The sequence below is a fragment of the Podarcis gaigeae genome (genome assembly GCF_964106915.1).
Source record: "Podarcis gaigeae genome assembly, chromosome: 2".
NCBI lineage: Eukaryota > Metazoa > Chordata > Lepidosauria > Squamata > Lacertidae > Podarcis > Podarcis gaigeae.
In genome coordinates, this window is record NC_139679.1 from 80,705,355 (window position 1) to 80,823,209 (window position 117,855).

The window sequence follows — 117,855 nt, forward strand, 5'->3', positions numbered from 1 at the left end:
AGTAAATGAGCATCTTGCTTTAATGGAAGCAAGTCTTGCTGAGTCATCGAAGTATGTGTGTCTTGGAAATTCTGGACGAAGCTATGAAGCTAATTTTTGTTTATGCCAAGTGTGACTTGTGTAGACACTTAGTTTGCATCTGTTTGCAAAAGGCATATTTCCAAACTATAATTTAGGAGTAAATGAAAGGAAAGGCATCACACCTATCATTGTGAACGCTGTCAAGTTTAATGCCATATTTAGAAAATAGACCAAGTACTGGCATGTCCCCTTTGTGGTTCAGAAAACATTTTAAGTTCAGAGAAAGCAAGGAAGGTTAACCAGTTATCAGGATACAAAGGTGTCACATTTTGATGTCTCGTGTCAAGACTGTCAAACAGCAAAATACTGGCGGACAGCCTCTAACTTCAACATTGGAGAGCTTTCCTTCATGTCAGTGAAACTATGCCTGTGAAACATATTACACAGGAAAAGCTTCTCATGAAGCCTATGCAATACTTCTTTACAGCAAAGACACATCCTGGGCAGCCACCAAAAATTCTGAAGAAATTGGAATATTTAGAGAAAGGAAATGAAAGGAACAAAGGGGAAAGGGAATAGGATGAATGAAGAGACTTGGGGGCTAGTGTTTCAATTTATTTATTCCTCCTCTGATCACTTTAAATTAGGTTGCTTTTTCCCATGCATCTCAAGAACAATCGGGGGCTTTTGCTTGCAAAGATTTCAGGTTTACACTACCACACCCGCCCAAACCAAACTATAGTGTTTGCTCTGGAATCCATCTCTCACTGAGGAGGGGATACTTCAGGCACTTCTCAACAGCATGTTTACTGAGCATTAGTCCTGATTTGTTTTCAGGGACGCTAGATTACGGCTATTTCATGAGCGCTCACTCTGATTTGTTTGCAAACAGGCTAGAGAACTTCAGGGCCGGATCTACACATTTGGCTACTTGCTCTCCTGCAGGGTCATGTGGCAGAGGGGCAGGGCAGGGTGGAATATGTCTGAATCTGCAGACTCTTCTTATGTTCTTACGTATATTGAATGTATATTAAGTGCTTTGGGCAACATCAGGCTTTTATTCACCTGATCACCTTCCAATGCCGTTCATGCAATCATCTGCCAGCATTCCCTTCCTGCATTCTGCATAGGAGAAGCAGGTCAGTCCTTACCTAAAAGAATAAAATGCATGTACAATTCTGGCATTAGAAACAGTAATGTTCAAAAGCAAGTTGGGAGAACATTTCAACCTTCTAAGACATTCTGTAAGCATAGCTATCCTCTGGAAACTATTACTATTACTAGTATTGTTTTTAGAGCACCATTTTTATAATGGGTAACTTTTTTATTTCTACTGAGATTGATAGTATAATAGCTGCTTTAACTGGCCTGAGTTTTACCATGTTGATAATCTGAAATTTGGAGTGTGTGTATTTATGATGTGCCAGATGCCTTGAATAACCAACCTGTTAAAGTGACTCTAAAAATAAATAGCCAAAGATACCATATTACAAACATAACCACTTTACTACTCACCCCTAACTCTAGATCATTTATGAACAGGTCGCAATACTGATTCTGGGGCCAGGGGGCAGGGAGGACTCCACATTCTACAACCTTCCATTCAGAAAACTGTCCAAGTATTCCTGCCCTCAGCTTTTGGCTGCTTAACCAATTTATATATCCTGCCCTTCTTCCAAGAAGTTTAAGGTGGCCCATATGTTTCTTCCACCTGTTAAGTTGTGGGTTGACATAACAGATGGCACAGCGATTTCTCCAAGTAGCTCTTTATTTTGTAAGCTGGAATAGAACTGACTGCAAACAGCTCAGCCGGCCTGCTTTTATAGGCAGCCGGCTGTCAACATTGTAGCAACAACAGCCCAGAGTTTCCCGCCTAAAATAACTGACGCGGACCTGAGTGAAAACTATCTACAGACCTGAGTGAAAACTATATACAGTATCCCCCTGCTGGCCCAGGGTGAAACTTCACTACATAACACCCCTCCCCACCGAGACAATCGTAATGGTTTCCTTATATACAGCACTACGCGTAATAGTTCAATTAGGCACAAAAGCATATCGGTTACATTTCCAATACTTAGACCAACAGTGATACTTGTCCAACAACATAGTCCTTTAAATAAGTTGGGCGCTTGGAAACTCTGCCAGACCGCCGGGGACTGGTAGCCAAGTCCGGAGGGCCACCCAGTTCTTGCTGAGGCTGTGGTGCGACCCTAGGTGGCGTTGGAACCAACTCCCCTGTATCCGCTGCTGTGGGTGGAGCCTCCGCAAGTGGAGTGGTCTGAGTCTGTGGTAAGTCTGGCAGACCCTCTGAAGCGGCTTGGTTCGGCTCCACGCTGGCAGTTTGCGAGGGAGGTGTAGGTGGGGCCTCGCCATCTGTACGTGTCTCTTCTTGAGCCGCAAGCGCAGTTGGGGGCACCACGGTAGTGTCCAAGTCCCCAACCCTGCGCCTAAGCTGGTCTATGTGCCGTCGCCACAAGCGTCCGTCTTCGAGTGCCACTTGGTATGAGCGAGGTCCAGTGACTCCCACTACTGTGGCTGGCACCCAAGGAATGTCCCCCACATAGTTCCGGGCAAAGACCTGGTTTCCTGGGACAAATGACCGTGGCGCGTTGGCACAGCCTGGGGGTTCAGCCACGGCAAAGTCCGGGTGTAGCCGGTCGAGCGGTGACCTGAGGCGGCGGCCCATAAGCAGTTCAGCAGGACTCCGCCCTGTGGCCGCATGAGGGGTGATGTGTTGCACGAACAAGTATTCGGCGACCCGCTCATGCCAGTCTCCCCGGTCCAGGTGCGCCAGTGCCTCTTTTGCCGAGCGCACCATTCTTTCCGCTTGCCCGTTGCTGGATGGATGAAAGGGTGCCGTTAGGGCATGGTGGATGCCCAGTCCCAAAAGATACCGCTCAAACATGCCTGACGTGAACTGCGATCCGTTGTCAGAGACAAGGACATCAGGACACCCATGCGTTGCAAACAGGCCTCGCAGCACCCGGATGACGGCTTCTGTAGTGGTGGAGGGCATCAGGGCAACCTCCAGCCATTTGGAATAGGCGTCCACCACTACCATAAAGGTCCGGCCGTGAAAGGGGCCAGCCAGATCGATGTGCACCCACGACCAGGGTGTCTTTGGCGTCTCCCAGGTGTGTCCCTTAGCTGCCGGTGGTGCAGGCCTCGACTCTTGGCACGCTTGACAGGCGGACACCCAGGCAGTGATGGCATCGTCCATATTAGGCCACCAGACGTAACACCGAGCCAATGCCTTCATTTTGACAATTCCCGGGTGGCCAACGTGCAGAGCCTCCAGGACGCGCTGACGGAGTCCCTGGGGAATCACGACGCGGTCTCCCCACAGCAGACAGCCGCGATGAGCTGAGAGTTCATGTTGTCTGGTTGCAAAGGGCTGGAACTCCGATGCAAAAGGCCCTTGTGGCCACCCCCTCCACACCCAGTTGAGCACCCGGCTGATGGTGCGATCCTGGGCAGACGCGGAGGCCACAGTGGCAGCCGATACAGGCGCTGCCGGAAGATCCTCAATCAGAAGGAGCGATGAAGCTGGAGCCGGGTCTTCCACAAATGCTGGAAGAGGGCAACGGCTGAGGGCGTCGGCATGGCCCATCGATTTCCCCAGGCGATGGATGAGCCGGTAGTGGTAGGCAGCCAGGAAAACAGTCCATCGCAGCATGCGTGGCGAGAGGACCGGTGGAGTTGGACGATCACCGGCGAGGAGGCCCAGGAGTGGCTTGTGGTCAGTGATGAGGTCAAAAGTCCTGCCATAGAGGTATTCATGGAACCTCTTCACCCCAGCCACAAGTGCCAGTGCCTCCTTGTCGAGCTGGCTGTAATTCCGTTCCGTCGGAGATAGCGTCCTGGAAAAGTAGGCGAGCGGTGCTTCTCTTCCGTCTGGAAAACGGTGACTAAGGACAGCACCGATGCCAAAAGGTGAGGCGTCGCAGGCAAGGACCAGTGGCCTGGATTCACTGTACTGTACCAGCACACTGTCTCATGAAAGGAGAGCCTTGACCGCGTTGAAGGCCGCCGTCTCCCGATGACCCCAGGCCCAAGGCGTCTTTGTGCTAAGGAGTCAGTGAAGAGGCTCAGCCACTGTGGCTTTGTGGGGCAGGAACATGTTATAAAAGTTCAGCAGCCCCAGGAACACCTGCAACTCCGTCTTGTTCTTTGGGGTGGGGGCCTGCTGGATAGCGCGGATCTTGGATGTGGTCGGGTGAAGGCCGGAGGCATCGATAAGATAGCCCAGGAACTCTACCTGTGGAACGGCGATCTGGCACTTTTCCCTCTTTACCTTGAGCCCGGCCTCTTGGAACCTGGTCAGCACGGCACGGAGGCGCTTGAACAGCTGCTGGTGTGAGTCTGCAGACACCAAGACGTCATCAAAATATGGTACCACGCCCGGAAGCCCTTGCAGGAGACGCTCCATAAGGCTTTGGAAGTTGCCAGGAGCCACACTCACCCCGAACTGCAACCGGCGGCAACGGAATGCCCCCCGGTGGGTGACGATCGTCTGGGCTTCAGCAGTGGCATCATCGACGGGCAGTTGTTGATAGGCTTGGGCAAGGTCCAGCTTAGCGAAGACCTTACCCTCACCCAGGGAATGCAGCAGGTGTTGGACAACAGGAACCGGATAAGCGTGCTGCGAAGTGCCTTGTTGATCGTGCACTTGTAGTCAGCACAGATTCTCACCGACCCATCTGGCTTGACAGGCGTGACGATGGGGGTTTCCCACTTGGCGTGGTCAACCGGCTCCAAAACTCCTTGGGCGATCAGTTTGTCCAGTTGTTCGTCCACCTTAGCCTTGAGAGCAAAGGGAACCCGGCGTGGCTTTAGCTTGATGGGGGCGACTTGTGGAACAAGGCTAAAGGAGATGGGCGTACCTGTATATTGCCCCAAGGTGCCGTCAAAAACCTCGGCAAAGTCTTTGACCAGACCCTCAGTCTCTGCCGGTGACTTCCAGGCCGAGGGCATCAAACCAGTCTAGCCCTAGGAGGCTTGGCCGCTGACCTTCGACCACCACCAACCGGAGCAGGCCCGAAAAATCCTTGAAGGCGATCCGGAACCGGCCAATGCCTACCACGGGAATGTCGTTTCCCTGGTAGTCTCTCAGGTGTACGCGGTGAGAGTCGAGTTGCCTTTTGGACACTCTGGGTACTAGTCTTTTGATGGTGCTCCATGACACGATGGACAGGGCAGACCCGGTGTCGATCTCCATGTCACATGGAGCTCCTTCAATGAGCACCGTGACGTTCAGCTTGCGTCGCGTAGGCGAGTCGGTTTGGCCAATCGTGGTTCCAGACGGGCAGCGGCAGTTGGTGAGAGCGAAACAACTTTCCTTGGCAGACTGGAGTGAAGACTTGGACTTGCGAGTCGATGAAGGGGGGGTGTCAGACGGAGCCGATCGGCAGACCTTAGCGATGTGGCCCCTTCTGGAATACTTCCTACAGATGGCGTCTCTGAATCGACACTTGGCACGAGAATGGTTGCCTCCGCAGCCGGCACATTCCGGTTGGCCCTTGGACTTCTGTTGGAACTTCCTGCGCTCCCACTTTGTCTGGTGCACGTCATCGTCTTCACTGGAGGATGCCTCATCACTGCTGGCCTCTTCATGATGCACCGGAACTGGCTCCCTAGGAAGACGCGGGCTGCTGGACTTGCGGATCTCCTGGGCGGAGCGTTCAGCAGCTTCTGAGGCCACAGCCTCCTCAATGGCTTTCTGTAGCGTAAGGTCTGGCTTGGCAAGGAGACGCCGTTGCAGATGGATGTCCCGGACCCCGCAGACGATTCGATCCATCAGGGCATTGTCTAAGTCTCGGAACTCACAGTGCATTGCAGCCTGTCGCAGGGCGGTGGTGTAGTTGTTGATTGACTCCCCCTCTGCCTGGTTCCGGTGGTAGAATGCATGGCGGGCAGCAATCTTGGACGGCTTTGGTGCGTAGTGGTTGCGGAGCTTCTCTTGGATCGTGTCCCATGGTGTTGCCTGGACTGCTTCAGGCGCAACCAATGCTCGGACCGTCTCAAACACCTCAGGCCCACAGAGGCTGAGGAATAGGCCCCGCTTCCGATCCTTTGATACTGCTGTCAGCTTGTTGGCTTGGAGGTAGCAGTCGAACCGAGCGAGGTAGGAGTCCCATGATTCAGAGGCTGGCGCAAACGGCGGTAGAGGCACAAGTGAAGCCATGATTCCGATGCCGGCGTGAAGGGCGATGGATGGAACACAGTGCTCTTAGCCAGAACAGTCAGCTCTGAATTGGTTCTGTCCAGTGATTTCGCTCAGTGATTTCGCTCTGTGATTCAGCTCAGTGATTCAGCTCAGTTCAGAGCCTGGCCGCATCTGGCTGTGCTCTGATGTCCATCGATCCCACCTTTGTCGCCAGTGTTAAGTTGTGGGTTGACATAACAGACGGCACAGCGATTTCTCCAAGTAGCTCTTTATTTTGTAAGCTGGAATAGAACTGACTGCAAACAGCTCAGCCGGCCTGCTTTTATAGGCAGCCGGCTGTCAACATTGTAGCAACAAGAGCCCAGAGTTTCTCGCCTAAAATAACTGACGCGGACCTGAGTGAAAACTATCTACAGACCTGAGTGAAAACTATATACAGTATCCCCCTGCTGGCCCAGGGTGAAACTTCACTACATAACACCACCCCTCTTAGAATCTGAACAATCCCATGAGGTAAACCAGGAGGAAGGAAGTCAGTCTGGTGACAGTCAGTATAGCTGAATAGGGATATGAACCTGGATCTTCCTGTGCCTAACCCCTACCTCACACTGTCTCTCACAGAGGCAGTTTTCTCTTAAATCATAATAAATAAAGCTTTTCTACCTCATGCCTGAGGAATCTACTCACAGTGCTCCTGCATGAATCATTTATGGGTGCAACCCCGCTAAGGGCAGGTAATTCTGCCACTATCTCTGCACAAGTCACTGAATGATCCAGACACATCACAATGGACACAACAAAATTACTCATCCAGGGGAAGCTGATTGGAAGGAAACCAGGAAAGAATCTAAAGAGGACAGCCTCCGACAAGGGCTTCTGGAGGCCTTTATTGATTTTTCAAGGTACTTCATTGCGGCAAAAAATGCACCTACCTCCTGAAAAATGCACCTACCTCTGCATTTAAAGGGAGATAATAGTTAGAAGGATTTTAAGACGCAAGCATTTGCACTGATATACAGTGGTACCTTGGGTTACATACGCTTCAGGTTACATACGCTTCAGGTTACAGACTCCGCTAACCCAGAAATAGTACCTTGGGTTAAGGACTTTGCTTCAGGATGAGAACAGAAATCGTGCTCTGGCGGTGCAGCAGCTGGAGGAGGCCCCATTAGCTAAAGTGGTGCTTCAGGTTAAGAACAGTTTCAGGTTAAGAACAGACCTCCGGAACCAATTAAGTACTTAACCCGAGGAACCACTGTAATAGCTGTTCATCTGACTTCATCATGAAAGCCAAAGCAGGTGACTGGCTAGGATAGTCCATTTTGACATCTATGCCTAGGACAAGACCAGAAACAAGCAGTACAGAGTTTCAAATTTTGGTATGCCTAAATGCTGACCTAAACCCTAGCAGGATCAGCATTTAAGCATACAAAAATTTGGAGATGCTTAACCTTTTATTTCTGTTGTTCCTTTTCTGACAAAGCTGGGAGAAGGAAGACAACAGGACAATAACTGCACTGGAAAGAAAAATGACGTCTCTTGGAATAACATAGTGCAAGATAAATTAAATTACATTCTTGTGGATGAAATTTAATTTTCAAGACTCAACACAGTATTTTTAATGAAAATTATGAGAACTGCTGTAGTACCCTGATATATCCTCCTGTCTTACCTTATCTTACTCATATTAATCATTGCATTAATGGTAGCTACAGTTGACTAATTCTGTTGGACTTTTACTTTGTATTTGTTATATTCACAATGGTTCTTACATTATTATTGCAATGCTGTTGCGGATTCACATAAATTGCAATATTTGTTATTTTATCTAATGCAGTAGAAAGGGGGGAAGCAACAACAAAATGCTGCCAGCCTATCTCCCAGTTATTGCATGCCTCAGCTTTGAAATCCTGACTTGGCCTTAAAGAACTTGAAATGCAAGTGTTTGGTTGTTAAGTTACTTCACTCCTAAGACTCCCCTACGCATGCTTTCAGCGGGGGCAGGTGGAAGAGAAATCATCCTTGAGATTCGACCTTATCTAAGACCATCATGCACATTCAGGAATTCTCAACAGCTTTGCTTTGCCAAAAGTCAAATAGTGGTAATAGCTTATTTCCTGCCATTATAGCAAGTGCCTCTCTTATTTATTTTTGCTCTGTGCAAGGTCCTAAAAATACTCTTTTAGCTTTCTGTACACAATTCCAAGCAGCAATCACTTCTTAACTTTATATGAATTATGAGGGTTTCCAGAGAAATGCTCTACTTTTAAATACCCTCCCATTAATATCTACAGTAGCACATGAATTTTGGCTTTCCAGCAGTTCAAGGGAGTTGACAGATCACGCTGTTACCTTGTAAGGGCACTTATCACCGTAAATCCACCCACAAAAGGTTTTTCCTCAGGATAATGGCTGTTTTGGTGATTCATCTTACAGACCCTGCCCTTCCTTATTTGCACAAAATATCCTACACCCAGCAATAATTTCTGGGTCAGGCTCATGCCACACATGTGATTTCCTTTTGGACACAGAGACAAGAAAAGATTAAGTGAAATGCTTAGACCTCCCTAGGTGAACCTCCCCCACTTCAGCTGCTGGGTCATTTCAAGGGCTACTAATAGGATGTTATCAGATTCAGTGAATATTCTCAGGGGTGCAGCTGATTGTCTGTGCCAGGCAGAGTTTACTGTTGTCTCACTGAGGGAGGAGAGGGGAAAATAGTACTGCTGTTGTGCTGGAAAATTTCACTGTTTCTGTCTCTAGTGGAAAACAGTTATCACTAACACATCCTGGCATGTAATTTGCCTCATTTATTATTGTCTAGCACTGGCTTAGAAATACACAATAAGCACTAAGGTACTTCCAGAGAGTTGCAGTTATTTAAGGAAACTTTATGCTGGGATGCCAAGAACTTTCAGATTCCCGCCCCCCAAAACATTCAGACTGAGACACACCTTCAAGACTTTGAAAAAATATAGCTCAAATAAAACTTACACTGACAAAGAGGATGACTAAGTGCAATAAAAGACCTTGATTCTGTTCCTGTTTCCATCACATATCACTACAGAAAGGGAAAAAATAACACAGGTTTTAATGTTATAGCCTTTAATACAGTGAATAGGGTTGCATACTTTACAGGGCAATCATACATGTGTTTACTCAGGAGTAATTCTCACTAAGTTCAGTCAAATTTATTCCCTAGTGAGCAGGGTTATATTGCAACCTAAAAAAAAAAATCGATAGTTAATTATAACTTTGATAACATTAAATTGTTCTCCAATGTGGAGTTTGGCAAAAAGGACAAGGTCCAGCATCTGTGACTCTGAAACGACCCACCACTAAGCAATTTACACACACGTGTGGTGTCCCACCTCCGGGGCCAAACTGGACGGGGGGGGGGGGGAATCTTTAAAATATTACTTTTCTCGTCAATTTGTAGCCAAAGTTAGCAGATTGCGTGCCATTCAGGAAAAAGACAATGGCTCTTTCCTGTAATTAAATATAGAGCCGTACAAAAAAATCACTGGCACGTGTCAGTTCTAAGTGGAAATACAGCACTAGGTGGGGGTGCAAAATTGTTCCATGTGTAACTCTATTGCCAGGGATGCCTTATATTAAAATAGCTTACTGGCACCTAGCTCTGAAAGCTACCGAGAATCAGGAGATCAGGTCGTCGAAGCACCCAAGCAAACACTCAAGGCTCCCCGAGAGCTAAATGTTTAATTCCATATGTAGGAACCCAACATCTCGGTGAACTACACTTCCCATGATGCTCTGCGAACACGGCGAATGCTCGTCGGGCCTCGGTGACTCGAGAAGTCGAAAGAGACGCTAATCACTTGTTAGCCTGTGAGAGGCGCAAATGCAGAGGCGCCGCCTCAATGCTTGTGTTGCGATGCTTCCGGTTCCCGGGTGCAGTTCGCAAGCTTCTCTGCGCGCGGGGCGAAAGAGCGCAGGGGAGGCGGGGTGATCCCGCTTGCTTACTCGGGACATTGTCCAGAGTTCAGATGATCGCTAAATCTCCCGTGCTGGTTCTAAGCTGCTTCTTGGTCCTTTATGGTGGTGCTTTGTTGTATTAGAATCGTAGAGTTGGAAACGATCCCAAAGAGCTCATCTGATTCAACCCCTGCAGTGCGGTATTTTGGCCATCATTAATTGTATCTCATGCCTTTTGTTTACTGCCGTAGTAGCTGTATAGAAGAACGTAATGTGTGCTGCATCAGGCAGATTTGGGGGCATCAGGTGGCAGGACAGAGTCTCAAACAATGATGTTCTCCATAGTGTGTAGAGCGATCGTCTTCAGCTGCTGGGGCGGAGCCCACTAGTGGGCTGCGGCCTGATCCAAGAGCAAACACGTGGTAAAAGATTAAGAAATAAAGTCCCCAAATGCGTGTTTGGATTAAAAATAGTACCTAGGTCTGAAAAGGTTGAAGATACCTGGAACAGAGAATGTCTACGAATGTAAAACCCTCTGAACGAACAAATCAACATATTTACCTCTGATTGGTTTAAATTACCAACTAAGTTCAAGCTTTTTTATTATTGTGCGAGGTAGTTACAGTGAATTGTATAGTCTCTCCCCTGCAGAGTGAGACTTGCTTCCAATTAACCATTCATAGGAAGTTGATTCAACGCGATCTAGAAAAGACTGGGAGCTTCTGAGTTCTATGAGATGTACAGTCCCACTTTTTAAAAATTGGCTTTATTCCCAGAGAAGTGTGTAGAGCAGACATAGGGACCCTGGGATAATGTTGGGCTACAATTCCCATTATCCCTGCCCGTTGGGCTTGCTGGCCTCGTGTATATATAGGAGATAAAGCTCCTCGAGTATTAACATTGCACATTCACTATACAATAAATTCCAAGGATTTAAAAAACAACAACTGATTCTTGTTTCCTTGGCGTGCGCGCGGATGCCAGGGGTTCTTTTGCCCAGAATCAACAAATGCCTCTTGATCAGGGACAAAAACAGCGGAGCAGCGTTTGAGACCTGCTTGCTTTTAAGTAGTGATAAGCAGCCGCCAGGCCAGCAGCGACTGAACGTGACGCCCTAGCCCCGCCTTCGCTAGCAGGCTGACCGGACAGGGGCGGGGTGGGAAGAGGAGCGTCCGGACTCCGCTTGTGCGTGGCGGGGGATCTCGGAGGGAAAATGAGCGCTGAGACGCTGACCCTGGACTGCATCATCCACCTGTTCTCATACCTGGAGCCACCGGATCTACTCAGAGCAGCCCAAGTGAATAAGGTGCGTTGCAGCGCCGGTTGCAAGTGCCCCCAAATTCGCCCGTGCGCCACGGGTGGAGAGAACATCTTTCTCCACTTCGATCGCGGGAAGTGGGGAAAGAGGGCTTCCCTTAGCGACCTGTCCAAGCCAAATGCGCCAGTAGCAGGCGCGCTTGCTCCAAGTTTCTCTCGACCTCTTCAAATACGTGGAGCGCGATCTTCCTGTTTTAATGGATGTATGACGTCCCAAATCACTGCAAGCCTTCTCTCCCCAGCTTCCTCCTCTTCTTCTTCCCCTTGTACAATCCCCCCTCCCTTGCTTTTAAGATCCTGCAGCAACACAATGGATAAGTAAAGCGCGCAACAGTATCCCTGGCCACCGTGGAAAGCCCCCGAACAAGACAGGCGCCTGCGCCTGCGCTCTTCCAGGAAACTTTGCTTTCTGTTTTCAAGCCGACCCCACCCTCGATGTTTCTGCGGTGCTGGCAATGCAGCCAGTAAGAGCGAAAGCCGCTGATCCAAGCGATGGTCCTTCTGGCGCTTCTGTTTCTGCAGATGTTAATGGGAAGATTTTAGGATTGCAACCTAGCGATGCTTCGGGGCCTCTTGCCACCTGTGTGACAAGCAGACGTTAAGCTGACAAAAGTTTTCCCCATCATTGTATTTGCATGACAGGAAAAACTTCACCTGCTGAATGAATATCTCTTTTATGATTGCTTAAAGCAGAACTCTTTTTTTTTGTACAAACGCTTAAATGTCTAACTTAGTATTTTGAAGTAAGACGTGCCTAAGACTGCAATCCGAGGCCCAGTAAGCCTCATTGCTGTGTTTTATATTTATTGCTTGTTACTGTGGTGTGTTGGGTACTTTATTACTTTTATTGTAAGTCACCCTGGGACTTTGAGGTAAGACAAATAACTGGCTGAATGGCTGAATGAATAAATGAAAATGCAAGCACTGTGCTCAAGCGCTCCGCTATGTGACTCAGTCCCCTGAATCTTGAAGAACTGCCTCTAAAACCTGGCCTGCTTTTCTGTTTTAGACATGGAATGAAGCTGCAGAGACCTCTTCTCTTTGGAGGTTAGTACACTTCTTATCTATTTTAATATTTGGGTTTGGTGCATTCAGTTTACTTATTACTGAGAACACAGCACCATTCGCGAACATGGAACAGCAGAGTTCGATAAGGACAACATAGCCAAGTCCCCTCTGGTGATCGCAACGGACATGGCTAGAAGACAGAAAGAGATCGGGGGGGGGAGTCAAAACAAGGGTGGCAAGCAATGGATGTGAGGAACTTCCTTACAGCTGAGAATGATGCGTAATACACACCATGCACATTCAAAGCACACACACACACTTCATTTTTTAAAAAATAATTTTTATTAATTTTCACAACCAACAAAAGACAAGAAAGAAAACAACAACACACACAAAAAAGAAAAGAAATAGACATATACAAAACACAAAAAAGTGTGACTTCCCCATACCTCCCTTACCCTGCATCCTTGTTTTGCAATTTTTCAGCAACCCTTTAGTCCTTTTTTCTATTTGTATCTCTCTCAAATTTCTTAACATTATTATTTACAGCTGTAATTCTCTGTTTCTTACCCCCTGACATCTTAACAGTCCACGATCTTACAACAATTTTTAAGGTATAATTTAAATTTTTTCCAGTCCTCCTCCACTGTCTCTTTCCTCTGGTCACGGATTCTGCCGGTCATCTCCGCCAGTCCCATAAATTCAGTCACCTTCATCTGCCATTCTTCCAGAGTGGGTAGTTCTTGCGTCTTCCAATACTTTGCCAGAAGAATTCTTGCCGCTGTAGTTGCATACATAAAAAATGTCCTATCCTTTTTTGGTACCAGTTGGCCAACCATACCCAGGAGAAAGGCCTCCGGCTTCTTTGAAAAGGTCCACTTAAGGACTTTCTTAAGTTCATTATAGATCATTTCCCAGTAGGCCTTAATCCTTGGGCAGGTCCACCAAAGGTGGTAAAAGGTTCCTTCAGACTCATTACATTTCCAGCATTTGTTATTGGGCAAATGATAGATCTTTGCAAGCTTGACTGGTGTCATGTACCACCTATAGATCATTTTCATTATATTCTCTTTTAAGGCACTACATGCCATAAATTTTATACCAGTGGTCCATAACTGCTCCCAGTCAGCAAACATAATGTCATAACCGATATCCTGTGCCCATTTAATCATAGCTGATTTAACCGTTTCTTCCTGTGTATTCCATTTCAGCAGCAAGTTATACATTCTAGACAGATTCTTAGTATTGGGTTCTAACAATTCTGTTTCTAACTTCGACCTCTCCTTCTGGAATCCTACTTTCCTGTCTTGCTTAAATACCTCATTTATCTGATGATAATGTAACCAATCTCGGACTTTATGCTTTAGCTTATCATAGCTCTTAAGTTTAAGCTTTTCACCATCTTGTTCTAAGATTTCACAATATTTTGACCAATTGGTGTCCATGTTAAGTTTTTTCACTTCCTTAGCTTCCATTGGTGACAACCACCTGGGGGTTTTACTTTCCAACAAATCTTTATATCGTATCCAAACATTATACAATGCTTTCCTAACAATATGGTTTTTAAAGCCCTTATGCACCTTTACCTTGTCATACCATAGATAAGCATGCCAACCAAAGTTATTGTCATACCCTTCTAGGTCCAAAATGTCTGTGTCCTCAAGAAGTAGCCATTGCTTCAGCCAGCAAAATGCTGCTGATTCATAATAGAGTTTTAGGTCTGGCAGGGCAAATCCCCCTCTATCTTTTGCATCTGTTAAAATCTTAAACTTTATTCTGGGCTTTTTGCCCTGCCAGACAAATTTAGATATATCTTTCTGCCACCTCTTGAAGCAATCCATTTTGTCCACAATCTGTAATGTCTGAAATAAAAACAACATTCTCGGCAATACGTTCATCTTGATAACAGCAGTCCGGCCTAACAAGGAAAGTCTCAGCCTAGACCATATGTCTAGATCTTTCTTCACTTCTGTCCAGCATTTTTCATAATTATCTTTAAATAGATTCACATTCTTAGATGTTAAGTTCACCCCCAGATATTTCACTTTTTTCGTTATTTCCAAGCCAGTTTCACTCTGAAATCTATCTTTTTCTTCCATTGTTAATTTTTTTTCCAGCACTTTTGTTTTTTGCTTATTCAATTTAAATCCTGCCACTTGACCAAATCTCTCAATTAACTCTAACACTCTTTTAGTACTAGCGTCTGGCTGTTGCAATGTTAGTACTAGATCATCTGCAAATGCCCTTAATTTATAATGTTTTGCTCCGACCTGTATTCCTTTAACCAGCTGGTCCCTTCTAATCATATTCAACAAAACCTCCAGGACAGATATAAAAAGCAGAGGGGATATTGGGCATCCCTGCCGTGTACCTTTTTCTATTGAAATTTCGTCCATCACAACACTGTTCACAATTAGTTTAGCTTTTTGTTCAGAATATATTGCACCTATACCATTTTCAAAACCCTGGCCTACCCCCATCCCTTGGAGATTCTTCTTCATAAAGCTCCAACAAATGTTGTCAAAGGCTTTCTCCGCATCCACAAAAATCAATACTGCTTTCTTATTGATGTCCACCTCTAATAGCTCCAGAATGTCTATAATATTCCTCACATTATTTGACATATGTCTTCCTGGGAGAAAGCCTGTTTGGTCCTTATGAATCTCCCCTGACAATACTCTCTTGAATCTTTTTGCTAAAATGTCTGCAAAAATTTTGTAATCCATATTTAATAGTGATATAGGGCGGTAGTTCTTAACCTGATTTTTCCCAGTCTCTGTTTTCGGTATAAGTGAGATAAATGCCTCTTTCCACAATTCGGGAGCTTTTTTCCCCTCCAAGATTTGGTTACAAACTTCCTTCAATGGTTGTATTAACCATTCCTTCAGCACTTTGTAGTATCTCGCAGTCAAGCCGTCTGGTCCTGGTGATTTCCCCAATTGCATATTCTGAATGGCACCCTCTATTTCTTGTTCCGTAATTTTCTCATTTAGGATCATTTTATTCTGTTCTGAAATCCTTGGTAATCCATATTTTCCAACAAATTCTTCTATTTCTTGTTCATTTACTGGCCCTTGTGCATACAATTTCTTGAAAAAGCTTTGGAAACAGTTACTTATCTCATTCGGTCTAGTGATAATTTTCCCATCCACTTCAAGAGATGTCACAGTATTCAATTTTTGTCTTTTTTTCAATTGCCATGATAGGAGTTTCCCGCATTTGTCTGCCGAATCAAATGTCTTTTGTCTCATTTGCTTTATTTTCCATTCTATTTCTTGATTCATCAGTTCCATGTATTGCATCTGATAATACTTTATTTCTCTCAATATCTCTTGAGACTTTGGTTTGGATCTCAATTTCTTCTCTCCTTCTTTCATTTTTTCCAGAATTTTTTCTTCCCTCTCCTTTTGTTTTTTCCTCTTTAATGAATTCTGTTGAATTAGGAAACCACGCATCACGGCCTTACTTGCGTCCCATATTATTCTCTTCTCCACTTCTGTTCTCATATTTATCTCGAAATAATCTTTTAAAGCTTTTTGGGCCTTCTTATAAATTTCTTCATCTCTTAAAAGGGTGTCATTCATTCTCCATCTGAATGTTCCAGCTGTTAGTTTCATCTCCATCTTTACAGCATTATGGTCGGAGCAGGTTTTTGGGCAGATTTCTGTTTTTTTAACTCTTGGTGCCAAATTGCTAGAAATCCAAATTTGGTCAATTCTAGTCCATGTCATTTTTGCTTCGGAGAAGAAGGTTCCCTCTCTTTCTAGAGGGTTCCTTGTTCTCCAAATGTCTATAAGGTCCATGGTGTCAGTCATTTCAAAAAAGGTCTTTGGTAGTCTCCCATCCTTAGATATTACAAGTCTTTGTGCTTTGTCCATGTTTGTTGAGATGACTCCATTCATGTCCCCCATCATCACGATTTTATAGTCCAAAAAGTCCACTAAAGTCTCATGCAACTTCTTAAAGAATTCCGCCTTCCCTTCATTAGGCGCATAAACTCCTACTATCAAAAAATTTTCTCCTTGTATTTGGATTTCAACTGCCAAATATCTTCCTTGATCATCTTTAAATATCATTTTTGGGGCCAGTTTTTCTTTTGCATAGATCACTACGCCTCTTTTTTTAACCTTGTCTGATGAGATAAATTCCAGTCCCAATCTCCTATTTGTCAGAAGCTTCCTGTGTATCCTGGCAATATGAGTTTCTTGCAAACATATTAAGTCCAATTGTTCTTTCTTTAGAATATGAAAAACTTGTTTTCTTTTTCGGGGAAGGTTCAAACCATTACAATTCCAACTCAGAAGTTGCAGAGACATCTTTATTGATGGGTATCTTTTCCACCGACTGCACCAAGCTGTTGTTCCTCGTCAGTTGGTGCTGGACTAAGTCCAAATGATAGATTTGCAATATCAGTTGGTTCTCTCACACTCACAGTCCCTTTTTGTAAATCCTCAAAGTATCTCTCCAAAAAGTGTTCCTTGTCCTGTACTGTTTTGATCTTGATCTTCTTCCCTTTAAAGTTGAAGGACAATCCTTGTGGGAACTCCCACCTAAATGGGATGTTATTTCCTTTCAGCAGGTCGACAAGATTTTTAAAATAAGTTCTCACTTGCAAGATATATCGAGGGATGTCTTTAAAAATCTGTATTTGAGAATTTTTTATTACCAATGCCTTCTGAAAATGTAAGTTCAATATTTTGTCTCTCTCTTCCTTGGATCGTAGTGTAATTAGACAATCCCTTGGCTTCTTACCTTGTCTCCTGCCTAGCCGGAAGGCTGTAGTTATCACAAAATCTTCCTCTCCTTCCAAATCATCAAGCCAAAATTCATGAAAGTTCTCTGTGAGGAATTCCCTAAGGTTGTCCTCTTCTTCCTCAGGAACCAATCTTAACTTCAGATTTTTTCCTTTTCTCTCCAGTTCCATTAAGGCTAAAGTTGCATCATGTTCACTCACTTTTTTTTCAATTGGCACAAATTTTTCCTTTGTCTCCTCAGCAGTACTTTTGGCGCACTCAGCAATTCTCCTTGTTTCCGTGCTTTCCTGGATTAACCTATTTATAGAGTCAGTATTAGATGAAATTGTCGTTGTGTTCAAATCCAGTCTTGTTGTCAATTCCGTCAGTTTCTTAGAGTTGTCCGTAGATTGCTTTGTCAGTGCCTCCAAAGATTGATTTATTTTAAGTAGTGCCTGTGTCATAGATTCCATTGAAGCTGTTGTTATTTTTTCCTGTGCAGCTGGTAGTCCTGACGTGGAGCCTCTTTTCTTTTGTGCTTGTTTTGTTTTGGATCTTGTTGATATTTCCTCCACTAGATTGCTCATAGCCAAGGTCGTTCTCACAGGAAAAGTTTACAAGTGGAAAATCCCACTATTTCTTCCTTAATGCAACTGTGTCCCTTTTGTCCTCTAGAGGGAGTAAATTGTATCCAAATGGAAATAAACCACAAAGGAGCATATAGCATGCAACAATGAAAAGTTCCAAAAGTCAGCCTGGACCCTTACTTTGTCTCAGTCAGAGGTGTTGCAATTTTTACAATTTTTAAATCCACTAAAGCCGTTACTTTCTGTCAAATAAAGTCCTACTTTGTATCCACAATCTGTTTGACAGATCACTTTCAGGCACGCGTTAATCAGGCAGTCTTGGCCAGGGGGGTCGACAGTACGAGGTTTCCATCCAAACTAAATTAAGGCAGGTCCACAAAGTCCCATTTTTTCTTCCCCCCTTCTCCTGCCCGGGGGGGGGGGGGGAGGTCCACTTTCGATGTCAGGTTTAACAATGTAAAAGGGGATTTTCATTTAAATGCAGCTTTCTTTTTCGTTGCTTAGTTAGTCATGCAGTTCCGGGAGGCAGACTTCCTTAATTTATGCCTTGCCCGCTTTCAGCCAGATCCAAATTTAGTGTCCCGTTAAACTTTTATTTCTTGTTCTTACGGGTGTTGCTGTCCATCTGTAATTTCAGGAAGGAATCGGCGCTCTCCGTTAATGGCGACGCGGCTTCGCTCCGCGGGCTGGGTAGCGATTCTCAGCACCGCGCTCACTCCCGATGCCGCTCCGGAGCCTTTAAAAAGGCTCTTTCACAGTACCGGGGGGCGCAAATGTGCCCAACGAATCTCCTTGCTCACAGGCTTCAGCGCCCGTGATTTTAGGGGTCCCCCGCTCGCCGTAGCGGGTCAGACCCGAACTTGCGGAGCAGTCTTGCCTCGGAGCTTGAGGCTAAGACCGCCATTAAACGCTGGCGCCGACCGGAAGTCCCCCCCCCCCCCCACACTTCAATCTTGGAAACTATAGCTTGCCCCTCCCAAAGCTACAGCCATGATTCTTGGGATGGGGATATGCTTAAAATGTGCTTTAAATGTATAGTGTGTACATAGCTACAGAAAACATAGGTTGGGCGGAGGAAGGACAAGATACATAGCAGGGTCAGTGAGGGCTTGGGAACAGGGGTGGGTCTGGGGAGGCTTGGAGGGCTGCATTTGACCCCAGACCTGAGGTTCTCTGCCACTGCATTAAACTTGCAGACAAGAGTTTGTGCTAGATATGAAAGAGATAAATTATTTGGCAGCAGAATTCTGTATTGAGGAGAAAGGACTGAAGAGGATGTAGGAAAGCTAAAAATGAGGAAGGCTGGAATCAGAATTTTAGATGAGGCGATGGAGAGGAAGGAGCAGATTTTTGCAATGCCGTACATTGTAAACATATGTAAATGAATGAAATCCAGCTGAAGACTTTGTAGCCAATTGCTTTTTATCTAAGGACGGCAGATGATGGGTGTCATTCATTTCTGCCTCATTCAGTGAAACTGCTCTGGAGGAAGGATTTTAAAATTTCAAGATAAATCTGCCACTCTTTAAATTTATAGAAATATGTGTCTGAGACAATGGGCCTTCTGCAATATCTCAGTGATCCCAGGAATGCAGACATGGAAAAAGTACTATCTACACCGCTCTAATCTTGAGCATAAAAAGATATCTGGACGGCCTTCAGTTGACTACACATGTAAAGCGATGAGAGGACATACAGGTAGGCCAAGATGGGTAAAAACTCATAATTTAATTTCCTGGAACAGGAAACCCACATCACTCCCTCTCTACTTATTTTTATATTCATTGAAAATAACTACCATAATGGAGTGGGTGAAAAAGATTTGATATGCAGTAATGATGCCTAACCTTACTAATTTGACAGGGGAGGTGAAATGGGTGGGGGGAAGATTTGGACAAAAAACATGGTCCCTCTTTGTGATGTGCATATGGAGCAAGTATTTAAAATAAATCCCTTTTCACTGCTGAAATCGGAAATACTTGAGTTTAATGAAGCAGTTATGAAAATATATCACTGAATGGAATAATGATGGTACTGTATACTAAAATAATTATGATATACAGCTTGTCTTTTTATTTGGGGAGAAATAAATTGAATAGTGCATTTGAATAGTATATTTTATTCTCAGGGTGCTATTTTAGAGTTATGTGATAGACCAATGTTTCTGTTTGGTATATTGCATGTGCCTGAACGCTTTTGTAATTGAAGATTAGGCAACAGTGTTTACATTTTTGGCATATACTGAAGTCCTTTTTGTTCATCCAGTCATTTCTAGATTATTGATATTTGTCAATTGATACTGTTTGCTGTAAATTGTGGAAACTATACTGAATTTTAATGATCTTGTTTTATGTTGCTTTTATTATATATTGCATTGTTTTATTTCCCCCCCCCCCCACTGTTTTGGAGTATATATTTAATGCATGCTTTGAGGGGTTTTTCTTAAAAAATATAAAGTGGTATAGAGATATACATGCATGTATGTGTGTGTTTATAAGATTTTAAATAAATAAAATTTTGTTGAGTGTTTATTGCAGATTTATAATATGCCACGCATCTGCAGTATCAGAAAACCCACCAGATTGATGGTTGTTTTCTTAATGAAATTATGCTCAGTTTTTTAAAATTCTGTTCATGTTGTTATAGGAACGATAACTGGTATGGTTTACCTATCAGAGAACGAGCACACATTTGCAACAGGAAATGTCAAGTCTGTTGTGTGTACCACTTCTTCTGATGGCACAGTCAGGGCATGGAACGTCCAAGAGGTAGGACAAAAGAACATGTGAAAGATGAATGGTGGATTTTAAAAAGAAAGGAAAATATTTCTGATTGGTGCCAAGGGGTGATCACACTTATATTCAGAATTACTTCAAAGAGGAAAAGGAAGGAAAGCCCAGGCAGCTCAAATTGTTTGTTTTTGTTTCTTTGTTTGTTTAGTTATGACATTTATCTGCCATCTTTCAAGGCAGTTGCTGTTTTAAAGTAGTGGCTTTGAGATATTTAAAAAGAGGTGGGTGGAAAATGGATTATCCTGCTGGAGAAAGGGCTAAAAGGGAACCTGCAGTCAGGAAAAGCATTTCTAGCACGGACATAGCCAGGATTTATTTTAAGGGGGCAGAATCGAGTTATCTGTGACACAATTCGTCATTTAGTTAAATATTTCTATTTATTTCCTTGATTACCTGTACCCCCTGGCTATGCCCATGACTTCTAGGAGTGCAGGAGGCGGGGGGGGGGGAGTATGGTTGAAAATGGCAACTTCCTGTCCTCCAGTGGCAACTTCCTGTCCTCCAGTGGGAGCCCCCTCTGCTGAATCTCAACCCCTTTCCTGGAAGAAGCCCTTCTGTTCACAGGAGGACAAAACTGGGTGCAGCCCAATGAAAGTAGAAAGGAAGAAAACTAAAATTCCAGAAATTGACATGGCATTTTTTAAAAGACTGTTGGCATGACCTTGATGGCAATATGGAGGACTAAAGTCTGATACTAAGGAAGCATCCAATTATTTGAAATGAATTCTGTTAGAATATTTTTGGCTGCACATCAGGACTTTGAAATACAATGAAGGAGACTGACTCATTATGTTCTGATGTGCACATAAATCAAGTGAACATGTTTCAACAAGGTAAAGGTGAAAGCAAGCAACAAATACACAAACTTTTCTATAGCATGTGTTCGTTTCCTTTTTTTCTTACCTACTCCACACCAAAAAAAGTTGGCGTATAGAACATACTTGAAAATACACCATCAGAGAAATCTGTATTAGTTGGGTCTTAGGCAACATACACACCAGACTGTTAAAGTACCCCCTGCTCCACACACAGAGAATCCTGAGAGTTGAGTTTGAGGGTGCTTGGAAGTATGGGTATGTAGAAGTAAACTACAATTCCCAGAATTCTCAGGTGGAGGGGGTGTGCTTTAAAGGTTTCAAGCATATCTGGCCTTGGTCTTGGGTGAATGGGGTTAGGACTGCATGCCATGCATAGCACAGATGTGTTAAATCAAATGGTCTGAAGGTAATAGAGAATTGGAAATAAGTGAGGCACGAATGGCATCATTTTGTGTTTTTTAAACAGGGTACACAGATTTGGTCAAGTCCCCAGCAGGAAAATGGACTGCAAAACATTGCCACGTTTCCTTCAGATAAATTGGTGGCTACAATAGACTGTCACGGGATAATCAAACTCTGGCATGGAGAGACAGGGGAAGAGATTGCAACATTTTCAGTATCATCTTCATCATGTTCTGTGGCTGCCTACACAATAAACAGCAAGCCATTCTTAACGGTAAGTGCAGCACGACTGAGTTTGAAACAAACTTCCTGTTAGCTTGCCGAAAGCCTGCTTAAAAATGTGGAATAGTAGTTTTTTAAGTTGTTGCAACTCAGGGCTGGATTAGAGCTATTCCTTTGTTTTTGCAAGAAATCCAGCAATCGGTGACTCAACAGAAATTGGTAATCCACAGTTGAATTTTTTGCATGTCACTGCGAAGGAATCATTAACTATATTTTCTGTGCTTCCTTCCTTGGTTTAGGTAGGCACCGAAGGAGGTAAACTCTATACGTTAGCAGCTGCCGATTTAAGCCAAATTTCATCCACACAACTGTTCCAAAACTGTGGCATAAATTCATTACTTTGTTCACCCGATGGTCTATGGATAGTTGCTCGCCCTACAGATAATGCTTTACCACCAAAGGTACTGTTATGCTGCAGCATTGGACCATTTAACGTCAACTTCAGGGTCGTGGTGGGGATTCAGTTGGGATTGTGGCGCAGGAGAAAGGGTTAAATTCCTCCTTCCCTGCATGCTGCAGTGTTAATTTCCTCCCATTCCACATGGCTATTTAAAAGGGAAACAACCTGTAATGCTGAATGCAATTAACCCATCATCTTTAGACTTAAGACTGTTACAAACTGTAAACTACTTTGGTGTGTCAACACTTTGCCTAGTATCTGTGTCCTTCCCTCTCCCTCTCCATGAGGTTACACCTTAGGCTTCCCATCTAGCCTAAAGAGTTCTGGAGAGCTTGAAAACTTGCTCACTGTGTTGTGGCATTTAGTTGGTTCTAGCAAAGTTACCACTATTTTGTGGCTTCTTTTTTTCTCATAAACTTGCAATTATTATCAACGAAATTCCACTCAAATCTCTATGCCACATAAGGAGCAATCTTTACTTGGGCAAAAGAAAAATGTCCCATTAACAGAGCTTCCCCTTCCTGCCTCTCCAGAGAGATGGGGAGTGGGAGAAGCTGAACCTTGTATGACTTGACCCACAATTCCCCCTCCCAACCCTGTGGCAAGACACCTGGAGGGCCTGTAGGAATACAACCCTGAAGGAAGTATCAAACACCATTTGTGATGTGCCATGAAGCTCTGTAATTCAAAGTTCAAAATAATTTTTTGCATAAAATTCAAAATGAAAATCTCACTTGGGCTTTCCAAGTATACCATAAGCAGCTCTTTGGATCCCAGCTATTGTGTGTTAATGTTTGTTTTTGTATATGTAACAGGTGGTTTATACACATTCTGCAACTAATTCTCCAGATGATGAACTCTTATCTAGTCCTCTTCCGATCAGAGGTCAGTGCCTTGACACCTGCTGGTTACCAGCAGAACCCGCAAGAGTAGCTGTGCTGCATGATGAAGAGAGAAATTTTCACATTGTGAGCTTAGATATACACATTGAGAAATCTAAATATAAAATGAGTATTACAGGTATGTTTCTTCAAACTGTTGTCTAGCAGAAGGTAATTTATCCTTTTATTCAGCAGCAATCCAGAAAACACCCTGAACTGAATTGCTATTGAAAAGGAAATGAATTGTCAGGTGGACCTTTCTTGTATAGGTGAAGAGGAACAGCATATTTGTTTTGAAATGTTGGTTGCAATTCCAACCCACTTATGTGCAAATAAGCTCACTAAATTCAATGGGGCTTATTTCTGAATAGACATGGAAGGGATTTCAGCCTTTGTCTTTCTGTGCATGGCAAGCCATAAAAGCAGGGACTTAGCTGCACTGTGTCAAAGCTGAATAACAAAATGCATGGGAAAGGACAGTTCAGTACTAGAGCATGTGCTGTAGTAGGAAGTAGAAGGTCCAGGTTCAGTCTCTAACTTCTCCACATAGTTCCAGTTACAGATAGGTAGCCGTGTTGGTCTGCCATAGTCAAAACAAAAAAAATCCTTCCAGTAGCACCTTAAAGACCAACTAAGTTAGTTCTTGGTATGAGCTTTCGTGTGCATGCACACTTCTTCAGATACCATAGGTTTGGCAGAGACAACTGCCTGAAAATCTGGAGAAATGCTGCCAGCCAGTGTGGACAACATTGAACTAGACAGACCAATGGCCTTCCTATGTCCCTAATTTTATATAGTGGTGTTTTGTCAAGCTCAGCAGATAATACCCAATTGACAAATTTATTTCTTTAGGCAACTTGTTTTCTTAATCAGTGTTCTCTATCTGTTTTCATTCCTGTCCATAGCAGCACAATAGACAGAACTGCTAGCTTGGGTCTGAATCAGCATGATGTTCTCAATACACAATATGTAGCTCAAAATTCAGAGAATCGTGACCTGACTAATATACTGGTGAACACTGTTGCAGTACTCTTCACAGTAAACAGAGCAGAAATTTCAGTGCTAAAATGTTTTTTATGCAAAAGCTCGACAGGTTGCAGACTTCACATTACCAGCACAACTACGGATTGGAGAGACAATTATGAAAGGATTTGGCAAACAAACTATTCTTTTAGCAATTGGACCAGAGCTGAAATTATACACTCTGTCAGGAACTGAATTAATGGCTTTCAAAGATCACCACAATTCTATTACATCAATCTGGGTGGTATATACAGTTACTATTACTTACTACTATTAATTTGTTCTGTAGACTAAATATTCTTTAACTAAAAGGATTTAATTTGCATCTGCCCATCCCCAACCAGGATCCTTTTCACGTTGTCACGTCATCCATGGACCTCTCACTTCGTGTGTACTCCTGGAAAAATGACAACAAATCATCTTTGCTGAATGGTCGCTACCACTTACTAGGAGGATCCCACAGATGGTCAAAGTAAGTTTGAAACATTTTGCAAATGTAAGATCAGAGCACCTATCACTTTCTTGCTAAATACATCTATAGTAGAAGGCAGATTTGAGAATAAAAGCACATCTGTGACCCCAAATGCTAGTTTGAACTGTATTTATATGGAAGACTTCAGTTCAATTATTATTTTTTTTGAAAATCAGTCTAAAGTATAGTGATACTACATCATAGGAGCTATGGGCCAGGGTTTAAAGACAGTGATATGTGAATTATACAAAGGCTCTGGGGATTGCTTTGCATTTCCTTATGACTGGACCCCTTGACACCAAGTCCCATTCAACATCCCCTTTCCCCCATTTAGGACCATGAGGGGTAGATAAAAGCTATGTGCACTGTTTTTTACCTGTGCCATCCATGGCTTTCCTCATCCCCCAATTTAATCTTTGCAAGCAGTGAAGCTTACAGCCAAGGGATAAACCAATTCTGTTGTAATGAACACAGAATTAACCTACTACTCAGGTTTTAAAAATATTGTAGTGACTCAGCTTTGAAACAGGGCAAAACTGGGGCTATGCTTAGCAGGAAAACATAAAAATCCCACTGCAAAATCTCAAAAACGTGCAATTTAACTTCTCGTACTAAAACAGAACGAGTTTGTTTCAATATGTCAAAGTAGTTAAATGTAAGTACTAGATTGTGCCAAGTACTGTGAGCTATATATTTTTTCCTCTTCTAGTGGCTTTAGAAGTGTGGCTTGTGATGATGTGAGCATTGTTGGTGTGGTGGCTGGAAATGGAGACATCTTAAGAGCATACTCCTTTAACTTGTAAGACTTAATGTTTCTCTCATTTTACAGTCGTGTTAGTTTTGTTTGCCTGTCAATTAACTCTAAAGTGAATTCATCATCACATGATGCAGCCCATGTGTAATCTAGAGACAAAATGTCAGTATGATTTATAACATTTCATGCCACTTGAAAACAAAAGCATGCAGTGAAATCCAAGCTTTGATGTTTTTAGATCAACAAACTATTGAAGTGATTGTCAGTTATCTTTTTCCTTGCTCTTTAAAAATACACGACTTTCATGAAATTCCATCTCAGTCTGGAAAAAGGCAGTAATTTTATTAAATGCTGAGATATAATGTGAGTGTATAATGGACCAGATTAGTAAATATTTTCTGAAGTTTTTTTTGCTGGGGGAAGTAACATGGGTCCAATCTACCATAGCGTACACCTCAGTTCAGTTTCTAAGATAAAGCACTCAAGGTCATGTCCAACATTGCTGCTCTGCAAAACTGAACCTTTCCCTCCAGCCCCCTTGCATCAGAGGCAGATTAAGGGCGCCTAGCAGGGCACCGCAACTATGAAGTAGTGAATTGATCAGAACTGAAGGCTAGAGGTGGGGCGCCAAATTTTGGCCTGGCACAGGGCACTGCTGAAATTTGAAATACCGAAGTGCTTGTACACTCTCAATCTGCTCCAGATGAGATTTTGAGAGTGCAGCAGGAGAGCAAGGGATCTCCAATTGCCTGAGCAAAACTCCATAGGTGCAGCATTGGACAAAACCCTCATTCAAAGTTGGTTTCACAGCTAAACAATGCAGACATGTGAGAACTCCTAAATGTGGGGGTAGGACCACACAATTTCTAAGGCCCTAGTAAGACCAGCACAGCTTATGTGGAACAGCTGCTTCAAGGAGAATTACACAGACTCTTACCAAAATGCTATGTTCAAAAATTGGAAACATGTGAACTCTACAGTTAGATAATACCGTTCATTAAAATCTCATTTTTCAGTTTTATCTACTGGGGTGTTGGAGAAAGGCAACATAAGACAGGAAACAGAATGTACTACTACAAAGCAGTTTATTGAGCAGCCTAGTTTACTTAAGTACTTCTTAAACATATGACACTTTGGAGCCTTAAGAGTTTACACCATTCTCTTTTCTACTCAGTTTGGATGGAATACTTTGTACCATAGAATTCTCTTAGCAAAAAAGCCAAGGATACATTCTGTAGGCTAAAAGGCAGCTCAAGGTTTCCCCACATTTTTTGGCTTACTCAGTGAACAAAACTTTTCTAGCCAGTCTTCCAAACCTTAAACCACGACCTAGTGGAAGAAGATTTAAAACTGAGCCAATATCATCCTGTTGTAATATTAAAGCCCTAAGAAAGGCAGCAGGTTGTATAGTTAACTCCTTGTGGGCAAAACCACTGCCCTAAAACTATGCAACCTACTACCTCTTCCTAGGAACCCACCACTTCTTCAGCAATCCTTCAAAAAAGAAAAGAAAAAGATTAGCTGTAGTGAAATACAAACTTTATATAACATATGGTAAGATGTTGTATCACAAATGTATGTGTTCAGTTACTATAGAAGGTGAACCACTTGCTACGTAAGTACAAAGCCATTCACTGTTAGTTCTTTGTTATATCATTAATAGTATACACACTTAATATCCTCCCAATTAAACTTAAACAAAACACTTGTTTTTTTTAATCCAACTCAGATCAAACCAAGTGGCACATATTTTCAAGATGCAGATACCTGAAACGATCAAATTAATGCTGAAAAATAGAGTTGCATTTAGTTACAGATCTTCTGTGCAAATCATTGCATTTATTTTCCATTAAGAGAGGTCCCACCAAGGTTGCTGGTAAACTCAGCAAAAACACTGCCGAATTTTTACTCCTCAAGGAAGGCAATAGATTGTATAGTTATCTCCTGAAGAGGGCAAAATAACTGCCCTACAACTATACAATCTACTACCTCAACCTGATAAGAGAAATAGATTTAGAAGGGTTCTATTTCCAGTTAATTTGTTCTGAGTCTACCTGCCCACGGACTGGATCCTGAGACTTACTTGCAGATGGGGACATCTTTCATCTTCTCTCACCTGTGCTTCACAAAAAGCCTTTCTGGAAGGATATCCTAAACAGTGCGGAATAGGGCATCAGTGGGCCAGCCCAATACAATTTGCTGCCCTAGACAAATGATGATACAGTTCCATTTCATATAAAGATCCAGCTGGACTGGCAGGCACATCTTACTTCAAGTATTGTTGCTGGAACCGTTTCCTTTATTTTGCCTAGGGCAGCAGACTAGCTTGGGAGAATGAGGTGGGGGCTGCCTCCTGAGAAAGATGCCTCAACTTTGCCTATTAGCCCTGGCTCAGAGAAAGAAAAACAAAATCATTGGATAAAGGCACACTTTGCACAAGGTACCTCTGGCCAATTCAGGTCTGCTCCCCACATTATAGTCCACACCTTTCGGAAGGCTCCCTAACTCTAAGGAGGAACAGATGGTGAGGAGATGATAGAAGTCCCTTTCCACAAGCTTCTTTCCATTCATGTTCCTCAGGATCCAACTCTTTGAGTCCACATTTCCTTGACAAATGTGTCCGATTAGCCATCATTATAGCCTCCCAGTTGTAATTGCATAGCCAGTAACAAAGCCATACAGATATCACTGATGATGGTCTGCCTCTTTAGGAAAGACAGTAGACTGTATAGTTATCTCCCAGTGGTGGGTATGACCCTAAAAACTATACAACCTACTACCTCATCCCACAGCGCAGGTATCTTCACTTGAGGTATGTTGATTATGTTCTTAAAAAGAACAAGTTTACCTGAATGCTTCTAATAGGTCAAGTCATTTAAATACTTTTTAACACACACAACAAATAGCTGATGGATAAAAGAATGGTTAAACCGTAGACACTTCTCTGGATAGCAAGATTCAGTAGACTGTAAATGTTCAAGCAAAGGAGCTACAATACAATATTCTTCTTCCTGTTCCCCACTCAAACCTGAAAGGAGGAAGAAAGGTTAATGAAAAACATTCCAAAAAAATATAAACATCAACTATATGGTAAGTGTCATAATATTATACATGTAGTGCAGAAAATCAATCCTCCAGCTTATTCTAAAGGAAGATGCAGTTGAGAAATCAATACTGCCTATACTCAAAGAATTTGACAAGTGACTTTTGGAATGTAATTAAATGCAACAGTTGTTGTTTTTTTAGTTTCCTATTTTTGGAACTCAATAACATTCTTACTCCTTTACTGGAAGAAGCCAAAAATCTCTGATGTAGTCAGCTTTTGAATATAAAAAAAAAAATCTGATTGCTATATGAAGCTCTTCATGACATACCAAGGAAGGCTTCGGAGGAAACCGGTTTCGGTTCAATGTAGTCAGGGATAGGCTATTAGGAAATATCATCCCACATTTTTCTAATGGCTGAATCATACCAGCACAAAAAGAAGGTATAATTTGGTTTAATTTCTCTTTACTGCTGAGAATAGAATGATGTTGCTATCTTATTTGTGGGGGTTTTATTAGTTATAATGGCTTGAATCCAGAGTTCCCATTAGTGGAACTCTATCCAAAGGATACACCCACTGGAAGATGAGGGGGCAAAATGATTTTTTACTATTCCTTCTCCTCTCCGAAATTCTAGTTTTCAGAGAGCTTCTGTAACAGTGGAAGAGGTGGTGCGAGGTTACAAAGACTCAACAAAAATTACCTCCTTTCTTCTTTGGGAGCCTTCTTTGGATATTCATCCTTTGCACTAATGTAAGGAGTTCTTCCATTCACAGAAGAAACAGAGGCAACCCACTACCCTCAAAGCAAGGAAATATAACATACACTTTAAAATTTTAAAATTTCTAGAGCATTATATCACAGCAATATCTAAAACTCTAAAAGCCTACTCCATATAAATAGTACTCGGAACAAAAATAATTGGAATCATTTATCATATGCAGTTAAATTGACTTTTAAAATGATTAATTTAAAGTGTGATTCAGTCACATCTCCTTACTGAACAACTGCTTTTAATTAAAACATCTACAATTTCTTGTGCATTTTCTTAAATTGTTCTCATTAGACATGCACAGAAATCGAAGCACTGGGCCTTGATGATGACTCAAATAATAGTACCTAAAATATTTAAAGCAATTCTGTATTTTTGTGTGGATAGCAATAAAAATTTTCAAGTCACCTTCTGCAGGTGGAGAGGGAGGCCCATTCCCAGAATAAAAGTCCCATCCTAGCTGTTATGGAGAGGACTATCAATATTAGGCCTCCACTGTCAGTACTCTAAAGGCAGAAAGGAAAATGAGGGAGTGTTCACAGGGCAGATGAGAAGAGGCACTGATCTGCTAAGACCTAAAAAAGCCTACTGCCATCCCCACATGCCCTAGGAAGAAGATGGGGGAAGTATACCAATGGAGACACACCCAAAACAGGTTTACTGGCAGTAGCAGTGGAATAATCTAAAGTGGCTGTGAAACACTCACCATTTGGATTTCCCACAATACTCTAATGTGTTTCTCCAAGAAATTTAACAGCAGTAAGAACCAGGCTGTTAGAAACAGTGGATGCAACACTGGTGTCATAATCTATGAGTTCTGAGGCAGTTGCCCAAAGTCTGGACTAAACCCAACTCACATTAATTCACGTTAAAATCAAAAGTAACCATTTGGCCCTAGTTTGCCTTGCAAAGTTTTACCCTGCTTTGCACTAGTTTATTATTTCTTGAAACACACATAATTTAATGACCCAACTACTACTGTGAAAGCTGCTATACAAACTTTATTCTCCAGTCTTTGGTTTAGCTTCTTATCAGTTCCAACCCTACTTAGTCAGAGATGGAATTGTCTCAAGCACCCTATATTAAGTTTTGCAAGTTCTAAAACTGAATGAACGTCTCCAGCATCAAAGCCAATTTTGTTACGTTTACATAGATCAGCACTTGCAGATTAGCAAAATACAAATTTTACTGCAGTGTAGCACTACAGCAGCCTTCCCCAGCCCAGTGTCCTTCAAGATTTTTTGGACTCTCAATGTACATTGCCCCCAAACAGCACACTCATTAGTCAGGGACAATGAGTTATAGCTGAAACAGTTGGAACAGATGGAGAACATCAGGTTGGCAGAGGACTGTACTACAAAATGCATCAAGTATATAAAAGATATATCACTAGCTCCTCTATACTGTTTATCAATGCCATTCATAAACTCAATTTTATCTGACCTAACGTTACGCACAGATTACACTTTCATCTGATTAATGTCCATCAATGAAATGTAAATATAAATCAAATTCTAAAGAAATAAATTGCTTCTAACAATCTACAGTATGTTTATTCAAGTATCCCAGAAGGCAGTTGTTTCCTGAAGTCTATCATCTCTGAGCTTCCTTCCCTTCTCCTGAAACTTTGTGCATTCTGACTTCCCACACACAAGACAGCTGGAGAAGTTCAGCAAACTGCTTAACAAACCAACTACCCCCAAGGATTTACAAACCCCATAAAATGGTTTCCAAGTACTTTCCTTTATCATCTTCAATGCCAAGTCCAGCCACCACATCTGAGGCTAATGTTTCTCCTTCCTCAACTGTAAAGAAGCAGATATTATTACAGACTGTCAATCTATATGGTCATATTTTCCTACCAATGCAATTGATGTTTTGCCAGAGAAAGCAAATGAGTCGCTTTGCAACCTTTCTACCTACCCACAAACGGGATATAACACGGAATGCAGCCCAGCAGCAGAATTGCAGGGGACGAAACACATCCGCCCCATATCGGGAAGAGGTCTGAAGCTTTGGAACATGTAGCTCTAACAACTGCCATAAGCCACTATCTAAAATTGGGAATTTGAGGATTAAGCTGTGCTAGAGGTGCCACATTCCAAAACCGTCCTACCCTTTCTCCCTCCTAACCATCAGCAACTCGGTGGTAAAACAAAGAGAGTCAGCGGCCGCAGCATAGGAAAGCCACTCACCTTCCCCGATTTCCAAAGTTAACATACATACCGGTACATACACACACATACAAAGTTAATGCAGCCTTCCAGCCCCCAAGGACATGCAGGAGACCACCCCGCAGTCCCGCCCTACTCTGCTGCCAGTCTCAGAACGGGCATTTGATGCCGAAGGAAGAGCTACTGAGGCCCTAGGACGGCGGTTTACTCGGAGGTAAGCCGCGGGCGCACGATCCTTGCCCTCAGCCTGCGATGCCAGGCACAAGGAAGGGAGGAGAACGCGCGGGAAGAAGAGGCGGCGCGCCTCGTGGTAAGGGAGCCGCTTGCCAAGAAACAGCCCACCTCCTGCTCCTCCCTCCCGTCCACCGTAGAATGTCCCCGGGGGGGGGGGGCGCCCGCCTCGCAGACCTTTCTTCGCCTAGGGGCTCTCGGGGCCCAACGTTCCAGCCAATGGGAGGGAGGGAGGGAACGTTGAAGCGGCGAGGGGGGGCGCGCAGGAGGATGAGCGCGAGAAGGAAGCAGCGACGGTTTTCGGCCGGCAGTAGGCGGGAAAAAGGGGTGCCGAGAGGGAGAGAGACGGGGCGGGGCTTTCCCCCAGCTTACTCGGGAGTCCCCGCCGCAGCATCACCTCGCGCCCCACCCACTCTTCCCTTCCATCCCGCCCTCACACAAGCCAAGGCCTCTCTCTCTCTCTCTCTTGCCCACCGCGAACTTGCTACGGGAAGTGACGCGACACTTACAAGCCAAGCGCCCTCGGCCAACAGCAACCGAGGGTGACCGCCGAGCAGCCAATCGGCGGTCGCTTAGTGGGCGGGGTTTCCCGGAGCCTCAGGTTTGTCAGGGAAGGCGCGGCGGCAATGGGAGGGGTGGAGGGGGAGAGAGAATGGAAGAGAGCGGGGAAGCGGGCTAGAGAAGCTGACGGGGAAGGAGGAGGCGGAGAGGATCTGTGACTGGAACGCGGAGAGGGAAAGCGGAGGTTCTGTCCCACTCCTCCGCAGCGGGGAGCTCGGGGGTAACCTGAGGGGCTCTTCCCTCTCCCGCGCGCACGAGAACAGCGCCGGCTCCCTCAGTGGAAAGACCGCTGCTGCTTCTTCCCTCAGCGCTCCCTCCCTTATTCCCCCATCTCTCTCACACACACACACCGGTACCTGCAGAAGGATGACCCAGCGCCACCCAAGACCCGGATGGAAGAACCGCCGTCGATGGTGCTGCTCCTGCAGCAGCGCTACCGCCTTTCCCCGCAGTGGATCACGGGAAAAAAGACTCATGACGCCGCCCCCCCCCCCACCTCGGAAGAATGGAAGAACTCCGCCCCCGCGGCGTGTGCCGAGTTAAGGGAAGGAGCGTGACCCGTCCGTCACCCACGCTTGCCCGCTGTCATTGGAGCACGCAGCCCGTGTCCCCGCCCTAGGGCAAGATCGTGTCTTCTGATTGGAGGAGTGCGGGCTCCTGTGTCAGCCTACCCTACCTGGTTGGTGCTCAAATTCCTTGGCCCCTGCTCCGCCCTCTCCCAATGGGAGAGCGCCCTCGGCTTTGCCCACTCGGAGGGAACGAGGACTGGCCGGCGAGTCACGTACTGCCTTCTCGCCCGTTCTCTCTGCGTCCTTCCTCGGAGCTAAAACCCGCCCACCTTCCTCTCAAGTCTGCAGGCGCCAGAATTGATAGCTGCCGCCGCTCTGGTCTCACTCTGACAAAGTCTGCTGGCAGCCGGCTGTGCTGAGGAGGAGTTAGAAGCAGCCGAGGAGTCTCGTGGAGCCTTGACCAGGGCACCGTGCATGTTTACTCAGAAGTGCAGTGAAGAGATGCAGCTTTAAATTTGTTAGCCTTTCGGGCAGTGCAAGATGCTTAGGCTGCCGTCAGTGAGGAATCTAAATGGTCAGAGGTGATGAGGGTTGCAGGCCAACAGCGTCTGGTTTCCCCATCTCTTCTGTTGTAACTTGCTTAAGGATAAACTCTCTTCCACTTGCCTAATCTGTAAGGCAGTGGCAAGAGGTGGGGAGGGTGCCAGCTCTGCCAGTGTATTAGGTAAAGGTAAAGGTACCCCTGCCCGTACGGGCCAGTCTTGCCAAACTCTGGGGTTGTGCGCCCATCTCACTCAAGAGGCCAGGGGCCAGCGCTGTCCGAAGACACTTCCGGGTCACGTGGCCAGTGTGACATCCCTGCTCTGGCGAGCCAGAGCTGCACACGGAAACGCCGTTTACCTTCCCACCAGTAAGCGGTCCCTATTTATCTACTTGCACCCGAGGGTGCTTTCGAACTGCTAGGTTGGCAGGCGCTGGGACCGAGCAACGGGAGCGCACCCCGCCGCGGGGATTCGAACCGCCGACCTTTCGATCGGCAAGCCCTAGGCGCTGAGGCTTTTACCCACAGCGCCACCCGCGTCCGGGTATTGCAGGAGAATAATTCTTCAGCAGATAAGACTGCACTTTCATACGTTATACATTTTGAGGAGGATTTCTGTTGCGTCCATTCTTTGCACCTGGTATTTAAAGCATATACAGCACCACCTACAGCTTACCTAATACATGGCAAATTCGGAGATTGTAAAGACACTATGCATATGCAGGGTGTACCACATTTATGGGCTCAATTCTCATGGTTAGTCTAAAAGTTGGTGCTCTTCCCATCCTCAAACTGAATGACTTTTGCGCTTTATATTTCATGCTTCCTGCCAGTGCTCTACTTCATGCAACAGTTAAGGGCAAAAGAAACCAACATTATTTCTTAATTCCAAGCTCACTTCTCAGAATATGGGATTTTGACTGCAACCTCATGAAATACCAAGATTGCTGTAGCACATGTTGTGGGCAGGGAAGCAGAAGTTCACATGAGGGAACAAAAACTATTGTGGTTGGGCTTCCTTGATTTACGTCCTTCCCCCTTTTTTGCAAAGTGCATTCCTCCACCCCATATATTAAATTCCGTTTTCCCTCTGCCTTACTTTAAGTTAATTAGTCGTTAAAGTGAAACCTTGTAGCCTGGCATTATTATCTGGTTATGGAGAGCTGAACTGCACCTGTCATTTCCATGTGAAGCTCAATGTGCCCCATCGATCTTACCAGCAGTTCTGTGGCATTTTCTGTTATTGATTATGAGGTGTTGGTTCACTACTGCAGAATTGTTGAGAGAACAGAGTTCTGAGAATTGCAGAAAACAAGGATATAGAATTGGGAACAGAAAACATTGGATTGACAGCAGGATTTAGTTTAGGACTAGGACTGGATTTGAGCTCAGGCCAAGACATGGACCAGACAAAAAAAAGACATTAAAAAGGCCACTTATGTAAACACTGAGAACTTCAGGATGATTTACTATTCTCAGCATCTTTTAACATATACTTAATAGCCTCAACCCTTGAGGATAGATGCAAGAATCAGCAGGCAAAACAAAATTCTCTCAAATAGCTCCTAGGGGTAGCATACAAGGCAAGAGAGAACAAAACTAGTATGAAGGCTCTGTGATCCACAATAGGTGTGAGGTCTGCCTCCTCAGATCAAGTAGTTGGGCAACTATTTGCCCAAAGAGCAAGGAGTATGGCTACCTAACCATACCCGCTCCTGAGATAATTTAATAAAAATTGTTACCTTCATTCTTGTGCCTTGGGTGAGACTCTGGACTGGTTCAAATGCGTAAGCCGCACTCTTGTGTCCCTGCTGGGACCATTTCATTACATGAACTGCTGTGTCAGTGCAGGAGTGGGTTAAACTACTGTACAGTACTCTGAATTGTTGGAAAGCAAGGTAGTGCAACTTCAGTTCTGTTTTCTATCACAAGAGGGAGCATGAGTCCCATATTGCTGAAGAGGTGTGTAGCTGCATGTATTATGCTTGCCTGTAGAGAAGAGCTTGTTCATTAAGGATCATGCCTTGGATCAATTGGGTTAGATGTGATGAGCTTCTGGTCCATGGCTGTCAATGTTTCCCTTTTTTAAAGGGAAATTCCCTTATTCCGAGTAGGATTCCTCGCAAGAAAAGGGAAAAGTTGACAGCTATGTTCTGGTCATTTCAGCTGAAAGATTCTGATTCAGACTTGAAACTTGAACCTTACCCTAATAAGAACTATAAACACCTACATGCAGAAATATTCTCATTTGCACCTAATTTTGGAGATATATATTTAAGACAAAATAAATGCCCCTGTAAACTTCGTTGCCAGAATGAGAAGATAATGCTTTATATTTATATTTGTATTTATATTGTAATCATTCATCTTGTTTTTATTATTGCTTGTAAGCCGCTCTGAGCCCGGCCTTGGCTGGGGAGGGCGGGGTATAAATAATAAAAATATTATTATTATTATTATTATTATTATTATTATTATTATTATATACTAAGCAATATCATTTTACTTCACGTTAGTAAATTTTGCTGATAGTATAAGCCAAATTATCTTTTGGCTATGAAATTATAGCATTGGTGACAAATTGGTACAATAGGAAAATTGTTTCCTGTTGTCATATCACATGCTGAACTAGAGAAAAAGAATTTTTAATAGAGTAACAGGTAACAGTATATTTTTGGAGTGGAATATTTTTGTTCACTGAATATATTAGTTTGAGCCTATCAATAGATGAATGGAAGCTGACTCAACAAGGAGTGACAATTAGTCACTATTGAATTAATAGAACCTCTATTTCTGTTGTATATATACCATTGTTCTGTACCTTGCCCAGTCATAAAGTAATCTGCAGTAGTAATGCTTTCGTTCCAAAATATAGTTGCTCATATAATTTAAGGGGTTTTACTAAACTGTCAGTAATTTAAAAATAAATATTTGAAATAAGTTGTTTTTAAAACTGCTTGGTTCGTTTTTATCAAACAGCAGACAAAGTACTGTACTAACACAGCAGAACACAGATTAAGACATGGAATCTGCTGTTCTGGCAGAGTGGATTGTCCAAAACCTAGGCTACTCACTCTCTCTCAATATGGATACTTGCCACTGTTATGACTAATTGCTTAACAAGCACTTTACAGTTGTTTTGCAGCAATGTTTGTAATAATCTCTCAGGTGATCACTTTACACATAGAGGACCAAGGATTCTTTTTAAAAAGGAAGAAACCCTATATCATTTTAATCCTCTCAATCGAGTATTTTTATGCTCCAGGCCACACTACTGCTATCTAAACATATCTGTAATTTTGATATTTTTCCATTGCTGCTCTTGCAATCCATAGATCTTTCAGCCTTACAGCAGTCTAGTGAAGTAGATCAGTACTCTGTTGTAGAGGGCGGAGAATTGAAGTGGAAGAATGGCTTGGATCCCCAGGATCTGGCTGGGGAGGAATTGGGGCAGGGCGGGGCAGGGGGCTGCAACAGTAAGGGGCAGAAGAGGAAAGTCCTGTTCTGTGAACATGAACTGTGTTACATTCATAGGAGGTATATTAAGAATCAAGCCAATGATGTGTCCATTGCCATAGATAAGGTAGGATTTATAACTAGGCTTTTCAGCTTTAAGTATAAAATGCTAGCTAAAAGATCAGGTTTACTGTCAACAGTAACTTCCATTCATTCTGCCACACTTTGGAAATAAGAGTTGTGTCTTATCATGACCAGCATATTTTTCATGAATAACACACTTACATATAAACCACAACTTCTAGTTTTGAGATGCATGCAAGTAGTAATCAAGAAAATATAAATTGCATTTTAAATGGAAAATTAATTTATGGATGTCTTCAGCATTCATGTATTTGAAAAGGAGACCCAGCTCTGGAAGGCACAAATAAAACAAAGCTTGATTTACGAAATATATACGCTATATCTGATGTGTACAATTGTGCACACACAAAAACAGTCCCCTCTCCCCCCCCCCCCGAAAATTATTACGCTGTGGTTAAGAAAGAAGTAAGACCAAGTGTTTTTCATACAATGCTCAGAAATACTTCAGTTTTTCAAATTGTGGTTTCATTTTGTGAAATACAGGACATCTGTAAGAATAACCATCAGTGACATTTTTGTGACTGCAGTTATGCCTCAAAATGTGTCATTTGCACCTGAAAACCTTGGCACCATATGTTTGAGACAATAATGAGTTGGCTCACTACAATTTCAATTTTCCCTTCACCAGTAAATCACTACATCTAAACGTAACATCTAGACGTAAACTCACTAACAGAAAACCATTTTGGTGCCTCAGATCACCCAAAGGGAGATAGGCGGTGTTGTGTATTGAGTCAAAGGATTTTATATCTGTATTATTATTGTCTGTATTGCATTAGGGTAAAGTAACTGCCTTTTGGTTCCAGAGGGTACAGCTACTATTGGTTCATTTAAGCTGCTGTATTTGGATCCTCTGTCTTATTGGTTTCCTCCAAAAGGCAGGACTGTGATTGCCTGATATTGTTCCCTCCAAAATGTATCCTTTCTAGCTTGTTCCCTGTCCCTATAAATGTAGCTCTCCCCTCCTCAAGTCTTAGTCTTGTTTGCTTTAATAAAGAAGTATTACTAGAGAACTGTCTCCCGCATATTATGTCAAGAGAGCTGAAATCACAAACCCCACGTCACAACAACTGGCGACGAAGGTGGGATCCGGAATGCTGAGGAGCGGTTAACGCAGCCCTGCCTCAGAGTCCGGATTGAAGCTAAAACAAGACTCACTGGCCAGCTGAGAAGACGACCCCGCCCACAGGACAATGGAGAGTCCAAGGGTATTGGAGCCCTTCCAGCCATCAGAGCCCCACACGTGGGAAGACTACGTCGAATGCTTCAAGTTCTTCACGGAGGCTCAAGGGATCACCGATGCCAGCAAAAGAACGGCCACATTCCTGAGCTACTGTGGGCCTGAGATCTTCACGCTGGCCAAGGCATTGCTTGCTCCAGCGAAGCTAAGTGAGACATCTCTCAAAGATATTCTTGCCTGCCTAACAAGCCATTTGGCGCCTACTGAGACCAAGATGGCCCTGCGGATGGAGTTTCATAAGAGGCAGCAGCGTGCTGGGGAGTCTTTATCTGCATTTCTAGCAGAACTGCGGAAGCTCGCTCAGCACTGCGACTTCCAAGATCTGGAAGAGACTCCTGGATCGTTTTATCGGTGGTCTGAGCAGCAAGAAAGCCAGAAGACGCATCGTGGCTAAAGAAGAGGTTACCCTTGCTTCAGCCTTGAAGGAGGCCACCGCCACAGAGAATTATGAAAGAGAGGAGCTTGATGCCAGTCGCAGGGCCCCTAAGCCACAGATAGAAGTTGCGCATGCCATGGACGAGCTAGAGGCTACTTCGAGCCAGAGCCCAGTCCGTGGGGTCGAGTCAGTGCGTCAGGCCTGCACAGTGCACAAAGATCACCAAGGCAGGTGCCCTGGTTGTGGCGGAAACCATGAGCGGAAGAGTTGTTTCCGGGATGCTATGTGCCAGACGTGCGGGAAGACAGGTCACATCGCCAGGGTCTGTAGATCGGCGGCGTTGGGAGCGACAGGAGCACCTAGACTGGAGCATCGCAGACCGCCCACAGCAACCCACGTTTTACAGGACTGCCACTACGTAACGGAGATCAACGGGAGGGTCGTGCAGTTTCCAGTGCAAGGCAAGGCACACGTCAAGGTGAAGATTGAGGGTCAGCTGTGCTACATGGAGGTGGACTCCGGATCTGGATTCACTATCGTGTCGGACCAGACCGCGAGGACATTCTTCCCCAGGGGGCTGGAGCCCTTCCCGGCAACTTTGCAGTCATACTCAGCGGGCCGCATCCATGTCATGGGAATGTGTGCCGTGAGAGTACAGTTCCGGGACAAACAGGCAGTACTCAAACTGGTGATTGCGAAGGGCAGTCGCCCCAGTCTCCTGGGCACTGACTGGTTCCCCGCCCTGGGACTGAGTATATCAGGGCTTAATTCAATCCAAACCTGCCCTGAGATGAGTGAGGCATTATGCAAAGAATTTGCTGGTCTCTTTAATGGAAAACTGGGTTGTTATAAAGGGCCCCCAGTTGACTTCGAATTGGACCCTGGGGTGGCCCCAATCCGACTCAAACCAAGGCGAGTGCCATTTGCACTGCAACCCAAGATCGAAGCAGAGCTGGATAAATTGGTCAAGCAGGGAGTTCTCTCACCCGTGGACTCTGCTAAGTGGGAGACTCCAATCGTCACGCCCCTTAAAGCAAATGGGGAAGTCAGGATCTGTGCTGATTACAAATGTACTATCAATAAGGCACTCAGGGGAAACTCATACCCCATTCCAGTCGTATCACATCTGTTGGCTAAACTGGCTGGGGGCAAGGTGTTCGCCAAAATTGACCTGGCACAAGCTTACCAACAGCTGCCAGTAACCCCACAATCAGCGGAAGCACAGACTATTGTCACACATAAAGGGGCGTTCAGAGTTAACAGATTACAATTTGGAGTTTGTGTGGCCCCAGGGATTTTTCAAGGGCTCATGGAACGCCTGTTAAGAGGTCTGCCGGGGGTCTTGCCATTTTTTGATGACGTTTTGATTGCTGGAAAAGACCCACAGGAACTGGTTGCGCGTGTCCGTGCAGTGTTGCTCAAGTTCAAGGAGGTGGGATTGCAACTAAAAAAAGGAAAAATGCAGTTTTGGGGTGCCAACTGTGGATTTCTTGGGGTTTAAAATTGATGCATCAGGCATCCACCCCACAGATGCTAAGGTTAAGGCCATCATCGAGGCACCACGACCACAGAACAAGACGGAGTTGCAGTCATTCCTGGGACTTATTAACTTTTATCATTCCTTCTTACCCCAGAAAGCTTCGGTAGCTGAACCATTACATAGACTGTTGCAGAAAAAGAATGTGTGGCGATGGGGGCAGGAGCAGCAGAAGGCTTTTGTCTCCTTGCGAGGAATGCTGAGTAGCAGGAGCGTCCTTGCTCATTATGATGAGTCGAAGCCGCTGGTCCTGGCATGTGATGCCTCTCAATACGGTCTGGGGGCGGTGCTGAGTCATAGGGAACCGGATGGGTCGGAAAAGCCCATCTCTTTCTATTCCCGTACGTTGTCGGCCACGGAGCGCAACTATGCTCAAATTGACAAAGAGGCACTTGCAATTGTGGCAGGAATCAAAAAGTTCCATGATTATGTGTACGGTCGCCAATTCTCCATTGAAACGGACCACAAACCACTGCTAGGGTTGTTCAACCCGAACAAACAAACGCCACAAATTCTCTCCCCCAGAATATTGCGTTGGTCTATATTCCTGAACGGGTTCCAGTACACCTTGACCCATGTGCCGGGGAAGCGGTTGTGCCACGCTGATGCGCTGAGTCGATTGCCCCTTCCTGGCGGGAGCAACGAGGATCCTGCTCCAGCGGAGCACATAATGATGCTGGAAACACTTCCGGGGGCTCCTGTAATGGCTACTGATATAGCTGAGAAAACGAGGAAAGATGCTGTTCTCTCCTGTGTGCTCACTTGGGTGGGGAGGGGGTGGCCAGGTGGTCCGCATGAAGACAAATTCAGGCCTTATGCGACAAGGCAGCACGAGTTGTCCATGCATAAGGGTTGTCTCCTGTGGGGAGATAGGGTGATCATCCCAGCACCACTGAGAAACAGGGTTCTTGAGACGCTTCACATGGGACACCCGGGAATGGTCAGGATGAAGTCGCTAGCCCAATGTTATGTGTGGTGGCCTGGAATGGACCAGAACATAGAACAATGGGTACGAACATGCAAGGCATGCCAAGAGGTGCGGCCAGAAGTGGCCAGAGCACCAGTTCACTGGTGGGAGCAGTCCAGATCTCCCTGGAGCCGGCTGCACTTAGATTTTGCTGGGCCATTCCAGGGGAAGGTCTTTTTGGTTATCGTCAATGCATATTCCAAATGGTTAGAAGTGGCGATGGTCCCTAGCATGGCATCAGCTGCCGTAATCAAGGTGTTGAGGCAGCTGTTTGCAACCCACAGGTTACCTGAGACCATTGTATCAGATAATGGGGCAGCTTTTGTATCCCAAGAATTCAGGGCATTCTTGGCTGATAACTTCATAAGAGGGGTCACATCCGCGCCCTTTCACCCATCCTCCAATGGGCAGGCAGAGCGCATGGTAAGAACAGCCAAAGAATCCATTGCGCGCTTAATGGAGGGTAACTGGTCAGCTCGCATCGCGCGAATGTTATTTTTGCAGCATGCGACGCCGTGTACTGCAATGGGCAAGTCGCCAGCTGAGCTGCTCTTGGGTAGAAGACTGGTAACGGTGCTGGATTATGTCCACCCGGATAAAATGCCAAACCGTAATGCAAGAGCAACCCCCCAGGCTGAGACTGACACAACAAGGTATCTCGCCCCTGAAGATCTTGGAAAGACCTTGGAAAATGGGCAAGTTTGGAAGAGACATATAGATCAGCTGAGGCGCCGGGCGCTCAGCAGAGAGGAGTCTGATAATTCATCCCTGGCTAACGATGCAGAGCTACAAGGCCAGGGTGAAAATGGCCCAGAGGTGCAGTCACCAGGGGCCTCAGCAAATGAACCAGGGTCTGCTGGTCCTCAGGATGATGAGGTACAGGTAGGGGACCCTGAGATGTCTGGGACTCCATCTGTTCCTGACGAAACCCCTATAGCAGCCCCCCTACCACAGGTGACACCCAATCCAGAACCGGCAACACCTGTTGTCAGGAGATCAAGTAGAAGTTGTAGGACCCCACAGTACCTGAGAGATTACGTCTGCTGTGCTCACTAGGGGGGGAGGGGTGTTGTGTATTGAGTCAAAGGATTTTATATCTGTATTATTATTGTCTGTATTGCATTAGGGTAAAGTAACTGCCTTTTGGTTCCAGAGGGTACAGCTACTGTTGGTTCATTTAAGCTGCTGTATTTGGATCCTCTGTCTTATTGGTTTCCTCCAAAAGGCAGGACTGTGATTGCCTGATATTGTTCCCTCCAAAATGTATCCTTTCTAGCTTGTTCCCTGTCCCTATAAATGTAGCTCTCCCCTCCTCAAGTCTTAGTCTTGTTTGCTTTAATAAAGAAGTGTTACTAGAGAACTGTCTCCCGCATATTATGTCAAGAGAGCTGAAATCACAAACCCCACGTCACAACAGGCAGCAAATGTTGAAATGCTGAAAATGTTGTGTGGCTATGATGTTGCAGCATATGACTGACTTGGGGTTTTCTTTTGGAGCTGATTTTATCTGGCATTCTACAGTTGCGGCTAATGATGAGTATATAATCACTTTGTGGTGAGAATAAAAAGTCTATACTGACCCAAACGTATATTTTAATTTTGAACATCTCTTCCACTTTGCATTCCACGTTAAGATCACACTGAGTCTTGTGTGGAAATGTCCTAAAGCATATGTGAAATGAATTCTCTTTACTCAAATTTATCTGTCAAAATCAGTTTTCTAGAAGCTTCAAGGTCATAGTCCTGGCTATGGAAGGTTCTTCTAAGCAAAGTAAACTGGAGTTGTAGAGAGTTTGGGTTTCTAACAATTAGTCTGCAAGTTAACTAGTAAGGCCAGATGACAGCAATATTAAAAGTACAATCCTGTAGCCATTATTTAAGCATTATTGTATCCTCTTGAATTTTACCAGTGACCTTTTTCCCCAAACTTTCAAATAATTATGATGATGATTAATTAGCAGGGCCCAACACAATATGTGTCAAATGCCATGCCATGTGGTTGCATCTATAAATATTTTATTTGCTAATGAGTAGTGAAAATCAATTAGAAGAACATTTGTTTGTTTCTTTTTTTAATAAATTATTTTGCTCTTGGTGGTCTTGTTTCTAAAGCTTTACCTATTCCATGGCTTGCCTTGATATTGATTCTGTTTCCAATTAGATGTCATTCCTATTTGGTGTAGTATTGTTATCCCTATGGGAGACATTTTGATTAAGATCTTGCTTTGTTTCGTTTGCCTTTTGGAAAAAATCCATTAATTTTTCGTAGAAGGACTCATTAGACATTTCTTCAGAAAAAGAAAATGTGGGACATTCTGGCCTGAACACATCAGGGAGCTCATCTGACCTTGTAGGTGTTTCATCGGAATTAGAGGAGACATAGTTGTTGATATGGGTGGCTTTGATCAAGTCTTTAAAATATTGCCCAACGGAAATATGGTAATCTTTTTTGTTTGGGTATAAGGAATTTCCTTTTGCAAGTTTCTCTATCTTGCTTCTGAGTATTTTATCCTCTTGGAGAAAATGCACTGAATTTGAATGCTGTTCCAAGAGAGTTTTCATTTCTTGATAAAGGTTTCTTGGGACTTCAAGCTCATTTGCCAGCTGCTGAAGGTTTTCTACTTTCATAGAATACTCTTTGCCTAATATTGCTTTGAGTTCAGTCATTCTCCGCCGGATCCCTTTCAGTAAGCCTGCTCCAGTGGCATCGATAACAACTTTGACTTCAGCAGCAGTATCCGTAAGTTCATTGATCAGCATTTCAATTTCCTGTTGAAGTATGATATAGAATTTCTTAGTAATGCCCAGAAAGTACAATTTAAACATTTTTAAAACTACTTCAGCTTCATTATTCAAAGCAATTATTGGTAAATGGTAATCCCCAGATACATTGCAAAGAAAGCCCTTTGGCTTATATCAAGGATATAATAGCATAATCTTTTCTGGAGGCATCTATGAGTCTCTAAAAGATTGTGCACTCAAATTCTGCTACTGAAAAGGCAGGATGCTGTTCTTTAACAAAACAATCACGAGTTAGCTGAGAAATTGTACTCTCTAGCCACCTACAGTCAACTGTGACTTTGTGCAGTCTGCCTATGTGGTTGCCCATATATATGGGAATGGCATACGGTGACAGAAAATGTATAACATCTTCACAAAAGGAGAAGGAAAAGTTGCCAATATTTGAGAAATCTTAACTTTATGCCACTGTTATTGTCCTCTAACTCAAAGACCAGAATAGTCAGAGAAGATGAAGAGAAGAAGTGTGTTTTGCTGCCTTCTAGGAAGAATCCCTGGACTCGCAGGGCTGGGCCAGTGAGATGGATGCAGGCGGGTATGCCTCACCCACCAATCCCTATTCATATCCAGTCCCAAGAAAATCCAGAAAGGGACTTGGGTTGTGCTTCCTGACAGCTGCCCAAGTGTCCAAGAGTTTTTATTTATCCCCTTCCCTTGTAACACTCAATGAGTTGACTGCCAAGGTGTTGCCTGGCAGTGACATTGCTGCCTTGCCAGTTTGGTTTGGTTTTTGCTTTGAGCCTCCTCCTAGCTTTGCAGGTCTGCTGTTCTGCTTCTCTTACACGGGGTGGTCTGAGGTAAGGGGGCAGCAGCAAAGCAATTACCTTTCTCATGGGTTGATATTTTGCCATAACAAAACTCCAAATGGCTTTTAATGAAGGCGCTATGACACTATATCTGAAAAGGGGGGAAACATCACTTTTCTGGCCCAAAATAAACCACAAATGTGGTAATGTACACTGCCCCTAGTGCTAGAACAATATGGTCATGTAATCATATTCGTAGTTTCACAAACAGACACCCAGTTTCTTCCACATCCAGTTTCACCAGTTCCTCCTCTCCTAACTAATCTTAAGAGTTGTAGTCAATTTCATTCATTCTTTCATTCAAAAGATGCTTCCCTCTCTTTAGCTGGAAAGGTTTCCAGAGCAGATTGCAAATCAATTTTGAAAAACAGAATAGCACAGTCTCTGCCCCCAGGCCTACAGACTAAAAAGCCATGACACAGAGAGGAAAAAGGTTGGAGAGGGGTGACAAAAACTAGCAAGCTCGGGCACCAAACGGTGTTGCCAAGTTCTTTCAGTGGCCAGTTTTCAACTTTAATGTTCAGAAGCTGTGAATGGAGTCAGTTCAGTCCTGTACGATTCTAGGGTCAATCAGCAATGCCAGCTACCTTGAGGTCTATCACATGACCACCCTCCTCTCCAGTGTCTACATATGCCTGTAGCCAGCTTAGCACATCACTTTAGAGCGAAGATTTCCCAAGTGGGTACTAGAGCCATGAAAGCAGTGGATTGACAGATTAAGGCACCAGCTTGGATACATCTCTCAGCGCACTGGAACTCTACTACAGTTTTTGTTTTGGAGCACAGCTGAACTTTGGACATTACTCTTTAAAAACAACAGAAACCTGGATTTGCACAGATTTTAGCTGCCAGGGAGTACCATCCTGATAGGGGTGGACAGTGACACAACAGAGCGGGTCAAACTAGCATGTGCAATTCATCATACAAGGAGTGTAATACCCAAAGAGGCTTAGAGGGAGTTGAGCTACTGGGCCGCACCTGCACGGCAGACTTCAGTTGCTTCCAGATGGTTTGTTTATCAAGCATTCTTTTTGATTTGCTTTCAAGGAGGTGGTCCAGCATCATGTCAAGCAACTGTTATCCCACACATTACATTACAATTTCCCAACCCTTTCCTCCACATGAGAAGTTCACGTTTTGGGGAAAGTGCCAAATCTACTTTAATTGTGGAACACAAATTTGCCAGTATGTGATTGAATTCCACCCACAAAATAGCAAGTCTGGAAGTGGCCAGAAATAATCATTCCATTTCTCCATTGATTGTCAAGAATTGTGACGAGATTTCTGAAAGCGAATTCTCTGCAGGCTCACCAAAGTACAGTTTCCAGGTTTGCAGGGAGGCTAGGTGTGTGAGGACAATTAAATTGACATACAAGCAATATATAGTTATGAAGAATTAGGCAAAGTGTCATAAATATGTTGATGTCACCCACTTCTATTTATTCTTTTTACTGGACATGGATGAGGCACTGGGAGTTCCGAAAATAGGTCACTATGTGGATATGACAACACACCCAACCCCAATTAGGATCAAATTCACAAGGGTGGTGTTAGTTCTGGTCATTGCTCTAAATGACCAGCTGGCAGCCATGGCTTTCCATCATCTTAGGCCAATAACCTACTTGTGGCCTTAGAGAAATCTTGCCCACATTTACCTATCCTCTGGGTAGACTACTATATGTGATGTCTTTGAAGGTAACTTCTCTCTTATGAACAGATTAAAATCTGTTCTTATAAATAGTCAGGGCAATTTTACCCAGCACACTAAAATTAACTTGTTAACCTGGTATTGTGATGAGTATCCATTCAGAGGCATTAAAAGTGTGACCTTTTGGAAAAGAACAAATAGCACACTTGCTATAGCTAACACTGAAAGTCCTATAAGTCAGGGCCAAACCAGAAAGACTATCAAATTATTGCCTTGTTGGAAATGTAAAGAAAAAAAATCACTCAGCATGAAAATTAGAAATTGTTTTTGTTAATGCAGGTGAGGTTTTTTTAAAAAAATATCAAGCTTCTTTTACTGCACCTTCTTAGCTTGTTCAGCATGTTCAGATTGTTGGTTTACCCAATCTAAATCTTTGATCAATCTCATTTTCCTCTCTGAGTAAACTTCAGATAGTTTTGCTACATTGTGGGACTCATGCTCTCCAAAGAGTTTGCAGGTGGCGCATATCGGCTTATCATCAGTCAGGCATACCTGGATGAGAATGGGCAACGTATGTCATGTTATCGGCCAGCACAGCAAAAAATTTACACCACTTTTTAAGCATCTAAATAAGACATTGCCTCAGAGCTTTGAACTCTGTTTCTGTTGTTAAAAAGACTCATATTTTATTTTCATTTACTCTTGCACCAATCTAGTACTCACTGAATTATATCCTGTAATCTTGCTGCAGGAAGATAACTATTATTATTTTTAAATCACAAATGACCTTCCATGTTTGAACATGGAAGCACATAGAGTTCAAATAAAGAGCTGTCTCCAACCAAGTCATATTGAGAAAAGACCTGTTGAAATAAAGGGATTTAAGTTAGCCAGGTCCATTGATTTCAGAGGGTCTACTCTGATTATGGCTTAGCTGAATACAACCCACTCTTCTTTTTTTAAGCAAATTGATTGTTAAATGAGGAATGAGGTTACTCGCTGTGAGGGAAGGGGATGCAGATAATGCTGGTGTTTGCTGCTTTCCCCTCCCCCCATTAAATGTGTTGATTAGGATCTGGTCTTGTACCTGGGTGCTACAAAGGCATTTGACCTCTAAAGGAACAATAACACCATTTAAAAGGACACCAAACTGTGTGGGCACAGTCAGGAGGAGCTCTGGTGTCACAAGGAGTACCCAACAGGTACAGTATGGCACAATGCTTGCATAACGTCGAGATATCACTTGAAAAAGCGGTGGCTATGTTAGCTGCATAAATGCAATAGACCACAACTGAAGCAATTCCTTGGTGCCTGGATATGTTCAGCAGAGAACACTTTCCCCAGCCTGACATGTTTTGCATAGTGTCTTACTCTTACCCAATCTAGAGGATCATGTGAATTTCCATCATATTGGAAGGGGCAGGGAGAGAGCCCTCACTTTTATAGTTAACCAGGGCTGGGCCCCACTATTAGAGTGTGGTGACTGTCTCAGGCAGCAGATAAAATCGTAAGGCACCTTAATGTATTTTGCCTCAGGCAGCAGAATGTCTTGAGTTTGCCCTGAAGTAAATGTGCCTTTTAATCAGCCAGCATTAGATTTCTCTTTAAAGAATTGCTTTTCTCTTTTTATCTGATGTGTTGTTATTGTTATACACTGGTGCAGTATTTTGCAATGTTTAGCAGTTTATACATATTCCAAATTAACAATTGAAAATAAAGTAAAGCACTGCAGTTAAGTTAGTTTCATTAAGGAATAGGAAAAAAAGGAGTGGTGGAATTATACCAAATTCATACGCTCTCCATGTTCTTCACATATTTGGGACAATTGGTCTTGTTCTTTGGCATGCACATTTTCAAGCTCATACTTATATTTTTCCAAAATACTCTCCACCAGAATATTTCTTGGCAAGCCAATGATTCCTCTCCCTCTTAAGGGTATGATCTGAAAGTGAGATGAAATCATCAAATGCATCCTGTAACATTTTGCTTCGAAGGTTTAATGTGGGGAAATGACGTAATTGTTCTGTACCCAGATTTTCTATCGATCAACATAATGTGAAGGTAAATTAAATGCTGCAACTATGCGGTATGCATATCAGTTTCTTTTTAGTACTACTGTATGTGTTTCCTTCTGGGTTGCCAATTCTTGTGAGCTAAAATGTTCCTTATAAATGATTGGAGAGGCCAATTTAAAGGTAATAGAGATAAACTCCTGATCTACAAGATAGCGGGAGCAATAATAGAAATTGCAAAACACAGGAAAACCAAGTGAAGCTCCATCTTTACAGGAGCGGCTACACAAAATATTTTATGCCATGATCAGGAACAAGGTAGGGAGTAATGACACACTCTCAACTGGGCCAATTAAAGGCAATTCCAGTTTGTCATGAAATGTGGTCTTTTTCAAATAGACTATTTGAACTATGGATTTTTATAATGTAATGTTAAAATGTAGCCATTGGCGTATGTATTACAGTGGTACCTCGGGTTACAAACACCTTGGGTTACAAACAGTTTGGGTTACAGAAGTAACCCAGAAGTAGTACCTTGGGTTAAGAACTTTACCTCAGAATGAGAACAGAAATCGCGCTCCAGCGGCGCAGTGGCAGCAGGAGGCCCCATTAGCTAAAGGGGTACCTCAGGTTAAGAAAGGTTTCAGGTTAAGAACGGACCTCCGGAACCATTTAAGTTCTTAACTAGAGATACCACTGTAGTTAAAACAAGCTTGTTGGGCATGCAAAGTGGGGAGATAAATGTGATTCTATTTCTGGTCCTTTTTGCCTGTGGTTATATATTTTGTACATGCAATTTGTAAATGTTTGGTTGTATCCACTGCAGCATATGCCCAAGGGGGGATCCCCTGTCCCCTGCTCCCTACTGTGGCTCTTGCTGTTACCACCAAAAGCTTCTTCATGCCCAATACTCTGATTCCTGCTCCCACAGGGCATGCAGGGGGCTGAAGTGAGGCGGAGAGGCACATGGAATCCCCCTTGCCTGAGCACTGCAGGGGACACAACCCATTAGGAATGAAAAAGTCATACAGAGCCCTGTGAGCTTGCACCAAGTTTACACTGTAGCTCTAGAACTGCTACATGAGGAATGTCGCCATCTGCAGAGGCAGTATGTTTCTTGCGATAGTGCTACTGCTCTATACGTCTGCCCAGTTGCTATACCTCTAACTGCCAACTTCTGCTTTAATATTTCACTGTTTATCCTGTAGTGTGAATGTGGGCAGTTGGAAACCCACTCGTACTATCGGAGAGGGCAATCTGTAAGCAGATTGCAGAAGGCAAAAAAAAGCTCTCTCTAACTTACTTTTCTGCACATTGGGCAGGAGAACTGTCCATTGACATGGCTACAGTTCTGGCTGACGAGGATCTTCTCCAGGCACTTCTTGCAGAAATTGTGAGCGCAGGATAGGACCAGCACGGGGGGAGTGAACAACTCTAAGCACACCGAACATGAAAGCACCTGTGCTAATGCCTCCATGACATGGCTGCGCTCAAAAGAACGGAGCCTCAACTTGCCTTCTCTTCCAGCAGCATTCTCATTTAAGTTCTAGAATGGCACTTTCCAGAGGCATGTCACAGCAGCTCCGTAGCAACATAAACTCAACGGTGTCACACTTTTGCAGACGACTTTTGAGAATTGTAGTCTGTCATTGCCAAACCATGGAAATGCTAAATTCTCAGTATTTATGGTCGCATCCAATGCTGTTCCCACTCAAAGTAAAGCTATTGAAATTAATGGACAGGACTTAGGTTCATTCGTTCCAATGGGTCTACTTGGAGTAGGACTTCACTGACTATAACCCTTAGTTTTCTGATTTCATTTATTAACTTAAAAGAATGAGATTGGCTTATATTCGTCATGTGGCGTTGACCATTGCTGTGGGCCTGAAACTGACTTTGAAAAGCAGCTTTTGAGTGTTGCACTATTGTTTGAAAGTGCCAATACAGTCTTGACCAAAAGACCAAGTCCCAGAAATGCAGGTTCGTGTTTTGCAAGCTCATGCACAGATCGTACCAAATATATTTCTTTAATAAGGAGTTTTGCCAACTTAAGCTCAGGTTTTAAGTTTCCTAGCTTTTTGCAGTTGTCTGGCTAATGTTTCAATATTTCAGATATTGGTTCAAATTGTCCTCATTCCCATACTGGAGCAAATGCTTGCAAGCTGCTATTATAACAGAATTGTCTCGCCCTGAATATGTTTTCCAATTCATGGGTCAATAACAGTTAGAAGGCTTTCTCACTAAGGTTCATTTTCACTACTTCCTTCAATATTAATAGCATCACTGTTAACAATAGTGTCAGAAAGCCTCTGTGAGAATTAACAAAGTCGTTCTGATGGTGCTTCATGTTCAGCAGATTCATATGCTTCAACAAAAGTGCTGAAAACAATTATTTCACATTTCTTGCAAATGCCTCCCAATCCATTTAAATGCTGTCTCAATATTCATATTCTCCTGGTGCAGTAGTGATGTTACAAGTTTAATATATTCCCAGGACGTTTAGCATAATTTCAGTAAGAAATACTGTAAAGGACTACAGATCCAATCAAACAATCCAATAGTTTGTTTTTATTTGGCCAAAGTTTTTACAAGGGAAGGATGCACTGATCAATTTGCAGTTTTAAATTCACCTCAGTATCTCAGTAAAGTCAGATGAATTTCTTGTTAACATCTTAGTGGTACATTGTGGGGTCAAGTGGGATAGCTATGAGAAATTATGAAAAAATGAAGCAAGCTATTGCAGTGGCGTAGCGTGGGTTGTCAGCACCTGGGGCAAGGCAAGTAATTTGTGCCCCCTAACCCGTGGATTTGCACCCCCTAACCCCCAGATGTTGCGCCCGGTTCAGCTGCCCCCCCTGCACCCCCCAGGCTACGCCACTGAGCTATTGTGTCAGCAATGAAAGCATTGCGTTGACTGGGTTTGAGCCATTGACAATAATTTCTGATAGCAATCCCACCTGACCCCCACAGTACATTCTCTTTCCAAAGCAGCAGTGGGCCTGCTGACAGATGAAGGGTTAGATTCAGTGCTGTTTTTGTCTGGTAAAAGCATTACCACATTGCTTCTGACAGGAGTTGCTGTTCTAAATTTATTTCCTGCTCAACTACAGCCGCAACACGTGGCTAATGAATATACTAAATGTGCTATTATTAGTAGTAGAATGTCATCCAAAATTTACAATTCAGCAACTTCAAAATAATATATATATATATCAGTCCATAACCAAGTAGTCAATGAAATGAATTGCTGGTGGGGAACACCACGACGCCTTTCAATGTCCAAGACAGTATATCCGGATTGAATCAACTGTTTTGAAGATGAATCTTCATCAGCAAATAGTTTTCGATAGAATATCCATACAGATAAATGTAATACTTGTGGATCAGAACTCACTAACCAGTGTAGCTAACCAGCAATTACCCGTCAGCAATTCATTTCATTTTGGATGACATTCTACTACTAATAATAACACATTTACTATATTTATTAGCCATTAGCAGATTATTCTGTATTGCAACACAGGGTTTGTTTTTCTCACTAGAATTATTTCCAGCAGAGAAACTTACAATTGATGTTTGCTTTGAAGTCCTGATGATGATGATGATAATGATAGTGGTGAATTGAAGATATGCATTTCCTCCCAGCCAGAGGAAGATATAACTCAATCTATCTCCTGCCCCCACACCTGTCTAGCAAGGCATAGAATCACACACTGTAGCCAAGAGTTGAAAAAATACAATTTGATTATGAGGTAATTGACTGCTTCAGTTAATTGACTTATTCTGACCCACAGCAAGCAAAGACTACTGAATCCCACCTCACCACTAGTGATTGCTCTGGATGGATATCATAGCAATGGATATCATAGCCATAGGGTCTGTTTGCTATTTCATCAGCCAAATAGGACAGTTGTGCTTGAGCTCTTGAGTCCCTGATTGGTAAATTTAGGTACATAAGAACACACCAGGCCTGATAATATTCTCTCCATTTTAATCTCTGCCTGCTGACCCTTCTCACATGATTTTTCATGGTAAGCAAATTCCACTGCTGCAGAAACCCCCACCCCCACCCCCAAGTAAAATAGCATGGAAACACAAGTGGCAGTTTTAAAAGCTTCTCAAAATGATCTCCTTTTTTAAAAAAAATCTATTCATTTCTCCCCACAATCTAGTCAAATTACAACTACAAAAAAACCGGAGGGGGATTGAATAAATAGAATAGAGTCTTCTCTTAAAAGTAATTCTTAGGCCTTACTACCCTCAGAGGACAGTAGCTCCTCCCAGCTCTCACCTGGGATCTTTCCTTTCTCATCCCAGCTTCTCATACTGGGAGACCAACCTTTTCCTGTCTCTTCCCCAGGGTCCTCCATCAACCGTCTACCACCCCCCAAATATTGGACTCCAAAGAAAGAAAAAGAAGAGAAACGAAGACGGGAAACAGAAAACGGAAAGGGACAATAAAAAGGAGAGGGAGAGAGCAAGAGAGAGAAACATTAGAAAAAGATGCAAAAAGAAAACTTCTGATTTTCCATCCGCTGGTTTCATAATATATATATATATTATTTAAAACTTTTAGTCCATGTTAATATCCATCTTCTGTTAAACAATATATCTATTAAGAAAAAGTGTCAGAACTTCTCAAAATCTCAAGCAGCAATCTAACCCTAGGAAGACAGATAAAACTGTCCATATCTTATTCTGCCTTAACAAGGTCTGAATGAGATGATATTTTGGAATATTCCAGTTTTAAGGCTCTGGATATATTGATTGATTTGATTTGTATGTTCACAACATACAATTTTTTTCTTAAGAGTCACCAGCAACACTCACCCCCTCCCCAGTGAATAATCTATGTAGGAAATGAAGAGACTTTAAAACAATAACTTTCTTTTTTATTTATTCCCATGACACTATAATACAGGTCTCACATTTCAGTTTTCCCGACAAATGTGAGAATTATAAATTTATATGGTGTTATAAAGTCAAAATTCTCCATTTTCTAAAAAGGATCTATGAGCAATTGATTGCCTATCTTGGCGCTACACGTCAAGTTTCTATTTCCCCCTACATGTTTGTTTTGGCATTACAGAGGAAAAGCTGTACATTTGTACAACAGTCATTAATAGAAGCCAATGTTTACTCACCACAAAATAAAAAGTAATACCATTGTCGTAAACTTCATCTTGTATACTTAGTGTTAATATGCAAACATTTAACGGAATAAACCATTGCGTATCATGGCACTGAAATTATGGCAATAGCTCAGTGTGAAAAAAATAGCTTATTAATGATAAACTTTCTAAAATCAATAAATTAAATACAAAATGCCACAGTACAGACAGAAAATGGCAACTCATTAAATATTAACTTATGTACACAGCCAGATAGAATTAGTTGTGGTTATTTAATAACCAACGTTATTAGTTAACATGAACCAAGGAATACAAAATATAACAATGGATGGTAAAGGAAAGAAAGTCTTGGAAAGCTGCAGAAAACTAGCTTAGCATGTAAACATCAAAAGAGGGTTTCTGTTTGGTCTCTGGAGTATTGTCTTTGGTGTTCCAATATCTGTTTAAAAATATTCTTCAGAATGCTGTAAATGTCCAAGCCACCTTCCGAATCAGAACTCACCTGCCGGAAGCAAACTTAAAGTTAATAAAATTATACCAAATACATATCAGGCTTTATCGGAAGACAGTACTGTCTAATTCAAAACACAATGGTGTCTACAGAAAATGAAATATAAATCCTACATATAGAATCCTGCATATAGAAATTCAGAGTGTCTCATTTTACCTAGTACTAGAATAATATCTGAACTTTACCACTTGAACTACAATGGCTATTAGATGTAGTTTATAAAATGGAGTAGCAGGAGCTAAATAGAGAACAGCGCTTGCAAAATTAGCTGTTCAAATCTATTGTGAACTGCTATGGATGCAGTTTTGTCAAAAAGTAAATTATTACATCTGCGGTTGTCCCCCCCCCCCCCGCCCTGACTGCTCCCATAATAGTGAGTGAGTGAGTGAGTGAGTGAGTGAATGAATGAATGAATGAATGAATGAATAAATAAATAAATAAATAAATAACCTTTATTTTCACTATACCACCTGTGTACACTGAAATTAAATGAGCCCCCCCCCCCACATACACTCAGTTTTGTCCGTGCTCTGTGTGCTTGTCGGAAGTCAATCGCACCACTATTTTTTTCCATTCAGCAGCCCAACAGCCCACGGATAAAAACTGTTCTTTAACCTGTTGGTGCGGCTGACTATACTTCTGTATCTCCTGCCCGAAGGTAGAAGATTAAAGTGGTGCTGGCCAGGGTGTGAGTCGTCCCTAAGAATTTTCCTCACTCTCCTGAGGCAGCGGCCTTCTGCGATGTCATTTAGCAAACTCCAGTGACAGCCCATGATATCATGTGCTGTGTTCACCACCCTCTGTAGGGACTGTGGCTGTCAAAACAGCATACCACACTGTAATGCAGTATGAAAGGACGCTTTCTACTGTGGCCTGGTAAAAGCAGATCATCAATTTTTGTTTGACATTGTTCTTTCGCAAGACCCTGAGGAAATGGAGTCTCTGTTGGGCCTTCCTAACGACCTGGGTTGTATTGATTTTCCAAGTGAGGTCTTCAAGGTAAACTCCCAGGAATTTAAAGGAAGAGACTCTCTCCACACAGCCCCCCCCCCCCCCCCCGCCGATATACAACGGAGCTAGTTCCCCTCTTTTCCTCTGAAAGTCCAACACCATCTCCTTTGTCTTGCTGATATTTAATAATAATAATAATTTATTATTTGTACCCCACCTATCTGGCTGGGTTTCCCCAGCCACTCTGGGCGGCTTCCAACAAAGATTAAAAATTAGGTGCAAGGTGTTCTCTAGGCACCATGTGGAGACTTTCTGAACCTCCCCCCGTACCCTAATTCATCTCCACCTGTAATTAGACCCATTATGGTGGTATCATCTGCAAACTTAACAATTGCAGTGGATGGATCAGATGAAATACAGTCATATGTATACAACGAGTACACATCCCAGGGAGGTAGAAGTAACAGGCCCAATCCTCACTATTTGTGTGCGATCCCCCAGAAAGTCTTTAATCCAATCACAGATGGTAGGGGAAAGGTCCAGGTCCATCAGCTTTTTAATAAGAATGTCCGGAAGGATGGTATTAAAAGCCGAACTATAATCAGTACAGTGGTAACACAGGTTAAGTACTTAATTCGTTCTGGAGGTCCGTACTTAACCTGAAACTGTTCTTAACCTGAAGCACCACTTTAGCTAATAGGGCCTCCCGCTGCTGCTGTGCCGCCAGAGGATGATTTCTGTTCTCATCCTGAAGCAAAGTTCTTAACCTGAAGCACTATTTCTGGGTTAGCGGAGTCTGTAACCTGAAGTGTATGTAACCTGAAGCATATGTAACCCGAGGTACCACTGTAAACAGCATTCTGACATAATTCCCCGGTCTCTCCAGATGACTCGCTGCAAGGTGAAAAGCTGTGGCTATGGCATCATCTGTTGACCTATTTCTCCTATAAGCGAACTGGTGTTCATCAAAATCCGGTGGAAAACATGTCCTAAGGTGTTGAAGAACCAATCTCTCAAAGCATAGGGAGACACAGAGCTTCATCCCCCCCCCCCCCCAAAGCAAGGTTGTAATTGGGAGCAGAGGCCAAGTGGGTGGCTTCTGAAGCAGTTGGAGCTGAATCAGTTTGCTTTCCAAATCGCCAGATCAAGGTCCAAAACAAATCTTGTTTTGTGGTGCCCACCCCTAGCAAGCAAGCAAGCTCCGTGTGGACACTGATTGACACCAGAATTCTATAGGCCTCTGTAGGTGTGCACCCACGCATTAATTGGTTCCAGCGTACAGTACATTTGGTTCAGATTCTTTGCATGAAATGCCATGTTTGAAATAGTTTACCATCAGGTTAATTATGGTCAGCGTTCTAGGCTAGTCTGTGAGTTACAAAAGATCACAATTTCACATTCCACTTGCCTTTGTAAACGCTTTAATGGCACGATCAAGGAGAAGGTCCTCCACGTACATTGGTATGGTCTGCAATTGTACCACGCAGTTTAAAATGCACAGTATAGTGTGATATTTTCCCTGATGGGGAGCGGAAAGACATTGTTAGGTAGGAAATATTTTAAAGACATCAACGTGGAGGAGATACCAACCACAAACCAACAGCATTTGGCATGCTTGAAGCTATACGATTCTATAAAGAGAGAGTGAACTCTTTCCTTCACAATCACCTTTGTGATTTCCACTAGCGAAAGAGCAAACTACACCTGCTGAAATGCCCTCTTCTGCAGAAGCACAAAATGTCCTCTATAAAAGGGTTGGGAATCTGTGGCCCTTTGGAGGATGCTGGATTCCAGTACCTATCAGCCCTAACCAGCATGGCCAATGATCAGAGATGATGGAAACTGTAGTCCAGGAACATCTGCAGAGCCACAGGTGCTCCTCCCCTTTAAGCCTGTTAAAGTCAGTGGCATTTATCAACAGTATTCACTCATAGCAAATGCAGGCAGGGCCGGATTAACCATAAAGCAAAATAAGCATATGCTTAGGGCATCAAGGGAAGGGGGGCACCAAAGAAAATTCCCATTGCCAGATTTACCATCTGAACAAAAACAAACATTATTTATACAAATATAGAAAACTAAACATTATTTTCCATCCTACTGTAGGTTCCATTTCATTTTGAAAAATAAAATTTTATTTTATGGTTTACTGCGGTTTATAATTTGAATTTGATATATATTGGGGCACCAAACTCTCTTAAGTGCTTAGTGCCTTTAAGGATCTTAATCTCTAAGCCTGAATATAGGCTACTCAGTAAATTATGTCCACTTGAATTATGCATTCAAATGCAACAAACAAAAAGGTTTCCCATCAAAAATTTACAAATTCTGAGCACAAGTGACTAGCATACATGGAAAAGAATATTTCTCTTAAAGACTGCCCCCCTAACATTTGCCACCCAGTAGACTGGACAAAAAATAGTTTTTATAAAACCTCTAGATCGGTAGCAAAAAAAGGGTAAGTGATATGAAATACAGCATGCACTTACAGGGCTCTCCCACCCAGCCATTATAAGTTACCAAGAAAAGAAAGTAAAAGCTATTAGTAAAAGGAGAACATGAACATGTTTAAAGGCAAAGAGTGACATGGTATAGGAGGCAAAATGAAGGGTGGACATATTTTCATAGTGGTGTAGAAATACGCAGGAGGGGGCGAAATGCAAACATTACTCTTAAGGGTCGTGCAAAAGATAAATAGCCAAGGAACCCACATTGGGATAATATGAAAGAGGGTATGCAGAAATGTAGGGACAGATACAAGTACCATGAAAGAAGAGGCCTTAGTGAATGTACATTTGTTACGCTGTACTTTTTGTGATAAGGAAAGTGACAGGAAAATACACTGGGAAGTATAGGGTAACCATTTATGCAACATTGTATAACCTCTGAACAAGCAAATTAGAATGAATTCTCAATAAATAGCTGACATCACAAACTCCCTGCAAACTATGTGCAAATAAATCATGACGTCTGGAAGCAACCAAAGGCAAGGAGATGTGTATGCCGTATTTGTGTCATCTCATGCAAAATGCTTTGTGAGGTCTTCCTGAAAAGTGGTATATAACTGCCTTAATACATTAAATGCTTACCTTGTCTAACAATTTAAGTGCTTCTTGAGGGTCTACGTTGTTTTTTGCTAACACATCTACATCATTTTTGGTTAGAAGAGGTTCTTTAAGTTGCTCTATCCAGGACCACATCAAACTACTGAGGATAAAAGGATCTGTCTCACTGCATATCCTATCCCAGGCTCCATTCTGAGAATTCAGTTCTTTCTAAAGATAAAGAAGAAAGAAATCCTTGTCAACTTTCTATAAATTGTCTTTGCTTTAGTAATGTTAGGGTAGAATTCTATAAACACAGACCCCTTTTGGTATAATCACACAGAGGAAGGAAGAAAGGCAATTTTGTCCCATTCCCAAATCCCTGCCTGCCATACATGCATGGGGGACGAAATGTCTGAAGAGCATTTGTTCCATTTGTGATTTAGCACTCTATGTGACCATGGTCTTCAGGGAGGGGGGGTTGTTGGGAATGTGACAGGAGCAGCAGAGGCAGACCTGCTCTCTTTCTCCAAGCATTTACAATTGTATGGAAAATAATGCCTTCAGGCAGCTTATGTAGTCTCTGTCTCTGTCTCTCTCTCTGTCTCTCTCTCTCTGTGTGTGTGTGTGTGTGAGAGAGAGAGAGAGAGAGAGAGAGAAGATAATGGGGATATGGGGCAGAGAGCATTTGTTGGGGACCGTCAAACTAGTTTCCCCAAAGCCTTCCACTTTCTGGGTCCAGTTTAGAAGCAAACAGATTCAACACCCCTGGATGTATTTGTGGTGCCAGCTCCAGGATCTGGGCCCCCTTCAACCAATGCATTCTTAGTAGGCTTCCTTGACCTGGATGAGACAAGTCATGTAAGACCAAGGGCGCAGTGCCCTTGACCTTCTTGGGTAAAAGATAAAGGTAAAGGACCCCTGACAGTTAAGTCCAGTTGCAAACGACTCTGGGGTTGCGCCGCTCATCTCACTTTACTGGCTGAGGGAGCCGACGTTTGTCCGCAGTTTTTCTGGGTCATGTGGCCAGCATGACTAAGCCACATCTGGCGAAACCAGAGCAGCGCACGGAAACACCGTTTACCTTCCCGCCAGAGTGGTACCTATTTATCTACTTGAACTTTGATATGCTTTCTGCTAGGTTGGCAGGCGCTGGGACCAAGCAACAGGAGCTCACCCTGTCACGGGGATTCGAACCGTCAACTTTCTGATCGGCAAGCCCTAGGCTCAGTGGTTTAGACCACAGCGCCACCCGCATCCCTACCTTCTTGGGTACCCCATGCAAAGAGCCCACGACTGGCCTTCAATCCCTACCTCGCTGCCCAGGACAACTGCAAGGAGGGAATGGCTGGGAGGTATGTGTTAAAGCACCTGCTGCTTCAAACACAGTCTTTCTTACAAATGCCTTGCTCTTGTTTTAGGATTTAATGTAAGCAGAGAGTTTAGGACCCTGTGTTGACTCATAAGCAGGAAGTTTGCCCTTAAACTGCATCACATTCATACAAAAATCAAAGAGTTTGTCACTGCTTAAAACCTTTTGCAATTGCATGCCCATTTTGGTTTCAGGCTGTGTTTTGGTAAAGAGCTGATTCCCATCTTCCTCAAAATATCTGCTCAAGTATTATGAAGGAGCACTGAAGGGGAGTGTGCACCAATTTGATGAAGTACTCACTTTGCCGCAACTGAAAGAGGAGCAGTAGTCTTTTTACAGATGCCATAAGTCTGGTTCTAGAGCCCAGCTTTGCACGTTAATTGCATGTGTACAACAAGAACACCTGCTTGTCCCTAGATTAAGCAAATACAACAAAGCTAGTGGCTACAGCGTCTTATCGTTGAAGGGCATGAAGTAGGGCATAGTAAGCACCCCTGAGTATGTTCTCTTTATAGAAGAAGAGTTTGGATTTGATATCCCGCTTTATCACTACCTGAAGGAGTCTCAAAGCGGCTGACAATCTCCTTTTCCCTTTCTGCCCCACAACAAACACTCTGTGAAGTGAGTGGGGCTGAGAGACTTCAGAGAAGTGTGACTAGCCCAAGGTCACCCAGCAGCTGCATGTGGAGGAGCGGAGATACGAACCCAGTTCCCCAGATTACGAGTCCACTACTCTTAACCTCTACACCACACTGGCTCTCTATATATAGCTTTATATTTTTGATAGCATAAGCTTCAGTAGGAAGAATAGCCTTTACTGGTATGACTTTATGCTCTCTGAAAGCAAAGATGTTATAGGATTCCCGCCTCTCTCCCTCCCCTTCCTGGAGGTGCTCTCCTGAACTAGACACATGTGCAACATTTACAAAATGAAAATACCTGCCACATCTCCACTTTTTTCTCTTTTTCTTCTGATCCCATAAACTCATTCACATCTGCCAGGGCCTTGGCTGCCAACGTTCTTCGTGCCTCCAGAGTTAGTTCTGACTGCACAACAATATGGGGGATTGATTCACAGAGATCCCGAATATTGCGGATCTCATGCTCTGCTTTCGAAGCGTCCGAGTCCTCAGAGGACCACATTTTTTTGCCATAGCTATTAGCTTTTCTGCCACAATTATAGTTTAGTGCTTTTAGCTCTTCTTCGTCTTCCTCCGCCTCCTCTTCCTTCCGATCACTCGAAAGGCCCGAAGAAAAGGTTTGGCTACGCTGCACTTCCCCGGGATACCTGCTTTTATGGAAAAATGGAGAATTAGCTTCTTTTCCATCTAAAGGCGTCCTGTCCTGACACGAGAAAGTAAATGTACTACGGATTAAGAGTTCTTGGGTTAAATCAACCTTGAGAGTCTGGCAATTGTTCGGCGGGTTTGTTTTGCTGCAGAGTGGCACTTGCACAGGCACCGACCAGGGGGTCTCTCCTTGCTCACAGACAAACACCGCTCTTCTCAAATCTGAGTCGCTGTAGCTCAGGCGCCTTTTTGCACGAGCCAGAGGCTGAAGGCAATCAACGTTCCTCCTCTTCCAAAGAGGATCACATTCATGTTCATTGGGATGAAGAGGATTGGCTCCCGAGAGAGAAAACGGCTCTGAAGCACTACTGTCTTGCCTTGTCAGCTCTTTATCAAGCTGCGTGGAAGCTAGCTGAGAAACAGTCTCTTCAATCTCAGCAGACAGGTCTGGAAGGTCCACAAGTTCCTCTATCACGTGCCGGTTTTCAGCCAAGTCCAAGAGCAATTTGCAAACCAGGTGAATAAGCTTTGGCACATACTTGAGGTTCCTGCTCTCATAACCGTGAAGCAAATGCCGCTGCCGGATCAGGTACTGGGAAAGAGTGACGGCGTGTGCTTTGGGTTCACAGGATGCAAAAACATTCCTGAGAGGAATCAAGAACTGGGAAAACTCCCGTACACACAACAGCTGTCCTCTGGTTTGGATAGAGTTAGGCCTTTTCGCCCTGACAAAAAGGATTGCTTGGTCTGCTGTCATTCGTGTGGCAAAAACCAAGTAACAAGCTATTAAAACACCTGGAAGGTAAGTAAAGGACAAAAAAGAAGGAGGAAATGTTAAATTTGTTAGGTGAAAACAAAAATGAAATTATCAAAATAGCACAGAGCGTATGGATGCAGGTTCATGTTCCTTAAATAGAGCAGGCTAGCTGAAGCTGCCGCCAGTTATGAAAATCAATTCTGCCTTGTAGGAGCTCCTCCAGATTATTTCCCCCCCACTGCACCATACTTGTTTATTTATATAAAGAATTGCACATTTACTTGCTATAGAAACATAGAACAGCTTCCAGAACAAAAAATTATTAGAAACCAACAACCTTGAAACATCTACACTGAGTAGGCGGCAACAAATTGACTTAAGGATTACATCATCACCCAAAACGGGAGATGAAAAAATTGGGAAATTGTTTTGGAAACCAATAGGTCTTTACTAGCGGATGAATGGAGGTCAGGGAAGGCACATACTGAGCTTTTCTAGCAGTGCTTCCCCTGATTTAGAGGAATGAGAAAGCAGTTCTTAACAATAATAAAGCAAAATATCTGCAAAAATTACAAGGCATTGGTGCCTATAAGGGGAAGGAAGGAGTGGCCTTGTTCCTGTTACCACATTTTGGGTTTTTTACAAAAAGGGCTAGATGAATACACTTATGCTTGAGGGATACTTTGGAAAAGAATTAAGTAGGGTTTTCTAAGTATGAGCATGGAAAGTGGGATGGTGTTGAAAAGGCACTTCATGGATATGGCACAAAAGCTTCTTAAATAGCAAGTGCCTCTAGAAATGCTATCCCCACCTCCGATTTTCCCTTTACAAAAGCTCTCATGCCAAATCCTTTGAACACAAAGACCAGTTTGGGAGTTGTGTGGCACATCTGAGAAGAAAATTGTGAAAAATGCATGCATGCAGCCTTTGAAACAATGAAGGCGTTGTGCTAGCATTTCTATCAGAATAGACTTCATTATATGAATGTATCAAGGAATCTACAAAGGAATCAAGGAATCTAAATTATATATTTTGCATTTTATAACAATACATTCTCAGTGAATTTATAGTTGAGCATTTTTACCTGTTCTGCCAAGTCCTGCATGACAATGAATTGCTACTCTCCCTTCCTGTAAGGCAAAAGTCATCACTTTTACCATATCGAGGATAGTAGTGAGAGAAGCCACACCATAATCCTTCCATCCAAAGTTATAAAAATAAACTAGAAAAAACAGTTTAGAACATCATTATTATCAAAAGACCATACATAGCTCATTGTATTCATATTGCAACAAAAATATTAGGATCTGTTTTAAGAAAGCTTTTCAGAATTTTTAGCCTGTATTTGTCTTCCTCCATTTTAGTATGTCGTCTTATGAGAACTGCAAATGCCACATTGCAAATTGGTCAAGGCATTTCACACAAAACATGGCATATCAAACCTGTAACAAGTAAGGATTTTGCTGTGTGTGTGTGCGTGCGCGCGCGCACACACACACAATATGTAACACAATGTTTTGGGAAGTAACAGAATCCCCACTTTCTTAGCAGCTGTCAATCTTACCGAAATGAGCAACGGTGTCTTTTCGTTGGAAGGGAAAGTCTTTCGATTGCAGCGGAGGCAATAAAATCCACATGCAAATCTATTGCCTTGCCAATGTGCGAAATGCACAGCTGCAGATACTAAACACAGCTATCCATTCTCAGCTGCTTATTTTATGGCTGTTTATGAGATTTCGTATCTATAATGCTCCATAGTGGAGCTGTGTATTTCTTCAACTTTCTCATTAGGTGCAAGTTATTTTCTTTGGCAAACATTTCTCAGCTAGCTGCCACCAAGAAGTAGGTGGCAGAAACAGCCTGTAAGCACCGCACTTTATAATTAACAAGGAACAGCAGCAGGAGCAAACTTACTTCCCGCCTCCATGAAAGCTTCAGGAAGGTAGGTGAAACCACTCTCTTGTTCCAGTGGATTCCCGCAGCTAGCGTGTTCTCCAGGACGCTGAAGGTTAATTACTGTTTTTATGCCACATCTTAGGCAAAGAAAAAGAAGGCACATTATTGAGCTGTGCATGCTTTTCCACAATCAATATCCCCACCAACGTTCCTTCTTACTTCAGAATTTTTATGAACAGTTCCAAACCAACGCAGAAAAGAAATAATAGGTCAGCTTTACAGCTGTAAGAACTGCAATAATTCATTACCAGTCTATTTCTTTTACCTTTGAAACTGCTCGATAATATTATATTTTTCAATAAGTTCTGTTGATGGTCGAGACATGGCTAAAATGTTATCTGTTATCCTGGAAAGGAGCAGGAAGAGAAGAAGTGAGCAGTTATGGGTTAAAATACTTCCTAGCTGGTGTTCAGCTGTAATTTTCTAATAGCAAACCATGCCACCTTAGATAACTATGTGCTTTTAAACCATTTAATGTCTATTATCTCTAGCTAAAAAACGTTATGTAACAAAATTACATTATGGTGCAAGATACTGTGATAAGAATGTAGATAGCACAGAATATTCAGATTTCTATTTCTATATCCATGCACAAAATAACTATACATTTCTTTAAAATGTTCTTTTAACAGCTTTATAAAATAGCACTCTAGTGCTTGGGAATGCTATCATTACATCTAAACCTTACTATTCAATTCTAAAATTTCAATTAAATTAAAATATGGTTTGTGGTAAAGAAATTCTGAAATTAAAACCATGCTACAAAAAGCAAAAGCCAATGCTACCAACAGAATTTTAACATACACATTTTGAGCATAAGTCAAAGACACAGAATTCAAAAGGAACCTTACCCGTTTCACATATGTAGTTCATGTAAAATATGATTACTAGCACTGTATTTAAGCTGGTCTGCACATCTAAAACATAAACTATCTAAATCTATATAAAACTAGTTCTCTTTCACTGACTGTGGAGCCCGATTCTAAACTTGTTTACTCAGAGGTTCAATGGAATTCAATGTGACTTGCTCACAAGTAACTCTGGGTAACCTTTGACATATAAAAGCAACATTTTTAGAAATCTAGTAGAAGCTAATTGCTTCACATTACCAGGAAGAGTAAAGCCCTTTCACAGCCTGTTCTTGGTCACTCCACCGAGTTGGATTTTCATATTTGCAAGCACGACCACCGCATGCCATAGAACACTGCATATGACCAGGAATGACATGGCGAAGACGTTCTCCAACTTTTGTGTATTTCGCAGTCGGACGCCTAGACCTTCCTGCAACACAAAAGGCAAGACCAAGTAAAATCTTTCATCATACAACTTTTGTGAATCATATAAAAACAAATGTATGCAGTATATATTTCAAAGCAGGCAAAGCAGTCAGGATCATTAAAACATTTACTGAAAACTGGCTTCTGTCTTAACGTTTCCCTCTCAAGGGTCTTTGTATGTAGCAGCTCCTGAATAAAGTAATTGTCAGTCATTATCTAGAAGCAGCAAATGCTTTTTTCTCAACTAAAATTCCATGAAAAATAACATTAAGCTTTTATGATGGTATAAACTGATAAGTAAAGAGTCAAGAACTTCATCTATGATTAGTTATGAGAACAAGATTAGACACATTGCCATAAAACCCAAGTCCAGTTTATATAAAGGAAATTGCCAATACTTTACTTTTTTTCTCATGGAAAGCAGCATTTAGTTCCTCGGGGCTTACAGAGGAAATGGCCACCATAACTCTATGCGTAGAAGTCGAGAGGACCTCTACAACAGAGCTCCGTCGCCTTTGGAGTATGCGGAGAAGAGGATCAGAGGAGGAATGTCTCCGGCCCTGAAAAAAGTTGCTAAAAATATTCACTGTCAAGCGTCTTCTGGGTGAGCCTTGCATGGTCACCCACTACTTGGAGCAGTTTAGAAATGCTGTAGGAAGTCAAACTGAATGAGAAGTCTGACTTGCTCAGTACTGAACTTGCACAGAGACATGCATCTTTCTGTATGATCTAATAGCTGTTCAGGATAGGCTGCTCTGTCTCCATAGAAACCAACAATGAACTCACTAGTGGCAGCTACCCTTTTGGCAGCTGAATTCTATATACATTGATTCTGTGTGGGACAAACTGTTCCACTGCCGATGAGGATTAGAATCACTTGAAGCAGATCATTCCAAACTGGAGCAGGACTCCCAAAGAGTTTACGATGAACAGGAAAGGTTTCTGGAATTTGAAGTACAGACCTCAACAGCCTGGACAAGAAGAGGCTTCTTCTTTAAAAAAACAAACCTCAGAAATTAATACAATTCAAGAAATCACGACTAAGGTGTCAACGAACATCCCATGCCGGATTGGAAGATGAAAATCAGAAGTACGTGGAGAGCCTTATGTAAAAGGATGAAAAGGGGAATTAACCTTTTCTTGGAGAGAAATTATATAACACACTCATTTCCCCAGCAAAATAACTATCATGCCTTTGAATTTTAATGCTAGTGTAGAAATAAAGCTTTCTAAAGAAACACTAAGATCTGTAAAGTATTTTATCAGCAGGAATAAAAAGCAACACTACTCTTAAAAAAGTAAATTATCCTGCTATTTTATGAGATCTGTAAAAGAATGTATAGATACTACTTGAAGGGTGAAGGAAACAGATGAGGGGTAAAATAATTCCTCATAGTATGAACAACAACAAAGCAATCCAAAGCGGTCCTGCCAATATCTGGGAGCACTTTACATCAAAGAATATGTCAGCAATCCAAAAATGGATTTATTCATTTGCTTACTTAGTCTCCAGCAGGAATTTCTACACCGCGACTTCCCAATGCATAAGCAGATACACAACAGACTGCACTCTTAAGTACATGCCTGTCACAGCACATTGCACCACCAGAGAATTTCTGTGAATATACCTTAAAATTTCCACCAGAAACCACTAGAAGTCACTCATATTCTTTCAGTCCAACTGAGGTTCTTAACTATAATTTAATGGCAAAACAGGACAAGTCTTTTAATTCACTTTAAAAGGTGTTGGACTACATCACAAATGGAGTTACTGGAAATCTTGTAGCTTTGCCAACTGGTTCACATAGCTTTCAACTTCCTTTTTGTCTACACCCCAGTTTATACATTCCCCAACCCAAATGGCCCTCTCAGCGCAGCCATGTGTAGGAAGTCATGCATAACCTGGAGCAGTCATACTGGTGCCCAATCCTCAGGAGCTCGTACTTATGTCATTTCTCCCCCTGCCCATCCTTTTTGAAGGAACAGAAATCAGGTGAAACAAGAAATGAAGAAACCCAAAAGGTACAGACTTCTCCACAGAATCGAAACAATCTCTCTCTCATATTTTAAAAAAAATGTAAAACATTTAATTGTAATATTTAGTGGTGCCCAGACCCTGGCATGATGTTGCTGAATCAACAGCAAATAGTGATCACAGTGCTATCCAAAGTAGCTCCCTGTAGTAGCAAGGTGGAGAGAGTTCTTATCCCAGGTCTCCAATCAATTTATTATTATTTTTTGGACAATTAGGGACATGAGATTCGGACATGAGAAAAAAGGCCTAATCATATTCTGCAACTTTTGTTTTCTTAATTCACTGACCTTAAAAGCACTCTGCCAAAATGATGAATCAGAATTGCAAGTCATGACAATGGTCATTTGTTATCCTGCATTGTCAATATCCTCCCTCTGTTGCATTCTGCTATTATTCCAGCACTGCTTCTGGGGCAGCTGCTGATTTTCCACCCTAGTCCCTCCTATGAAGTGTACTGGAGGAGAAACAGGGGGAACCTCTTCCATTGGGTAATATCTATATCTCTAAACTTGCACAAAACCAGAAAACTGCAGAAACAAATTTACAATTGCTTGACTGCGTACTTTTACACAATTCTTGGGCAGGGTTTTTTTTAAAAAAAAAACAACCACAGGTTCAGCAGATTAGAATCAACAAATTTAAAAGCAGGGAAAACACAAACAGGAACATCTATGGGAAAGACCAATGTTGCTCCTTATATACAAATCCAAATTATGTGTGGGTGTGGGACTAGGGCTGGGCGATATCTGGTTTTCAACATCACAATTTGCAAGAATAGCCTGGGGTTTTTTTCATTGTTTTATCCCACATTTTAATTTACTAAAAGTAACTCCTCCCCCAAAAAAGCCCACTTACCTGAACTCATGGTTGCAAGATATGCACTGCTTGATACCAGAGAACAGTAGGGTAATTCATTTTCCAACAGGACTCCTGCAGCCATCGCAGTACCTGTTGAAACATTTGCCACATTAGCCTTAGTTGTGGTTTGTTGCATATCTTCAAAAATAGCCAGAGGAGGAAAGCCAAGGTAGAACGTACTGTTGCACACCACCCCAATCTCTGAGCAGTGCAAGATTCCAGGAGGTTCAAGCGCTTACCCAGGATCTGTGTTTCCTTTGGAATGAGGAACAGCAGAGACTGTTCCTTTGGAATGAGGAACAGCAGAGACCTTTTTGATACAAGGTTTATTTAAACACACGTATATAACCTGAACCTACGAAGGAGGGGTTCACAGCATCAACACCCCAAAAGGCTCTTGGTCCCACAGCCTTGGATGCCAGCAGAAATCAGCCATGACTTTCTCTTTTGACTTTCCAGCCTGCTTCTTTTTCCTCTAGGTCACATCACAGCCAACTCTCCCTTCAAAGACTCAGGCTTTGTCCTTCCAACTGTCTAAGCACTGGATGAGGGGCCCCACCCATTTGTCATCTGGCAGAGAGGACTCTTTTCTTTGTTCTCTTAATGACACATCACCCAGGCGGTTACCTCGTCAGGAAGGTAGCCTGGCTTGATTAGCTTGCTATGATTATGGGTTGGTGCCGGAGGAGACTCTTGAGAGTCCCATGGACTGCAAGAATATCAAACCTATCCATTCTTAAGGAAATCAGCCCTGAGTGCTCACTGGAAGGACAGATCCTGAAGCTGAGGCTCCAATACTTTGGCCACCTCATGAGAAGAGAAGACTCCCTGGAAAAGACCCTGATATTAGGAAAGATGGAGGGCACAAGGAGAAGGGGACGACAGAGGACGAGATGGTTGGACAATGTTCTTGAAGCTACCAGCATGAGTTTGACCAAACTGCGGGAGGCAGTGGAAGACAGAAGTGCCTGGCGTGCTCTGGTCCATGGGGTCACTAAGAGTCGGGCACAACTAAACGACTAAACAACAACATGATTATGGGTGTATGGCATCTACAAACTCATATCAATACTATAAGCAAAAGATGGTGCAATGTGTAGAAACTGTTGAGTGAAACCACGTAAATGAATTGCGTTAAGGGAAGAAGTATTTTCTTAGTCCTGAATCTATTGCCAATGAATTTAATGCAGTAGATGACCACTCTGTCCCTTCTTAAACTCTTAAGAAGCACTTTTGTGCTAGTTCAGAAAGTGTGAGGTTTGAGCTGCGATTCCAAATTAAATATGGGAAGGCACAATAAAGTCTCTTAAGAAGGCAAATTTTATGTCAATTTTAGATCTGATCTAGATGCATCTAAAAAAGTTCCTGTCACCTGAAACATCACATCCCCAGAGGATTTGCACATGGAAGCTTTTCCCACAGCAGAGAACACAGTCAATTGCTCTCTACTGAAAGAGTCACATTATATTGCAACAAGTTTGCAGACTCTCTTTAAGAGCCGCTCTGTCACGTTTACATACATGTGAGAACAAACAAGAGGCACTTGAAAGCTCCTCTGGAGGAAAGGAAGGATGAACATGTGATTAAAAAAGCATAAAATCAGTAGAAGTACCCAGAATAGTATTTAATGTGCATTTCTCAGTGCTGACAACTAGTTCCATGAAAAAATACACCTATGATTAAAGAGTTTTAGTATGTTTGTTCTCTAATGGGTTAGAAAGATAATTACACATTTTACATTGGCCTGATTTGCACAAAACATTAAGCCAAACTATGGTTTCTTCTTGATGGCAGCTCATGGTTAGGAGAGAGATTAACCAAAAACCCTGGTTCAGACAACTCGCTACAGTCTCAGCATGGCTAGGTGGAAAAAGGATTGGAAAAATGTTTAAAATATCTTTCAGCAAAAAACCAGAGGCTTACCTACTGGGAATCACAGATTCGGATATCCCTAAAAAAAGCAAAGGAATGTTTTCCTTATGCTACGGTTGCAACAAGAATACTCATTGCGACAAATTGGAAAAGTGAGGAAGTCCCTTCTAGATCAGAGTGGACTCAAAAAATGATCGAATATGCGGAATTAGATAACTTATCAGAAAGAATAAAAAATAAATCAAAGGAAGTACTTATCTCAAAATGGGAAGTTTTTAAAATTTATCTGAAAAATAGTAATGACAGTTTGAAGTCTGTAGCAGCATTTGAATAACTTCAGCAGGAGTTTTAAGTTTGATGGAAAACCAATAGAATAAATAATATCAAAACCAAAACCTGTTATAATATGGCAGTGAATAATTGATGAGAAATAGAAGTAAGGAGTAGAAGGGAATTCAGTTATATAGAAAAAAGTCACTTTTATGTTAAACGTATTATGAGCACTATTTAATGTGTTGTTATTGTTGTTTTTCCTTTCTTTCTTTTTTAGTTGCTAGGAGGAGATGGATATTTGTTTATTTCTATATTTCTTTTTTGTGTGTGAAATAATAATAAAAAATGAAAAAGAAAAAGGATGGGGGGGGGGGAAGCAAAGTTTCTATGAGCTCCCTTCCAGGAGCCTGCACATCTCTGTGGCCCCATTATGTAAAAGGAGACATACCGGGTCATGCAAACTAGGCCTATGTATCGTTTGCCACTTTGGAAATGCAGGGGATAAATAAATAAGATTTACAGAAATTTGGATTTATTTTCTTCTACCCTCACTCCTAAATATGCATTTTCTTTTATACAGACAATGCTATTTAATGGCTTCCAGAAACCTACAAAGTTTTGGTTAATATATATATATAGAGAGAGAGAGAGATGAATTTACTGTCAAACCAGTTCCAATTTCTGTACTATGAGTAATGCTCAACCTCTGCATTTATATGAGAAAGGAAAGTGTGATGACTAATCACAATGGAAAACAAGAGCTCTTTAGAACTTCACTTGCATATCCACATCAAAAATTGTCAGGAAACACAATTCCCCCCTCTTGTAGCATTGCTCAGTTATTATCTATATATAAAGATGTTTCATCCTCACTAACAGTTGTCAAAGATGCTACATTTCTTCAAACACGCATAGCTGAAATATAATACATCTGTTATCAAAAAACCCTGATGGGTAGTAAAGTCTGAGAGGGGTATTTTTTATTTCTTGAGATGGAGAACATGAAGGCTCAGGGGCAGGCCGTGTTATGCAGAAAGGTGAAGTAACCTATCTCAGACAGCACTGTGGCAGTAGTGGCAAGCAGGCAGGAACCAGTGACTGAATGGTGCAGCAAGACTTTGCAAAGTGTTAGCCCTAATAGGAGAGGCACCATTTGGACTCAGCTTCATGCAGCAAAATATCCTGGGCTAACACAATAACACTAACTTAACAGTCTCTACTACAGGGCAAGACAAGGGAAGACTGATGTGGGGGACATACAGCTTACTGTCCAGGTAGCTCTCGTTTTGAATACCTAAATGGCCAGGTACATGATGATGGGAAAGGCTTGTGCAGGAGACCTTGGGAAGCCACTGCTTGTCAGAATACAGCTAGAAAAACCAGTAGTCTGACTCTGCATAAGACAACGTAAACCAAGACTTATGAGGAGCCATTGAAGGAGCTGGGTATATTTAGTCTGGAAAAGGAGAGACTGAGAGGAGATATGTAAGGGGCTGCCACATGGAAGATGGAGCAGGCTTGATTTCTCCCACTTGAACAAATGGATTTAAGTTACAAGAAAGGAGATTCTGACTAAACATCGGGAAGAACTTTCTGACAGTAAGAGCTGTTTGAAAGTAGAACAGATTCCCACAAGAGGTGGTGAACCCTCCTTCAGTGGAGGTTTTTAAGCAGAGTTTGGATGGCCATCTGTCATAGATGCTTTAGTTGAGATTTGGGAATTACATGGGGCTAGACTAGGTGGCCCTTGGGGTGTCTTCCAGCACTACAATTCTATGAACGTCATACAGTGGCTGGAAAATGGACTGTGCCGGCCCAATCTCAGAAATTGAGGAGTGATGGTTTTCTTGGGGCGGCCAGGAAGGTATCAATGAAAGTTGCATTTATTTATTATTATAAAATGAAGTATCTTTTTTTTTATGTTACAAAAAGGGTTCTTGAACATAAAGAACATAAAGAACATAAGTTCTTGAACATAAAGAGTATAAATAGATATTATTTATATTTACCAACAAAAGGTTTGCATCAACAAATGTTTCATTACGTTTTTATGTAAATAATTTTGGAAGGTATTGAATAATTAGACAACAATGTTCCATGTTATTTCAGGCCATGTTCCTAATTCTCCTGCAGAGCTAATAAAGCCACATGGCTCTAGATAGTCAGGTTATTGGACTAATCAGATCAACTACATTTATCCATGCAACATGCACCTCCATTGCCATGACAGTTAAGAAACATTAATCTCGGGAGCATGGTTAAATAGAAACGTGTCACCTCACTTTGAACCACACCCTCCCCACATTGTTGATTTAACACATGTAATGGAAATAAAGCATACAAATACATATATGCATTACCTATTTACCTCATGAACAAACACATCACTTATGGTCAGGGCACCTATTGTGCTATTCTTAAGAAACAGCATACTATCAAATGGTTTGTAATAGAACATTATTCCACTGCTTGTGTCTAGCTACCATTCAGCAAACATTTCACTAACATGCTGCTCTCTTCCTTGGAACTAATTAATGGGACATATTAATGGACAGAATTTGTATCGGGTGGCTGTTCTCCCTCTTGGACAATCTAGTCTTCAGGTTATTTTCATCATTCTTGAAGTTATCCAAACAAGATAAAGATTACAGCACTGGTATTGCTCTTATTACTTCATCACAACATAATGAACTCACTACTCCTTGTTTTAACAATTGGTCTTAAACTTTAATGCCTAGCCAGATAATTTCCTGGTTTTGCATAGGCTGCTGGGCTAAACTAATGATTCACTCCTATAATTAAAGAGGTTATATGTTAAATCCTAGATTACCCCTGCTTCTGTGGCAAATGATGCTGAGAGGTTCCTATATATTAAGGCAAGAGTCTCTGAGCAGGGGCACAAGTGCCGAACTGTTCTAATCCTACTTCTTTACTGATAGCACTTCCTTCTTTATCCCTCATCCATTTAGTGAACAATTTTGAGAGTATTTTTTGAAAGAGCAAAGAGTCAGAAATCAAAATTCAAGACTCAATTGCTTAATGGAAACTCCGCTTCAGTCTTTATAAATTGAGAGATTACCGTATTTTACCAAGGCTGTAACCTTGCTCTATTTATTTCAATCAAAGTAGGTCCACATGTGTCCCAGTTCTCTGAACCAACAGAATCTGCAAGGAGCAGCCGAATTGTGCCTTTATAGATGAAGTTCCACTGATCTGCTGTTAAGCACGGAAAGAGGGAACTTTCAACAACCCATTGACCTGATCAGTAGAATTGTGGTTATTTGAAAGGGCTACATACATTGCTCTGCTGTTAGACTGGGCGGGCTGCAAATGCAATCCAAAACCATGATCTGCTGGGTTAGAATGCATGCGGATGGAGTGGAGGTCTCCCTCCACCTAGCCCAGGATTACTGCACTGCTCCCTGCTCCACATTCCAGCCGCTGCTCTGATGTCTGGCAGGCCTCCCACTGGCAGTAGCCCATGGAAGCTCCAGGGATGGGGCTGAACTGGTATGGGCTTTCCTGGATCCCCAACCAGCCCCACTGCCCTCACCCAACAGCACCAGGCCCAGTGACTATGCCAACTCCAGATTGGTGTTGTCCAGAGCAGGCTTTTGCCTACCCTGCCTTCCACCCAGGTCCACATGAGCAGTGCAGCTGTGGATGCTGTGGTGGTTATGCCACTGCATCATCTCCCACCCCTGCCTGGCTGGGGTTTGAATTCCTCTGCCCCAAGCACAATTCTTGTCAGGCTTCAGGAAATCAAATCATCCCTCCCACGGTGGCAGCCAAGAAGCAGATAAACAAGAAGAGTTCTTACCAAATATTTTATTCAATATTCACAGAGAGATGAAGAAAAGCAGTTTCTCTTAGATAATGGCGTTACTCCAAGTAAAGTCACACCCCTCAATCTCTTCTATTCTGCGTCATCCCTGCGTCGGCTGATCTGAGTTTTCTGCCTCTGAGCTTTCTGTTCTACTACTCTCAATGCCTGCCTGGTCCCGGGGGAGGGGGGCAGGAATATTTCTAAAGACACTGAGTCTGTCAGCTGTCTCTCCCCTGGTGCATCCTCTTCCTGCTGTTCCTCTCCCATTATTTCCCAGCTTCTCCCTTCTGCAGTCTCTGAATTATGACCTTCTGCAAAACACTGTTATAAATCTATACTGTCCTCCTGTTCTTGGGAAGGTTCGGGGAGGGGGTGATCCCCACCATTCCTCCTCAGTCCAGCTGCTGACAACTCTATCTTACAAGGGATGCACAACACAGAAGTCTGCTTCCACAAGCATGGAGCACCTGGCTGGATTGGCGCACAAGGAGAGTGCTAGTTAGCAGGCAAAAGGCATCTGAGTCAGAATTTACCCTCCAAAAATGGAACTGGTGAAAAATTACTGAATTTATTTTCAGTTACCTACTGATTATCTCAACAAATTATAAATCCACAATGTATCAATCCGTATCCATCTATCTAACATTTTGGGTAATGATAATAGAGATGTTATATAACAGACAAGAATCATGATGTTCTCAGGGTATGGTATGGCACCTTGCTGAAGCCACACAGGACTGAGTTTAGGCAGTGCCTGGTTGGGAGACTACCTCAAAACCACACACACTTTATCTTGGGTTGCATGATGGAAGAAAGGTCAGAAATAAATGTAAGAAAATAAAACAATAAATAAATCACATTACCTCTTTCTTTTTTTACTCATCCATGGTTGGGTCAAATCTACACACCTCCACTTACTCTCAGTGATTCATATAGACAGTATAAAAAATGCTTACACACAATCTTAGAAATCAAAATAGGTCATATAGGATACTATTTAAAACATAAGAAAGTAATTTCTTTTGCTTTTTTTATTGAAAAATTATTAAAAGGAAATAAAAGGAAAACAATACAATAACTTTCAATACACCCATCTTAGTTTACACATTTAGCTCAATATAAGCCATCCAAATAGGTAGCAAGGATATGAAGGTCTTCCCGCCACTGCGTAATAAATGGTGGGTATTTATCCTCCAAGGCTCTTCTTTATTACTGCAAGAATTCACAAAATCCATTTTTGTTGTCTTACCATTAATACCCATATAATTTAATTAACTCTCCAAATATCTATTTTATACATTTTATTTGTTAGCACTAAGCAGTAGTATCCTTGCTGTTAATATAGCTAGGCAACGAAACAGTGCAGCCTTATCATACAAGTCATATCATGGGATGCAAGTCTTACCGGCTACAGTCCAGCACAGAGTTAAGCCTGCTTAAGCTGACTGATTTCAATGGGCTTAAAGTGTGCTTAACTGTACTGGCCAGTCCATAGTCACAGCTATTTCTTTTTACTTTCAGTTCCAGACTTCTAAAATCAGAAACTGGTTGAATTCTTTGCATCTGTTTTCACTGCAGAAAACGTAGGCCAGATTCTTGTGACTGAACTGAAGCAAACAGTGGTAAGCAGTTCTCACCTTACCAATAAATTAAAAATGAACAAATCCTCAGAGTTCTTAAAGTAACACGTCCCTAAGATCAGCTTCCATACCTGGGGATTGGAAAGTGGCCAATATAGAACCATTTTTTTAAAAAGGGATCCAGGGAAGATCCAGGAAATGACAGGCTGTTCCTGGTAAAATAGCAGAAAGCATTATCAAACAGATAATAACCCAAGCATATAGAAGAACAAGTAACACAGGGAGCTGCCATTTACTGAGTCGGGCAATTGGTCCACTGCTTTATTTCTATTGTAGATTAGGGCCGCTTATTTCTTTAGAGTATGGATGTGTTAAGACACTGGTTCAAAAACACCTGTGATTTTATATTTATGCTGCACCGTTATTTCTTTTGTTTTCTTATATAATAAATGGATGCTTCTCTTTAGCATCCAAAGAAACCTTTGGTGTGGTATGAATGAACTGTTCAAACAGATCTTTTGAACGGCACTCAGTTGTGACTCCTGCAAAAGGTTACAGAGAACCAGACAGAGGGCCTTCTCGGTAGTGGCGCCCGCCCTGTGGAATGCCCTCCCATCAGATGTCAAGGAAATAAGCAGGTATCCTATTTTTAAAAGACATCTGAAGGCAACCCTGTTTAGGGAAGTTTTTAATATTTAATGCTGTATTGTTTTTAACATTCGATTGGGAGCCGCCCAGAGTGGCTGGGGAAACTCAGCCAGATTGGCAGAGTATAAATAATAAATTATTCTTAAATTATTATAAAAGTCCCCATCTCTCAAAGCATGTTTTAGGGTCATGTGTGAAGAACACACAAACTCTACACATGTAACAGCATGTTGTAGATAAAGTGGCATTTCAAATGAAATCATTAATCCCACTGATTGGGACCAAACAGAAGATCCCTGGGTCCATATTGAACTTGCCCCAGCCATGCCAGCATTCTGAGCACTTCCCTTCTTTAAATTATTAGATTCGGTGATAAAGGGAATTGAATCCCTTTAAAAAAACTACAATCTTGACATGGAAAAATCAAAGGAAAATGTTGGCCTCTGGAATGTCGCCATTACGGTAATTCCCTTTCTAGACCATCCTGCCTTTTATCAAGGCAGATAAATTTATCTGCCATTTATCAATAAGATAAATATTGGCATACAAAGAATGAAAAACAGAGGCTTATACTCACTCTATAAAGGCGAAGCAATAGGTAAAGAAAGGTTAAAAGAAAATCTAAATGATCTGCACCCCAACTGGCTCCAGATTCTCCAATATTGTTCATTTGCAGTTGTTTGTTCTCTTATGACATTTGAAACAAGGTGTATTGAATCCCACTGTGATATGAAAGGTGTGGTTTCATTGATTTATGGTGCGCTCATGGAATATTACATTGGAAATGAAAAAGGTTTGCACGTAGTATGAGAGACTGAAATAGGCAAAGAAATCAATGATAATGAGTCGGAAGGCATATGGAGGACTCCACCTTTAAGAACCATTTCATCTCACCTTCAAGAAGCTTCTTTGAAAGTCGTCCTCAAGTGGCATTGGACTCCGGTTCGCTTAGCAAAAATCAACAAATCCTTATCCCCTCTTTGTGGGAGGGGATGTGGGAATAGGAGAACATATTTTCATGCTTGGTGGGAATGTAAATTTGTCCACACATTTTGGACAAAGGTCTTCGGTATCATTTCTAAAATTGCTACACCTCTCTCGCCAAATCTAGCTTTAGCTCTGCTCTCATTAAATCTAGATTCTGATCTCACTATTCAACATAAAGATCTAATTTTCTTTTTCCTGACGGCTGCACATTTGGTGATAGCGTATTTTTGGAAATTCCAGGCTGAGCTACCCCTTGAAGTTTGATTCAAAAATATCTGGAATGTGGCTATTTCAGAGCGATTAACTGGGCTTAGAAGGGTAGCAAGTGGTGTTATAATTCAGAGAATAATGCAATATTTGTTTATTTTGTGCGTGTATACTGTATTGAGTAAAATAAAGGAAGACACAAATGGGAAGAGTGCTATGGGGCTCTTATCGTGCTTGCAGGTTTCCATAGGCATCTGGTCCATCACTGTAGCAACAGGATGCTAGACCAGATGGGCCTTTGGTCTTGCTATGCTTTTGTTAAATATCTCAGGAGAACCACTGCTTGGAAGTGATGAAGTTCCAAGGAATGCAATTTAAAATCCAGCTGCACAGCTTCAGATAGTTGTTTTACTGATATTGCAGCCTGAGCAACTGACTACTTGTCATCTGTTTCACAAATGGTACTGACAGGAAGTGGGAAAGGAACTTATGCATTATGTGATCACATAAAAGAGTTGTTTTCTGACTTCCTGCCAGCGCCATTTTCCGTTTGGTAGCGGAGCACCCAGACGGCTACTACCACTTTCCTAGAGAAAAGTGTGGTCAGCTGCTCCATTCACCAAGCAAGAAGTTGGGTAGACAAGCAGAGCAGGAAAGGGCAGTTACACTGAAACAATGGCAAATGGGGAGAAGCAAAGTCATGGCAGCAGAAGGTGGAAGCCACCATAAGGCATCTCACCAGGGCTGCCTCAAACCACTGCTGCAGGCAATGGGAAGCCAGTGCCAGAGACCATTGGTGCCTTTTCTCGCCCCAGCAACTTATTTTTCTCCTTCTGGCAGAAGTCTCTCAAGTTGCTCTGGAGGGCCCTCCAAAGGAAAGAGTTTTAGGAGGACACAGTACTCTGCTGCCAGAGAGATTTGCTGAAAAGATATTAGCTGCAACTGATGGAAAGAACAGATGGTGATACATCTATAGCAACAGCAGTTTAAATAAGGCAAGTGCCAAAGGTGCACACTTGCAACGCTGCCTGCCAGCTGTTAAAGTGAGCTTAAGAATCATAGCTGGCTCAATACTGGCCAAAAGGTCACTAGGACACACGTAAATGGAACGTGAACTTCCTGAGTCCTTTTCTTGGCTTGCTAATAGTTGTTGTGCCACATCTGTCAGAGAAATCCATTTCTAGAGCAGAAATATTGGTGTACTGAGGTGAGGGTCAGCAAAAGAACCATTGTGCCTAAGCTCTATATACACAGCTATAGCCCCTCAGTCTCACAATTACAAAACTGGAAGTACATAAACTACAATTCTTGAGGCTTATGTACCCAACTTTTTTTTTTTAAAAAAAGGAACATTCCAGCCACAGTACAATCCCTGTCCTAAGATGAAAGACAAGGTACAAGACTAAATATCTAGGTTAATTGTGTAAGATGGTGGCAGAAAAATAATGACTATGTGTAAGACAAGGACCAGAAGAAAAGTTGAAAATTGTCTTTGATTTGCTGAAAAACCATTCACCATCTGTTTTAGTCACAACTGATTTTCACTTAATCAGTAAGCACCATGTTTAGGTAGAGCCAGGGCTGCTTATATGCACCAAATGCAGACAAAAGGAATAAATACATGCAATTTAATTGGTGATACGTGGTGTTCTATGATAGTTCAGTGTTTCAAACTGCCATGTATTAACGGCAAGAACTTGAATGCTAAATGACAGAAATTAATTAGCAGTAAGTAATCCACTGTCAGTATGATTATGGCAGGACGCAACGTAACAATTTTCAAATATTTTACAGTATCTTGAACAGGCTTCCAGCCAGTAATTAACACAGAAAACTGTAACAAAAGAGTGTGGAAAACTGAATACATTAACTGCTTCAAAAACAAACAAAAAAAGCTGACATTTTCCACCTTTTCCAGTTTTACATGGGAATTAGAATAATTATGTTCTACGATTAAATGCATTAAATAGCTTTATCATAAAACTTGTTTTAGAACTGTCCTCTATGCTTACAGTTCTCTTGTATTTGAACATTTCAAATGCCCAGAATTAAAGTTAACCTCTTATTTTACAAGCAGACCATTCACAGTAATTGCAGCTTGCTAGCCTTACCTGTAACCCAGTAAAAAGAATTGGTAATAGTTGATCCTTTCATTACTACCAGTTTTGACCAATCACAAGAACAGCACAGTGTAGAAATACAGAAGGGTTCTGCTGGGTGCTGCAGTTTCTGCTGTTGTTAATTGGATTTGTAAATGGTAATCTGGGAGGAGCCAGTAGCAGCCTACTTTCTCTTCAACCTACATGCGGAACACTAAATGTGCTATGTAGATAATTATCCCAAATACTGCTTTCTTGGGCCTGGCCTATTCTGGATGAACACTTATATTAAAAGTTAATAATGAAAAGGAAAATGAAGTTAACCATTTTGAAATAAGAATGCCTTTCTTATCTAGAAAGCACCCCTTTATTCTTAAGAGGTAAATGAAGTTTTTCACTTTGGAACAGTGATTATAGTTTCACACGCTAATATTTATAAGATAATATTTACCGTATTTTTCGCCCTATAGGACGCACTTTTCCCCCTCCAAAAATGAAGGGGAAATGTGTGTGCGTCCTATGGGGCGAATGCAGGCTTTCGCTGAAGCCTGGAGAGCGAGAGGCGTCGGTGCGCACTGACCCCTCTCGCTCTCCAGGCTTCAGGAAGCTATCCGCAAGCCTTGGGAGCCCGCGGGAGTGCCCACCAGGCTCGCAAGGCTTGCGGGCGGCAGCCTGCAGCACGAAGCATGGGGCGCGCTCCGGAGCGCACCCCGGGCTTCGAGCAGATATCGGGCAGCCCCACAAGCTCGGGGGACAGCGGGGAGGCGGAGCGCCGCCATCCCGCTATTCCCTGACCTGGTTTGGAGGCTGGCGGTGGAGAGAAGCAAGCAAGCTTCTCCCCACCGCCAGCCCCACAAGCTCGGGGGACAGCGGGGAGGCGGAGCGCCGCCATCCCGCTATTCCCCGACCTGGTTTGGAGGCTGGCGTGGGGAGAAGCTTGCTTGCTTCTCCCCACCGCCAGCCCCACAAGCTTGGGGGACAGCGGGGCAAGCTGCTGCCCCACGGAGGCCAGGGAGGCTGTCCCTGAAGGCAGAAGAGGGAGACGGAGTGCTCCATCTCCCTCTTCTAGCTTGGAGATGGCTGTGCAAAGCCTCTGCAGGCTGGTGGGGGGGAATCAAATTTTTTTCCTTGATTTCCCCCCCAAAAAACTAGGTGCGTCCTATGGGCCGGTGCGTCCTATGGGGCGAAAAATACGGTATATTAAAACAGATTATGTTTTTGTACTACCTCTCTAGATTGTTTTGCTTCCTCCTGTGACTTTTTAAACACAGAATTTGGAAGATAAAGCTAAGTTAACTAGGCTGAGCATGGTAAAAGCAACCTTGTATATATCCCTAAAAATGTTACTTGCCTGTTGGGGGCCGGCACAGGAGTGATGGAGAGCTCAGACCCTCATCCAGCAATCTGTTGGGCATAAAAAAGGGTCCTTCCTTTTCCACTAACCCACTCACTCACCTCATGACTACTAGGCAGCTGCTTAAATAACAGGCTGGTATTTTGTTTTGTTTTGTTTTGTTTTGAAAAACTGCAGCTGCCAGCATCTGATAAGGCAAGTTTGTAAGGCATCCCTTTGGTAAATTCATTCATTCATTCTCTTCTATTTCAAAAAACATTTGTATACCACCCTTCATTGAATACATTCCTGGGTGGTATAAGAAATAAAGCAGTAAAATATACACCAAAACGTCACCAGTAATATAAGGCAGCAGATAAAACACAGAGCAGGTATTAGCCAAATTAGCCTCAGAAAACAGAAATGTCTGCATACATAATTTTATTTGCATGCCGCCTTTCCATAGTTCAACCCATGCTCAAGACGTCTTACAAAGTGGAAAAAATAAATAATTACAACATAATAAAGTAGTCATAAATACTAAATAAATATAAAAATACACAACCAAATCAAACAATTTCCACATAAATCATAAGATCTAAAATAAAGATACAACCAACAAAACTCCCTAAACCCCCCAGCCCAAGAGTCTGTTCAATAGCCTCAGGTTTTGTAGCTGGAATCAGTCAGGGCCCTGCTCTCCCAGGCCAGGTGGAAAAAGGCCTGCAAGGCATGGAGCGGGTCTTCCAGGACTCACAGCCAAGATGGTCCAAGTTTTAGACTAAGATGGTCCAAGACGATGCATGTATTAAATATGTTTTTATTTTGTTGTTAATTGTCTTTTTATTAGTGTCTGCTGCCCTGGGCAGTAAAATAAGCTAGTGGTTGGCCTCAAAGCAACTCAGAAAGAGCTTAATGGCACAGTGGGGATTTTAACTTGCGTCTCCCCAGTCCTAGTCTGAACTCCTACTGGCTGAAATTGTGACTCTTCTACACACTACAGAAGTGAACTTTACTGCACTGTTTTATTTGACCTTCCGGCTGCTCCTTTTCTACAGCTGATACAGCACATAGTTGCCACTGTATTCACCCTAGCCTACTCTCTTTGGAATACAGTAACGTATATTCACAGAACTTTAGGAGGAGATATTTTATGCAAGCAAGAAAACTCCTGCCTGAACAGCAAATAAGCCTGGAAAATAGTGTGTCAGCTAAATGCTTATATTTGACCGGCCAGCAAAGACACTGGGATTATAAACAACTGAAATTATTGGGTCATTGCATATATTACACTTATACCTAAACAGGATAGTGATCAAGTATCAGTCTCTCTTTTTTTCTTTCTTTTTCTTTCACTTTTTTCTTTTATTTTTCAGTTCTGTATTTTGTACTTTTGTACTTTATAAATAAAATTTTTAAAAAGAAATCTCTTTGAGATAATTATGCAGTTCAAACATATTAAAATGAGAACAGTCAACTGCATACAGAAATAACTTGCAACTTTTTAAAAAATGGATTAAAAAGAGAGAGCTAACAATGCACTTCAGAACTTTGGTTGCATCCAGCCAATTCTGAAATTTGAAGCATTGCGTCACTTGTTTATATATTCCCTTGCTACCATAAAGGACTTTACAGAAACTGTTGATAAGAGAAAGAAGGGAAAGAAAATTGCTTCAAAAGCAATTGTATGTATCACCTTATATATATTGCTTGTATATATCACCCTGGGATTAATTATCCCACAGGCCTGGGGCCCAATTTTTACTAACTGGGATGAAAGCTTGCTAGAAACAATAAGTTCTTTCTAAGCACCAAGAGTCAAGGGAACAGTGCAGAAGAAAAAAATAATTAGCTCCACATAATCAGCTAGGAAGCTAATCAGTTTTATTGCTGTTATTATGTGAATAACAGTAAAAAAAAAAAAAAATCAAGGCAGAAACCAAAACCAGATAACTATTTTTTTAATTAATTAGTAAAAACAATGTATATGTGAAAACACTGACTTTTTATTTATTTTCTAATAGCTCTGTCAAACAAAACTAGGTTAAGTAAGCACAACATTTAGCCTCAAGAGCTCTAATACCACAAGCACAAACACAAATATCAATGAATGAAAAACATGGTTTTTTTCCAGAGCAAAGGATTCAAGAAGAAGTTATTATGTAATAACACCGCATATGCTTACCCAAGATGTGTACTCCCTGTGTCTTAGGTCATAGCTATTTATTTGAGTAAGCACAATACTTCAGTGCTGCTAAATCCCACCAGTGCAGTCACTAACCCTATTGGGAGGCCATGGTAACTCATCGTTAAAATTGTCAAACAGTGGTACAATTCTATCCAGATTGAGCATTTCTAAATCTAATTTATCTCAACATGAGAACAAAATGTATGCTTATCTCCCACTGAAATCATGGGACTTTTAACATGTCTAATGTTAGTGCGATTGGTTCTGAAGTTAAAAAGCTTCTGCTAGACTACAGGAAAAATTACTGGCAGAATTGGGCAGATACAAGTTGTTTTTAAAAGCACAAGTATAATCAGTGAACATGTAAAGGAAAAGCTTTAACTTAAGCAGAACACACTTCCCATAGCCATTAGTGAGATACAAATAAAATAAGGCTTTTGACACTGCCAGTAAAGCTGTGAGCTGTCAAATACGCAAAAGTAAAAACTGATCATGTTTGAATCAATTCCCTTACCTAAGCCCATTTCCTTCATAAACTGGAAAAAATAGTTAAATTATCAGAGCTGATGAAAAACCACAAACACAAAGGGTTTTCTATAGCTTTAGATGACTTTAAATTGCTAGCGTGTAAGAAATAACTCCCAAGGGCTTCTCAACAGCTACCTGGAGGACCATCTTGTTCCTTGCAAGCCAGTCTAGGCATTGAGATCTTCTAGAGAGGTCCTTCTCTCTGTCCTGCTGACAAATAACTTAAGTGCAGATGAGAACCACTGAAATGAATGAATATTGACTAAGTTCGGTTGATTAATTTATTTAGGGCTACTCTAAGCAGGGCCACTATTAGCTGCCTCTGTATACCAATATATATCATCTGTACATCAATATACCAGTTTCCAGACCCCCTCTTTCTAAAGTCTGTGGAAATACCAAATGAGGGGAAGGGAATAGTTTGCTCACTAGTTTGAAAACATGTACAGACAACACAGATAGGAGCTGTCATTTTAGATGATCCTATCACAGGAAGGTGTGCAAACAATTGCAAACCACTATGTATAAAGGAACACTGTAAGAAAATGAGCCCTGTGATTCGCAAAGGCTACATTGTACACGGCCTCTGAGTAGACTGAAATTAATCAAGTCCATTAATTTCAATAGGTCTATTTTGAGTATGACTTAGTTGGATATCACCCATAACATTTATCTTGGCTTCTCTAGAAATGCATAGGTGTTAAAGTTTAATGAAACAGTAATTATCAGTTATTTTTTTCAAGGCAGTTATAGGTTATCTACTCCAACAAAATTCTTAGAACTGCATGTTTTTATGTGAATAAACTAGTCTACTGCAGAAAGGTAAATTTATATTTGTTACTCTGCCCATTACCAGCACAAGAGCCTCACCCATGAGGGTAGGGAACCCTCATGCTCAAAAAGGTTCCTCACCTGCCTTAGAGTGCACTGCATATTCAGTGCTTGGATATTTTTGCAAATAATACAAAAAGGTACCCCCTCCTATCATTTCATCACATAAAGGATTACACAGCATTTTTATTTGTCCGTAGAAAACATCCCCTAAATACCTAGGTTATCCACACTAAATGGATTTAATACAAGTTTAATGCAAGTTACATCCCTTGCATCTTGACAAAGGCAGGTGACAAAGTACCTTCTGATCAGACAGGAGACAGTATTTTAGGAGTGTTAAGTTGTCTGAAAAGGTTTTTGCTTTCCACAGCTTCTATCTTTCCACTGTCATCTGGTGGCCAATTCTCTGAAACGCCACAAAAAGTCTGAAGCACCCGACTGCCAAAGTGCATGAGTCCAAGCAGCCACCGTGCCTCTTTAGAAGGAGAGGAGAGGAACCCTCATCCTCTTGTCTCCAGATTTCCCGATTTAGTTTGGGTTTGTTTCCCCCCACCCCCCAAGCTTTTTTTGAGCATATCACTGAAGGGGCGAGGGCTCGCCTGTTTGGAGTGAGACGCTGCCTAGGAACTAAAGGTAAACCCTACCTATGTGGGGAAGCAGCCTGGAAGATGAGTGGGTGGGTCATGGAATCACAAGCATCGTAGAGTTTGAAAGGGAAATCCCAGGGTCATCTAGTCCAACCCCCTGCAATGCAGGAATGTCAACCCGAGCATCCATGATAGGTGGCCAGCCAGCGTGTGAGTGACCCACACAGCAGCACCCCTGAAGGCCACCTGAGAAGCGCACAGGGGCAGCGGAGGAAGCCGTCTGTGGGGTGGGAGAAAAGCTTATAGGTGGGGGGGGGGAGGTGCAACTCAGGGCTCCGAAAACCGAGGAAGCGGCACCGGGGGAGCTGCGAGGCTGGCTGGGGAGAGCCTCGCCTCGGGGAGCCGCCCCCTCCGGTTGTGTGGGGGGGGGTAGACGCCGCGGGAGTATATCCTGCGAAGCGGCGGAAGCGAACCCACCTCGTCACGGTCGGCTTCTGAGGCGGCGGCGGCGGGGCGGAGAAACCCCCCATCCGGCGCTCCCGGACCTCCTCTCCGTGCCGGGCCCGGCCGGCATTGGGGAAGGCCCGAGGGATGGGAGGGCCCGTCCCGCCTTCCAGGCGGCGGCTTCTTGAAAAGGCGAGGCGAAGCCAAGAGGAGCGGCCTCCGAACAAAAAAAGCGACGCGGGTGCGCCTGCGCGGCCCGCCAGGCCAGGCCTCGCTTGGGCTTGTTGCCATGGTGACAGGCCGGCGGGAAAAACGAAACCGGGGAGGGAGGGGCGGAGGGAGGCCTTTCCTTCAGCGCCAGATGCTGGCCGCCCGTGCTCTGTTGGCTGTTTGGTTGACCGTCTCCCGCTTCGTCCAGCGCTGCTTTGTAGCTTCAAGGCAAAAAGTAAGAGCGCTCTTAAATTTAAACTGGGCCTCGTTGCCCTTAGAATCAAAGAATTTGGAAGGGACCTCCGAGGGTCATCTAGTCCAACCTCCTGCAATGTAGGAATCTCAACTGAAGCATTAGGACAGGTGGCCACCCAGCCTCTGCTTAAAAACCTCGAAGGGTGGAGAGGGAGTCCATTCCACTGTCAAAACAGCTCTCACCATTATCAACATCATCACCATCATTATAGGCTGGATATCCCACAGCATCGAGGCTCCACGAGGCTTGGCATTCCACTTTCTGCCATCAAAATGCAGTTCTGGTCGCTACCTTCCATGCATTCACATACCCATGGTTCATTTAGTTTCCTTTTCTGTCGGTATTTGTATACAAACTACATATATTGGCACCAGATCCTGTTTCATAACATATTTTGCAGAATCTTGTATAACCTTTTTTAAAAAAAATTAATCAAAAGTATATGTGTTTGTGTGTATATAAACTCAGGTTGTGCTATTAAAAGATTATTTATCATTGTTGTGTGAAAATGTGCTTCCCTCACAACACAAAAATCGAACCCTTTTTTGCAATAATGAAAGTGATGAGAAAATGGACTGGGGAGTGTGGGGTACAAATTTGCTTGATGCAACGTCATATAATTATGTGGCAAATCAGAAAGCTCAATAAGTAACTGATGCTGTTTAATCTCCCTGAAAATTTGTGTATGCAAATCAATTTTCATCCTGGTTCATTTGCCATTTGCAGGAACATTAAACAACATTGTGTGTTTGCAGACTATTGATTTTATGTTTTTACTGCTGTAAACTGCTTAGATATATTTTTATGATATTGCAGTATACAAATATTTCATATAATTCTTATTTGCTTATGGTTGAGTTTAATTGTTTTTTAATGTTTTAAGAATCTGTTTTAACTTCTACTACTGAAAAATTTAATGTGTGGTGTGTTTGGAATTTTTTGCTTAGAGGTTTTAGTACAATAAGTGGGATATAATTTTTATTTACTCTATTTATCAACTCTAATAATAAATCTGATGTTGAAATTCCCTGAGTCAAGAAAAGAGAAAGAAACCCAACAGCCCCAATAAATATGCCAAAGAATTACAAGTTTTTCTCCTTCTGGGAGACTTTATTGTTGTCCTCAGCCCAGTAGCAAGCAGGTCAAAAGGGAAGAGAGAGAATAGGGTCCCATTGTACTATGCCAAGCTTTAAGGTCTTCTAGGGATACAAAATGTCGCTGGAATACTGAATTGCTCCATTGTTCTTCTACAGTGCAAGTCAACACAAGAGATGAAGAAAGAACACTGCTTTCTTTATTCCATCAGTTAAAATTAGGGTTTCCGAGCTGGTACTCTGTCTCTTGGGTCAATTTATGGCCTAAACAGTATCTGCCAATATGTGTAACAAACCCAAATGTATTTTCTTTTCCTTACCGCTTCAGGAATGGAGAATCAGCTGGGGTATTAAATTCATTCCAATCCTTGCCTAACACTTCACTCCAAATTGACCCCTAAGCTGCCTCTTCGTACCGGGTTCCAACTGTGTTTTTGCAGCTATTTATTCTGAACCCCACTTTTCAGACTATTATCATATCCCAAGGGACTCATATCAATTAACAAGGAGAGAGAGAGACAAAGCACTGTCATCAGGCTTACAAAGACACAGAAAGGAAGGGGAAAGGCAAAAGAAGGAGAGCAGTTGAAGGCCAGATCTAAGCAAAAAGAAGTGTTGGTTATTTATAGCCATTGTTGGCATATGTGGTCAGTGGATAGGATCAGAGTGTTCTTTTGCTTCATTTAATGGTGGGCTGTGTGAATTCACATGGGCATGAAATTGAGTGGTTTTCAAAGAGGGTTGGACGAATTTATGGAGGATAAGGCTATCAATGGCTATTAGCAAGGATACCGATACCTGTATTCCACCTCTAATGTCGGAGGCATTTGCGGATGGAGAGGATCTGACTCTGCTTCCTGGTGACCCAGCAACCAGCAACCAGTGGGAGCTGGCCAGTCCATTGGGCAATCAGGAAACAGAATTTAAGTTCACAGTCAGATAGGGGCTGCCTGAGAGAGCACAGGCAGAGATTGTGAGTTAGACAGGGATCTGGGATTAGAGATAGGAACATTCTGTCTGGGTGGGCAGAAGGCTTGTCTGGCTATCTGAGCAGACTCAAATAAGGATTATTTGTCAGTGGGGACAGCAAATTGGCTCTTTGTTAAAGATAGGAATTGTCTGTGGGCAAAGTTCTAACTACCTGGTGAAGTTTAGGGCTCTAGAAGGTGCTGGGAATGTGTTGCAGGTAATGCAAGGCAGTAGTCATCTTAGAAATAATCTGTCCAGTGACAGGTTTAAAGCATGAAGTTAAGCAATATCCTAAATATCTCTGTAAAGAGTGTTTTTTTTTTTTTAAAAAAAAATAGAAACAAAGTGTTAAAAAAACTTCTCACTAAACGATAATCTCTTTGAGCATAAACGAAATTCTTGTTTTGTTCTAAAAGCACCTCATCTTTACTCTGGGTGACGATTAAGCAGTCACAGGTTCCCCTCCACCCAACTAATACTTTGCTGCTGGATAAACATAAAGGCTACCGCAAAGAGTTAATTGAGAAGCTCTGCTGTGGGAATGGAGGGTGAAATTTATCTAATAATACACCTAAAAAAGCAATTATCAGGGCTGCCCACTTGAATAAAATATTGTGGGCGCCCAGGTGAGCCCTGCCCCACATGATCAATCACATGACACACACCATTTGAATGGAATTGCCCATCTACTTTATCAAACCTTTATTAGGCATTATGGAAATAAAACCTTAAAAGAGAAAATAACATATAAAAGCCTTGAAATATATATAAAAAGGCAGCAGTTTGCTAAATGCATATATATATATACATATAGAGTCAGTGGTTTTCCTTGTTATCCTGCTCCTTGGAGGACTGCTACCAAAAACTCGGCTACCCCCGCCGTTACCCTTTGGTCAACGTCGGATAGGTAGAAACCCACACATTCACCTTGCTGCGGTTCCAGACCACCCAAAAGAGGGGACAGCACGCGTTGACGGAGCGTACTGTACAATGGGCAATGAAGGAGAATATGCTCTACAGTGTCCGGGACATTCATAGAGCATCTGCAGAGTCTCTTGTTTCTAGGAATGTTTTGATATCTTCCCCTGACAAATGCTGAGGGAAAAACATTCAAACGGGCCAGCATAAAAGCCCTACGTTGGGCTGGGATTATTAGTTTAGTGACGTAATTGGCTCTGCTATCTAAGATATTTAATTCATAGAATATGGGGGAGCAAATTTTGTTTACAGCTGCCATAATATTTTGTCTCTCGACATCCTTTAGTCTAGTTAGGATATTATGGGAGATATATTGCTCACTAGAATTGTACAGGGGCTCCAGCTCGATGCCTAAAGATTCAATCTTTTTTTCGAGGTGCTGGTACCATCTTGATTTATAGGAGTCTTTGAGCAAATCAGCGAGCAGACTTGATGGAGGGCAGCGAAAGTGGCAGCGTAACCAATACTTTATTGAGGTGGACCATGCCCAATATTCCATTGTGTGTATGCCTATTTCTGCACACATTGTTTCATATTTGATCATAGCTGGGAGTCCAAGAATACGTCTCAGAAAGCTAGAGTGAATCTTTTTTAAATCATTGTTATATGCTTGGACCCATAGCGGGATTCCATAGAATATCTGGGATTGCACTTTTGTTTGAAATATCTGATTTGCCGCAGGAATAAATTGATTACCTTTCTGATAATGAAAACGGGCAACTGCTGATGAGATGCACTTTGCCTGTTTTATGGCATTTGTGCGATGGGTTGCCCACCCTAAATTGCTCTGGAATAAGATTCCCAGATACCTATAGATTTTCACTTGTTGGATTTCTTGCCCTCTTATTTTCCATTTCTCTAATTTCCAACCATTCGAGAAGACCAAAATTTTTGTCTTCTCATAGTTTATAGAGAGTTTGTTACATTCGCAATAGAGGATCAGTGAAGATATAAGACGTTTCAGACCCAAGCTCGTTAAGGATAGTAGGACAGCATCGTCTGCGTATAGTAAGAGAGGAACTGGTTTCTGATTAAGTTTAGGGGCATGTGATTCTATTTTTTGAAGGTAATCTGGCAAGTCTGATAAAAATAAATTAAATAGAAAGGGGGCAAGAATACACCCTTGTTTTACCCCTTTCGAGATTGGGATGTCTGATGAAAGGTGACCTTTGATGTTAAGTTTGACTTGACAGGTATTGGAAGAGTGTAGATTTTGCATTAGAATCAATAGGCGCTGATCAATTTTTAATTCTGCGAGTTTCCTCCACAACTTTGGGCGGTCAATTGAGTCGAATGCACCACGAAAATCTACAAAAGCAGCGTATATCTTAGATTGCCTTTGGGATCTGTATTTTTCAACCAGATGCATAAGTATAAGACAGTGGTCTAGTGTGGAGCAACCTTTGGAGAAACCTATTTGTTCTTTCCCTGGTAAATTTAGATTTTTCATCCAGGTAAGGAGTTTAGATAAGAGGTGCTTAGCGTAGATTTTCCCTATCACTGATAGAAGGCTTATCGGTCTATAATTCCTTGGTTCTTTTGGGTCGCCATTTTTAAAGATTGGAATAATTATTGATCTTAGCCATATCTCAGGTATGATCCCATATTTATCTATAAGCGTAAACAGTTGGGCTAAGGGTTCTGCCCACCAATCGATATAGGTCTTAAATAATTCTATTGGTAGACCGTCTGGCCCAGGAGATTTCCCCGATTTGAAATTTTTAACTATCTCTCTAATTTCCTCTTCCTCTACCCTTGGCCACTCCTGGAGTTTAATAATTTTATTTTTGGTGGTTTCATTTCCTTTAAGTTCACTGTGTAGATTGTTAAATACAGATGTAAAGTATTGGAACCATTTGGATTCTGCAATTGGTGGTAGAGTTAGTTGGTTTTCGGCTTTCAATCCTCCATACACTAGGTTCCAGAACGCTTTGTTGTTTTTGCTCTGAATTGAGTCAAATAATTGTAGCCATTTTTGGGTTGCGTATTTCTGTTTCTTTTCGGCCAGAATGTAATGATATTTTCTTTTTTCATCAAGATAAGAGGGCTCTAGTTTAGTACGATTATTTTTAAATGTTTGGCGCAGTTTTCTTTTTAGCTGGAAACATTCATCATCAAACCAAGGGCTAGCGGTATGAATTGCCCATCAAGTTTGTGGGGGCCTGGCCCCCTAAAATAGTTTATTGTGGGAGCCAAAGCCCCCATGGCCCCTAGGGGGTGGTTCCTATGGCAACCATGTTACCCAGCACCCTACTTAAGTGAGGGTGTCCACTATGCCTCTGAATACCAGTTGCTGGGAAACACAACTGGGGAAGTGCTGCTCATTTTCTTATGTTATCTGAAGCCCAAAAGAGACAGTCAGACAGACAGAGATGCATCAGAAGGAACAATTTGGAGCTCAGAAGCAGAGGGGGAATCTTTTCCCCTCCCAGCCACTTCTACAATCCAAATGACTCCCCCCAGGTGCTTTTCACTCCCTAGATTTCCAAAGATGTGTTGCCCAAGGGGGCTACAGAGCTGAAGGCAGCACATTGTTTCCTCACTTTTGTGTTTAACACTTGGTGAATCTCATGACAAGGAGTGGGAAGTTTCTCTGGCAACTATGCCCAGGTATCCCATGAAATTCTACCTAGTTCTGTGAAGTTTGTGCTGGGTCTACAAATGTAGCAAGATGAGGCTGGCAAGATTTGAGGAGATTAAATGGGATGGGCCACTTAAGATTGCAGGCATCACTTTTTAAGACGCTCCTATAAGTAAAGCATGTATGTAGGAAACAGGGTGACTGGTGACACTTATGCTAAACATTCCTTTCGGATTTCTTCTGGCACGTTTTTGTTTTGACTAACTTGGGGGAAACACTGAAAAGCAAGTGGTTACAGCGACAATTACCACCTCAAAATGTGAATACCTCGTTCCTATTCATTACAGGCCTGCTTCAGAAAGGTGTTATAATTGGACACTGGTATGCATCTCTGTTTTTGAAATAAACACTTCAGCTCCAAACCTGTGAATGTTCTAATTGAATGTATAAAACTGAGTGAAGGAATGCAGTATTTGGCTTCAATCCAACAAGCAGGTGCTGAGCTCTACATATATGATGGTGCTTTTGAGTCTTCCTTCCATGAGCTGCTCTTATGCCATTTGACCAGCCAAACCCTCCTCCCCAAATTAACTTGGAGTAGCTTGAAACATCCTTACCCAAAATATAAGGAATTGTTTTGTGGTGCAGGGAAAGGTAACAGGTCTCAAGGTGTATAAGCCTTGGCACTCCTAAAAGGGCTCTTTGGGTCTTATTTTACTTGCCTCTGATGTGGGATCTCTGAAATCTTGATGAGTTTCTTGAATAAGTATCATCATATTAGCTCAGCCACCATGGCATAACTGTGGCAAGTAATTAACATGAAGATGATTTTCAGGTATGTCTGTTAAGTGATGCTTATTATAGATCAGGGGTTCAAACATAAGGTTTTTTAGGGATTTTGCCTTTCTCCCCCCAAAAAACACACTGTTTGGCGCTAAATCAGAGCAAATAGCAATGCATGGAAAAGCCTGTTTGTTCTGATTCAACACGAAACCAAGAGTTTTCTTGGGTGAAAGCAGTGGGACAAGTGTGGAGGAGCCCTTCAAGGGAAGTAAATATACCCAGTCACTATGTACCTGTATTTCAACTGCAGAACAATATATCCTTAATACTGGAAGGGTTAAGATGCAACTCAGCTTGCACAGAAGGCTGATGTATCTGCATGGGGGAAAGTAGATAAAGGAACCTCCAATTTATCTAGACTGTCATTTCTGAGCTAACCAATGCTGGCCTCATATCAGACGCTAGACTCAGCTATGCAGCTGCAAATAAAATGGTTTAAATGTGTTGTAAAGTTCTATATACAAATGTGACACTAGATGGCGATGGTGAGCTATGCCAAATTCAATGTATTTTTCAAAACTTTCTAAAAAAGCATTTTCACAGCGTTTTTTATATGTGTGTAGATTCCACCTTATATCCTTAGGGTTACTGATCTCACTTCCTACATCTTCATCCTCATATTGGGAGAGGAGAGTAAGCATGGCTCATTGCATTTCCACCTTAGTTAGATGGGTCTTTCCTATCAAGCATGTATTTCCTACAATAAATGTAGCTTTCTTATTTTCCCAAAGCACACACCAGAGTCTTGGTGTGACTATATCCAGGGTAAATTGTGCTCCTCCAGCAGGGGATTCAGTATTTAGTTAAGTTCCTGCCAACATTTTAATTCCAAATGTCAACACACAATTCATTCTGGCTCTGTTACGAGCATTATTTACACCCTTTTCTGGCTGTTTCTTCTTTTCATTCTGTTTATCACTAGTGATAGTTATGTATCTCTGCTCTTTACCTATGTGAATAGAGCCTTTCCAGAGACAACATTGCTTCTCACTGGAGGCCTCTCGCTTACCCTGTTTACATAGATGCATCACACATTATACAATAACTGTCTTGTTTGTGACAGAACTGAGAACAGAACAAAAGAAGGCTAGTCAGCTGTTACAGCAAGGCACAGCCTATGATAGGCAGCAACACTGGCTGATTATTATCTGCCATTCCTACAGAAACTATAATAAATATTTTTGTAATATTGTAGGACTCTACCACAAAGTACCACACTCTTCTTATTTAAAATAATCATATACTCTGCCTGTGAATGAATAATCCCCAACACTCCCCCTTCCTTTGTTTGGTCACATCAGATTCATTTTTACCTTTTCAGCAGTTGCTGATTTATTTATTTTTAAAGCTGAATGCAAAGAAACAAACTGGTACTATATTACCATTTATGAACTGCAATCCAAAGGTTTGGGAGGCAATCCGCAAATCTACCATGTTTTCAATAAATCTGCTTATGAGTGAACATTATGTAAACTCACAGCACGTAATATTTTAACCCTCTGAGGCCAAATCAAGCATTGTTGCAAGTTAAAAATAAATGCTTTCATGAGAACCAAACCATCTGTAGCGTCACAATGTTTTAATAATATCATGCTCTCTTCTTTATCATTATGGGAGTGTACACAGGGTATTTGGTTACAGATAGGTAGCCGTGTTGGTCTGCCATAGTCAAAACAAAAAAAAATTCTTTCCAGTAGCACCTTAAAGACCAACTAAGTTAGTTCTTGGTATGAGGTTTCGTGTGCATGCACACTTCTTCAGATACACTGAAGTTAACTTCTGTTTCAGTGTATCTGAAGAAGTGTGCATGCACACGAAAGCTCATACCAAGAGCTAACTTAGTTGGTCTTTAAGGTGCTACTGGAAAGGGTATTTGGTGTGTGCCAAGGTGCACCCTAATGTTTAAAAATCAAAAACAGGAATGTGGAGACAGGAAAGAGTACAGAGTACCTGACTTTCTCAGCTGCGATGACCCACAGGGAATCAGCAATGGGGAAGAGACAAAGGCGATAGTTAAACAAGTTACCCAATCAGAACCCAGGGAGGTAGAGTCAGAGGGACTATAAAACCAGCTCTGGGAGGGGTGAAGGGAGAGTTCGTTGGGAGTTGGGTGGTTGCTTGGAGTGGGAGTGAATTGGGATAGAGTCTGTGGGTAGGTTGAGTTAGTGTAGCGAAATAAGCTGAGTCAGGAATAGTTAAGGGCTAGGAAGACAACTAAATATCTGAGAGGTGGTTTAGTGAGTGAGAGCAGGTAGCGGAAGTTATAGGTCTGGATAGGCACCGATACCGTTTATGAAACCACATGCTTGTTAAACTGCAATAAATAAACAGAAGTTTATGTTCCAATTTAAACCTGACTGGACTCAGTATTGTACCAGGTAGGGCCTGGGTGGCAGAGAGAAATCAAGTGGTGGCACAGGGATCAAAAGATGGTGAAACGTCCGGGGACCCTGTGTGATCGCCACAGAGAGAAATTGAAGAAAGAGATGCAAGCAGAAGAAAAAGGATGGAGCTTTTGCCTGCACCTGTCTCTGCAAGCACCAGTCCTGCCAATCACCCCCCTGCCACTTCCAGAGACAGGTGCAGGCAAAAGCTGTAGATCCATTCTGGGCATTTTCTCCTGCCTGCATTGCCCAGTCCCATGACTCTTGATGTTTCCTATTTTCTTCTCACAACAGAAACTTTCCTTCCTCTCATATGGGCCAGCTATTGTGCCTTCTGTCCAGCTATGGAGACATTAGGTTGGTTCCCATAGGCAAGCTGAGCATTTATTTTCTCTTGGGTACAGCAGCACATAAAGAAGTATCAGCATGAGCTGGGCTGCACAAAGGTATAGGCACTGCCACCATTTGTACGGCTGCAATGACAGCTTTCTCCATACATCTGAGCTGTATTTTTTAAAAAGAAAGAAAGAACAGAAGCTAGCTCAGCCTTGTGATGCAACCCCTTAGATCTCCTTAAACTAGGCAATAACTTCATATGCACGAAACCTGGATGTAGAGCCTAAATCATGTCAAAATGGTGTTACATTAGGTGTGTGGTTGCCACCCAAACCAGCATGTGTTCAGTAACCCTTCTCTCCCACCACACAGGGCTGGTCCTACCATTAGGCAGAATGAGGTAGCCACCTCAAGCAGCTGATTTTGAGTCTCATAAAAGGGCAGGAGAATGAATTTAACATTGTTGCATTTTAACTCCCATGGAGACCCTGATGGAATTTTCTGTCTCAGGAGCAAAAATAACTTGGCTTGCTGCTCTATCTCAGGAGGTAAAGTATGGACGGTGGAGGGATCCTCCGCAGCCGGCTGTGGTGGCGCGATGGCGGTGGCTCTTGCTGCCGCTCCTGGGTCAGCGGGGTAAGCCCCCTGCAGGGTGCCTTCTTGTCACCCCTCTAGCAATGGCACCCAGGGCAGATTGCCCCTCGCCTCTCTTCTTCCACCACTGCCTATATGTTTTGGAGGCAGAGAGGTGAATCAAATGTTTGAGTGGCACCATGTTTAATTCAAGTTCAGTTTCTTTGGTTTTCAGGCCATGAACATCAAAAACAGTGTAGGGTTAACAAGACAACCACAGCAAACAAGAAACATGATGTACATACATGAACACATGAGAATAAATGAGAGTAGCACAAAATTATAAAAAAAATAAAAAATAGTTAAAGTTACAGACAATTTTAACTCACAGCTCATCTTCTCTTTAATATTTATGGCCTATTTCTGATGGCTGCGACTTCCGGTCGGCGCCAGCGTTTAATGGCGGTCCTAGCCTCGAGCTCCGAGGCAGGACGGCTCCGTAAGTTCGGGTCTTACCCGCTACGGCAAGCGGGGGACCCCTAAAATCACAGGCGCTGAGGCCTGTGAACAAGGAGATTCGGTGGGCACCTTTGCGCCCCCCGGTACTGTGAAAGAGCCTTTTTAAAGGCTCCGGAGCGGCATCGGGAGTGAGCGCGGTGCTGAGGATCGCTACCCAGCTTACGGAGTGAAGCCGCGTCGCCATTGACGGAGAGCGCCGATTCCTTCCTGAAATTAACAATTGGCAACAACACCCGTGAGTAAGAATCGGGAACTTTAAAGGAATGGGATTTTGAATTGATGAAGATTTGACCGAAAACGGGGAAGGCAAAAATTAAGGAAGTCAGCCCCCCCGAAACTGCATGATTATTGGAGCAATGAAAGACTGAGCTGCATTTGAAAGAAAAATTTTTTTAAACTTAGCGTAACCTGTCACTGAAAAGGCTCCCCCCCTCTACAGAGCAGGAGAAGGGGGGGGGGAATGAACTAAATCTAACCTGCTAAAAGGAAAAAGTTAATGAAAGGGAAACCCTCCATCGCCGACACCTCTGGCCAGACTGCCGGAGCAGCGAGCGCCTAGACAACGAACTGTCAAATGAACTGTCAAAACTCAGGTTATAAAGTAAGATCTATTGGAAACATAATAACGGGACTTTAGTGGAGGAAAATTTTAACATCTTAAGTGGCTACTAAGTAAGGTTATTGGATGGACTATTGTTTTTGGGACTTTGATACTTTCTATTCTCTTTTGCTACCTATGCATGGATACAATCTCTCCCTCTAGAGGATTACAGTTGCATTACGGTAGATTCAGTGGGATTTTCCACTTGTAACTTTCCTGTGTGAATGACCTTGAGTTATGAGCACTCCACTGGATGAAATTTCAACAAGAAGCAAAACAAAGCAGGCGCAAATGCAAACGCAAAAAAGAGGCTCTATATCAGGAGCAGCAGCTGTGCAGGAGAAAGTAACAACAGCATCAATGGATTCAATGACACAGGCCCTGCTCAGAATAAACCAATCTTTAGAAGTACTTACTAAACAGTCTGCAGACCTTACCAAGCAGTCTACGGAGAACTCTAAAAAATTGACTGAACTGACTACAAAATTAGACCTGAACACAACGACAATTTCATCTCACACTGACTCTATAAATCGTTTAATTCAAGAAAATACGGAAACAAGGAAAATAGCTGAGAGCGCCAGGAGCACCGCCGAGGAAACCAAGGGAAAATTTGTGCCCATTGCAAAGAAAGTTTATGAACATGATGCAGCTCTGGCATCTATGGAATTAGAGAGGAAAAGTAAGAATTTGAAATTGAGACTGGTACCAGAGGAGGAAGAGGACAACCTTGTGGAATTTCTCACAGATAAATTTCAAGATTTTTGGAATGATGAGCTACAAGAAGAAGAGGATGAATTTGTAATAACTACAGCCTTCAGGATTGGGAGAAAGCAAGGCAAGAAACCTAGAGACTGCTTAATCTCTCTGAGATCAAAGGAAGAAAGAGACAAAATACTGAACCTGCATTTCCAGAAGGCCTTGGTCATTAAAAATTCCCAAATACAGATCTTCAAGGACATCCCTAAGTACTTTTTGGAAGTGAGAACTCAATTTAAAACTCTAGTAGACTTACTTAAACAGAACAAAATACCATTCAGGTGGGAGTTTCCACAGGGGCTGTCCTTTAACTTCAAAGGGAAGAAAATTAAAATAAAAACTAACCAGGACAAAGACCAATTTCTGGAAAGAAACTTTGAGGACCTTCAAAAGGGAACGGCGAGTGAGAGGGAAATTCCAGACATTGCAAACTTATCTTTTGGACTGAATCCAGCACCGACTGATGAGGAGCAAGAACTTGGTGCAGTTGGTGGTAAAGTAAATTAGTAATAAAAATGTCTCTGCAACTCCTGAGCTGGAATTGTAATGGTTTAAACCACCCCCGAAAAAGGGCCCAAGTGTTTCATATATTAAAGAAAGAGCAATTAGACATAATATGTTTACAAGAAACCCACATTGCCAGGATACACAGGAAACTTTTGACAAATAAGAGACTAGGACTGGAATTTATTTCTTCAGACAAGGTTAAGAAAAGAGGGGTGGTGATTTATGTTAAAGAAAAATTGGAACCGAAAATGGTCTTTAAGGATGACCAAGGAAGATACCTGGCAGTAGAAATTCAAACTCAAGGAGAAAAAATTTTGATTGTAGGAGTTTACGCACCCAACGAGGGGAAGGCCGAATTTTTCAAGAAGTTGCATGAGACTTTGATGGATTTTTTGGACTTAAAAATTATAATGATTGGCGATATGAACGGCGTGGTCTCCACAAATATGGATAAGGCCCAAAGACAAGTAATATCTAAAGATGGGAGACTACCAAAGACTTTCTTTGAACTGACTGACACCATGGACTTGATTGATATTTGGAGAACAAGGAACCCTCTGGAAAGGGAGGGGACCTTCTTCTCTGAAGCAAAAATGACATGGACTAGAATCGACCAAATATGGATTACCAGTAACCTGGCACCAAGAGTTAAAAAAACAGAAATCTGCCCAAAAACCTGCTCTGATCATAATGCAGTAAAGATGGAAATGAAACTAACAACAGCTGGAACCTTCAGATGGAGAATGAATGACACCCTATTTAAAGATGACGCAATATACAAAAAGGCCCAAAAGACACTGAAAGACTACTTCGAGATTAATCTGGGAACAGATGTTGAAAAAAGAATAATTTGGGACGCAAGTAAAGCCGTGATGCGCGGCTTCCTAATTCAGCAGAACTCTATAAAGAGGAAAAAACAAAATGAGAAGAAGGAAAAAAATTGGAATCTAATGAAAGAAGGTGAGAAGAAACTTAGATCTAAACCTAAGTCCCAGGAGATTCTAAGAGAAATAAAGTTGTATCAGACACAATATATGGAACTGATGAACCAAGAAATAGAATGGAAAATAAAACAAATGAGGCAAAAAACCTTTGAATCAGCAGATAAATGTGGGAAATTGCTGTCATGGCAACTGAAAAAGAGACAAAAATTGAACACTGTAACATCTCTCGAAGTGGATGGGAAACTTATAAATAAACCAAACGAGATTAGTAACTGTTTTCAAAGTTTCTTTAAGAAACTATATGCACAAGGGCCAAAAAATGAACAAGAAATAGAAGAATTTATAAATAAATATGGACTGTCAAAGATCTCAGAAAAAAATAAGAGAATTCTGAATGAGAAAATTACTGACCAAGAACTAGAAGGTGCCATTCAGAATATGCAACTGGGAAAGTCACCAGGACCAGATGGGCTGACTGCGAGATACTATAAAGCACTGAAAGAATGGTTAATACAACCGTTGAAAGAAGTTTGTAACCAAATCCTGGAGGGGAAGAAGGCGCCAGAATCGTGGAAGGAGGCATTCATCTCACTTATACCGAAGACAGAAACTGAAAAACATCAAGTTAAGAACTACCGCCCTATATCACTTCTGAATGTGGATTATAAAATCTTTGCAAACATTTTAGCAAAAAGATTTAAAAAAGTTTTGTTAGAGGAGATTCATAAAGACCAAACAGGCTTTCTCCCAGGGAGACATATGTCAGATAACGTGAGGAACATTATAGACATTTTGGAGCTGTTGGAGACTGACATAAATAGAAAAGCTGTTTTGATTTTTGTGGATGCAGAGAAAGCCTTTGACAATATTTGTTGGAGTTTTATGAAAAAGAATCTTCAAGGGATGGGGGTAGGCCAAAGGTTTGAAAACGGTATAGGTGCAATTTATACAGAACAAAAAGCTAAGTTAATTGTGAATGGTGTGGTTATGGATGAGATTCCTATAGAAAAAGGGACACGACAGGGCTGCCCAATATCCCCTCTACTGTTTATATCGGTCCTGGAAGTTTTTCTAAATATGATCAGAAGGGACCAGCTGGTTAAAGGAATACAGGTTGGAGCTAGACAGTACAAATTAAGAGCATTCGCAGATGACTTAGTTTTGACATTGCAACAGCCAGAAGATAGTACAAAAAGGGTTTTAGAACTAATTGAAATATTTGGTTTTAAGGTTTTAAGTTAAACAAACAAAAGACAAAAGTGCTGGAAAAAAATCTAACTGAGGGGGAAAAAGAAAATTTTCAAAAGGAAACTGGCTTGGAAATAACAAAAAAAGTGAAGTATCTGGGGGTGAACTTAACATCTAAAAATGTGAATTTATTTAAAGACAACTATGAGAAATGTTGGTTGGAAGTGAAGAAGGATCTTGACATATGGTCTAGGTTAAGACTTTCCTTGTTAGGCCGAATTGCTGTTATTAAGATGAATGTACTGCCAAGATTGTTGTTCTTATTCCAGGCTTTGCAAATTTTGGACAAGATGGATTGCTTCAAGAGGTGGCAGAAAGAGATATCTAAATTTATCTGGCAGGGCAAAAAACCCAGAATAAAATTTAAGATTTTGACTGATGCAAAGGATAGAGGGGGCTTTGCTCTGCCAGATTTAAGACTCTATTATGAAGCAGCAGCGTTTTGCTGGCTGAAACAATGGCTACTTCTTGAGAACACAGACATCTTGGATTTAGAGGGGTATGATAATGATTTCGGCTGGCATGCATATTTATGGTATGACAAGGTAAAGACCCACAGAAAGTTTAAAAACCACATTGTCAGAAAAGCACTGTACAATGTATGGACTCGGTATAAAGAATTGCTGGAACCTAAAACCCCCAGGTGGTTGTCACCAATGGAAGCTAAGGCGTTAAAAAAACTCAATATGGAATCAGATTGGCCAAAATATAGTGAAATCATAGAATATGATGGTGAAAAATTGAAACTACAAAGTTTTGAGAAACTAAAACCTAAAGTTCGGGATTGGTTACACTATTACCAGATTAATGAAACCTTTAAGCAGGACAGAAAGTTAGGATTTCAGAAGGAGAGGTCAAAGTTAGAAACAGAATTGTTAGAACCCAATACTAAAAATCTATCTAGAATGTACAATTTGCTGCTGAAGTGGAATACACAGGATGAAATGGTTAAATCAGCTATGATTAAATGGGCACAAGACATCGGTCATGATATCATGTTTGCTGACTGGGAACAGTTATGGACCACAGGTATTAAATTCACGGCATGTAGTGCCTTAAAAGAAAATATAATGAAAATGATCTATAGGTGGTACATGACCCCAGTCAAGCTAGCAAAGATATATCATCTGCCCAACAACAACTGTTGGAAATGTAATGAATGCGAAGGAACATTTTATCATCTTTGGTGGACCTGTCCTAGGATTAAGGCATACTGGGAAATGATCTATAATGAAATTAAGAAAATCCTTAAGTGGACTTTTGTAAAGAAACCAGAGGCCTTTCTCCTGGGTATGGTCGGCCAAACAATTCCAAAAAGAGATAGAACATTTTTTATGTATGCAACTACAGCAGCAAGAATACTCTTGGCGAAGTATTGGAAGACCAAAGAACTACCTACTCTGGAAGAATGGCAGACCAAGGTGATTGAATTCATGGGATTGGCAGAAATGACCGGCAGGATTCGTGATCAGAGGAGAGAGACGGTGGAGGAGGACTGGAAAAAATTTAAAACCTATCTTGGAAATTGTTGTAAAATTCCGCAATGATAGATGCCAGGGGATAGGATGTAGAGAATTACAGCTGTTAAAAATTAACTTTTAAGAAAAGTTCTTAAAGGATCTTAATTATAAAAAACTGGATAAAGAATTGCTAAAAAACCTTTTAAAATAAGGATGCAGTGAAGGGGAGGTCTGGGGAAGTCGCTTTGTGTTTTTATGTGTCGTGTTTTGTTTATGTTTTTTATGTTGTAAAATTAATAAAAATTACTTGGAAAAAAAAAACTATTTCTGATGGCTGCACTATGGAACTTGGATTTAGTCCCTGCGATCATTGGGTTAGAATCTGCCGTTAAAACTGAGACACAAAATTCATCTGAGTTCCCCAAATGTAGGGAAAGTGCTCGGGAAGCACATTTAATGTCATGTGTAGTTTGTTCTCATCTCAGGGACAACATTCAGAACGAGACTGCCAACTGGTTATGGTAGGTTCTAGGACATTTCCTGTGAAAAACAGCTGGAAGAGATGGAGAACTACAGATACAGAGAACGACAAAGAGCCAGGCACTGTGATTTGAAAACATCTTGTTCCACCAATGTTGTACTTCCAAAGGGAGATGCCAAACCAGTCTATCACTTTGAAGCTTCAGTCGCTGCACTTGATTTCGTGTTGCAAGGCAACACTGTCAACAGTTAATTATGTTATCACTCAGCAGGCTTTCCGGAGGTGGGTAGCTGCGTGAAGCCATTGTGTCTACAAAGGTCACTTGCACATTTGCTTAAATGTCATCCCAAATTATTTTTAACCAAAGTCAACACTAAACTGTGTTTACCTGAGCGCCATAGAGCTCTGCATGAGTGTGCAGTTTCCCTGAGGAAGGGGGCTAAGGAGAAAAAGGACAGGACCCCTGCACCTCTTCACAGTTGTGTCGAAAGTGGGCATGTCAGCTGGTGCAGATTGCATATGTGGCGCATGATGCCAAATGATGTGGGAAAGATAGAAGAGTCACACCCCACATTTGCACTCTAGAAAGAGCATTTCAAAGCCTACACAAAGACCTTTGTTAAAACAGCTTTTACTATAAATGAGGGGGGAAATGACTTTCCCCCAGCATATAATACCATTGCAAGACTATCATTTCTCCTGCACCTGGCCTTGAGGCTTTTGTGTTAGTTTTCCATTTTCTCCCCCACAACCCAAACTTCTGACTCCCCTGGCAATGCTTGCCAAGACTGCCCAGAACTGTAACTGTAGTTACATTTTCACTTATCACCTGTTTTCCCCAAGGCAACTAGTCTCATGGAATACCTTAAAACCAAAACAGGCACATTAAACACCACAAAACATGAAAATACATACATTATCTGCCACACGTGAAAAGCTACACCTGCAGAAATATCCTCTTCTCCACAGAGATTCAGGCACTCATTCACCTGGCTGTCCCAACTGGGATTTCTGGCTCTCATCCAGAGGGATCTTCACAGCACAAACCTGTGTATGCCAACTCAGAAGTTAGCCCTACTGTGTTCAATAGGGCTCACTCTCAGGTAATGAGGTATAGGTATAGGGTATTGACCTCACAGAGCTACAATGCCCAGCATCCATAAGAAACGACAGTTCCCAGGATTTTCCCACAAGCAGCCATTAATGTGGTATCAATGTATGATGTGGGTGTGGACTTATACCACTGTGGTGCTGTGGTGCTAGATCATACTACTTGATCTAGACTGGGGAAACCCGGGTTCAAATCTGCTCAGCACCAAAGCTCCCAGGAGTTGGTGTCATTCATTCTCTCTTGCGCAAGTATGAATGTGTGTTGGAATAGCATGCCCTGGAATAATATAAATACTGTTTTTGTCTGATGGAGCAATGCAGTGCATGGAGGTGAAGGTGGACAAACCATTGCAACAACCAAAAAGCTGTTTAAAAAATATTATTCTGGATATTTTAAGCAGGTGCCCCCAATATATTGTTTTAGATTTCTACTGAAATTCAAAGTGTTGGTGCTGACCTTTAACGTAAGGTTACCAGGCGTCCCCATTTCCCAGGGACAGTCCCCGGATTTACAAATCAGTCCCCTGACAAAAGTCCATTGAAGTTGGATTCATTGAAAAAAAATCTGGTAACCTTACTTTAAAGCCCTAAACAGCCTCAGTCCTGTATATCTGAAGGAGCATCTCCACCCCATTGTTCAGTCCGGACACTGAAGTCCAGCGCCAAAGGCCTTATGGTGGTTCCCTCACTGTGAGAAGCCAAGTTACAGGGAACCAGGCAGAGGGCCTTCTCGGTAGTGGCGCCCTCCCTGTGGAACACCCTCCCAGCTGATGTCAAGGCAATAAGCAACTAGCTGACTTTTAGAAGGTATCTGAAGGCAGCCCTGTTTAGGGAAGTTTTTAATGTTTGATGTTTTATCGTGTTTTTAATATTCTGTTGGGAGCTGCCCAGAATGGCTGGGGAAACCAGATGGGCGGGGTATAAATTATTATTATTATTATTATTATTATTATTATTAATTTCCAGCGAGCCTATTCATAGGTTAGTTATGTATTTTTACTTTTATATTTTAACTGACTTAATCCATGATAATTATTATATTTTATTCTTGTAGAGATTCTTTTAAATGGAAGCAATTTATATTTTTGTTCTAAATAAAGAAATAAAGAAGAGCAGCCTGTCTGTAAGTCTGTGGATTAGTTAGGTTTGGTCCATACTGGGGCACTTTGTGAATACTGTACAGTAATGTTGAATCCTGGATGTTTTTAATGGAACAGGAGGAGGTGTGTGGGAACAGTCTACAGTGGTACTTCAGGTTACAGACGCTTCAGGTTACAGATGCTTCAAGTTACAGACTCCGCTAACCCAAAAATAGTACCTCGGGTTAAGAACTTTGCTTCAGGATGAGAACAGAAATTGTGCGGTGGCGTGGTAGCAGCGGGAGACCCCATTAGCTAAAGTGGTACCTCAGGTTAAGAACAGTTTTAGATTAAGAACGGACCTCCAGAACGAATTAAGTTCTTAACCCGAGGTACCACTGTACTTTATTTGTATTCTCTTTGCCATTCCACTGTGTTCTGTAGCCCTCTTCTGGCCATAGTTGTTACTTCTCTAGTGCAACCTGAAAGGCTTCACAGATGCACCTTGGCATTTCTGTATCTGATTGCACATGATTTATCCAAGGCAGCTAAGGGAGATAAAATGTTAGATACCATATATGCCTTCCTTACATCTCTGTGTGAACAAAATAAATAGAAGAAGCAAGATAATTGGGGTATGTTCTTTTGGGAAAGGAAATTCCACCACTTCCATAAAGTAGTACACTCAACATGCAAGCCTGTAGGTTTTGGAAGTTAGCATCACAGTCTCCCATGCCCTTTTGGAGAGGTGAGCCATTGCCTTAGCTACCTTGCCAAAATGATTGTCCAGCTCAGCTTCGACAGAGAGGTTGCTGGTTATGGTGGAGCCCAGGCTGACAAAATTGTCTACCACCTCACGTGTAGGGTTGCCAGTGCTGATGTGTCGAGTGATAGCAGGACAGAGTCTCATCCCAAGCCCACATGTCCAGCATGTTCACACTTCTGTCTCAGTGAAATTTATGTTGGCTTGGTCATGGAAGATGGCAGGATCCACAGGGATGGGAAGCTGGCTTCAGGCGGACCAACTCTGCATTACAAAGATGTCTGCAAATGCAATATAAAGACTGACAACATTAAACCCACTGCATGGGAATCCCTTGCAGATGATCACAGTCAGGGGTGCCAACTTGCCCTCAGGATTGTGGATGCCCACTGCCCAGGGGCATACAAAGTGGGGGCGGAAGGGGCGGTCCGCCCCAAGTGTCACTCTTGGGGGGTGACAAGATGGCCCCTGCCTCCCCCCAGCTGTAGAGCTGCTGAGGGAGCACGCAGTCAGTATGAGCGCCACTTGCACGGCGTCCATACAGGCTCCCGCTCTCACATGCTATCCATACGGGTGTCTGTACGGGCTGCCGCTCTCATGCACCATCCATACGGGTGTCTGTACAGGCTGCTGCGCGTGCAGCACATGTGCACTCAGTACGGGCTGCCGCTCTTGCGTGCCGTCCATATGGGCGTCCGTACGAACTGTCACGCGTGCACACTCTGTACGAGATGCCACACATGTGCAGTCCGTAAGGGCTGCTGCTCTCTCGCGCCGTCCATATGGGTGACCGTACAGACTGCGCGTGTGCACACTCTGTATGGGATGCTGCACATGCACACTCCATGTGGGATGCCGCATGTGCACAGTACATACGGATGTCGCATGTGCGCCACCGGGTGGTTCGCCCGGCCCCTTGGCGTCCTGCCCCGGGCAAGCGGCAGCCCATACAGATGCTCATATGAACGGTGTTCACACGCAGCAGCCCATATGGACGCTGCATGAGCAGCGCTAGCTGCATGAGGACCCGTATGGAGTGCGTGGGCTGCCACACATGCACACTCCGTACGGACATCACATTTGCGCCACCAGGCGGTTCTCCCCACCCCTTGGCGTCCTGCCCTGAGTGCCGGAGAGGGTTCCTCCACCACTGCCACTGCCGCAACATGGACATGTGATGTCCCATGCACACGCCTGGACGTAGTGTGTGTGTTGTCAAATGCAGGCATGTGCGTGCGACATTGCCGGTGGCAGCTCTATTCACATAATCTAAATCATTTAGCACACATTCACACGCAGATTTCCTTGCTTCAAACTGGATGCTGGACAGAGCATCTACAGAAAGGTCAGGTGATCTTTCCTGCCCTTCGAACTCAATGGTACTTACTTCTGAGTAGATGTGAATAGGATTGTTCTATCCCAAAGTCTCATGGCAAATCACAGTTTCACACAATTTAGAATAGTTATTTGTTCCAAAGTCCCGTTGTAAAAAAAATACAAAAATCCCTTTGCCTTCAGATGATCTATAATGAATTGAAAAAGGTATTTAAATATGCCTTCTTGAAGAAACCAGAGGCCTTTCTCCTGGGCATGGTCGGCCAATTGGTGTCAAAGAAGGATAGAACTTTCTTTATGTATGCTACAACAGCAGCACGAATACTTATCGCAAAGTATTGGAAGACACAAGATCTACCCACCTTGGAAGAATGGCAGATGAAAGTGATAGACTATATGGAACTGGCGGAAATGACTGGCAGAATCCGAGACCAGGGAGAAGAGTTGGTGGAAGAAGATTGGAAGAAATTTAAAGACTACTTGCAGAAATATTGTAAAATTAATGAATGTTAAAATGATGTTGGATTGAAATGAAACGGCTTTAGCAATAAGGTTAAAAAGGGTATGTAAATATGGATTGATAATCAGATGAAAATATGAAGCTACAATATGTTAAGATATAGAATTAAGATAAAAACAAAGAGGGAAAGGATTTGCTGAAATAACCATGTGAACTGGAATACAAAAAAAGGGAGGTGTGAGGAGGTCAGGAAACAAGTAAACAAAATATAAGATATGAAAAGATTGATTTGTTTTTTTTTCTTTTCCTTTTTTAAAATGTTTTTATTTTCATGCATTTTGTATTTCTCCTTTGTATTTTTGTACCTTTTTTATCTTTACCTGTTATTTTTTATTCTGTAATTTTTTGTTTGTAAAACTTCAATAAATATCATTTGAAAAAAATAAAATCCCTTTGCCTTCATCCATTCCTCACAATAAGGAAACCACTGATATCCAAGTATAAAGTTTGGCTGAATTGGGCCCAGTTTAAGACATTTCAGGAGCACAGTCTAAGAATTCTCTATATAAATATGTCAACAAATAAATAAGTATAGCAATACATTTTAAATATTCCTGACATAAAGAGACTGGAAAACTATACATAAAGAAATGTATGGAAGGCAGTATCTGTATCACTTGCAAGCACTTCCGTAACTAAGCAAAAGTCTTTGTAATTCTTTGAGTGCTAAAGCCTATCAAAGCCAGCAGAGGACAGTATTGCCTATGGGAAAAAGTCTGATGCTATTTCCGCTAATCCTGAGTGCTTTGGTTCATTGGTCCTAGGCGTGCACATACTAATAACAGAAACAGAAAGCTGTTTTGTTATTTTGCCACACCACTCTCATACTGCACCTTGCACTTAATAAGGTCAGCACCAGACAGGCGGGTTCTGGGGGAGCAGTCTATAATGAGGACACCACCAGTAAGAAATCCTGCCTCTTGTCACCACCCACTTGACCTCAGAAGGTGTGGCACCCAGAAGATGAGGCAGGTGGTCATCCACACAGCCTGGTCCGAAACTGTCGAGGTATGAGCTTATCACATCACACTTACAAGCTTTCCATTTGCAGCTTGGTGGCTGCTATTCCAAATAAAGATATTTCTGCAAGTAGCCTGGAGAAATGTGCTTCTAAGCATCTGGTTCTATTCTTTCTTTCTTTCTTTCTTTCTTTCTTTCTTTCTTTCTTTCTTTCTTTCTTTCTTTCTTTCCTAACCACAATAAGGCTCCCTACATCTGGGTAGAGGGGCTGAGCCATGTAAGAGATATGTGTCTTCCCAGCAACCTAGGATTTGATATTCTTTCGTTCATTCATTTATATCTAACAGTGACAGTGAGATCATATGCATGCTATTCAGGAGAAGTACATCTCATTGAGTTCAATAGAGTTTAATCCCCGGCAAGTGGGTACTCTGATTTGCAAGACATTTCTTCCTATTCAGCTGAAGTTAGTTGCGACTGAAAGCAATTGGACTTGTTCACTCTGTTGGGACACACAATCTTAGGCATGCTTACTGGGAAGAAAGTTCCACCGTGTTCAGTAGGGCTTACTCCCATGTAACTGCCCCTTGGGCTGCTACAGGTCCAGTCACTTTATAATTAGATTAGATCATTCTTGAATTCTGCTCTAAGTAGTGTTTTAATTACCTTTTAGGCAGGTAATGCCCAGTGCCGGAGCTTCATGCTCCAGAACCGGGGGTGGAGAGCAAGCGGGGGCGGGGCTGATGCGCTTCCTGGGGACATGGTGTGCTGCCCACGGGGGTGTGGCGCCCAGCATGGGAGGGGGCAGCCACAATGGCACCCCACCAGGATCGCATTGCCGGGAGCGGTGTGCTGCCCCCGCACTCCTCTTCCTCCTCCAGTGAGTTGGAGAGCAGCTTTGAGAGACAGGCTAGGAGATGGTTAGAGACTAAAGGTCAGGAACTGATTTTCCCCTGGGCCAGATCCTGACACCGAAAAGGAACTTTCTCCCACCCCTTCCCCAGTTGCCTATCTAGAGGTGAAAAATCTGCAACAACACGATACGGGAAGCATTATACCAGATCAGACTACTTGTCTCAGTCTTCTTCAGCCTGGGGTCCCCAGATGTTGGTACACTACAATTCCCATTGTCCCTGACCATTAGCTAAGCTGGCTGGAGATGAACGGACTTGCAGTCCAAGAACATCTAGGGTTCCAAGGTTGAATAATACTGGTCTAGACCAGCTCAGACTGTCTCTGACAGACATCTGTCCCATCTTTTAAACTGGAGATTAAAAATCCTAATCTTTTTAACTGGAGATTGTGGGGAGTAAAGGGGGCAACTTTTAGCTGTAAAATATATATTCTACCACTGTGTCGTGGTTCCTTCCCAACAGAATTTGCTGATGGGCTGTTTCAGGGGATGAGGAATTGGCCCACCATCATTTTACTTCCACCTCCAAGTAGCTCTGTAAGAAACCTGTTGCTGGTCAGCACTGTAGATGTGCAAAAAACAAATTTTAAAAAAATTATTCATTCATTCATTCATTCATTCATTCATTCGTTTGTTTGTTTGTTTGTTTGTTTGTTTGTTTGTTTGTTCTGCAGGAAAGGATACAAACTGCATGTGAGCAAGCAATAAGTAATTGCTGATGAGAAAATGCAGCTCATGGGGAGTGGGTAAACGTCTCCACCCTCAGATTGTGAACTTGGTCTGTGATCAGAGATTGAATCTCTAAATGCTCCTGCAACATGGAATCTGATATGAATATGAGTGTACTGATCAATTTAATAGCAACACTGCTGTGACTACTTGTTGCAGCCAATCTTTTGAATTACCTGCAAATGAGGTTCATAATGTAACAGCAGTCCCATTCATTCAAAATTTCATGGTTTTTTTCTAAATATTTTATCCGAACAAAGGCAGCACATTATACTAACATCACATTTGTATTATGATTTATGTAGACAGAGAGCATTCCACCTCCACCATGCTAGCTTATAAAGATTATAATTTCTTGCATGAGGCAAAATTAATAATTAGTGAAGCTACTGTTTATATTTGCTAAATATTATGACACAAACAATATTCTCCCATCATATCAATAGCTTTCCATGAATCTGAAATAATCTCAGGTTATCAGGTTATTGTGTGTTTTAGTATGTTCTATGGAACTTTTGTGTGCCTTCATTGACCTGTGCATAAATTCAGTAACGGGCACTGACTTTGGTTCCATGAGAAATATGTATGTCAGGAAATATCCATGCACATGAGGTGAGTGACTGCAGTGTTCAAGGACAAGAGCTTATTACCTTGCATGACTGTCGCTTCACCACAAGCCCTGGTTAATGGATTTACATCATTAGTATAGCTTTGTTGCACTTGTAATATTTTTGAGCTGGCAGAAATGGCATGTGTGAATTTCTTTCATTTTGCAAATTGTTTTACTGGTGGTCTGCAGGCTGCAGCCTTCCTGGGTGACCTCACTTCCATTAAAGCCCAGGGGGAGGTATCACAAAGTTGTTCCTCCTTATAGGGCTTGTTCAGACCAGAAAGCACAAGCAGTTGGGGAGGCTGCAGGGTGCCAGATAACAGTTAACATGAAAGAAAGATATATACACTACCCATGAATGCCTTGCAATGATAAATTAAACTACACACACAATTTTAAAGAAATTCTAAAGTGCCCCGAGAACGAGGCAGAAATGCAAAAGTAGAATCAAATGTTGATGCTGCAAAAGCTTTTAGATGTGGGTGGTTCTGGGCCTTTTACAGCTATGGAAATCTGTAGAAGGAACTGAGCCGTCTTTATTTGGAGTGTCTGGAAAGGAAGATGGTGGTGAAAAGGTGATCCATTTTAATTGGAGAGGAAATCACAGGATCAGAGTGCAGTCGGATGTAGCTCACATGGCATGCCAATTACGTGATCTCACCGCACGTTTTCAAAGATAGCCTCATGTTGCAACTGCCTGAGATGGCCAGGTGCTTGCAGAAAAATCATTTGGGGAAGAGGGCCACATGTTTCGGAGCTGACGAAATTTCACTCAGCCGTGAAATGCTGCGTATTACTCAGGCCCAAATTATGCCTTCAACAGCTCTGGTGCTTTGTACGAATGAGAGCATGATTTCACATGCTCCGTGCCTTTCCTGAATGTTTGAGTGCAGTAACCAGCAAGGAAGGTAGAAATCAGAGCAGCTGATCTCCCCTTTGCAGTTACTCTGCTGCAGAGGGAGAGGCAAGAGGCTGTGTCCCTTGCAAGGCATGAAGGTCTTCACCAAGTACAAGCATCCGGAGGTTAACAGGAAGAAGCTGGTCCTGGTCCTGTCCCACCCAGGGAACCCATTATATAACACAAGAAGCAACATACTGGGCATTATCCTTGAAGGGGGCAAGCGGAACTCAACCCATGCAACCCAGGACTACAAGTTCTGAATGCACAGCCCACAGAAATAATGGCAGATGAGGTGTTCAGGATCAGAACACTGGCAGATCCAGCTGGTTGCTGTCAAGGCAGGAATTTAACCTAAGTCAAACAGTACTATGTGTTGCTGGAACTCAAGCATATGGGGACAGATCACCAGATGGGTCTGATGGTCTAAGAGAACCTTTCTTGACCTTGAGGAAAACTTTTTTGACAGCAGCTCCCATCAGTGCCAGTCAGCATAGTTGTTCTGGCTTGTGGGACTTTTATTTTGGAAAGCAATGCTGTCCTGTCCGCACCGCAAGGTTAAATGTGCGGCTCAAGCACTGGTCATGGGGGCCCCTCATCCCCTCTTTGCACCTTCCATTGAGCAGAAGGATGAAATCTGCTGTTCCTTTAACAACACACAGATAAGAACTCTCTCTGATCAGGGCCAACCCCTTAAGGATGACAAACAAAGCAAAACAAAGGTTTCTCCCAGGAGAAGATCAGGAGTTTGACAGCTAGGTTTTTCAAAGTCTCAAGGTTGCTGCTTTTATTCTGACTGGTTCTCCCTTGCTCAATAATTGACTCCCTCCCCCATCTTGTCACTCTAACATTTCATTAAGAATTCTCATTAAAATGGTGTGTAACATTGTTATATTCAGAACAAAACTGATCTGTAAAGGCAAGTTTTTAAAAGATCAGCTTTACGTTATTCGGTCTCATAAGCAATAAGCATTTTTTAAAAATCGTTTAAAAATATTTTGCTGCAAAATATTAAAGCGAAGGGCTGCATCACTGCAACAAGTTTGAGAACCCCTGTTCTAGACAGTGCTGGGTATACTGCTGAAAACGCAAAACTCCAAGGTCAGCCAGATTCTGCACCAAGAAAAATAACCTGTTGCAATTATTCAACTTGGGTGTAACATGTGTATGCAACTTAATCTTGAACTTAATCAAGAACAAATTGCCATGCAGAGATCCTGCAATCACCTCTAAAGACACATGTACACTCCCCCTATATTGAAACTGGCAGGATGAAACCACAACAAATGCTGAGGAAGTGGAGGGCTAATGTGATTGCTGAAAGCATCAGCCTGAAGCAAAGGGTACGCTTTGAGTGACATATCACAACAGTGCCCCCTGCTGCACCTGACCTTGAAGCTTCCGTGTTTGCTTTCACTTCCTAACGATCCCACATAGGCTTCTGCTGCCAATCCCCAATGAGGCTTCTTTTGTATTCCTTGTACTCAACAAGCTAAGGTACAACAATGCTCTAGTCCGTCCCATTGAACTTCTGAGCAGGCAAGTATAGGATTAGAAGTTCATTCAGCCATCAAATTGCAAACTTTTTAGTATGGTGCAAAGTGCACTTGGTAGTTTACCCCCATGTAATATTTTTGAAGCTGTCATCCAGATAAAAGGGCCTCAATCAAATCATTTCAGGGTGTTTGGTTGATTCAATAATTAATTACAGTGAGTTATACTCGGAGTAGACCCATTGAAATTAATGGGTCTATGTTAGTCACCTCCATCATTTTCAACGAGTCTGCTCTGGGTAAGACTAACATTGGCTACAATCCAGTTACATATATTTTCATATTTAGTGTCGTGTAGTAGCTACAATAGCTTATTTGGTTAAAGCACGGTGCTAATAGTGCCAAGGTTGCAGGTTCAATCCTCATATGGGAGAGCTGTACATTCCTGCATTGCAGGCAGTTGGACTAGATGATCCTCAGGTTCCTTTCACAGAATCTTGGAGTTGGACGGGACCTCAATGGTCATCTAGTCCAGCCCCCTGCAATGCAGGAATCTCAGATAAAGATCCATGACAGGTGGCCGTCCAACCTCTGTTCAAAAACTTCCAAGGAAGAGGAATCTGCCACCTCCTGAGGGAGTCCATTCCACTGTTAACAGCTCTTCCTGATAGAAAGTTTTTCCAAATGTTTAGTCAGAATCTCCTTTCTTGTAACTTGAAGCCATTGGTTCGAATCCTACCCTCCAGAGCAGGAGAAAACAAGCATGCTCCCTCCTCCTTAAGATATTTGAAGATGGCTATCATATCTCCTCTCAGTCTCCTCTTTTCCAGGCTAAACATACCCAGCTCCTTCAAGCGCTCCCCATAAGACTTACTTACTTTCCAGACCCTTGACCATCTTGGTTGCTGTCCTCTGCACACATTCCAGCTTGTCAGCATCCTTCTTAAATTGTGGTGCCCAGAGTTGGACACAGTATTCCAAGTGTGGTCTAAGGCAGAATAGAGTGGTACTATTACTTCCCTTGATCTGGACACTATAATTCTGTTGATGCAGCCTAGAGTAGCATTAGCTGCTTCTTCTTTTTACTGCCACATCACACTGTTGACTCACGTTAAGCTTGTGGCCCACAAAGACCCCGGATCCTTTTCGCATGTACTGCAAGTAAGGCAGGTGTCCCCCGTCCTATAGTTGTGCATCTGGTTCTTCCTGCCTAAGTGCAGAACCTTGCATTTGTCCCTATAGAAATTCATTCTGTTAGCTTGCGCCTGGTTCTCCAATCTGTTAAGGTCATTTTGAATTCTGAGTCTGTCTTCTGTGGCATTAGCTACCCTTCCCAGTTTGGTGTCATCTGCAAATCTGATGAGCATCCCCTCAATTCCTTCTTCCAAGTCATTTATAAAGATGTTGAACAAACTCTACAATTCTATGAATCTAGGATAAGGACAGGGCTGAGTTCCATGGGCCAACTCAGTGTAAGGCAGCTTCCTATGTTCCAAGCCGCATCTGTATGTGGAATGGGGAGGGCACCATCTTCTCCTTCCCCCTCAGAGAGCAAAATGTGCTTTCCTTCTTGCCTGCACCTTCTAGCCATTCCATGCTAGAAGCTCTGGCTGTCTGGGTCTCCAGGAGCTTTAGGCTCCAAGTTCCTTCACCCACCCCTGCCACTGTGATGGCCTGGGATTCGGACTCAGAGGCTGAACGTGAGGAATCCCAGCCTGCACAGGAGTCCCCGCCTCCAGAACCAGCTGAGCCGGGGCTGGGGCCTGAGCCTGTGCCAGATCCTCAGAAGCAGGCACCAGCTGAGTCTGTTCTGGCTCCTGAGGTGATGGCTGCAGGTGCTCCACTCTCAGCCCCGTCAGGGGAAGGTGAGGTTGCTTCTGGGTCCGGTAACCCTCCAGCCTCTCCTGAGCTGCAGAGGCTCAGGGCAGAGAGGCAGAGGGAACTAAGTTCCTGCAGGAGGAGTGCTCGCCTCCAGGCCAGTAGAGGCGAGTCACCTGGACCGGGGCTGCCCTATGCCTCGGGGCAGATAAAAGCCAGTCAGCCCCAGTCCCAGGTTGCGGGAGCAAAGTTGTTGCTAGCCTGTTCCTGCCTGCACCCTGTCCTGCTCTTCTGCCAGAGTTCCTGACACCTGACTCCCCGCCTTGGACCCAGCTACAGCTTTGATGGACAGCCTCCGTACCGCACCATTGACCTTGGACTGGACTTGGACCTCGCCTCTCAGTTAGCCCTCGGGACCAGCACAGCCACTTTGCTGACAGGGTCCTCTTTCTCACATTTCCTATTCCTGATCCTGACAATCAGAAGAAGAAAAGCCACACACAGTGCCGAAATGGAAAAATCCATTTCAGTTGCTGCAGTTACTGCAGCAAAACTATCTTCTCTTAAGGAATCTTCGTGGATGGCTTCCTAGCATTGCCTAGTAGTGCAGCTGGTCATGATATTAAATGTGGCACATTCAGCTCTGCCACTAGCAAGCAGAAGCTTCCTGGATGACAGGAGAGTTTGGGGCTATGCCCTGCTTCTCCAAAAAGAAAGGTGCCATCGCTGGAAGTCAGGCTCTCTGATCCTAGAGGGTCTTGCCCTTTCCCCTATCCTCACAATGGGAAGGGTGGCTGGTGTTTCTCCTGGAGAAGAAAAGGCTTTCTGCACATGCTCAGTCTCCTCCTACTCAGTTCATATGCTGCAAAGCTGACCCAGCCTGGGAACCACAAACAAGTGACACTGGAGGTTGCCAAGCTGTGGGACCCATGAATGCATTTTCAAACTGTCATGGGAAGTTATGTTGGCTACCTGATCTATTGGGGACACTCGAATGCTCCTTTCAAGCCTAATTTCAGGAAGGGGACCCTAGGGACGCCCACACGCACTGTGTAAGTGACCCCTGGGTTATGCATTTAAACCCAAACTCAGAGGAAGTCCCGATTGACAGAAATATTGAGTCTTTCTGGGGATACCACAAGACTAATGAACTATCATGGCAAAAACAATGGAATTTGAGCAGAAACAGTTTCACCCAGGTTGTTGTCAGCATATAGGCAAAGGACCCCGGATGGTTAAGTCCAATCAAAGGCGACTATGAGGTGCAGCACTCAACTTGCTTTCAGGCCGATGGAGCCAGCATTTGTCCACAGACAGCTTTCCGGGTCATGTGTGCTGGTCCCGGGGGTAAGGTACCGTGGGCGTAAGCAGAGTCCACACGAAGAGGGGCGAGGTCCGAGGCGGAGAGCCGGGCGGGGAACAGGAACGCTGGAACAGGAGACCGAGCAGGGCACAGGAACACCGGATGATCAGGAACAGGAGGCCGAGCAGGGAACAGGAGCACCGGATGGTCAGGAACAGGAGGCCGGGCAGGGAACAGGAGTACCGGATGGTCAGGAACAGGAGGCCGAGCAGGGGTCAGGAACACAGGAAGGTCCGAAGCCAACAACGACGTTGCTCCCGCAACCTGGGACCGGGCTGACTAGGCTTTTATCCTCTTCTAAGGCCGGGGGCGGTCCCAGCCCCCAGGAGCCCCGCCTCCTCTGGCCTTAAGGCGAGCACTCCTCCTGGGAGCAACCAGTTCCCTTCGCCTCTCTGCCCTAAGCCTCTGCAGATCAGGAGAGGCCGAAGGGTTACTGGGCCCTGGAGGAGGCTCACCTGACGCCACTGAGTCCTCAAGCACCTCTGGGGCCAGAAGGGTTTCACCTGGGGCCAGCTCCTGGTGCTCTGCCACAGGTGCAGGCTCTTCAGCATCTAGGCCTTGCCCCAGTTCAGCCGGCCCTGGAGGCGGGGACTCCTGTGTAGGCTGGGATTCCTCTGGTTCATCCTCTGAATCGGAATCCCAGGCCATCACACATGTGGCCAGCAAGACTAAACCGCTTCTGGTGCAACAGAACACTGTGATGGAATCCAGAGCACATGGAAACACTGTTTACTGTCCAGCTGCAGCAGTACCTATTTATCTACTTGCACTGGCGTGCTTTCAAGCTGCTAGGTTGCCAGCATATGGGACAGGTTGTCTAGGAAGAGAGAGAGAAGGTGGCATTGCAGCTCACAAACCATCTCTTCTCTACTGAACGGGGTGATCAAATAAACGATGCTTGGGGCTGAGGAGCAGGTAGAGGCCCCATGATCTCTCTGCATGCTTTAAAATGGCTGAATGGCTTTAAAAGAAGACAGAGCATGTGGCTGTGGAATCATTTCAGTGGGAAATCCCTGGGTTTGGTGAGATATTAAGACGGGCAAGCTTCCTGGTTGAGGATGACTAATGATGAGCACATCTGGAATTCTACAGTTAAGAAGATATGCCTGAGGAATCTCCCAGTCCAATCAGCACTGAGAGGAAAAAAGGGAAGCCCCCTCTCTTACATAGGCTTACTGGAATGTGAAGTGTGTGTGTGTGTGTGTGTGTGTGTGTGTGTACTGACAAGAGTGGCTAAAGTGTGGTTAAAATCACAGTTTTGAATGATTGAGGTTGGGGGTTGGAGCCAGTTTGGGCAGGATATCTGGAACTCTTGGCTGGCAGTCCGCCTCCATTAGCAGCAGAGCATAGGAGATGGTGTGGGCATGAGGGCAAAGGGTAGGTTAAGATTGCTGCTGGTATGAAACCAGCAGGCTGGTGATTATTCCTGACTGATGAAGAGGATAGGAATGTAATCGAGTGTTTGCAATTTACTTCCACTGTTCGCCCAGTTATACAGATCTTCTTTTAGCTGTAATATCCCAGCTTCAACGTAGTTGATGCTATGTATAAAAGTCTCTGCAGGGGGGACGGGGGACGGGACCTGATTTTTGTATGCTGTTCTTCCCGACTGTCAAGTTCCACAGAGATCCACTCCCTAGGAAGTGTGTTTAGGACCATAGCTGGCCATGGGTGCACCTAGCTCACTACTGCCTACTCTGACAGGCAGCTGCTCTCCAGAATTTCAAGCAGGAATCTCTCCCCTCCCCAGCTGGAGATGCCAGAGATTGAACCTGGTACTGTTCACATGCCTATTGAGCTAGGTAGGTCCCTTCCCCGATGGGCCCCTCACAGACTCACTGGATTCAATGGATTCCTCATTGGATTCAGGGCTCTTTAAAAAAAAATTATGATATTCAATTTTATACATTTCAATAATTTTACAATCATTTTAACATTTTGGAACTCGACTTCCTTCCCCCTCATTCTGCGCTTCCTTAATTTTTTTTTAATATATATTTTCTGCATATTCCAAGTTAACTTAATCATCTACTTTAAATGTATACTCTTATAAAAGTGCAGGCTATTACAATAAGGTTCTTATCTGTTTGCAGTTTGTTTGTAAATATTCAATAAATCATTTCCATTCTTTTATAAAAAGTTCATTGATTTCTTATTTTTCTGGTAAGTTTTGCCATTTCTGCATATTCCATAAGTTTTTGTATCCATTCTTCTTTCATCAGAACTTTTTGGCAAATAACATTCTTGCCTCTGTTGTCGCATACATTAATAAATTTCTATACAGTTTGCAGGGGCGTCTTAACCATAGAGGCTAGTGGTGCGGGGTGCCAGGGCGCCAAGATCTCGAGGGCACCAGGGAAGAGGCGTAGGCTAGACGCGGCACCTCCCAGCATCAGCTTGCCGCCCTCGCCCACCTCCGCCATGCCGCACTGAAGCAGCACCGCCCCTGGAGCCTCCATCTGCCATGGCCACCATGGCATGAAGCAGCCAGCTGAGCCAGGAGGCACCGCACCCAGCCTCC

At 42.8% G+C, this 117,855-nt stretch overlaps 3 protein-coding genes and 2 long non-coding RNA genes across 13 annotated transcripts; 2 read left to right on the forward strand and 3 right to left on the reverse strand.

The window, feature by feature from the left end:
• Nucleotides 1-10,082: 10,082 nt before the first annotated feature.
• On the forward strand, nt 10,083-25,853 carry FBXW12 (F-box and WD repeat domain containing 12). Of its 2 annotated transcripts, XM_083727062.1 has the most exons (11): nt 10,085-10,151; nt 11,196-11,432; nt 12,453-12,490; nt 19,309-19,469; nt 20,418-20,539; nt 21,848-22,057; nt 22,305-22,466; nt 23,281-23,485; nt 24,432-24,613; nt 24,714-24,841; nt 25,551-25,853. In XM_083727062.1, exons 2-11 carry the CDS (start codon nt 11,340-11,342, stop codon nt 25,642-25,644), a joined length of 1,395 nt encoding a protein of 464 aa, XP_083583188.1. In that variant the 5' UTR covers nt 10,085-10,151; nt 11,196-11,339; the 3' UTR covers nt 25,645-25,853. The 2 variants fall into 2 exon arrangements, with proteins under 2 accessions (XP_083583187.1, XP_083583188.1); XM_083727061.1 differs by having other exon boundaries at nt 10,083-11,432.
• Nucleotides 25,854-26,663: 810 nt separating this feature from the next.
• On the reverse strand, nt 26,664-33,602 carry LOC310838990. 2 transcript variants are annotated; one of them, XR_014561270.1, is made up of 4 exons: nt 32,734-33,602; nt 30,957-31,216; nt 29,334-29,434; nt 26,664-28,616 (listed from the first exon to the last, which is right to left on the reverse strand). It is a non-coding gene; the product is annotated as an uncharacterized lncRNA (long non-coding RNA). The 2 variants fall into 2 exon arrangements; XR_014561271.1 differs by having other exon boundaries at nt 26,664-29,434.
• Nucleotides 33,603-33,977: 375 nt separating this feature from the next.
• Nucleotides 33,978-43,241, forward strand: LOC310838994. 2 transcript variants are annotated; one of them, XR_014561277.1, is made up of 3 exons: nt 33,978-35,771; nt 35,920-37,743; nt 42,565-43,241. It is a non-coding gene; the product is annotated as an uncharacterized lncRNA (long non-coding RNA). The 2 variants fall into 2 exon arrangements; XR_014561278.1 differs by lacking the exon at nt 33,978-35,771 and having other exon boundaries at nt 35,914-37,743.
• Nucleotides 43,142-49,942, reverse strand: LOC310838982 (tripartite motif-containing protein 54-like). Of its 2 annotated transcripts, XM_083727075.1 has the most exons (4): nt 49,716-49,942; nt 48,184-48,342; nt 46,782-46,952; nt 43,142-43,916 (listed from the first exon to the last, which is right to left on the reverse strand). In XM_083727075.1, exons 1-4 carry the CDS (start codon nt 49,887-49,889, stop codon nt 43,305-43,307), a joined length of 1,116 nt encoding a protein of 371 aa, XP_083583201.1. In that variant the 5' UTR covers nt 49,890-49,942; the 3' UTR covers nt 43,142-43,304. The 2 variants fall into 2 exon arrangements, with proteins under 2 accessions (XP_083583201.1, XP_083583202.1); XM_083727076.1 differs by lacking the exon at nt 48,184-48,342 and having other exon boundaries at nt 49,716-49,939.
• A 3,337-nt stretch (nt 49,943-53,279) lies between these two features.
• On the reverse strand, nt 53,280-85,284 carry PTPDC1 (protein tyrosine phosphatase domain containing 1). Of its 5 annotated transcripts, XM_083727033.1 has the most exons (11): nt 85,034-85,246; nt 84,271-84,375; nt 67,592-67,684; nt 64,534-64,705; nt 63,690-63,770; nt 63,383-63,501; nt 62,553-62,690; nt 60,362-61,506; nt 58,096-58,281; nt 56,415-56,525; nt 53,280-54,046 (listed from the first exon to the last, which is right to left on the reverse strand). In XM_083727033.1, exons 3-11 carry the CDS (start codon nt 67,674-67,676, stop codon nt 53,930-53,932), a joined length of 2,154 nt encoding a protein of 717 aa, XP_083583159.1. In that variant the 5' UTR covers nt 67,677-67,684; nt 84,271-84,375; nt 85,034-85,246; the 3' UTR covers nt 53,280-53,929. The 5 variants fall into 5 exon arrangements, with proteins under 5 accessions (XP_083583159.1, XP_083583158.1, XP_083583156.1 ...); XM_083727032.1 differs by lacking the exon at nt 84,271-84,375 and having other exon boundaries at nt 85,034-85,284; XM_083727030.1 differs by lacking the exons at nt 84,271-84,375; nt 85,034-85,246 and adding an exon at nt 79,099-79,197.
• Between the last annotated feature and the right edge of the window lie 32,571 nt (nt 85,285-117,855).

Coding starts and splice junctions, on each gene's coding strand:
- FBXW12 (XM_083727061.1), top strand. CDS start 11,340: ATGAGCGCTGAGACGCTGACCCTGGACTGCATCATCCACCTGTTCTCA. Junction 19,470..20,417: donor AGCGATGAGAGGACATACAG/GTAGGCCAAGAT, acceptor ATGTTGTTATAG/GAACGATAACTGGTATGGTT. Junction 24,614..24,713: donor CTATTACATCAATCTGGGTG/GTATATACAGTT, acceptor ATCCCCAACCAG/GATCCTTTTCACGTTGTCAC.
- LOC310838982 (XM_083727075.1), bottom strand. CDS start 49,889: ATGGAGGCATTAGCACAGGTGCTTTCATGTTCGGTGTGCTTAGAGTTG. Junction 48,343..49,715: donor CCTGCCCAATGTGCAGAAAA/GTAAGTTAGAGA, acceptor TCTCACTTTCAG/ATCATACCCTTAAGAGGGAG. Junction 43,917..46,781: donor ATGCTGAACAAGCTAAGAAG/GTGCAGTAAAAG, acceptor ATACTTCAACAG/GAAATTGAAATGCTGATCAA.
- PTPDC1 (XM_083727029.1), bottom strand. CDS start 65,318: ATGCAAGGCTCACCCAGAAGACGCTTGACAGTGAATATTTTTAGCAAC. Junction 61,507..62,552: donor TGCAGGACTTGGCAGAACAG/GTAAAAATGCTC, acceptor CTTACCTTCCAG/GTGTTTTAATAGCTTGTTAC. Junction 58,282..60,361: donor AAAAAGTGGAGATGTGGCAG/GTATTTTCATTT, acceptor CTTTATCTTTAG/AAAGAACTGAATTCTCAGAA.